The following is a 140,576-nucleotide window of genomic DNA, read 5'->3' on the forward strand; positions in this document are numbered from 1 at the left end:
CCTACTGCTTCCTTACATTGAGATTTGGGGCTGTTCAGCTCAGCCTGAAGGAATAACAAGGAGTGATGGGGTGCAGGGGGAAGCGTGAGCCCATCGGATGGTTTGGGATCTGGGCCCTGGAGCCACCCTGTAGGTGGCACTCGTACACTGTGCAGGGCTGGCACGTCCCCGGGGTGCTGTACGATGTCTGCTCCTGGGATTCATCGCAAGCATCGATCTGCTCTGCTCAGCTGGATCCTGGCAGGAGGAGAGCTGCGATGCCTCCTGCGCAGCCGCTTCGTCAGAACGCAACGTGTCAGTGGTTGGGAGAAGGAAAAGGAGAAGAAACACGAGCAGGCTGCAGCTCCAGCGAGGGCTGGATGCTGTCTCCTTGCTGCTGCTGGTAGAGCCCTGATTATGCTGGTAAATAGCTGCTGCGTCCTGCCTTGGCAGGCTGCAAGTCAGCTGAATGCAGGGATTTGTTACACGAGGCCACGAGCTGCAGAATTCCATGTTGGGAAGCAGGGATCCTTGAGCTCAGCCACAACCCCGCTCTCTCCTACAGCGAGTCACCGAGGCCAGGGTTTAAATCAGCACACAAAAGTGGGGAGAATGGAACAGATTGGTGCTAAATCTCTGGGGATAGCTGTCTGCCACAATGGCATTTTTGGTACTCAAAGATGTTGCTTTATAGCAGCTCACACTGAGTTGGACAAATCTGGGATCCCCTTGAGCAAGAGCTGCTCCCCAGATGTGCGAGAGACATTTTGTGTTGCCCACAAACCAGCAGAGGTGGCCCCAGCCCAAACCTGAGCTCCAGCCCCTCTCCCTGGTGTGACGTTTGGCACTACCTTGAAATTTCTTGGCTTGGGTCCCATGTTTGTAAACGCAAATCCTCTCCAACTCGCAGTCTGGAGCCTTTAGAGCATCTGAAAAGCCTCTGTCCCTTGGCAGGGTCTGGCCATAGGGCAGGAGGTGCCATTTTGGCCCATCTCTGTTAGGCAGGAAGAAGCCAGGAGATCTTCTGGAGGTCCCTGGCAGCCGGCGGCCGCCTGTCCCGTGTGTGGGGTCGGGTCATGCCGGTCCTCGGCGTCAGCGGAACGCTTGAGAGGCACCGCTGCCACTGTCAATGTGGTTTGTATCACTGCAACATGAACATGGTTCCTGACCACAAGTATGGCTGGGGACGTGTCTCAGATTCCAGACTGCTCACTCACACCGAGCCCCATCGCCCCATCGGAGCGAGAAGCCTGTCACCCCGCTGCCTGCAAATGCCGCCCTCCCACCACGCTGGCCATCCTCTCCCAGCCTGATGGCATCCCGGAGGGACAGGGCTGCACAAAATGCCAGCTGGATGGGAGAGATGTGCGACAAGCACAACTCTGCCACTGTGCCCTGGCCTTTCCATCCTCCTCACTCTCCCCAAGGGTTAACAGGACAGGCGTTCACAGAGCGGGGAGGGTTTCTGGCTGACCTTGGCTGGGAAGCAGCGTGGCGTCGCTCAGCCCGGCCCCCCGTGTGTGAGCCGGTGGTCGGAGCGCTCGCCGAGCCTGGGTGGAGGTAGATCCAGAGGAAACTCCACCTCCGCGGGAGCCAACCTGCTATTGCAGGAATTCCCAGTGAAATTCCCGCTTGGGCTGATCTGTCAGCGGATCCGTGAACTTTCCTTTACCTCTTGTGAAAGCAGCTACTTGAATGTGCTAAAAACAGAGCACGGGGAGAAACTGTGGCTGGAGCCGGACTCAGGGGAAAGGCTGGGAGGGGGCTTTGTGACCCCGGCATGCCTGAGAGGCACCTCCATGTGTGCTGCCTCACTCACAGGCTCCAGGGAGAAGAGTTTGATGCAAAATGCAATCCCATAATATCTCACCTGGTTTTGCTGCTGGGCTCCAGTGTTTCCCAAATGACACTCTGAAGATTTAGATCTTGGTGTATGGGCTGGCTGAAGGCAGATGAGTTTTCCTGGATGCCATAATCACCATAATTCATATAAAAAAACACTTTTCCCCTTGTTTCCACCCACTTCACCCCCACCTATTTAGAACCCACAGTCTGGTTTGGTTTTGGAGAAGGGGAATGCAAGAACCTTGTGTACCTACTCACCACGAGACCCCCATGGAACTTCTGTCCCCAAACATCTCCTCCTTCAGGTGTGCCCAGGTCTGTGGGATCCCATCCTTGGTGTCATGGGAAGTCTGGGGGTCCCTGGTTGAGGTGTGGAGCCTCTTGCATGATACCTATCTTGGGCTGCACAGCAAGGGGATATAAGACTCTACGCCTTCACCCAGCTGGGAGATGGGAACAGCTGCTTTAGGTTCCGCTTTTGGAAAGGGGTTTTTCTGCATCTCCTATCTCTGCCACTCTTGTGAGCCTTCCTTGGCAGCAACTTGATGCTCCCGGCCTTGCTGGATGTTTGCTTTTGTCTCTGGGCTGGCTCCACCTGGCTGCATACATCGGTGCCAGTGCCCTGCTGCCCTCTTCACTGTTAGTCAAGCTGTTCTCAGCACAGAGCTGCTCTATGATTCTTCCCTTAGTCCAGAGCAGCTCCTATTTGGGAGAGGAAAAGGAAAAAGATGGGGGAACTGATCCCCAAGAGACATGAGCTTCTAGCAACCCAAGCAAGGATCCCTTTCCTTTCTGCAAATGCCCAATGTCCTTAGTCTCCTAGGCTTGGCATTAGGAACATGCGAGCCTGGAGGCCAAAATTTTCCATACAAACACTTCAGAAATCTAGAGAATTTGGCCCACATGGTGACTTGCATTGCTGTCTTGCTGAACGTCCTCTGAGAAGCCAAGGGACCTTTCCATACCTCATCTGCTGGCACAGTCCCTCCTAATGCAGCAGAAACCTGTGTGGCTCCCAGAGGACACCACCAGCTCCATCCTGCCCCTCCAGCAGAGCAGCCCTGCAGTGGCTCTGTATCCCCCCAGCCCACCCATGCCTGGTGGCACTGCCTCCTGTGCCAGCTGTGCACAAGGCAGGATTTAGCTGTGGGATTTGGTCACCCTCCCCCCCGCTGTACAAAATAATGGGATAGGGAGGGAGAATAAGCGCTGTGTGTTCTTGAGGGACAAGGGGCACTGTGCTGTGCCATCAGTGTGCACCGGGGTCTGGACTGGGTATGTGTGCGTGAGAGCTCAGGTCTCTCTGCTCTCCTCCTCCTGTCTCCTTTTATTCACCTCCATGAAACATAGGAAGTCAAAGCCATTCATTTGGCTATTTGTGGCTCGCTCCCCACGCCCCGGTTGCCTCCCCTGCCCCCTGCAGCCTCTCGGCTCTCTGCTTGCCCAGCATCCTTGACCCCGAGGAGTCTGGTGTGTATGCACTTCCCTTCTGGCCCATAGAAAGCGCCACTCTGAACTGGTGCCTCGATAAGTCTGCTGTGGGAAGGCAGGGGCTCCTGGGCTCTCACACTGGGCTTTCCCATGTAGCATTTCCTATGTTGTCCCTGCAAGCAGGGTAGTAGGAGCCCTCTGGATGGCAGTGCCCCTTTGTCCTCTTTGGTCTCTCTTTGACAAAAGCCACAGTGCATGAAGGGAGATGTTCTCCCAAGGAGGATGCTTGAACTTCTCAGCTGGTGGATTAAGGTTGGCATCCCTCAGCTCACTTGTAGTAAAGGATTGCAAAAAAGTTTTGACCCCTAAGTCCCTTCTTTGCAGTGGTTATGTAGACAAGGCTCTGCTGTTGTGTCCCAGAGTTTGGGATGGATGGGACCTGTGTGCACTCCAGGGTAAGCACAGGGCTGGGGCTGAAACCACCAAAGGGCTGGGGATGAGGAAAAGCTGGAAGAGAGGGAGGGGGACATCTTGGGTAAGGAGAGGCTCAGCATTGAGGTCTGGGACAGCAGAGTGATATGTCAGAAATATCTCAGAAATCTCCCCTCCTGAGCTGCCTTGCCAAAGCATGACATCCTCAGAGCTTCAGCCATGGGCTGGGGACTGCAGTGTGCCCTCCATCCCCAGCACCATGAGGACAGAAGTACAGTGTCTATGCAGGGCTGCACAAAACCCTCCTACCAGTGAGCACCACGGCCACGAGGCAGAAGTGCAATCCTGGCAAAAGTGCAGTCTTGGCCTCCTCCACCCATGGTTAGAGCAAAAGCTGCTTTGGCACATCTGCATCTTGTTGTGCACAGCACGTCCCTTTACAGTGATCTGAAAGCAATCAGGTTGGGGATGGAACTGGATTCCTGGGGCTGCTGGCTGAACTGGGGGCAATGGGAACACGGCACACCAGATTACTGGAGAGCCCTGGGGGTGAGGGCAGCATCCTCCTTGTCTTGACACCACCCTGACTCACTTCTGCCTCATGCCAGGTGCACCATGATGCTGAGTGGAGCTGGATCACCAGAGTCTCACCACATCCCTCTCTCCTTTCATTGATGGCACCACCGATAAAGCCCATCCCCTGCTTATCTCCTCATCAGCGGGGCCAGCAGCACGGCTGTCCCACCACCGAGCAGCGAGGCCTGATCTCATCTGCACGCCGCACACTTGCAGCTCGAACAATAACCTCCTTCCCTGCCCGACACAATTCCCAGAAATGCACAGCCTCCTGCTAAAGCCTCCCCAAGGGAAAACATGCCAGCCAGCCTGTCGGCACCAGCACAAGCATCGCTGCCAGCCGCTGGCAAATGCAGCCCAAGGGGGGGAACCTCACACTGTGTACAGCGATAACATGGGTGTGCTGTGTGGGGTGGAGGCGAGCTGCAGCCCTTGGGGCCATCCTTCAGCTGCTGTGCTCAGGAAGTCCCTCTCCCAGTGGGCACAGTGCCCAGCCCCATCACCCTTCCAGGAGTGCACGCTCACTGCCCTCACCCTGACCTACGTGTGGGTGCATGATTTGTTGGGGCAGAACTCAGCCTGAGAATGAAGGCAGAGATGAGGCTTACATGATAAGGTTCCCATCCTATAGCGGGTCTTCAGCTTCCAGCTGCATCTCACAGCACATATAGCTCATTCTTTTCCTCTGCGTGTTTAAGTCATCATTGCTTCCCGATTCAACAACCAGGGTGCTACCAGTGAGTGTTCACCCCACGCCAGCTGAACTGGGGTCAGCCAGCATGCCCATCCTTTCTCCCAGGGCTTTTCTAGGGGTCTCACAAACCTTTGGAGGGCTTGCTGGCCTCTCTTCCCTGACCATGTGCCTAGCTGGGGTCAGACATGCCCACTGCCTCACTGCAGCAGCCCCAAAGCCACAGCAATGCCAACTGCAGCCCTAGCACACAATGTATGTTCTCTCCACCTCCTCCAGCAGACCCCTGTGCAGAAGGCAGATACCAGCCCCATCCCATAGCCCCACACTGATGGGGACCAGCATCCAGCACCACGCTGCTGGCACGGTCCCCACCGCGGGTGCATTGTTTGCTGGAGCACACGGGGAAGGCCAGCAGGACAGACTCGCTGGCTGCATCCAGCTTCCTGCTCCTGGCGCGGCTGCTGCCTGACATCATTGCTCCTGGTGGGAACGGCGGCCCCGGCCCCACTAGGGTCCTGATGGCAGCGATAAGCTCCTGACCTCCTGCCCTGCTTTCAGCCCCCTCAGACTGCTGTCCCCCCCACCATCATGGCATGAGGTGTGATCTTCTGCATCAGCATAGGCACGGCTGATACGATGCTCCCGTCACCTCCCCATTCACCTCCAAGCATGCGCCGTGCCATAGGACAGATGGGAAGTGGGGACCAAGCCAGTACCCCAGTCTGCATCTGAGGACAAGTCCTGGAGGGGACTGTTATCCATTTGGCATCATGTATAACAGCCAGAGAGGGACAGCCAAAGGGCTGCCTGTTCTCATGCTGAGTTTCTTCATGGTAAAGCCCCGCTTCACTTCATCCCCAAACATGTGGGGTACCTGCAGAGGATATTTCCAAACCACTTCCAGCCAGACCCTACCAAAAGCAACTCCCAAAGCATCTTCAGAGGCTGCAACACCCTGAAGACAAGGGGATGGATCCGTTGCCACTGGGCCCCACACTGAACGTTCCCCCAGCATCAGCAAGAGCTTGGGAATGGCTCCTATCTCCATGGGGGTTTCCTGGCCATAACCATCCTTGGCACCATTTCTTGACTTCCCCATGGCACAATACCTGGCACAGCTGCAACAGGGCTGGAGTTTCTCCCTCAGCTAGATCCCCGACCAGACTGTTAATATTTTTTTATACAGCTTTTGGATAGTGATGCAAAGGCAACAGCATCCCTTGCCTCGTGCTGGCACGGGACATGGGCTGGAAGAAGGGGGACGTGCAGCTGAGAACACATAACACACTCCCCAACATATGTATGGCACTGTGCCCCCTACCCCTGCACCTCCTGTACCCCAGCCCCAATGCTTTCCCCTGGGCAGTGCGTCCCTGTCCCCAGCCAGCAGAGTGCATCCCACAGAGTTGCCTCCTGCCCTTGTCCAAAGGTGCTGCTGTGCTCAGCATTTCACTGCAGCTGCTGCCAGCGCTGCTCAGAGGGTTTTTCCTCACAGCCTGACCCCCCCGGCTCCATCCTTCTGGCTCCAGCCCACTGGGGATGGAAGATTTCTCCTCCCTGAATAAAAATATAACTGCATAATCTGCTCAGCCCTGCTGTTGATCCTGACTGCATCCTCCCGTCCTGAGCTTTCCTACAGTGCCTTTTACACCGGTAATAGCACAGGGCTCCTTCTCCCATCATTGTTGACTCGACAATGAAAACTGTTTGTATTATTGTGTCCCCGAAGCTTTGCCAATAGCACATGTGTCCTGAGCTGATAGCAACAGGGCTTTGGCAAGGCTCAGGCTCCATCAGATAAGAGCCTTTAACCTTATTTCTCCGGCTCAAGCATGCCACGGAGGTGGCCCCAGTGTGGCCACGTGCTGAGCTGTCCCCTGTACTTCAGATGGGGATGAGGTGATGAGGCTGGAGGTGCTTGGGGTGGGCAGCCTGGGAACAGGCAGCAGAGGAGCCGTGGAGGAAAAATGCAAAGATAGAGTGACCTTTATCAGTCTTGTCTTTTAGAGCTGCCAGTGCAACGTATTCGTGCTCTAATTTCCGCAGTGTTTCCAGTGAGGCACTGAAAAGGAAAAGTTCCTCTGCCCCAAGGCTGCAAAGAGAAAAAGCTCTCAGCCCCTTCTCTTTCTTAATATTGTTGTCATTACTGTTAGTGTTATTCTCTCTCAAGATAGAAGCAGTGTGTCAGATCTGGTCTGGTGTATCATGCCATTTCCAGGGGGATTGTGCCACCAAGAGCAGAGAACACCTGGGCAAACTGAGGCACGGGGCTGCAGCCATGTCTGCCCCACCTGAGCCAGTGCATGGAGAACCCAAGTGGAATACACTCGGTCCAGAGGTTGCAGAAGCTGGGAGCAGAGCTGCAGCCAGCTCCATCTGTGCCGGGAGGTGAGGTAATGCCTGTGCTGAGCTCAGCCACACTGGGAGCTGCAGCAGCTCTGGAGAGCAGCAAAGCTTTCCCAGGTGCAGGCGTCCCGCGCTACTGCTGCAGTGGCTGTGCTGGGGGGAATGTTCCATAGCCTGCACCCCGCTGCCTGCCGGGATGTAGGAGCAGAGAGGCAGCAAGCAGCCACTGCTGAGCAGCTGCTGAGGGCTGGGATGCAGAGAGGTGGAGGTGTGATCACTCTTCCTTGCTCAGTGCCTCTCCTTTCCTGCAGTGAAAGTGGCACTGTACCCGTGATGCAGCATGGACCCATTTATCCATGATGCTCTCAGATGATGCTTTCACTTCAGTGATGCTCAAAGGGAGATGTGCAAACATGCAGTGAGCAGACGTGGAGCCCGCAGAGCAGAGCTCCAAAGAGTTTCTCTAAAGAGGGGCTGCACTTCTCCTGGCCAAACCCAACCTGATGCCTAATGACACTGCTCCGTTTGTTTCCTCTGGCACTCAAGTGCATGTCCAGAGCAATGATCCTGGGCAGACAGGATCCAGATTGTTGGATGGAGCTATATAGCACGTGATATTTTCTGCCACCATGAGTGCCCAGGTGCTGCCAAGCAGACTGCCAGCCTGCTGCCTGTTCCTGGGAGGATCCAGTGCCGTGGGCAGAGCACATTCGCTTGCTATAATTGAGAAACTAAATGGTGCCGATCGAAGCAGCTGAACGACAGCCAAATGTGCTTCTCGGCGGCTTTTCTGCACTCTGTATTCATGTATTTGGCATGAGCAGCTCCACATTGAGGTAATTCATTAATGCCGAACCAAAAAATGTGTTTATGGGGGGCTTGGAATAGTTGGTGGAAGTGTAAGACTTTCCTTCCTGACAGCGGGGTTCTCTCTGTGATGAGAACCAAGCACTGCAGCATCCACCACAATCAGCTGCAGGGAAGAAGAAGCAGGACGAGCTCTCTGCCCCTATAGAGGTGCTCAGAGTCCAGTCCAGCATCCCCTCTCAAAGCCTGGAGCCACATTAAGATGGTGGTGATGGGGACGAGCTGCTCCAGAACAAAGAATGAGGAAACAGGAGGAAAGCCCCAGCCTGGCTGAGTCTATTCCATTCTCACACCTTCATTCCATCACTGGTGGAAAATGGTCCATCTGATGGTTTGGGTGATGGCAGGGACAGCAGAGGGTACCCGGTCCTGGGGACTGCCATGGCTTGGGGGGCATCTCCACTAAATCATCCGTGCTCTTCACCTGTTCAGACTGAACCAGAAGTGAAGAAATATAGCAAATGAGCAGAAAGCAGCAGGGCAAAATGATAGCTGGGCTCTCTCCACAGGAGATACCTTGGGGGATGACCATGCTGTCATTTCCACCATCCACCTCCCATTGCTTGGGGTAGGAAGAAGCCTGGCCCTTCACCCTGGGAACTTGTGTAGGGTTTCTTGGTACCAGCCATGGCCATGGGGACACATCACCCTACAGCTACGCCGGTGTCAGGATGTACAGTGTGCTGTAGGGTTGGGAGCTCAGCTGGATCCTTTGTGACCCTCGTGAGCATTTGTCTGCAAGGAAGCCAGGCCCTCGAGAAAGGGAGTCTCCAACTGAAACCTGAAACATTTCCCAGCAGATGACTTCAGCGTCCCGCCAGGGCTCTCACGCAGCCCGGCCTTTGCTCTGCAGGAAGTGCCTTTCTTTGGAAAGCCTTTGTTCCAGCCTGGCTGTGGCTCTGGGGGAGCAGATGGGACTGCCAGTGTGGAGCAGCTCATGGGGTGCTGGAGGTGACACAAAGCAGCCCTGCCTGTGTGGTATCCCCAGCGATGGGCACCTTCTGCCCAGGGCAGGGGACTGGAGATGGATGGTTTTCAGGGTCCCTTCCAACACAGTCCAACCCAATCCACCCCATCCTACCATTGTCTCATTCTCTGATCTATGATTCTATGATTCATATGATCCCATGATTCTACGATTCCACATCTCTATGATTCTATGATTCCATGATGCTATGATTTATGGTTCCCTGCCCAGACTGTGTCACTGCAGCCCTACAGTGTTACAGCTCCATGTGCTGCATGCCTTAGCTCCCCTTGCACCAAGAAATGGCCATCAGCCACGATGAATAACAAATATCTCACTGTGCAGTGACCCAGTGCATGCAGCTAAACTCCTAGGGGCACCCCACATTGCCAACCCCACAATGGTAATTACATAGTAATGAATGAAAAATGAATGCAGGATTTGCAGCCTGCCCGTGGTACCCAAACCCTGGGACAGGCTTGGGAATCTCTGCTCATGTGTTCCACAAAAGGAGAATTTGCTGCTCCTGGTTCAGCACTTCGCTACGGCTGCACCAGAGGCCCTCCCTGCACCCACCTCCCCAGCCCCAGTGCAAATTTGGTGAGCAAATCCTTTGCATTTGCTTGCACAGTACAGGCACACACCGGTGCACACCCGCAGCCCACCCAGCAGCAGAAATAACGCAGGGCTCATCCAGCACCACTCATCCCTATCTGCTCACAGTACCCCGGGGTACCTCTGATGTACCCCACCGATGGCCCAGGTGGTGCCGTGTGTATTTTTAGGTGGCTGGGAGCCCGGTGTGGGTGAACAGGCAGCGGCGAGAGGTGGGAGGCGGGGAGGGAAAATGCCTTTGTGCTGGTTGGGGGGGGAAGGGGGAGAGCGGAGGCTGCCGGCTCCGCCGCGCTTCCTCTGCGAGGTGTGGCGCTGGGGCTGCGCGGCGCGGGACGCGGCGAAGGGAAAAGGGGGGCCGGGGTGGGGGCTGCGAGCTGCCGTCCTAAAAAATGGGGAAAATGGTAAAGGAAATTCAAGGGGGAAAAAAAAAATAGGAATTCTGAGCTTTTGCACCAGGGTGGGGTTCAGCTTGTCTGACGCCAAGGGTGGGTGAGGAGCCCCCCGGAGAAAGGAAAGGAAGTGTCAGGGGGGCTGCGTGCCCCCGCAGTGGGGATGCTGATCCAGGATGGGGGCTTTGTCCCCTATGTGGGTTGCACCGGGGTCTCATCCCGGGATGGAGCACTGATATTTGCCCACTGGGATGAAGCACTCGGCTCTGCCCCATGGGCACTGCATGGTTTTCCTGCGCCAGGGTCCCAAAATGCAGCACCGCATGGGACCCCTGCTGCGTGCTGCCCCATTCCAAACCCTTTTTGGGCAATGCTCAGGAAGAGCCTTTGGTCCAGCCCCAGGGTGCTGCTGTGCTGCAGGGTGGGGGCTCGTGGGGACAACACTGTGTGCTCTGCCAAAGCCTGGGAGAAGAATCCAGAGGTGACAGCAGGGAATGCCATGGGACACCCCTGTAGGCATCCTGCGATTCACCCCACAAGCAGCCGTGGGCAGGAGTGAAGAGCAAAGAGCAAATCTCGGAGCTCAGCAGCAGCGGGCTGCTCCTGGGGCGCAGTGATGCTGCACGGCCCCGATGGGATGGGAGCAGCACAGAGGGGCTCCTTGCAGCCATGCGGGCTCTCCTGTACTCCAGTGCTGACGAGCTCTTGTAAACTATTAAGAAGAAACTGCAGGAATGTGAAGGATGTCTATCGTGAAGCCTCCGTCACTCTGCTAGCGATGGAGGAATAAACGAGACAAGATTTTATTTTATATATATATATATATATTATTTATGGCCTTTGCTTTGTTTAGGGTTAACTGCAGATTGGCTTTTTTCAAATCACTTCCAGACACACAAACCATGGCATGCAACACCCCACGGCTGCAGGGAGGCTGGGAGGGAGCCGGGCTGTTGCACAATGCGGTGCCCCAACTCTTCCTGCACCCGGGTTTCAGATTTCAGCTCTGGGCATCTCCGCAGCCAGAGGGGTTTGGGGCCATTCCCCAGGGCTGAGCTGTGCATGAACCCCATGGACTTGGGGTGTCAAGGGGCGCATCTCGCTGCCTGCCAGCTGCCCCATGCCAAGGGCAGGAAGAGCCATGGGACCACGTCGCCCAGTGCTTGGCATGTCGCCTGGTAACGCGTTCGCCGCTATGGCAGATCTCTGTCGGGTGGCAGGAGGGCTTTGAGCTGTGAGCTGGCATGGGGATGGGATGCTGCCACCAAATGACAGTGTGCCGTGGATCCGGGCAGGTCTGGGCTGCCATCATCCCACCTCTGAACCCAGCGTTCCTCCAAAGTGGCTGGGCAGGCAGGATGGGGATGTGCTGCTGTTCATGCGAACGGGAAGACAAGGCGAGATTTCTCAACTGGCACAAATGAAACCCACCAGAACGGTGTTGGGGGAGAGGACTCGGCCCTGCCTTCACCCCATGGCTGCTCCTGACCCCGGAATGGAGACCGTGGCCAAAACACACACATAGAATGGCTTGTAAGGAAAATAACCTCGGAGTGCCGAGCATCCCCTGTGCCCTGCGAACACACAGCGAATCCAAACGCTTCCCCTTCGCACGGGCAGATCCCAAGCAGCCAGAGACGGGGCTTGAGGAAAAAAAAATAAAAGGAAGCAAGAAAAAATAAGAAGGGAAAGAGCGGAGAGCAGAAACGAATCGCGCTCCTCGTCGGGAGGAAGGGAATGGGGCCGCACATCCACAGCGCTCCCACCCGGCCCTCCCGGGCGGCTCTTCCTGGGGACGCCCTGTCTCTCCTCCTCCTCCTCCTCCCCTCCGCCCGCTGATTGGTCCACCCCGGCTATATTTTGCCCCTTCCAGCCCAACATCATCCCAAAAAGTTTTTTTTTTGGGGGGGGGAAAAACGGGGAAAAAAAAAAAAAAAAAGAAAAAAAAGCAAAGGAAAGAAACCAAAACAACCCAAGGCGACCCCAAATCCCCCCGAAACCACCCGAACGCGGGCGAAGAAGCGAGCGGAGCTGCTCGGCGGCTGCAGGAGGCGGCGGGACGCGCGGGACTCGGTTCTCTCTCCGGCACCCGCTCGGGTCGGACACAAAGTGCTGTCCAGCTGGAATGAATATATCTGAGTCAAACTACTGCCGAGAGGAGATATCGCAACCCCGGGGCGACTGTTCATGGGTCACCGGCGCCGTGCCGGCCGCTGAGCCCGGGCTCGCCTTCCCTCGGCCCCCGGGAGCCGCCTCCCCCTCCAGCCGCACGCCCAGCCCCGAGCCCGGCTTCGCCTTCGGCCCCGCGGCCCCCGGGGCGGCCCCCGGCGCGGCCCCCAGCCGCACGCCCAGCCCCGAGCCGGGCTATGGATACAGCCCCCCGGCGGGCCGAGCCGAGGGGAAGGCCGGGGAGGATTCCCGCATCCGCCGGCCCATGAACGCCTTCATGGTTTGGGCGAAGGATGAGCGCAAACGGCTGGCGCAGCAAAACCCCGACCTGCACAACGCCGTGCTCAGCAAGATGCTGGGTGAGTGGGGTGCGGTGCGGGTACGAGACTAGGGGCTGGGAGGAAGGGGAGATGGGGAATGTAAGGGTGAGGGGCTGGGGGTGTGGGGATACGGGGCTGGGAGCTGAAGGACTGAGGCTGCGGGTGGGGGGTGTATGGGTACGAGTTTGGGGGATGTAAGGTTACAGGGTTGCTGTTGCAAAGGTATGGGGCTGCGGGGCGAAAGGGTGTGGGGATGAAGTATGTAAGGGTATGGGGACAGGATGTGTAAGGGTACGAGGATGGGGATGTAGGGATATGAGGCTGGGGGATGTAAGAGTACTGGGCTGGGGAACAGAGCTGGGGGATTGTAAAAGTACTGAGCTGGGAGGTGCAAGGGTACTGGGGGTTGTAAGGGTATGGGGCTGGAGGAGTAGTGTTATGGTGCTGGGCATGTAAGGATACAGAGCTGGGAGATGTAAGAGTACAGGGATGGAGATGTTAGGGTACGGGGTTTGGGATGTAGGGATATGGGGCTGGGGGTGTGAGCTACAGACGTACAGGAAAGAGGTATGCTCAGATATGGGGTTGGGGATGTGAGTTACTGGGGCGCAAAGCTAAGGATTTGGGCTGCAGACATATGGGGAACTGGGTTATAGGATACAGGGCAGTGGGATGCACAGATATAGGGCTGGGGATGCAGGTTGCAGGAGTACAGGTGTGAGAATGTGGATTGGAAGAGTATAGTGCTGCAGGATGCTGGCATGTAGGGCTGGGAATAGGGGCTATGTGGGGGGGAGGTTCAGGATGCAGGGTTAGAAGAATAAGGGTGCATGCTGTAGGGCCACATGGAAGCAGAATGCACAAATGTGGCTAGAGACGGGTTGTGGGGGTACAGGGCTGAGGATGTGGTCTGCAAGGGTATTGGACACTGAGACATGGGATACGCAGGCGTTGGGCTGGGGATACAGGGGTGCAGGGCTGGGGAAGTGGGCTACAGGAGTTTGGGGCTGGGGATGTGGACCGTGAGAGTGAGGGGCTGTTGATACAGTAACGCAGATCTGGCAGTGTGGACTATAGGGCAGCAGGATTATAGGGCAGCGGTGTGCAGGAATACAGGGCTGAGGATGCAGGCTGCAGGGATTCAGAGTGCTGGGATGTAGGCTGTAAGGGTAGAGGCTGTGGAACACAAGCTGCAAGGATAGGAGGACATGGAGTGCGAGGATAGGGGGCTATGAAGGACAGGCTGGAAGGGTACAGGGCTGTGGGATGCAGACTGCAAAGATATGGGGCTGCGGGAGATGGTTACAGGTGCTGAGGGCTGCAGGGCTGCAGGATAGGGCTGTGAGGTTACAGGTCTGTGGGATGCAAACTGCAGGGACACGGGACCGAAGCATGCTGGGTGTAGGGCTGTGGGATTAACGGCTCTGGGGTGCAGCACTATGGTCCCACAGAATGTGGGACTGTGGGATGGGGGGTTAGAGAGATGCATGCACACGAGAGGCGGGGAAGCAGGGCTGTGGGTTGCAGAAGTACAGGGCTGTGGGCTGTGGGAGTGCACAGCTGTGGAGATGCAGGATACGGGAACACAGGGCTGCAGGATGCGGGACGCACGGCTGTAGGATGCGGGATGTGGGAACACGGGAAGCAGGATATGGGTCGCCAGAGCTGCAGGATGCGGGACTACGGGAAGCAGGATATGGCCGGACGGGGCAGCAGGATGCAGAGACACAGCACTGCGGGATGCGGGGACGGGGAGCTCAGGAGATGGGGCTGTGGGTGCGGCTGGGGGACGGGCAGTTCGGGCTGTGGGTGCGGGATGCAGATGATTGGGCACCCTGGGGCCAGTCTCCCCTCTTCCCAGGGATTTGCAGCATCATGTCTGCAGCTGGGACATGGAGACGGCCCCACTTGGGACCCCGCTCTCCGTCCAGCACCAGGGCCCAGGCTGGGCACTGAGCCCGCTCAGCGCACCCCTCTGTGGGGGTCCTGAGGCCAGGCCAGTGTCACTGAGCTCCCTGTCCCCTTGCAGGCCAATCATGGAAAGCCCTGAGCGCCAGTGACAAGCGTCCTTTCGTGGAAGAGGCCGAGCGGCTGCGAATCCAGCACCTCCAGGATCACCCCAACTACAAGTACCGCCCGAGGAGGAAGAAGCAAGCCAAGAAAATCAAGAGGATGGAACCCAATATCCTCCTGCATAACCTTTCCCAGCCTTGCAGTGACAACTTCAGCATGAGTCACCACGGCGGCAGCCAGCCGGGCCACCCCCAGCCTCCCCCACTCAACCACTTCAGAGAACTCCACTCCATGGGGTCGGATATTGAAAACTACGGCTTGCCAACTCCCGAGATGTCTCCCTTGGATGTCTTGGAACAGACCGAGCCGGCCTTTTTCCCCCCGCACATGCAGGAGGACTGCGGCATGATGCCCTTCCGCGGGTACCACCACCACCACCCCCAGATGGAGTTTCCCCAGGAGAAGTGCCTGGGCCGGGACGTGGCCGTGCCCTACGCGCAGCCCCCAGCGCACTTGGCCGATGCCATGAGGACTCCCCACCCCTCCGGCCTCTACTACAACCAGATGTGCTCGGGGACTCAGAGCGGGCTTTCCGCCCACCTGGGCCAGCTCTCACCTCCCCCCGAAGCCCACCACATGGAGAGCGTGGATCACTTGAACCAAACCGACCTTTGGACGGACGTTGACCGCAATGAGTTTGACCAATATTTGAACATGAGCAGGACTCGTCCCGAAGCCTCGGGACTGCCTTATCACGTCTCCCTGTCCAAAGTGACTCCTAGGAGCATCTCCTGCGAGGAGAGCAGCTTGATATCCGCCCTGTCCGACGCCAGCAGCGCCGTCTACTACAGCCCATGCATCACCGGCTAGGCTCGCGCGTGCACCCAACGCAACAAGCCAACGAGCAGCCAATCCTCCTCTAACCGCGAGCTCCGTAATATGTAGAGTATCTCATTAAATGCATCGCTTTCTTTCTTAAAAAAAAAAAAAAAAAAGAAAAAAAGAAAAAAAAAAAAAAAAAACACCTAAAAAACCACAACCCAACCGTGCTGAACTCACCGATATACCGTATCTCTATATAACACATAGATGCCTTCCCAAAGCCAAAGGTTAACCACGCGCTAAGCCCGCCTGCCCGCTGCAGCTCCCATCGCTCCATCCTCTCGGGGGCATTTTTTAGGCAATTGCAGTGAATCCTGCCTGAGCCAACCCAGCACCAACACCATCACCCATTGCCCAGCACCCAGCCCTAGGAACTCGCGCACTGGGGGCCCTCGGGAACCCTTTTTGGGGGCTGTTGAAGACTCGTGGTGCCCGGTCGTGGTGGTCTTTAGGACAGTTTTTACTGTATTCTCAGCAATATATTTTAATTGGGCAACAAAACTATATTTTTACTAAGCATTTTTATATATATAAAATGGTATTTAATGTCTTTTCATTTTGTTGTCGTCGTCGTTTTGGTGGTTTGTTTTTTTTTTTGTTTGTTTTTTACTATTAGACTTTTTAAAAAAGAAATCAAGGGATATCCATGAGATCTAAAGCATTTATGTAGCAAAGCTGGATTTAAAAAAAAAAAAAAAAAAAAAAGAAAAAAAAGAAAAAAAAAAAAGGGGGGGAAAAGGAGATATTTTGTGAAAAAGGGAGTTACCGTGTAAATATTGTGGAACAATCGACTGGAATTTTGTACAAAGGAAAAATACGACTGCTAACACTTTTATTGTCTAGAACTGTACGGCGAGCAAACTGTTTGATACTGGTTAATTATTAAAACATCTTCATCTAATTGCTCCCATCTTGTGCTCTTGTTGTGTGAACACATTTTTTCCGCAAATCCATGTCGGCCCAACCAGTTCCAGATTGCTGCCGGCGCTGATGATGAACCTGGCACATGGGGCCGGGCTGCCCGGTGCTGGGGGCTCGCGGCCGCCCGTGGAGCAGCAGCTGTTCCTCTAATAAAACATGCGATATCCTCCTCCTACAACGTGCCTTCGTGTGGTCATTGTGCTGCGAAGCTGCTGGGGGGGTCACCGTGTGCTCACAGCTTTTTTCCTATGGGATGCCTCAAAAATCACATCGCTCCTCTTGGGGTGCTCCATGCTCTGTCTTGCAGCGTCCCCACATAGGAGCGTTCCTATAGTTTGGGGTATCCCCATAGCTTGGAGCATTCCCATGTCTTGGAGCATCCCTATAGCTTGGATATCCCCATAGCTTGGATATCCCCATAGCTTGGAGCGTTCCCATGTCTTGGAGCATCCCTATAGCTTGGATATCCCCATAGCTTGGATATCCCCATAGCTTGGAGCATTCCCATGTCTTGGAGCATCCCTATAGCTTGGATATCCCCATAGCTTGGATATCCCCATAGCTTGGAGCGTTCCCATGTCTTGGAGCATCCCTATAGCTTGGATATCCCCATAGCTTGGATATCCCCATAGCTTGGAGCATTCCCATGTCTTGGAGCATCCCTATAGCTTGGATATCCCCATAGCTTGGAGTATCCCCATAGCTTGGAGCATCCATGTAGCTTGGATATCCCCATAGCTTGGATATCCCCATAGCTTGGATATCCCCATAGCTTGGAGTATCCCCATAGCTTGGAGCATCCATGTAGCTTGGATATCCCCATAGCTTGGATATTCCCATAGCTTGGAGCATTCCCATGTCTTGGAGCATCCCTATAGCTTGGATATCCCCATAGCTTGGATATCCCCATAGCTTGGAGCATCCACGTAGCTTGGAGCATCCCCATAGCTTAGAGCGTCCATAGCTTGGGACATTCATAGCTTGGAGTATCCTTAGGTTGGAACATCCATATGTTGGAGCATCCCCATAGCTTGGAGCATGCATAGCTTGGAATATTCCTATAGTTTAGAGCACCCCTTAGCGTGGAGCATCCATAGCTTGGAATATTCCTATAGTTTAGAGCACCCCTTAGCTTGGAGCATCCATAGCTTGGAATATTCCTATAGTTCAGAGCACCCCTTAGCTTGGAGCATCCATAGCTTGTAATATTCCTACAGTTTAGAGCACCCCTTAGCTTGGAGCACCCTCACAGCTCAGAGCATCCCCACAGCTCAGAGCCCCCAGCCCTGCATGCCCTCACTCCCTGCCGAGCACCCGCAGCCCCATTCATCCCCCATCACTCCCCCCCATATTTGCAGCACTCAGTGTTTGCAACGCGGCCGTTTGCAGAGCAGTGTTGCATAAAACGCTGGTGGTATCCGTTCCTTGAATGATGAGTGATTTAAACCAGGCCGATATAGCCAAAAAAGGCTATTAAAAAAAAAAAGAAAAAAAAAAAAAAAAAAAAAGAAAATGAATAGAAGAAGAGTTTTTTTGTTGTTGTTGTTGGCAGAGAATTGCCTTTTAGGGGAAATGGATATTTAACAAATGACATTAATTTTCGAGCTTCTCCTAAATTAAATTCACATTAGTGTTAACAGGACTCAATCCCGACTCACTTTTTTTTTGAGCAAAGTGCTAATAAAACGACCCCGTTTGGGGCCGCCGATGCGTTCCCATTAAACGCCAGCAACGAACCTCGGCGTGTTTCCATATACAGTCTGCAAAAAGGGGGGAATACATGGAAAAATGACATCATTACCTACACGGGAGGGCTGGCGGGCGACGTGTGCCAGAACCGGGGCTGAAACAAACAAACAACACCCGAAATGAGAAGCATCCTGTGCCGCCGCCGATGACTATGAAAGGAAGCAGCCTTCTATAGGCTCCATCCCGCAGCAGCCCAGGAGGAAGGAGCCAAGGGAAAACAGCAAGCCCTGACTGATTTTCCAGCCCTCAGCTTCCAGGTACCATCCCCCCCCCCCCTCCCACCCCCCCACCCTTGTGAGTGTGTGCTCATTTCCTGCCATTGCAAAGCATCACTCCACCATCCCGCACCCATCTGCCCTCGGGTAGCTTTGAGCTCCGGGTGCTTTTCAGCTGCTGTTTCTTGGATTCCAAATAGAATCCAATGTGTTTAGGGGTTCCCAAGGCTGGGCATGGGTGGGACGTTCCCCAGAGCACCTGTGTTGGAAAATCATTGCAAATATTGCCGTGAGGTGAGGGATGGAGTGGGGTCTCCTCACTCTGACCAAGGATGCTGCAGCAGGGCTGGGTGCCAGCTGGGGAAGCAGGCAGGGCACTGCGGGGGGAGCAGTGGTTATCCCCTTACCCCCATCCTTGCCCATGGGCACATCATTCAGGTACAGAGGCTCCAGAACGCAAAACCCTTCCTTGCACAGCCACAGGTTGCACCGAGCCTCACTGAACAGCACCCATGGCAGGTTGGGGCTGGCACCCCTTGTTTTGAGATCAGCCCCATTCCCTGCAGACAGGGGGACAAGGAAGTAGCAAGAAAGCAGGGAACAAGCCTGTCCCTTGCAGAAGGACCAAATGCATGCGGGGCTGCACCCTTGGGGTCTCCTCTCTGCTGCACAGGGCTGCAAAGCAAGCCCTGCTTGCTGCTAGCTGCCCCTGCAGCAGCCCACTAAGACTTACAGCATGCAGCCCCAGAGATGCAATGTGCTGCCACCTCCACTGCAGCGCTGCAAAATCACGTAGCGGTGCAGGAGCGCTTTGCAGCAGTCAGACCTGTTCCTGAACAGCCGGAGCCCAGCCAGACCTTGCTGTGTGGTTCACAGCAAAGCTTCTGCACGCAGCCCTTTGTATGAATAACAAAGTGTAATTTGCCTGGTACCGCACAGGGCTGAGTGTTGGGAGCACGGTGGGGGCAGCCATGCAGTGCCGGCGGAGGCTCGGCCCCATTGCTCCTTGTCCTCCCACGGGTGCATCCTGCTCCATGCGCACACGTGGATTCCCCCCATCCTCTCCTTTGTGGCCCCATTCGGCCGTGCTGGGGCGATTTATTTCAGGGGGAGCCGTCAGGTGCTGCCTGGAAATGGAAACGGACTCTGCTGGAATAGTTTGGGGATGATTTCACCGCTGTTATGGCTCAGGCTGGGGCTGTTACCACGCAGCCCCTTCCGATTTTATGACTTAATCTCTCCAAAGCTCCGTGCCTGATGGGTTCGGACCGGAGAGGAGGAGCGAGGGGCTCTTAGCAGGTCGTTACAGCAGCAATGTGCAGAAATAATGTGACAGGTATATTGCAAATCGGACAGGCGCATCCTGTGCCTTTCCCAGGGATGGCTGTGGGGCCAGGACCTCGATGGGCCCCCAGTGTGCGTGGCTGCACCCACCAGGACCACTGCCCACATGCACAAATCCCAAATGCCACAACACTTGTGCAAGTGCTGCCGTGCACACACACCCTGTGCTCCCCGTGCCTCCCATGCTGGTGTTACTATGTGTGCTCGTGTGCGGGCTGGGCATCCCAATATTCTTGTGAGCAAACACGTGTGTGTGCACACCAGCATGTGTGCATCTGCAAGGATGTGTGCACTCGTGTAGGTGCACTGCTGTGTGCACCCATGTCTGCATGCATCTGTGTGTGTGCCCATGCATCCAGGCGTGTGCAGTGGTGTGGCATGCATGTGTTCATTTTTGCGTGTGTGCATGCATGAGAATGTGTGCATCCACACGTGTGCAACTGTGGGAGCACATGCCCGTGTATACATGCGTGTGTGTGCATCCGTGTCTCTGCGTGCATCTGCGTGTGTGCATTTACGTGCACACATTTGCACATCCTTCAGTGTGTGCATGTGTGTGTGTGTGCACTCGTGTGCGTCTCCACAACCGTGTGTGTGAGCATCCGTGCGTATCTGTGCACCCACGTGTGTGCATTCGTGTGCATATGTGGGCACCTGTGTGTGCGTGTGCTCCCACGTGCACCTACGTGTGTGCATTCATGTCTGTTGTATGCCTCTGTGTGTGTGCATCTGGGTGCATCTGTGTGTCTGGGTGTGCATCCATGTGCATGCGTCTGTGCACGCTCGCATGCACACTCTGTGTGTTCTGCCGGAGGCTCACTGGTCAGGTTTATGGCCCTCCTGCTTTTTTTTATGGCATTATGGAGCACTGGATGACATCACCCACATATTAAAACAGCATGTGCCAGCCGGACCGTCCCGGCGGTGTGCAGCTCTGGGGCTGCAGCTGGCAGCAACCCACAGGCGACCAGAGCTGTCCTGGCCAGAGCACACCAGAGGGAACAGCAGTTTGGATGAAGTCATCCCAGCTGGGACATGCAGGGGGAATCGCAGCTCCACACTGCACCCTGGGAATAGAGGGGTCCCTCCTGAGGGTGCTGGGAGCTGCCTGTCCCTGCCGCAGGGATGGGGCTCAAAACCAAACCTGATGGTGGGAAATGGCTCTGAAACATTTTCCTGACTCGAGAAAAAGAGCACTGGGATGAAATATTAAAAAGAAAAAGGGAAGTAAAAAAAAGGGGGGGGGGGGGGCTTCTATGTTTTGGATTGGGAGGCAAGTTATTTAGAAATGTAACTGCAATTATATGCTTTAAAAGTTAACCAGAGGGAAAAGGCTGAAGTGTGAAGAAATTGTCCATAGCTCCACCTTCCCCAGTGAAGCCAAAGGAAAGGTTGTCTCGGTTTCTCGGCCTCAGACTTTCTGTTTTGCAGCCCAGTTTGGGAAAGGAAATGTTTAAAAATCTCCATACTTCTTGCAGGACAGGAAAGCCACGGCTTCCTCCGCAGCCCCACTCAACACTGCCCTGAGCCACAGCAGCACAGGGCCATGGGAGGCTGCTGCTGTCCTTCCCCAAACCCCAGCCCCAGCTGCTGAAAATCTGCTGTACCGAGGGTCTGCATCTCCCCTGTAAAGCTCACATCAGCTGTGAACTGAGATCTCTCCACTGCTCAGCTCACAAAGCATTTCCCGACAGCTGGAGGTCACCTAACAAAACCCAACTCAACATAACCCAACAGAGCACATCCAACTCCACCAACCCAATCCAGCCCAACCCAAACCACATTTAGCCAACCCAATTCAATTGTCTTAATCCAGTATAACCAATGCAACCAAAAGTTTCCAGTTTTTTATGCTTTTTTTTTCTTCTTTTTTATTCAGATTGGAGGCACGTTATTGAAAAATGTGACCACGATGTGTGCTTTAAAGGCTAACCAAAGGAAAAGGCTGAAAAGCAAGGAAAGTGTTAAAATGTTCCCTTTATCAACCAAGCTGAAGAAAAAGTTGTCTTGGTTTCTAGGTTCCTAAACTTCCCCAATGCAAACAACTCAGCCTACCCCTACCTAACCCAACACAACCCAAAACAATCCCATCGTACTCTACCAACTCAATCTATCTTACTTAACCTAACCCAACACAACCAAGGTAGCCTAAACTAATCAACCTAACTCACCCCAACCAACTCGCTGTGTTTGCCTAATCCAACCCAACACAATCTAACTCTACCAACTCAATCAAGCCTACCTAAGCCAACACAACCAACCCAACCCAACCCAACCACCTCAATGCATCAATTTTACCAACTCAACCTAGACTATCCAACACCAACCCCCCACACCAATCAAGTCCCCCCATCACCTTCCATGCAGCCATTCCGAGCCGCTGCAGGGGTCTCAGTGGAAACCTCTCCCTGCTCATGCTCACTGCCCCAGGGGGTGTCCCAGTGGGGAGCTGGATCACGTCCCCCCGCCGGCTCGGGAGCGTCACAGACTGTCTGAGGCTCATCAGCAGAGTCAGGCCAGGCCGCGCGGGGCCGATCTGGGAAGCCGTCCAGCCATCCGCTGGAGAGAGGAGTCTGCCTAAAAATGACTCTCCTGGCTCCCCTCCATGCTCCGACTGTCCCATATGGAACAAATGTACATTTTCCATCAATTGTTTGTATTTTTCATTTAAAGAAAGAAGGAGGGGGGGTGGAAGGCAGAAAGAAAAGGGGCTATACATATATACGAAGCGTCAGTGACAGCAGATAGGCCCCATCGCAGAGAGGGAGAAACACTGGCCAGCGTTCAAGAGACTCAAACGTATGGTATGAAACAATAAATTTTAAGTGTGTTTTGACATATTTGGTGGTCTCTGCCTCATGCTTAATGAGCGTTGGTCCATGTTACGGGGGAATGGCGCAGCTCGTTGTGGTTGGCAGGATGTGCAGGGGGCCGGCGGCCAGCGGGGCCAGGGTGGACGTCGAGGTGGTCCTGGCATGTGTGCCCCAAGTGAATGGGGCAGGGGGGTGGGACGTGGGGACGGCACTGACACACTCAGAGGAAGTGATTCTGCAGGAACACTGGTACCCGCAGGGGTGAGCTGCGTCACCGTAACGCCAAATGGCGAAGCGAGAGCATCAGGAGATGGACTGGGGTTAAAACTGGTGGAGAGAGATACAGCATGGCGATGTCCCCGGGCATGCATGGCACAGTGGGAGCTGCCCCATCCCGCCCCGTGCGCCGCTGGGCTTTTTGGCGAACAGGCTTGCGTCTCTGCTGGCTCGTCCTCAACTCAGCATCACTTCAGCTGCAGAAGAAGAACTGAGAGGTCACAGAAAGGAGATGCAGAGGAGGAGAGCGGGGCTGCACACAGCACCCATCCCATGTGCCCCACTCTGCCCCGCCGCTGTGCCATGGCAGCCCCGCTCCCCTCCGCTGATGGGGTCTGATCAGAAAGATGGACATGAAAGTGGAGCTTGGCTCTGTTTTCTCTCTCATTCAGAACATTCAAAAACTATTAACTGTGGTGGGGGTAAAAAAGCAGCTGGTTTTAATATCGTGCTCTTCCAATTGTGTTTCTTTTTTTTTCTTGCTTTTCGCGAGCACTTTAAGTGACATGGTTACATGTATTTGATTAAAAAGCTGTAATTCAACGAGTGCGTTTTCTTGTACCGTACAAAACTGCTTAAAGACACAGGATTTATTTATGGTGGTCTCCCGGTTTTCTAGCTCTGCTGAAAACAAGATGACAGGAGAATCAAGGAAAGGAGACAAGAGTGGCAGACACGGACAAGCGATCCTGTCTGCATATCCCAGTGTGGGGAGCATGAGTGAGTCCTTCCTTCCCATGCAGAAAAAATCCCTTTAGTTCCAATGTAGGACTCATCCTGCTGCCCCCATGCACGTCCCGGGGCTGTCTGCCCATCCTTGTGTGCTGGTCCCAAAGGCTCCAGTCCCTTTTTGCCCTTCCCAAGGTTGGATCACGTCTCACAAAGGATTTTGGGGAATGAAATCTCCAGGCCTGGAGAAGCAATGGATAAGGTGGAGACAGGGGCTGACAAAGCAGTGCAAAGCCCATGGGGACCACAAGAGAGATCCCAGGTTTTGAGGATGTGGCCCCAGTTCAGGCTGAGCTGTGTCCCGACTGTTCCAGTGCGCTACAGAGCCCATCCCACACCAGCAGTTCCAATTCTGAAGGAGGAAAAGGCCTTTATGAGATCCCAGCGAGGAGCCGGGGCCACCAGGAACCCACAATCTCCTCCCGTTAACCCTGGCATCTCCCAGCTCCGTGCCACACTCACTTGCACTCCGATGAGTTTTCCATTTCAGAGTGATGCACTGGCCCCAGCAAGGCAGGGGGACAAGGTGGGGGAGGTGACAGCAACATGGGGCTGCCCCGAGGCCGATCCCACCTGCAGCTGTGGGGTCCTGCCGTCCCTCTGCCTGCATTGCAGGGACCTCTCCCAGAAGCATCTTTTCCTTGGCTCGCTCCTGCCCGGGGATCACCTGCAGTTCAGCTGATTTATGAACGGAGAATTTTTCAAACTCCGTTTCCTTTTCATTGTTGTTTCAGTTGCTGCGCTCGCTTCCGCCCTCCTTTGAATAACTGCTGCCATGCTGCAGGCGATGAGAAAGGCTGCGGGTAAACACTCACACTTGGCTCCGGAGCCAGGACCCGGCTGGACACATGCAGGAAAATCCTTCTCCCCACCCCACTGCAGACCCAAACTGAGTGCCCAGGGGACGGGGCCGCCCAGCAGCCAACCCCCCCCCCCCCCCAATGCAGACGATGCTCAAAGAGAGCAGAGCCCCCTCCAACCACGTCGTTCCCACGGATGGGCGCTGGGAGCATCTCAGCCCCCATAGGGATGCAGCTCTTCAGAGCTGTGCTGGGAGGAATTCGGGCTGCGGTGGAACATGTGGTTTTCCTGGAGGGACCCCGAGAAGTGTTTTGTGGTGGCTTTAAGCCTGCGGGGAGGGCAGGGTCCCCAGGCTGGGGGTTTTGCTCAGCAGAGTGGTGACACCCAGCTGCTGTCCCATCCTGTGCACGGCCACACCGGGGGGTACCCGGGATGCGGGGGGCTCCTTGCCCCCACGGCAATGCTGTTGCCAATTGCGGTATGAAGAACAAGCTCTGGGGAGAGTTCAGGTTGGTTTACAGCTAAATTCTTAATGCCCGTATCCGTGTTTGTATAGATGTATATAGAAGGAAAGGCAAGGAGCCAACCCCCAATCTCGGCTCCGCACTCCCCAGCCTCTCCCCTCGCAGCCGCAGCCACTGCTCTCCGTGCCACCAAGGAAAGCCTCAGCGCAGCCCCAGCACTGCGTACCCAGCGCCAGTCCCAATCCCCATCCCTGTCCCCATCTCCATCCCTGTGCCATTGTCCTGCCCTTCCTCCCACCGTCCGCCCCGGGGCCACGGGGAAAACAGGAAGCTGTCCCCAGCGTGCGGCTGCGGAAATGAGACAAACGGGCTGGAGCGGCCGCGAGGACGGCGGGCGGAAGCGGACAGGATATTTGGAACGGACGGTGAATTCTTGGGCTTATCTCTGTGCCGCAGAGGCTCGGGAGTCCTTACACAACAGCGCCCAGCTGGAGCGAGGCCCGCGGCCAGCACCGGGGCTGGGGCTGCGTCCTCATCCCGTGGCACCGTGGATGGCACCGGGGAGGGGACCTGGCAATGGGTGCCATTGGGTGACTCCAGGATGGCTGCAGGATGGACTCGATGCCAGCACGGCAGCACTTCCAATGCATTCACTCCATTGCAGCCTGACCAGCTGCTGCTTGCCTTTTCCTAAGTTATTTTTCATGATCATGCCCTGTTACTGACTTATATTCAGCACATAGAGCGTGGCTGTGGAATACAAAATGGGTCCATGGCTCCCAAAGATGACATTTTGTGTGGTGCTCTAAGGGCTGCCAGTTCAGGGTGGGTCTGTAGCAGAGGCAGAAGTCGTTGAGCATCACCTTCTCATTGTGTTCCCAAAGCCACTGGGGTCTCCCAGTTGGCCATGGCTCATAGCTGCAAGATGGGGTTAATCAAAGCTCTTATGGAGATGGAGAGCATTGGTGGCACGGGCAATGGCCAGGGGTGGGTGGAGGGGACACCCCACACGGACAGAGGGACACCACAGCCACGTGCCCACCTCAGAGGACTGCCGAGGCCAATGGAGTTGAATTATGCATCTGAGGGGGGGACAGGGTGTGATGGGTCACTCTGGATGAGGCTGAGACTCCTCCTCTGCATGGAGGAAGACAAAGAATGGAAGCGGCCGCACATTGCAACACTTCCCCGGCGAGCACAATGGAAATGCCATCCTCCTTCTTGTGAAACAGAAACCTCATATGATCTCGCTGAAGGCTGAGACACTCTTGTAGGTCTGGCCAGGCTGACTTTCTGCACGCAGCAGAAGGGGACGCTGGGGATCCCATTGCCATGCACTCCCACTCGGTGAGGGCTACATGGATGAACCCACTACTGTGGCACGAGAAGGAAAGGGGGATTCCCACTGCTTCCTTCACCCCTCCTCTTCCTCCTCCTCCTTTCAGCCCACCCTCATACCCAGCTATCTGTGCCACCCGCACGCACTGCCACATCACCGGGCACCCCACGCACCTCTCTGGCTGCACAGTGGGACAGTAAACTTCTTGCCATCAACTTCTTTCTCCCTTTATATTCTTGACCTGGGATTTAATTAGCCCCCTGCTTCCTGCCTATATGAAAAATCACTTCCCCGAGCAGGTGGCTCCGATACCACTGTTGTCATGTTTGTTGGGGGGGGGGTGGGGAAGGTGGTAAATGGGGGGAAGAGTTTGTTGTTTATTTTTGTATTTACAAAGCACAGCTTTTTCCTGGTGCCGGGCACGGGAAGAGCGGCAGGATGTGACCTCCATCCATCTCCCCCTCCCACACACAATGCGCCGTGGGTGCCGCCGCCATTGTCCGCACGGTGACGGGCACCTGGCGCCCGCCGGCACCGCCGCCACCACCTCCAGCTGGGCCCCGCGCTGCGCACATGCACAGAACAACAGCAAATTGGAAAAAAAAAAAAAGAGCAAGGTTGCAGATTTCCTCTCTGGAAAACAACGGGGAGAGGCGTGGGAAGGAGGGAGCGAAGCGCTGCGCCGGTGTCACCTCTGTGCCACAGCCCCCGGGGGGGGGTCCTGGCTGCCACTCTTGGAGTGCTGCAGTGAAGTCCCTGCGTGCGTGGAGAGCCTTTGTGTGTCCCATGGGCTGTCCTGTCCATCGAGGCACGGCGTCCTCCTGGCTGTCCTGGCCCTCTTCCAGGGCTCACACAGCACAGGGTAGAGCCCAGGTATCCACCCTGTGCACAGGGCAGATGTGCTCTTCTTCCTCATGCGTGGAACAGGTGTGTCCTTTATCCCTATGCATGGGGTGAACTTGTGCCTTGCCCCCGTGCAAGAGGCAGATATGTCCTTTATCCCTATGTACATCATGTATGTCCTTTATCTCCATGCGTATGGGGCAGATGTGCCCTTTGTCCCTATTCATAGAGCAGATATGTCCTTTATCCCCATGCATGGGGTATATGTGCTTCCTATCCCCATGAAAGGAGCAGATATGTTCTTTACTCCCATTCATGGAACAGATGTGTCCTTTACTCCCATGCATGGGGCAGATGTATCCTTTATCCTTGTGCATGGTGTAAACGTGCCTTTTATCCCCACATATGGGCCAGTAGTGCACTTTTTCCCCATGCATGGCATAAACACACCTCTGACTATGCTGGCTGCAGCCCTGCCCAGGCCCACACCTGCTTTCCCCGTGGGCAGATGACAAACAGAGCACCACCCAGTGCTGCCATCCAAACCCCAGCAGGGACAGGCAGAGGGGACCACTGCCCCATGGCGACCACCCCCAGCATGTGCTGCTCCTCCATCCCTGGGGGCCGGCTCAGCCCTGGGAGCATCCCCAAGCCTGCAGACCCCAGCATGGCCCCGGGCAGCCGGACACACAGCTGTGTGTTGGCTCTGCACAAGCTGCTGTGCTCTGCGGAGCAGCTGGCCTCGGAGCAGGGCTCACGCTGCCCAGCCTTCCCCCCAGCCAAACGTGGGACGGATTAAGGCGTAATGAAGTGAAATCTGCCTTCTTTTATTATGCTAAATAAACACCACTATATAGACATATGTACTGGTGTTTAATTTGGGGAGAGGAGCGCACCGACGCTGATTGCATCCGTTTTCACACATTAGCGTCTGGGCAGCCAGGCTTTGCAGTGACGGAGCAAAGAGACATGGAGAAAAGGGATGTGGCTGAGCTCCATACAAGGGGCAAACATTGGACGTGACCCCCAAATCCACCGCCATCTCTCCCATGATACTTTTTTTCCCATGCATTATCAGTGCCCCAATAGGAATCTACTGCAGTATTTTACAGAGCAAAAGGGGTTTCCCTCCGAGAGCAGCTTCCCCAGCTGCTCCCTCTGAGTGCAAAGACCCAGCACCACCAAGCTCAGCTCCATATCCCATGCCAGCCCTACCCATGGCTTTGCTGGGGCTTGAAGGGTTGCATGGCACGGTTGCTCTCTGAGTATCTCCAGCACTGCAGCGTGCCCCATCCCCACTGCAGAACCCCCGCAGTGCAGCTCACAGGAACCCCACGCAGAGCAGCATTGCCCGCGGAGCAGCTGGCACAGGGCACGCATTGCTCAATGCCCCTCTCACAGCCTCGCCCCAGCAGCAACGAAACGCAGCAGTGAAGGGCGGTGTCAGCACGGGCATTGCGTAGCACTGCACAGCATGGCACGGTGTTGCATGGTATGGCTTTGCATGGCACAGCACTGCACGGCAGAGCGTGGCACTGCACGACATTGCACGGCACAGAGTTGCATGGCGTTGCACAGCATTACACAGTAAGGCACTGGACAGAACAGCATTGCGCAGCACGGCATTGCATGGCATTGCACAGCACTGCATGGCATTGCATGGCACTGCATGGCACTGCATGGCATTGCATGGCATTGCACGGCATTGCATGGCATTGTACAGCACTGCATGGCATTGCATGGCATTGCACAGCACTGCATGGCACTGCATGGCATTGCATGGCATTGCACGGCATTGCATGGCATTGCACAGCACTGCATGGCATTGCACAGCACTGCATGGCATTGCATGGCACTGCATGGCACTGCATGGCATTGCACGGCATTGCATGGCATTGCACAGCACTGCATGGCATTGCATGGCACTGCATGGCACTGCATGGCATTGCATGGCATTGTACAGCACTGCATGGCATTGCATGGCATTGCATGGCATTGCACAGCACTGCATGGCACTGCATGGCACTGCATGGCATTGCACAGCACTGCACAGCACTGCATGGCATTGCATGGCATTGTACAGCACTACATGGCACTGCACAGCGTGTCATGATACTGCCCTCCCGCAGCCATGGCGAGCTTTGTGCTTGCAGAAATGCCACCCAACACCTTGGGAACAAGTCGAGCACTTATTCCCAAATCCATTCTTTACATTGGTTTATTCCCAAACGTAGCCCCCAAATCACTGCATCCCCCATCCCAGCACCACATCGGCCCCATCCTGCCGAGCTCAGCAGGTGCAGCCCTGTGAGCACAGCACCCACCACCCCACACAGCCCCCACCCCACTGCCCACCCCCAGGCCCCCTCAGCCCACCTGGGAGCGGGGCGGGCAGGCGCACACGTGCTGCTCAGCGCAGTTGGTTATGGTTACGTTTGGCATCAGTCGCTTCCATTGGGCTCAATAGGGGAGGGAGAGAGAAAAAGGAAAACTCAGCTCAAGGCGATTTAATAAGTTCAGCGTTACGAGCTGGGGAAAAGCTGTGGAACACACAAGTGGTAACGCAGGATTAATCTTTCCTTTAGTCTTGGGAATTATGTTTTCATTAATCCTAATTTTTCCAGATGTTTCACTCCTTATACCAGGCTCTTCAAAGCCTCTGTGGCTGCAAATTCTAATGAAGCCATGAGAACATTTTAAAGAGAAAGATTCAAAGCTTAAATTGCTTCCTTTTTTTTTTTTTCTTCTCTCTCTCTCTCTCTCTTTTTTTTTTTTTCTTTTACTTCTTTTTTTTTTTCTTCTTTCGTTCCCCCCTCGTTGGGCTGTTGGGGAGCGCATGTGTGTGCGGTCCCGGCGCCTCCACATGTTGTGTTACACAATGTGCTAACAAGATGGAGCGGGCCGTGGCCGCGTGATGCGCGGTGACGTCTGTTCCTCTTTGTCCCTGGGCAGAGCGAGGGGCTCAGGGGGGGGCTGGCCACCTGCCCAGCTCCGTGGGGCAGAAGCAGCCGGTCTCTGGTGGAGGTTGCGGCATCGCCACGACAGCATGGGGAGAAGAAAAAGGGATGGGTTAGAAAATAGCCAGGCGTTTGGGTAGGACCTACACTGTGTGTTTGGGTAGGACCTACACTTGGTGTTTGGGTAGGACCTACACTGTGTGTTTGGGTAGGACCTACACTTGGTGTTTGGGTAGGACCTACACTTGGTGTTTGGGTAGGACCTACACTGTGTGTTTGGGTAGGACCTATTCTATGTGTTTGGGTAGGACCTACACTTGGTGTTTGGGTAGGACCTACACTGTGTGTTTGGGTAGGACCTATTCTATGTGTTTGGGTAGGACCTACACCAGGTGTTTGGGTAGAACTTACGATGAGCATTTGTGTAGGACATACATCACATGTTTGGGTAGGACATACATTGTGTGTTTCTGTAGGACCTACAGTACATGGCCATGTAGGACATACACAATGTGTTTGGACAGGATCTACAATAAGCATTTGGGTAGGACCTACACTGAGTGTTTGGATAGGGCATACACTATGTGCTTGGGCAGGACCTACATGGGGTGTTTAGGTAGGGTCTATGAGGAGCATTCAGGTAGGCCCTAGAGTGGGTGTTTGGGTAGGACCTACAATGAGCATTTGTGCATACACACCATGGTGTGTATACAGGATACACAACATGTGTTTGGGTCAGACTAACAATAGCCAGTGTTTGTGTAGGACCTACAGAGCTGGAAGAGGCGGTAGGAGAACCTTCACAGGCAGAAGCACAACAGCTCTTTAGGAAATGTAACTTCTGTTGTGCCCATGGGGTGACACCAAGACTAGGAAGGAAAACAGGGCAGTCCCCAGCAGCTGATGGGCACTGCATGGTGCCTTGGCTGAGCATCCCCTGGTGGCCCCCTTCCACCTCGATACCAGCCTGATGTCAGCATGATACCACCCCAAAGCCACTGCAGCCCCACACTCCCCCAGCCATCCCACACACAGGACCTATCCCCACACCGTGTTCCCAAGCCCTGCAGTGACGCAGACGATCTGAAAATCCTCCCGGTCCGCAGCGCCCTGGATGCAGATCCATGTACTTATATGGCCTGCAAGATGCGGTGGGACTATGACCAGCGTCTGGAAATCCAGATATGACTAGATCCCTTCATTAGTAATTTCTTGTACATGACTTTCTAGACCATAGGGATTTGTTAAATTTGCAGGAGTGTTTTCTCACAGTGCCACGGACTGGCTGCTGCCAGCATACATTGGCTCGGATCTGTCAGATCCTGTTGCCTTATATGACCCGCCGTTAATTCCGCTTTTCTTTGTATCCAGCCCTCAGCGGGGAACTCCTCGAGCAGTCTCAGCGTGGATCATGCTAAAATGGTTCCCCGGCCCTCCTGCCATAAAACAACTGCCCACACAGTGAAAGGGGGGATGCGGGGGGTGGATGCAGCTCTCCCTCCCCGCCGCCCCGCTCCTCTCCAGATGCTTCCTCCATCCCTGAGCTCCGGTGCCGAAGCGAAACTCATCCTATAAAACCCATCCCACGAAACTCATCCCTACAAAAGTCGTCCTGCAAAATGGTCCTGGAAGGACCGAACTTTCCCCCATTGCCCCCACACTGTGGGTACAGCAGTGTTCCACGGGCGTACCCCACTCTGTGGGTTAATCATTGGCTGCTCTGCAGGTCCAGGGGTGCCAATGGGGCCAGGGGGACTTTCCCCTCCCTGGTGACCTCTTGAAACTTTGCCCTCTCTTTATGGGGGCCATAAAGGTTATTTTTTAATAGCACCCCAGCAGGGTCCCCTGTGCTCTGCAGCGGGGTCCTTGGCCTGGGGACAGCAGGCATTGCTGCTCTTTGCCCTCGTGAGGGTTTGGAAGGTTGGGGTGGGCTGGGATAAGGCATCAGGGTGCCGAGCACCACCATACTGGCTGCCCTCGGCTTTGCACCTCTGTGAGCCCTTATGCACATCCTAAAGCCTACAGCATTGCCTGGGCAAGATTTCCAGCTGGAAAGAGAATACCCACCCGAGGAGCATAGGGCATCCTGCTGAGCCTGCAGTTCCATATCTGCCACTGACAGAGATAAGGAGCCATCACCTCCCCATACAGCCCCCAGCTCTCTGCTTGTTAAATACCTGCTCAAAGCTCCCCTTTCCTTACAGGCGGCTTTTCCTATCAGCGTTTTCTCCGGCCCTTAAACATGCTCTGAACCAAAGCACTTCTGTCTGTTGCAACGATTCGCCGTGTCATTGGAAACCCCAAATCGAAACCCATCGAGTGGGTGACGTGGCAATGGGCTACGGGTGAGGGGTCAGCTGTGCTGAAAACACTTCTCTTTCCCTTTTTTTCTGTCGGTGAGAAGGACAGGGCATCCCTTCTGCCCCATAGCACAGGGTAAGGGAGGAGATGGGAGCAGGAGGAGCCCCACAGCCACCCCGCTTGCTATGGGGAACCCCATTGCACATCCCAGCCCCACATCAACCCCCAGCACTCAGGGATATCAGGTCAACCCCCGTGCATCCTTGTGGTCCCAAAATGGCAATCTCCTGCCCTGGTCACGTGGAAAGGACAACCCTGAGCCTCTGCTGGCAAGGATGGAGCATCCCCTGGTCCAAGCCCACCAACCCTCAAGGCCCTCTGCCCTTTGTTTTGCAGTCCGAGGTGGCTCAGCACAACGTGACCCCATCGCCGTGCCCGAAGGCGCTCCCTCCAACGCACCTCCTATCGACGTTGCCCCGATTTCCAGCATCGCTGTGTTGAAAAATGGCAGGGAAGGGTTTGGCAACGCGGCCGCGCGCGGATTATTCAACAATTGTTTCCCATTTTGCGCCCTCGCCTGCCTCATCCTCCAGTAACAATGACGAAGAGCGGCGCGGAGCCAGCGCCCGCGGCAGGGGTGTTGAGATCAGGGACAGCACAAAAATATCTTCTCTCTGGAACAAATATTTACCAACCCTTCTGCCTTTTGTTCTTGTGGTTCTCATATTTTTTTTCCAGACATTCACTGGCAAAATGTCACATTAAACAGCAACCCAGAAACTTCGGGGTAGCAGCTTGGCTGCTCTGGGTTTTGTTTTTCTCGCGCGCTAATTGTTAATGAATTTCCAGCCATCCAAGCCAACACAAACCTGTGAGAAAAAGATCTTTGCGGCCTGAATTCGGGGCTTCACAGGGCATCGTGAAGGTTGGGCAACGCGTGCATGGTACCAAAGCCATGGTGAGCCCAGAGCTGTCCCCATCCGGGCAGAGCCGGCAGCACTCAGCCACGTCCTGCTGCGCACACGCACAGGGAACCCTCCCAGCATTGGTACTGCTGACGGGTTCTGGCTCTGGGGTTGCAGATGGGGGAAAGTGGGTCTATGTCACTGCGTTCCCCTCAGTCCCAGCACCACTGCCGGCCCCATGGGCTGCTCTGCTGCCCCACGGCAGCTGCCCTTTGATCTCTTCAAGACCCAAAAAGCCTCGCATCCAACTTTTATGGTTTCCAAACAAGAGCGCAGGGGTCATTTATTGCACTGAAAGAAGTGGAAGGGGGGTGGTAAGGAGAAAAGCCTCCTGGTCCATCAGCTCCTATTTCCTGTTAAAAATTAACTGCTGCCATAAAATCCCCAACACACGGTGGAGCACAGCTCAGCACCAGCCCCTGCGTTGCTGTGCCACTGCCACCATCCTGTCTCCTGCTTGGGGATGGCATTGCCATCACCCACCAGCACCCGCTGCCTCCTGCCCCTCTCACTGGGCCTGTTCCAGGCTGCCCTGCTGTTGTTCTTCGCCCTCTTCATCACCTATGACGAGCACTCAGCTGCAGCCACAAACTCAGAGGACGCCGAGCATGCACCCAAGCAACTCCACAGCACCTTTCCCTTCTTCCAGGACATCCAGGTGATGCTGGTGGTGGGGCTGGGGCTGTTGCTGGCTTTCCTGCCCCGCTACGGGCTCAGCGCATTGACCCACAACTTTCTCCTGCTCAATGTCTCAGCGCAGTGGGCACTGGTGCTGCAGGGTCTGCTGCACCGCCTGCACCACAGCAAAGCACTTCTGGGGCTCCACAGCATGCTCAGCGCTGAGTTTGCTGCCGTCACTGTGCTCATCTCAGCAGGAGCCGTGCTGGGCAGGACGAGTCCCTGCCAGCTGCTGGCCATGGCCCTCTGCGAGGTGCCCATCTACCTGGCCAGTGAGTGGCTCATCGTCACCCGGCTGGGTGTCCTTGATGTGGGTGGCACCATCACCATCCACATCTTCGCCTGCTACTTTGGCCTCGGCGTGTCCAAAGTGCTGTTTGGGAATGCAAAGCCAACGGTGCATCCTAAAGAGACCCCAACGCCGCGCTCCGACCTCCTGGCCCTGCTGGGAGCGCTCATCCTCTGGGTGTTCTGGCCCAGCTTCGTGGCTGTGCTGTGCCAACCAGAGGATGCCCAGCACCGTGCCATCCTGCACACTCTGCTGGCATTGAGTGCCAGTGCCATCACCACTGTGCTGATCTCCATCCTGCTGGAGAGTGACGGCAAGCTGAACGCGGGTCACCTGCAGAACGGCAGCCTGGCGGGCGGTGTGGCCATCGGTGCAGTGGCCGACATGCATATCACTCCAGCAGCAGCCTTGGCACTGGGCAGTCTCTCCTCACTGCTGTGCATCCTCGGCTTCCAGTTCCTCACCCCGCTCCTGGCAAAGAGACTGGCACTTCAGGACCGCTGTGGGATCCACAACCTGCATGGCTTGCCCGGCATCCTCGGCGCAGTGGCCAGTGTTGTGGCTGCTTTGGTGGCCCCTGGGGATGGCAGCGAGGCAGCAAGGCACAGGCAGGCACAGTGGCAAGCAGCTGGGCTGATGGTGGCTCTCGGTGGCTCGCTGCTCGCCGGGATGCTGGTGGGTGCTGCACTGCGCCTGCCCTGCCTGGCCCCACCGCCTGAACCACTGTGCTTTGAGGATGCACTGTACTTTAAGCTCCAGGAGCGGGCAGAGAGCCCCCCAGCTCTGGGCAGCAGCACTGAGGTGGACCGCCTGGCCATGAAGGAGTGCGTGTAGACACCAAATGTGGGACGTTCAATGGCATTTCCAGCAGGGGCTCATGCAGAATGCACAGCTCCGGCTGCTGAGAATCACAGCACCCTTCTGCCCACACCCACCTCAAGGCTGCAAACCTCTGCCCCCATGCAGCAACAGGAGTTGAGCACACACCCCTACGGATCCACAGTCCCACGGATCAGGCTTTATGTCTCTGGATGTCTCTTCTCTACCTGCCAACACAGGACGGCCAATATCCCTGTGCTTCCCTGGGCTTCTCCTCCGCATCTCTGTTGGAGAGCTGCAGGGCTGGAAGCAGCACGGGGGATGAGATAGCCACAAGCGAGAGATTTTTAGAGGGATTTCATAAGTTACAGTGTCTTGGATAACCCAAACTCGACCAGGACTCTCTGGATAAATTGCACAGGGAGCTGCCTCCCTTTTTGGCCAGCAATGTCCAGACTGGTGCTCAGACAGAGCCAGGTTGCAGGAAGGACCCCTCAACCCATGGAACTCTCTCCACACCCCAACAGCAGGGTTGGGAGCATGGGGGCCTCTGCAGGAAGACCGGTGGCCCCATCACACGCAGCCCAGCCCCACTGCCACCCCACTGAGGACAAAGGCTGCAGTCCCTTGACGGCAGGCGGCACAGGGCCTCATCCTGCCTGGGAAGGGTTGTGATTCACAATCCTCTCTCCATCTCCGTGAGTCACGCACTCCTGCTCCATCACTGCCACAGAGACTACGTTGAAGGCTCCCAAAGGGGATAAAGGCAGTGAAAAGCCTCCCCCAGTGCCTGCTGCATGGATGGGAGCTCTGGGCATACAGGGACCCCACTGCGAGCCCCGCAGCTTGGGGCTGCATCCCCACTGCCTCGCGTGGCCCCAGGCAGAGCCAACACCAAGAGCGAAGCTGGGGAATTCGCCCTCCAATAATCACAACCAGGCTCGGCAGCCCGGGCGGGTTTGGTTAATTGTTAGAATAAAATATTGTTCAGTTCTGACAAAGGAATCCTGCCCTGCAGCCCGGCGCGGCAGAACAATGGGCCCCGGCGGAGGGTGCCACGGGCTGAGCAGTGGGGACGGGGCCTGAGCACAGCCACCGTGCCCCAACAGCACCAGTGCGGCCTCATGGAGGTGTGCGTGGTGTGGACACGGAGCAGAGCCTGCTCCCTTCTTGCCATCCAGCCCGCATCACACAGCAAGAGCTGCTGAAGCCTGCGCTGTGATGCCATCAGGGTCTGGAATTGCTGCTGCTCTGACTGAACCCAGCACCCCACTCTGCTGGCATCCCGCTGCATGGCTGCAGCTCCAGCAGGGACATGGAGGAGGGTGCATGGGGCTGGCGGCTCCAGAGAGTGCTGCTACTGCCTTGGGAAACTGCCATATCACACGCACACACACGAACAGACATCACACACGTGCGTGCACACATTCACACCCATGTGCACACATACATATCCACATGCAGCCCCGAAGCTACAGCCCCTTTGCTCATCGCATACAGCAGGACGGTGGTGCACAGCACAGGCCCCTCTCTGCTCCCTTTTGGAGTTCGCATGCTTTACCCACTCAGCCTCCTTGCAAACACTCCCCTCAGCTCTGAGCTGTTTCCCAGCACCCCCGGGCCCATCCCAGCAGGGCTGCACCTCCTGCAGAGAACCCAGCACCGCAGGCACTGCTCCACCAGCACAGCCAGGCTGCATCCAGCACCCATGGGGCCACGCAGCGTGCTGGGAAGAGGGCATTGCGGGCACCCAGAGCCGTGCCCACAGCTTGGTGGCACGTCCCAGCACGGGCCCAATCTGGTCGGCAGATGCCTTCCAAAGCAGCAACAGCCTGGGAAGCTATGGGGGGGCAGCCCTTCCCCACTGCGGGACCCTGGGGTTTGCGTTCACGGTTCCCAGCACGGTGCTCCTTTGGGGGCTGACACCCCCAGCTCAGTGCCCACCCACAGTGTCCATACGGGATCATGGGAGCTGCTGCCCCGTAGCCAGGGGTGCCAGCACCCACCTGGGTCGTGGCATGGCTCTGTACGGCCCCACTCCCTGCTGTCCCCATCCCCTGGGATCCGCTGTCCCGCAGCCGGAGCCGGGCAGAGCCGCTGCTGGGCGTGCCGCCCCGAGCCCAGCTCTCCTCCACCGCCGCCTCTCTCCAAAGGATGAAGCAGTAAAATATTAACCAGAGCCCCTAGCGTTTATCACACCGTAAATCTGGGCTTTCAACAGCTTTACGATGCTGCAGGGAGATGGGAAGAGAACAAAACGCTCTTCTTCTTTGTCAGACACAGGCTGCGTGTGCCAGTGCCCCCAGCGCTCACTCCGTGCCCATATGGGGCTGACAGCCCCATCTCCGGCCCCATAGCCCCCGCCCCACGAGCACCGCAGCTGAGCAACAGGGCAGGACATACGGTCCTTGATTGCTGGGGATCGGGGCCGCTGCGTTCCCAGGATGGGGATGGCACTGCTCCATCCCAGCAGCACTTTGTTGGAACGTAGCATTGCAAAAGGGTGAAACGTGCCCCCGCTATCAGCTCCGCATTGATGTACCAGCTGGGTGCGCTGCCAGCTCCCAGGGCTGCAGCACGCTGAGCCTGGCACAGAGCAGCCGTCCCCACAGCCCCACACGCTGACCCCACTCCCTGGGGCGCTGATTGCAAAACAAGAGGCGAAGGGAGGAAGCGGTGATTGCGCTGTTTGCAAAGCGCTGGGACGCAGCTGGGAAGCCGATCACCACCAGGGCATGCACACACCTGCGGGACAGCGTGGCACGTGGCTGCGCACATACAGCCGGCTCCTTGCACGCATCCCAACGCGGCACAGCCCAGCGCAACTCATCCCCGTGCGGCATCTCCTCCTGCACGATGCATGTCACGTTCTTACCCTTCACACGGCCGCCCTTGAGCGAGGCGGAGGCTGGCGTGGTGCCGACAGGATGCCAAGAGCCTGGCACCGCGCAGGGACCGGGGGGAGGGCAGGGAGGGCTGCAGGGAGGCAGCGGCTGCTGGAGCCACATCAGAGCAGCCCCCCCAGAGCAGCCGGGAGCGTGCGGTGCTGCCCTCGAAGGAAATGCGCTCACTCCCATGTGCTGCACACTTGGGCTCGCCTCGCTGCTATTTTTATGTGACTTTTCAGGCCCGTTTCCTTTTTCCGGCTGTTTTGCTGTGATTCCACCGGCGCTTCGACCTCGTTTTTCCCCTCCCTCTCTTCAGCCTCTTCCTTCACTCTTTCCTGCCTTTCCATGCACTCATTCCTGCCGCCGCACCGGGCTCCCCGTGCCCCCGAAGGCAGAGATTGCTGCAAAACCACCGGCGCTGCAAACGCTTTCTGCAGGCGGTGCCGCTCCGGTGTCACTTCCCTCCATCACCCCGAGGAAAACGAAGCAGCACCGCACGCACCCATCCCACCCCACCCCGCTTCCTCCTCCAGCAGCAGGGGTCGTGCACCCCGAAGGGCGATCCCGAAGGTTGGACCCCCCATCTTGCATCCACCCTCCTCCCCCCCAACACACGCACAAAGCGGTGGCGGCTCACAGCCCGCTGCTGCCACCTCGCGTCCCGCACCGCCGTCCTCGCAGGCAGAGCGCCGGGCGGGGGGGGGAGAGAAGGGTTGGGGAAGCTGAATCAGCGAGCACAGCTCCGCCACAGTGAGGCCGAGGAGCCCCCACCCCACACAAAGCTCGGGGCTGCAGAGCCAGGAGAGGATTTATTTCTGGTCTCGCACACCCCAACCAAGGAAGGGGGCACAGCCTTTAGGGCTGCACTTACCTCTAAGGGTCCCTCCCAGCCGTGCTCATACTGACCCTCCATTCCCCAGCTGTTTATCCCACTGCCCTCCCCCAGGTTCCCTCACACAGCCAGGGGCCCAGAGCAGCTCTCCCAGTCCCGGAGCCACACTCACTAGGGATGCACATCCTTCTACCCACGGATACACAGCACTCCGGTGCCAGCAGAACTCAGCCCAATGGGTCACATTGTCCTCTTTCTGCTCAGGAAAGCAGCTGGTGTCCCCACAGGGCAGCAGGGGAAGGGGATGCAGGGCGAGGAGCAGCACAGAAATCACTGCATCTCAGTTTTCTGCACTTCACCCCTTCTTCTTCCCCAGGTTTCGGGTTGTGCCCCACATGTGGTCCCTGGGTACCATATGGGCCAGGAGGATGAACTCAACCTGGGCACCTGCTTGTATCTGCTGAGCCAGCTGTGGGATTTGATTCACCTCAGGGTTCGATGCAGGATGCCAGCAGCCATGAACCCAGATGCAGGATGAGGTGTTGGGGTGTCCCCTATGAGTCCCGAGGGGCTGCGTGCAGCACGTTGAGCTTCTCCCAGCACGTGGCCAGCCTCTGTGCCTTCCTTGAGATCTCCTTCAGCTGCTGCCTCCTGCGGTGCGGCTGCAGTGGGGGGCGTGGGGGGCTCTGCTGGGGGTGAGAGAATCAGGCATGGGGACAGCAGCCACCAACATGTCACCCGGTGCCAGGGGAGGATGCTGGCCCCACACACACAGGGGCTGTGGGTGCCTGAAGCACACACAGACACAGCAAGGATGAGGCCTCCGGAGAGCTAAGGGGCACAGCAGAGCAAACCATCCCTGCAGCACCCTCCCAATGGCACGTCCTCATGCAGGGCAACAGGTGGCTTCCCTGCACCATGCTGACGTGCACCCAGCATTAACCCAAGCTGATTGCAGCAGGGATGTGACCCCAGCGCTTTGCCAGGCAGAGCTGGGAGCACCCTGGGGCTTCCCCGCTGGTTAACGAGTTCTTTGTGGTAGGGGATTCTCCCCTGCTGGGGTTTCCCCAGCAGATCCCTGGGGACACCCAGATTGATGTTTTGGATCCAAATCACAGGTTTTGCCCACAAGCACAAAACCGGAGCTCCCACCTACCCACCCACCAAGATCATTTGCTGGGTGCAGCCTTCAGCCCAGGGCTGGGCAGGTGGAAGCCCTCAGGGTTGTGCCCCCAGCATAAAACCCAGAGCAGCTCTTCACCCTTAGGGATGCTGCAGAGATTCCTCAAACACGAGGTGGCAAACTGGGAGCCGTGGGGTGATGGGGAAGGGGTGATGCTCTCACCTTGCCAATACGCCGGCAGTTCTCCCTGAGCACAAACTCAGTGTCCCGGACCACCTTCCATACTGCTGCCTCCTCAGGGCCCCGCAGGGCACCGCCTGCCACGTCCCGCAGCGACATGCTGATGTTGTAGATGGACTGCAGGATCCTCTGGTCCTGGGAGGGAGAAGGGAGAGCAGGCAGGAATGGGGCTCGATGGCTCAGCCCACGATGTGCCCCAGCCCTGAAGCTCACCTTGTCAGAGCGGCACACCGGCCCGGCCCGACTGCTCCTCTCTGCCGACCCGCTCAGGTTTTTCTGCAGCAATAAAGCAAGGAGTGCATCAGGCACCACGAAGCACTGCTGCCTTCCACGTGGGGCAGGAGTCCTGCATTGAAGCACAGCACTCTCCCCACCTACCTGCAGCGTGCACAACCCCGCGTTGTTACACTTTACACTTAAGGTCCCTTCCAACCCAAACGGTTCTACGATCCCCCCCCCCTCGCCCCGCTCACCAGGTTCTGGATCTCGTGGAAGATGACAGCTCTGTACTGCCGCAGGATCCTGGCGATGCTGCACCTCCAGCCCCTGCCCAGCACGGTGGCCAGCAGCAGCAGCAGCACAGCACAGGAGAGGGCCCTGGGGAGAAGCTGTGCAGGGAAGGACTCAGCGTCAGCCACGGGAAAGCTCGGGGACACCAAGCAGACTTATTCCCTCTTTCACAGACACAGCATGCAGGAGGGAGAGCAACAACATGCTCCTTGCAAAGCCATTGCCTCCTGCAGCAATCGCTCTGCTCTCAGCCCTCTTCTTGACCCCACTGCAGTGCACACAGCACAGAGATGTGGGAGCTCTGTGCATCCATAGGGCCTGCCTGCACGCTCTCCACCCCAGCACAGTCCCCCCCCTCCCAGCACCCCAAAGCCAACAGGAACTGAAAGGGACCTTAAGGCAGAGTGGGGCTGCAGCTTCCCCACCAACAAACCTCCGCAGCTCAAAGCAAACAGTTCCAGGCTGCTCGGAAAGATGCTCCCCACCATTTCACAAAGCCCAGAGCAGCCTCACCGCTCAACAGCCTTCCCAGCAGAGCGGGGAAACCCAGCTGCTGACAACTAAGCTCACTGGGAACCGTGCACCCGGACACTCTGAGGGATGAGCTCAGGTTCTTTGAAGGAAAGTTGAAGGAAAGCCAGCACAGCCTCGGATGACCGGGACCAGGGATATTTGAGCAGCAGGGTGAGGATGGGAAGCGCCGTGCACCCTCAGCATCTGCCATGAAAGAATGTTGGCGGCCCTGCTCCCCTGTGCAGCAACAGCAGCACTGCTATGGGGTGGCACAGTGCTCAGGGCCCATGCTGGCAGCGGGCATTGCTGCCTGCTCCTGTCTGCAGTGAAAACCCCCACAGGCCCCAGCTTTTCCCCAGTCAGGTCTGGGCAGGCAGAGAGCGGCTCAGCACCCTTCGGAACACAGCCCCTGCACTGCAGCCAAAGCGCACACGGTAGGGAGGTTTTCCATCTGCAGCTCAGGGCTTGGGCTTCCCCTCTGCTTTCTGGATCTCTGCACCAGGTGATACTCAATGAATAAGCTCTCCAGGTTTCCACTCCTGAAACCTTCATCTGCTTCATTCTCCCCTCTGGACATAGTGCTGCTCCTGATTCCAAAGGCCAAAAGAGCCCATCCTACCCCAACGCTCTCAAAGCTCAGCAGGAGCAAGGGGAGCACAGTGCGATGCAACATGCAAACCCAGCACGGTGCAAGGCTGAAACCCACAGACAGCAATGCACAGAACCCAGGGTGTAACTCTCCAAAGGAGAACACTGCTTCCATGAGGTCGGCCTGTCCAAAGTCCAAAGCTGCTCTCAGGAAGCATCTGCAGCCAGGAAGACAAGGCCACGTAATTTTGCTCAAACCATTAAGCCAGCAATGACTTCCCTGAAGTGCCTTATTAAACAACTGGGACCAAATTCCAGGAGAAAGCACAGCATTTACAGCATTTACAGTATTTCCAGGCAGCCCAGCCTGGCACAGGGGGGTTCCAAGAGCTCATCAAGCATCAGGACAGGAACTGAGAGACCTCTATGGGTGATTCCCACTGCCCACACAGCACAAAGCACGCTGCTTCCCTCCCTTCTGCACGGGAAAACACATCTGACTGCTGCTCTGTGCTTATCCCTCCTCCCTTCGGTGCCAGGAGGGCCAGCACTGCCCGCACATCGGGCTGCTCTCAGCCTCGCTCCCTTCCGGCAGGAGGAAAACGCAGGGAGTATGGCTGCAGGACAGAGCTAATCTCTTCCCCAGCTCTAATCCTCCAACAAATACACAGAGATAAGGGAAATCACCATCAGTGATACAGCAGCACTCGCGCTACCATCGGCTGCACAAAGGCACAGCACTCCCTTCCAGCCCCCAGGGTCCCCGTCCCATCCTCTCCCAAGGGGCCCCTCGCAAGGACCAGCCCCACGTCCAGCCCCACCAGGTCCAAGCCGCAGCCCAGCCCCGGCCGGACCGGCCCTCCCCGCCAGCTCCACGCCCTCCCGGCCAGTCCAGCCCCGAGCTCCATCCTGAGCAGACCCTTACAGCAGGACCTTACAGCCCCATCCTGAGCAGACCCTTACAGCAGGACCTTACAGCCCCATCCTGAGCAGACCATTACAGCAGGACCTTACAGCCCCATCCTGAGCAGACCATTACAGCAGGACCTTACAGCCCCATCCCGAGCAGACCATTACAGCAGGACCTTACAGCCCCATCCTGAGCAGACCCTTACAGCAGCACCTTGCAGCCCCATCCCAACCAGTCCAAGCCCCCTCCCTAACCCAGCACAACCCCATCCCTAAGCCCCCTCCAATCGCACCGATCCCTAGACCCAGCTGCTCCAAGCCCTATCCCAACCGTACCCCAACGATCCTCAAACCTCATCCCAATGGCTTGGAATCCCATCCCATCCCCTTCTGCCCCAAATCCCAGCAGCAGCGAGGCTCCAACCCATCGCCCCTCGAAGCGCTGCACTCACCATGGAGCCCCGCAGGCGTTGGGGGCCCCCAGGTTGGCCCCACGTCGCGTCCCGCTCCGCCAGGGCTGGCGGTTTGAACTTGGCTCCACGCACGGGGCTGCGGTGGGAGGGGACGGGCCCGGCCCCGTGCAGCGGGGGGAGCGTCGCGGCCACAGCACCGCCGGCCCAGCCCCGGGCTCCCCGCTGCACCCAACCCGCAGCACGCAGACCCCAGCGTGGCACAACGGTGGGAAGCCAGGGAAGGAAAGGAGACGGCCCCGAGCTGAAGGCAGAGCCGCGGGCTGCTCGCACCAAGAGATCACGGCTGTGAGGTCAGGGTACGGGAGGCTGCTCTGCCCCAAAAGGCCCCTAGAAGGTGAGTGGGGAAGGGCGGTGTGGTTTCACCGCATGGATGCTGGACGCCTCCCGGGTGCTGTGACAACACCAAAGCCTGGGGACGCACAGCGCCATGAGTGTTGGTTGCTTTAATCATTCCAAGTCACAACCAGAAACACTACGAGGCTTGGTTAGCACTTCTAGCTGCAAAGGGCAGAGTGCCTCCTGAGAGCCCAGGAGATGGCTGCAACACCCACAGGCACCATGATGCTGTTACAGTGAGCAAAACGCCTTGCTGCTTCCCCACTCTTGCACTCTGAGCAGGCAACGTCAATGCCAGCACGTGAATCCAGGCTCAGAAAACTCTGCCCTGACTCCAGGTTTCAATTGCTTTCATGCAGGAGGCGATGAAAGTCACCGACACACAACGCTGCACTGGGGTGAGATAAAGCAAAGAGCTGAACAGTCTGACTTCTCAGCTTGGCACGTGGGAGCAGGAGCCATCCGACCAGGAAAACGTTCCACCGTGCACAGTGGGAATACACAAGAACATACCATTGCAGACAGGACCCATATAACTTGTTTATTGAGCTCTATATATAGTTAAATTTCATAGGTGCCATGATCTGCTTAAAAAGACAAAGACATCTAGGCACATTAAAGGGCTCTGAGATGGATGATCCCATTTATCTGTGAAACAAAAGTGAACGTAAAGGCCTTGGGCACCTGAGATGCAGTGGGCAGGCTGGGCGAGGGGAGCGCGGCGTCCAGGAGGAGAATGCAGCCCAGCCCTGGCATTTCCTCATCTCCAGGGCACTCGCAGCCAAACCCTTGGAGATGATGCTGACACCTGAGCAAGAAGCAGGGGAAGCCACTGATCCTGCCCTGAAGCACACGGCTGGGGGGAGATGCTCCAAACAGCTCAGGAGTTTCTCCAGCACAAAGAGCCACGCCACTATGGTTCCAACCACCCCAACCCTGCAGCCACCATGGCTGTTCAGAGCCCTGTCTGTCCCAGCCTCCTTCCTTTCCCACACACCCATCCTCTCTCCTTCCCACAATCCGTGTCCCCATCCTGCTCCTCAGCCTCCTCCTGCTTCACCTTCCCATAAACCCACAGACATCATCAGGGCACCCTAAGCAAATCTCTCAGCACGTCCACAACCCCAGCAGCTGCATTCCCAGAGCAGAGAGAGCCTGGTAAGCTGCAAGCTCCCACTGTCACACCCACTCTTCCCAGTCAGAGCACAAGGCAAGAACCATTCAAGGAGAACATAAGGAAACAAAGCACAAGCTGTATTTTATACATATTTTTCCAGCTAAAACCTTTGATAAGGTTTTCTCTTTCCTCCAGCTAAATACATTGTATGACACACATACACAGACCCAAATACTTTTCATGTATCTAAGTTCAATGAATGATCACAAGAAAGTTAGGTTCATTAGGTCAAAATAATACAGATTCCAAGCATAGAAAATTAAAGACAGCTTACAAAGGGTCCCAAGAACACCAAAGCTCTCCTTCCAAAGCATTCACTTCCTGAAGGTGGTCATCCAAAACACGCACAGTAAAAAGCAGCTGGCACTGTAAAAGTGCAACTTGTCCCAAAGGCTTGAATGAAATCTTATTCCTTTAAAGGGATTTCAAGGATTGCTGGATTTTGCCTCATTACTTTAAAATATGACTGTGCTTAATGAAATCGGGCATCTAGAAGAATAAGGTTATACTATGTACATTTTAGAAAAAGAAGGCTCTAAAACACTGTGGAATTTCACAAAATGCTCCATCTAGTCAGGTTTGAGGAATACTGAGCTGTGCTGCGGTTTGCCAGCAGAGATCAACTAGAAATAAGGATCACCCCAGCCGTGCCCCTCTGCTGCCCAGCTTCACCCCAGCAGAACCCCCCCACCTCCTCCAAGGGGGTTCAGACACAACAGAACAGTTGGGCCACTCACTACCAGCAGTGCAGAGGAGGGGACAAAGGCAGGCACTTCATGCTGCAGAGGAATCCAGGGCCACTGCTGAAGGTCAGAAACCACACAAGCAGTAATGAAGGCTTGTGTTTAGAGAGGGGATTCAGGTATCAGAACAAAAGTGCCAATGCAGCCTTACAGAACTGCTCAGCTCCCCTACATTTACACCAGCAGCAACACACAGAGGAGATTTAGATACACTTGTGCTAATTACTGCATTGTGTGAGCCTAGAGCACTATTGCTGGAACAAGGAGGAGGAATCAGCATTTCTCTTGGAGGAAAGACCTTTCACATTGCCATCTATCTCCTGTCCTCTGAGCTCTGTGCCACTGCGAGGGCGAAAGAACTGAAAGCAGGGAAGCAGACAAGTCCTACAGAGGTGATCGATGTGGCTGAGGCCAGCAAGGTCTAGAAGGTATTTTTCAGCTTGGCTGCCACAAGCACAAGAATCTCTCCGATCTTCTTCTGCCAGTTCACTATGTCTTTGGAGACATCACACCAAAGCTCTCCGTGGCGGGGTTCAGCGTTCTCACAGCGCTTCCTCACCTCTTCCTGTTGCTCCTGCACCGAACAGAAATGACAAATTTCAAGTCTGTAAACGCTTTGGTTTGATCCAAAGGGCCAAACATTTCATAGTCTTCTCCCTGATTCAAACGCTTACCCAAAGCCTTCCTTCGTCCCCCAGTCTCCACTAAGGGCAGTAAGGAAGGAAGTCTTAATTTCAGCAGCAGCTCTCCTGCCTTGCTGGACAAACTGGCCTAACTACAGTCAAGCAGGTTTGGGCTACCCCAAAGAAACTGCAGCAGAAGTTTCCTTTGTGTTACTGCCCCACAGGTCAAACAAGAGGTCTCTGTGAAGTCAGAAGATAACACTTCCATCATTTCACTAATATCAGGCAGTGAAAACTGCCATAGAGATTAGAAGTGTTCCTCCAGCTGTGCCCATAGGCAGCATGTGCTCAACACTCGGCGAGACACAGGACAAGTTGCACAAATCTAGCATCACAACTGCAGGAAAAGCCTCCCATGGGAAAGCTTGCATTTTACAGGAGGAAGATTGATTTCATAGGTCTTTGCATGAACTAGCATGACTGTGGATAGCAAAGCAGCCAGGAAGACAGCTCTGCTAATGACAGTGCCTTTTAGAAATCACCACACGTGTCTGTGCATGCTCATTTTTTCATGTGACAGCCTCAGCCTCCTGCCTGCAAGCCAGCCAGGCAGCAGCAGCGTGCTGTGCCCAGCACTGCAGCACCGAGTAACCAACACCAACCAGGGATTCCTGCTGCCTTCCCTGGCTCCCCGTGTTTCCAGGTGCACACTCACCTCTGTGCCATGCTGGAGCTCAAACTTGTAAAAGAAAGCCCAAGCATCTCCCAAGTCAGAATCAATCTTCACCGTTCGGTGGAACCATTCACGGGCCTTGGTTATTTTACGCTCACTCCAGAATAATCTGTCGGGAAAAGCAAATAAACAAACATCCTCTCCAGGGGAATACAGCAATCTGCAAGCACTGTGCAGGTATTTCATTTCTTTGTTCTTCCAAGAAGGAAACGCCAGGTTCTGTGCTCCCCCAGGGAAGGGAAGAGACACGAGAGAACTGAGCACCTCCACTGCCTCCTGTGCTCACAGCCAAAGGAAGAGACAGACACTCCAAAGAAGGGCAGTATTCACTACTTTTTGAGCTCACTCCTTGCTAACTTAACTGTTTATGAGGTTGGATAGTGATAGGACAACGGGGAATGGTTTCAAAGTAAGACAGGGGAGGTTTAGGTTGGATATTAGGAGGAAGTTCTTCACACAGAGGGTGGTGAGGCACTGGCACAGGTTGCCCAAGGAGGCTGTAGATGCCTCCTTGTGGAGGCTGGATGTGGCTCTGGGCAGCCTGGTCTGGTGGCTGGTGACCTGCACGCAGCAGGGGGTTTGAACCATTGTGCTCCTTTGCAACCCAGGCCGCTCTATGACTCCTTCTATGATTTTAACTCATTCATTTAATTTTGCTGTGGGAAGGAATAGGATTATATACATCCAACTATTTTCTTTCTCTTCATTCCTTATTATTTCAAGTTGATTTTAGCATCTTAACAATTAACTTCAAGCAGTTGCAATCGTACACGTGTTAACAGAGCCACGACTGCATGCGACCACGCACACTAGGAATGCTCTCCTGCCATCCCCACCTTACAGGGAAAGACAAGTATGCAACACTCCAAGCTCAAACCCAACCCTGGCACACAGCCCAACGGCTGCCATTTCAAAAAAGGCACTTGTGAATCCTGAAATTTCTCCCCAGTAATTAACCAGCTGAGTCAATAGTCTATTGGTTTCATTCCTGTGCATTAAAGAGTTCATTTGAGCTAGTAAGGTCCTTATCAAATCAAACAGCCATCCCTCATAAAGAGCTTAGCCAGCCATAAAATTATACAGCTTATGTGATTGTTTTTAAGCCCTATAATACTCTTGATTGTTCCGTGTTAAATAAACTGTGATTTAAAAGGGCACCAACAATGACAGCAGAGGCTAAAGACCTGCAAGTGGTGGCCATATTCAGAATCATGCTTCAAGCTTTCCAGAGATGTGTGACTGATCACAGTATTAGCACACCTACAAGCAAGTCACAATGGAAGGCAGAAGCTGTTTGTGTTGGGGATTAGCTGCTAAACTGCCTGAGGTTGCACCAGAAAGTGCCTAGAAGCTGTTTCAGCAGAAGTTAACAGTTTTCTCACTTGCTGCTAAGGCAGAACAAGGCAGCTGTTATCTGTCAGAACCCAGTGTTGCAGTCACTGGAGTGTATCCTACAGTTTTCTTTGGCCTATAAAACAGAGTTGTGAAAGAATTGGGCAACTCTCTGGGCAACGTGCTTTGTGCATTAACCTCTGCTGGTGTTCACAGAGGAAGAGAAGGTTGTTCCAGTCGTAACTGCTGTGGGCTGCAATCAGATCAGAAAGGATATGGTGGGAGTCAATTCCAATTACAGCTGTTCATCACTGGAAACCTCACAACTTCATCTAGAAGCAGACAATTCCTAGTAGACTATCTCCCTGTTCCATGAAGCAAACTACAGTGTGACTTGTAGTCTGCATTCCAGGAAGGGCCACAACTGAAAGAAAACTGACATAGCAGAAATTTGTGAAGGGAGAAGACTAGAACAGCACAGGCTGGCTGAAAAGTATCTGACAATCTAGGATAGAGAGGAAGGATGAAGAGTACAGCATCAGCCACTTAAAAAGCAAACAACAACCAGCCAAAACGGTTCATATTTTCAGAAATACATCAAACATATCCTGTAAAACCTAAGTAGGCCCATCTGAAAGCATGCCAAAATTTAAGGGGCACAAAGATGGTTTTCACTAACTGCCAATAGCCAGCAGTAGAAAAGGACTCTGTGAATGCCTTACTGTCCATGCTGCTTTCCCACACCAGAACAGCTTGAGGGCAGGCTGACATCCCTTGTTTCGAATCAAGGGAGAGCAGCAGATTTGCAGTTACTAGGAGACAGCTTGAGAGCTGCTTCTTGCTCTGAGGCTGATCAGAGCTGCTGCAGCCAGCATCACGTGGTCGTACTCAAGTGCAATGTTTCATCAGGGATGCAGCTACACACAAAAAAGCATCTTTACTACATCAAGCACAGGAACTTACTTGGCCACAGCCAGCAGAACATGTGGGTCATGCTCACACTTCTTCAGGGCATCCACACTCTTGGTCTTCCGTTGTGGTCGCGCTTCAAGGAAAATTGCCTCTGACCACAGGATTCCTTTTATCAAGTGAAGTAGAAAGATTGTTTAGTGTGAATCAGAGATTAATCCTCCCTTAGCACGTGTCACCAGGCCAGCGCTCCATAAAGCAAGCAGTAGATGGAGATGTTCAAGACTTGCCTGGATGCCGACCTGTGCGACCTGCTGTAGGGAACCTGCTTTGGCAGGGGGGTTGGACTCAATGATCTCTGGAGGTCCCTTCCAACCCCTACAATTCTGTGATTCAGTACTACTGTGCCCATCCCAGAAGTCATCCCTGCACCTCCACCTCATCTCAAATCACTCTTTCAGCAGAGATGCTTCATTCAGTGCTCTGAAATTTAGCAACGAGCCCTCAGTTCTGAATGTTTCTGTACCACGACACCCGTGTGCATGAGCACAGAGCTGAAGTCTTTCCCATAGACACTGCATGCAGCAGAGGGGAACTCATTAGCAGCAGCAAACTGCTCTGACTGGAAAGCTATAGTGGCAGGTGAAGTCCCACTTGGGAGCAGTCTCATGGGTGCCAAAGAACAGCACAGTATTATTGATGCTGGCTCTCCACACATTCGACGAAGGACACAGGGCAGGAAAGCTGGGTTTAATCCCCAGTTCCTTTCATTGCCAAAAACAAGAAAGGAAACATGCTCAGAGGAGCATGAAATGTTCAGTTTCTAATGTCAGTCAACCATACCTGCTGATCACTTCAAGGTAAAGCCTGAAAGCTTGGGACTGCCAGGACTCTATCAAAGCTCACTTCCCATAAACCGCACATTGGAATTTACACTGACTCAGATGACAGCAGTGACAGACTGCAGCAGAACTCTTCCCTTCCTGTTCACAAGATTTACTCTTTACATACAGACTCAAACCATTTTCACAGACCTCTGTTTTCAGGCCTGCTGAGGATACAAACACCATTGTACTTCAGTTTTATCTTTTGTGCCATCTACCTATGTCAGCCATAAGGAATGGCAACCAGATCACCAACTGATGGGCACAGGTCTCTGTGGGTGTCCAACAAACTAAACCTTGTTTTTTCTTCTTGGTCTGCAGAGTTTTAAGAGTTGAAAGTCGTTTTGTTTAAACAGAATCTGAGATCTTACTGCCTATTTCCACTGCAACAGGCAGATTCTGCAAAAGAGCCTGAGGTAGCAAACACAAGAAGTGTTAGGTCATTCACAACACAAGGCTGCTATTGCTTTGTTGACCCACTCACACAGCAAGCAGCTTGCAGTGAGTTTATCAAGCCACAAAAGTTACTTAATTCCCATTATTTCAGTGGGGTGACTTAAGCAGTCATCAATTAAACACCTTTCAAAACCCAGCCTGAAGGCAAACCAAAAAGGCTTGCCCTGTGGTAGGTTACTACTCTTCCTACTTAAGTGACATCTCTCCAATGATACCAACATGCTTAAAGAATTAAGCCTTCACAATTCTGTCAAAAATATAAAAAAAGAAACATTATGCACTTTCTCCTCCAAACCCAAGAGGCAAATGCTTCCATTGCTGGTTAGAACCAACTGACTGACTTAAGGAAAGGCAAATGGGGCATATAACATAAGCTAAAATAACCAAAAAACAGGACTAAATGCTCATGGTACAACGATCCCCTTATCATAACTGACTGAAATTTGCTGTCAGTGCAAGTTGTGAAGCACTCAAGCCTCAATAGTAGTGTAATCGGTGCGGGCAAGCCAACAGCAGGAAGTCTCCCCCAGCCAATTATATTCCAATGAGACGGGAAAAAAAACATCCTTTTTCCACCAAACTGCCCAATTATAGAAGCTTGAGAGACTTTCCTCAGTTTTAAACCTTGGCACAGACTTCCACCAGCTTCAGAGCAAAGCCACCCGTATCCATCCTTATTTTGCACCAAACCTCTTGACAAACCGTGGAGCACAGAACCAGTGCTGCCACCACCAACCCACGTCCCCTTCCATGTGAGGCACTACAAAGCAACCAGCATTATTCACAAAAACTCCCAAACTCTCCCTTTGTGAGTGGGAAAATGACTGACACGTCTCTAAAATGCATTATTCTGAGACGTGGCCAGAAAGGATGCCTTGGAAAAAGATGAGCCTTCACTAACTGAGCAAACACAACTGTGCTTAAGATAAACATGAGATCCAACCCACCTGAATTTGGGCATTCCTGCAAGGCCTTGGCCATCAGAGTATTTGCAATGTTCTTCAGCCCAGCTCTGTACTCCAGTCTCACAGACTCCAACCTGGTGACAAAGACACCCAGTGATGATATTTATTGTAACACATTCACTGTGTACAAATCCACTCTGAGTCATCTGAAAGTCACTGGCAATTACAAACATATGCCTGCGTGGACACACGCACATTATGGACTTTTTCCCACCCCTCTCCATTTAAAAATACATCATTTTACAATGGCCCAGTCAATTTCTCTTATCATTTTTAATCTACAATAGAAACAATGCAATAGAAACAACAGACCCCTTGATTTTCATGTTGTCTGCACTACAGCTATGTGTAAAGAAACAACGGGACCCCAGCTCCTTAGAGTAGCTACACTCTAACCCTCCAGAGCCCTTCTGATATTCAGAAGCTGTTAAACCAGAAGAAATAGGTGAGCTCATAAGCTTTGTGAGCAAATATCTGAGGTGCAAGATGCCCAAAGCGTGCACCAGCCTTACAGCTCAGACTAAATTCACATCTACACAACTCACCAGAGATCTGCATTCTTTGGGTTCTTCAGACGAGACTTTTCCAAGATGGCCCTTGCTCTGGTCAACTGCCCCACCTTCTCTTCCAGTCTGGACAGCAAAAGCCACAAGGGTATGGAATGGGGACACTTTTTCAGCTGTTTAACATAATAACCAAAGGTAAGGTCAGTCTGTAGATCTGAAAACACTATAACCCCCCCAATAGAAAAGGAATTCCTTCCTTACATCTTCATGAGTTCAGAACTGAGCCAAAGGTGACCACATCCCTCAAATTTCTCCTACTTAATTTTATAGCACTGAGCAATAGAAATCTAGTTTCTGCTATAACCAAAACTGCAAGTACACCAGCTATGGCTGAGCTATCCCAGTGCCAAGCACAAAGAAAGAATACATCTCCCTTAGCAGTACATCTATATCCTGTGCTCCATCTAGAGATGGAGAGCTCTAACAAATAACGAATTCACATCCACAGAGCATGCAGGAAACACGCTGCCCTTGAAGCTCACCAAGTCATTAGGATACAGACACTGGCAGAAACCTGCTCCCCTGTCACTTTCAGGGCAGATGAGTTTCAGGAGCATTTCTACACAAGGACACCAATTACCATTTAAAAGACACAGGAGCACCCAGTGGATCATCTCTTTTTACAGTGCTTATCTAACCTTATTAGCAGGATCTTCTGTTAAGTTCTGCTGTTAGTCCTTGCAGGTCTGAGAGAATTACTGTGTAATGACTTTCCTGCTAGCGAGTAGCCAAGCATACAGCAAACTCTCTCAAGCAAGAAAGTGAATTTTGCACGTGCAATACTGGCTAAGAGATAAATTCTCACTCCTTATTTCAGGAGTAATACCTTATTAGGTATTACTAATACCTTATTAGGGTAATAATATTTTTCTGTTACTGTTTTAACCAATGATAGGGAGAGAGCAGAAATTACCTCTACAGTTAATCTGGAACAGAGCCCTCTCCATCCTGACTTGCAGACAGACATCTGTCCATATCACAAGCACAAAGCAAGCTTGCAATAACATTCATCTTACCCCTTGATTGTAAGCCTCCCTTGCTTTCTCTACCAGCTCTTTTTGCTCCTCGATTTGTCCCTTCATCATCCACAATTTGGGGAAGTCTTCGTAGTGCTTTAGGGCTTCCTCACAAAGCTCCTGTGCTGCAGCAATGTTTCCAAGCACCCATTCCAACTTCACAGACTTCATGAAGACCTGAGAAAGAAGCCAGAGGTGTTTATCATTAGCAGCCACCGCAGGAAAAAGAAAAAAAAGCAACAAGAACAAGAATTGTGTCAGTGCAGTGGATTCCCACGTTTGTGCATTCATTGGAAAGTTATTCATGAGCTGCAGTTTGGAGCAGAAGCCTCCTTGACTGACAGAAGAGGAGGATAATCTAAAAGATCCAATTTTCCGCATAGCAAACCAGGCTTTTTCTCTTACTTGGACAAATTGAAATGATTCTGTGTGCACAGCTAAATATTGACAACATTTATCACACCAGAAGTAACTGTGAGGTAAACACAGGACTGTAGCTTTAAACAGACCCGACGAGCGCTGCCTTTAGCGCAGCATAACCGAGCCTTCTGCAAAAAATACTTTCACTCTTTCCTCCAAGACACGCTTTTATGCAACAGGAACATTATACAAACAGCTGTAAAGTGGGAATTTCCTGACTTTTGCCATTTGTGTGAAAAAAAAAAAAAAACAACTTGAAACCCTTCACTTGATCCTAGCCTCTGTTCCCATCATGCCACAACTCTGTGTCGCAATTTGCTGGAGAAGTGCTACGGTGCCTGCAAAAGGCAATGGCAGGGAGCCACCGGGTCAATCACTGGAGGCCACGGAACAGAAGGAGCTCCTGCTTACGACTCAGCTCCCCCATGGCCAGGAGCAGCCTCCCCACCCCCCTCACATCCCTACCCTTGCAGTGGGGGCACTGCTGCGAGCTTTTGCCAGCAGCCTCCTTGCTCTTTCATATTCATTGTTTTCCGACTCCAGCTTGACGGCAGCCAGCCAGATCTCCTCGCTGTTGGGGTTGGCCTGCGAGAACACAAAGTGACAGACAAATGCATCCAGTGAATCAACAGCAGATTTAATCCCTCGTTTGATCCAGATTAAAATTGAAGTCAGAGCTCTGTCAATCCACATTAGGACTTTTTCTTCACTTCAAGCTCCTCCCCAACTTCTTTGACCTTTGAAGTTCACAGAAATTCTATGAAGCAGATGTGCAACACAAAGATATATTTCAGTTGAAATGTTGGATGCCTCTCAACTGTTGAAAAGCGTTAATGCTTGATCTCCTGAACTTGCAGTTCAACTACTGCAAAAATCAGAGTCTGTCACAGTGAGACCCTCGCTTCATTGTCCCTGAACAAAATGCTGAAGCTCAGATTCCCAGCAGAGGGCTGTGAAAAGCACTCCTCCAGGACAAGTCATTTCAGTCACAATCATATCAAGAAATCTTCAGAATATTCACAAAAACAACCAAGATCAAATTTAGGAAATAAGACTCTTTCACCTCCTTGCTGAGGAGCTGCCATTTATTTTTGCTCCTCAGCTCCTGAGGCCTCACTCCACATCAGAACTGTACCTCTCTGTCCATCTTCCAGCATCCAGTGGACAAATCACTTTGCTTTAGAGCAGTGGATTTGGTCCAAACCAAGGTAAAACAGCAACCTCACTAATTGGGGCAGATCACTACCCTGTCAAGTGTGAAGACAGATGAGCAAGCACAAGACAATGCAGATCCATGGCTGGGTATGGTAGAAGCAACGGTACTAACAGTAATGATCTGTGAACTCAACTTGGTGTGGTAACACTAAGAGAGCAGTAATGCATTCTTGCTTCCAGCTTACCAATATTTTACATTTTTGAACATTTTTGACAAACGAAACTATCAAAGAACAGAGGAAACCTCCTCATACCAAAAGGTGGCAGCAATCAGGTGAGCACTGACACCACTACACAAATTTAACATACCCACCTGGAAAGCCAGGGCCAAGATGCTTCTGGCTGCTGGCACATCTCCTGCCAGCCACTTCGACTTGGCTCCCATGAGCCACAGCACCTCTGCTTTGGGACAGTGAGCAACAGCTCTCTGCAAAAGAGCCTCCAAGGATTCCCTGAGACAAGAAAGAGCAAGTTACAATCGCCCGAAGCGCTGCCAAAGGCGAGCTCTCACCCTCGGCTTCCACTATCACTCAGTGCTATAAATACTGTTGCAAAGTCCAACGCTGTAAACCTTGATAAGCTGTTTCATAACAAGGAAAGGGTGGGGTCTTCTCTTCCACAAGTGTTCTGAAATCAGTGCTCCACAAACGGCTCATTGTTCAGACACCTTTGTTTGATGGCTGCTGCAGGGAGACTCTGAGCATAAGCAGCTCGTTTGTCTTGGAGAGAGCCAGCCTTCTAAACAAACCTCAGCAGAAACCGAGACAGGAAGTTTTTCAGAATTATTAGATGAAGCTGGCCTGATCTTATTGACATTTTCTTCCTCCTCTGGAAAATGCACTTCATGTACAACAAGGAGCTTAAAGGCCAGCCACCACCGGGAAACACGGGAGAACAACATCAAAGGCAAGGACACACTTGTTCCACAAGCACGAGACACAACCCTGCCTCCACGGTCACTTCCACACAGCAGCCATGTTAGCTTTAGCAAGACTAATTCCATCTGCATGAGGGGTTTACTATACAGCTTGCTTCGTTATAAACTCTGTACAGAAAGACTCAGATGTGTGGAGTTTCACAAATAAACACCAAAACAAGAGGCCTAAGCTATGACAGCATAATACTCATTCATAATTTGACATTATGAGAAAATGCCAGAGATGCTCAGGCTCAGTACTAAAGCAGTTTATCTACAAAAGCTAAACAAAACACTTGCTGCATTTCTTGGCAATATGCTATTCTGTATTCCCAATTTTTTCTAGGAATGCTTTCTCAAAGATGACCACCCTACCTCACTTATTCATAGCTACTTCCATCAAATAGCCTCTTTTCCTAAAGCACTCTTTACGATCTCACAAAGAAAATAAGCAACCTGACCACAGCAAAGGTCTGCAAACAACGCCACTGAGCTCTCACCAGCTGAGCTAATTCTGCCTGTGGAGCAGCACACTTCATTGCTGACCCTGTGGCTCTTCTACCTTCCCAATCTATCGCATTGCTCTCAGAAGGAACAAGACTTCCAGAGGATGATGCAGTGCACGTACCTCGTTCCGTGGTTCTTTTCAAAGTATGCTGCTCTCAACCACACGCTCTTCTTGCTTGGGAAAACTTGCAAGGCATAAGCATAAATGGCTCGGGCACATTCCAGAGCATTATGAGCAACACACTAAGGAAAAGCAGAGCAGAAGTCAGCTTAAAGTTGCAGTGAAATCAAGAGCAAGACAGAACAACACACGTGTAATTCAACACAGAACTCAGAAACTTACTATATGAATTGAGGCATTACCTATTTTGATATCAGCTTTTGAAAAGGAAGCCCAGAGGAACGTTCCAATTGTCTCTCCACATATTGTGACAAAATATAATTCAGTTTGCAGTGCATATTTAAACTACTCCCCAAATACAAAGAAAACGTGGTAAAACTTTCATGCACTCTCTGCTCAATCCTACATCACCTCTTCAACTACAACGTTTACGCCTCAAAACTCAACTCTGAATTTGTTGAACAAGACCTTAATCTTCTTTGACAGCCCATAAAGAAAGAAATCAGCAAACAATCTATTAAGAGTCACCAGCTTCCTGCTTAATGAAGGCTCAAGTCTGAAATAAAGTTCTCCAGAGGCAGACTGGCCAAACGCAGGCAGATGCTGTGCACATCACATCCACTTTCAGTGACTAAAACAATCTTACTTTCCTGGCTCCAGTTCCACTTCCCCCAGTTTAGAAAAAAACCCACAGCAGCAGTACAGCTGGACATACACTGTCTGCATCTTCCATCCAGGTGTGCTTCCTGTCTTCTTCCTCAATCCCAATCCCAATCACAGCTCGCATGATCGCCTGGCACGTAGCCACACTTCCAGCTTTATCACATTCCTCAGCATCCTGGGGACAAGAACAAGAGCTGCTCATTTTGAGACATCAGCACAGTAAGTTAGATTCTGCAACACCAACTCCTGATCTATAAGCACACGAGGGGACGTTACAGGTCACTGTGTGTTACAAATGCCTTTACTTAAATGTATCCCAACACTACAGAGCACACCCACAAGGAAGGTGCTACAGCTGCACACAGAAACAATCTGAATGGTGACAACGTGTGACCTTTCCAGCACCACCTCTGGGTTGGGCCATACAGAGACTCTGCCAATAAGAAATGCAGAATTAGAGAAGAACTGTAGCATCACAACCACTGAGCTTCCTGCAGCTTTGGGTTGTTATTTTTTAGGTCTGGTAACAGCAATGGAACAGCTGTAAGTACTGAAAAGGAACTCGCTGAAAGACAAGGACGCAAAGGGTGGTGTGGTGCTGCTTTTTGAATAGAAAAATTGAAATCAATCTTTAATTGTTATAGTGCTGTAAACAAAGTTGTAACTCATTTAGATGCTAGCAAGAATATCTGTTTAATATTAAATACTTTGTTAATTACTGTCGCTCTCTTAAACACTAGCAGGAACATTTTGCTGCCTGGACCCGCTGCAAGTGGTACCAGTAGTAAATTGGTTTATAGGGTTATTTTTAAACACAGCAACTGTAGATATTCAGAAGGAAATTTCTTTTAACATGAACATCAAGCCACTTACTTGTTATTTAACAACAGTATTTGAGTAGTCTCACTAACTGGGAAACTCAAAAATCACAGTTTTCCAAGGTGACCAAAACACTGAAATCCACAGAACTTTTTTTGCTACTTTTCTAGCACAAAAGTTCCAGAATAGGATGATGTGTCACAGTGGGATGAACCTGCACAGAGGCTGTGCTCTGTAAACATCCTCAGAAAACCTGGCTCCATGTGTTCGCTGTGCCTACTTCACACAGCCTCAGGAGGCACTGTGAGCCAACAAAGCACTAACAGAATATTTCCTGTCTGCTGCATGTGCAATATTTGTATTGACTTCTCACAGCACCCTCCAACAAAGACCTCTCTGGCAAACAGGTGTCTCTTAAGCCAGAAAAGACATGTGTAAAACACATATAAATCCTTCACTGGAGGCTTAAAGCTTCCCTCCTACTTGAAGCAGCAGCTGCTTTGACTCAAAGCTGGTTATTTTCCAAGAAGTAAATCTGACATTCCACAGCTCAAGCAGCATAATGCCATCCCACTGGATCACTTATCCCAGCCCTTGGCACTCCTCAGTGTTTTAGTCACCTAATATTTTTCCCCACAGGGACCTCCACTGATAAGCCCAGTGCAAAGCTGGGCTCTAACCTGGCATCAAGAAACAGGAAGCTTCAAAACAGAACGTGAAGGGTTCACCCGGGTCTCTGAGCCCAGCCCAATACCTGTATCCATTGCTCTCTGTTGATTTCCACACCATTGGCCCTCAGAGAAGTGATGGCTCTGTCGATGATTTTCTCCACCATCTGGGTGTTGCCATTGGCTTCCTCCAGCTTGGCAGCAGTAATCCAGATGTGACGATCTGTTGGAATATTCTCACGGGCTTTGTTAAGGACTTTACGAGCGTTCTCATATGTCTCCAGTCTTGCCAGAGCAAGCCACAGCTGCAGAGCAACAAAATATGTACTTTAGATTAGAACAAGGAGACGACAACGCCTCCGTATGGCAGCAGCAGCCTGAAGAGCTGAGCAGCTTCATTCTGTTTGCTACCAGTTGGCAGCTGTCCTCATGCTGTACAAGCAGGCTGTGGAACACCAATGCAGAACTAGCAGAACCAGAGTCCACCACTGTCCTCAGAGCTAAATCCTGATCACCTCAAGATACTGTCTTCATTTGGCAGGCTTACGCTCTAGTATTTACTGCCTATATCCCTTCTTAAGCAGCTGAATAGAAGATGCTTTGGTTCAGCATTCCAGAAACAAGCAGGAAAATTGACACAGGAAAATGAAGTATATAATGACTACTAGACAAGTCAAGGGGGAAAAAAAAACCTACAGTCCAGTAGTGATCACATCCTTCTGCCTGGCAGAAAACTACGGCGCTCACCTGCCTTCTGCTTTCAAAGCTCTACTGCTAACCTAAAGCAGAATGCAGGGGGTTCTGTGTTTGACTTTTCTCAAGCTTACTTCCACACTAGTAGGGCAGCACTCCACAGCACGGCTCAGCATGATTCTGGCATCCTCAGGTTCTTCCAGCTCCACAGCTGCCTTCCACAAACGCACCGAATTTGGAACATGCTCAAGGGCTGGAGAGGCAAAGACAGCAATGCAAATCAGGAGAAAGAAGTTTACCAAAGAGAAATGCAGTTTTCAAAGACAATACGTTAAAGACTTGGGCCCATTACAGATAAATTCCCTGCAAGAGAAAAGGGAGAGAACTGTAATTCTATTAACTCTTGTTTCAACCATGGGAACTGAAAGTGAAAATAAAAGAATAAAAAAAAAGTAAAAGAAAATAAAATTAAAAAAAATATATATCTTAATTTTAATTGGAAACAGGTTGACCAAGACCAGGGCTTTTCCAACTGCAAGCTGTAATTACATCCTGCAGAAAAACACATGGCTGAGCAAAGCCTCAAATCTCAGCATGGTGAAAGGGATTTCTGTACTCTGATGGATACCTGAGATATTGTTTTAATACATACAACACTGATAAAAAAAACTCCAAATACATAAGGTTTCAGTCTATACCACTTTAATAAAGAATTTAGACTCTCCAGAATTTCCATGCCTTACATTAATGTGCTACAGCAACTCAGGTCTGAACACATCCTTTACCAATGGGGAAAGCATAACTGCAGAACCAGAGAGACAAGGAAAGCTGCATCTAAAGCTATTTTGGAATTAGCCTGGCTTCCAGGTATTGCTGTTCTTTTAAGCACTCCTGGCAAGGCTGAGGCACACTGCTGAGCATGAACTTCAGAGCACATCTGAGCTCTACAGAAACGCACAGAACACTTACAAATAGTGTGCACTGAGGTTTTGGGCATTAACCATTCCACCTCAAGTCTATAGCAGCAGGAGATTCTTCTGAAGCATTTCAGGTGAATAGTATCAGCTTGCAAGAGCTGAAAGCACTGCTCAGCAGGACAGAGCGTGTTTTTGTAGATAGAGCATTCGATTTTTACACCTTGAGATGTATTTTGAACACTCAGCTGGCTGTCTTTAGACAGGCTTTAAAAGCTCCAGAGGTTCTGCTGGATGGTAGGAACACACAAAGCCAAGAGACAGAAGAGAAATACACTGTGAGAGACCACCCCTCAGTGACATCACCTGGCCATCAGCCTTCTTTATTTTTGAGTGAACACCAGGTTAAACTGCCTCTTATCTCAAGGCTGTACGTCCAAACAGTTCCAAGTGCTGCATTGCTGATGCTCCCTAGACAGTACAGGGGCACCGTGAAGTTGATTCCTAACACACAGAGACTGCAAGCAGCAGGATAAACTGTATTCCAACTCCACCAACAGCTTTGTGTCGGAGTTTAAGCAGGTGGTTCCATAAACTGGAACAGGATACAATGCTTAAAGTGAAAGGACAGACTCTGAGCTTAATGCACAAGTAGTGGCTTTCACACAACATGCCTTCCTTCCAGAGCTGGACTTACAAATCTACTTCTGCTCATGTAAAAGCATTCTCTCATTCAACATCCATTATTATTCTTGCAGAAGAACGGGGTGTCACAGGAGCAGTGTTCCACAGAACAACACACTGTTCAGCCAGGGAAAACAAAACAAGCTACCAAACAGTGCTTTGCGTGCTCTAAGAGGCCATTTCACACCCATATGCAATTTACACACAACAGGAAGAGGCAGGAGGTAACTCACATCCTCTGAAGCCAAGTCAACCTAATACTATAGACTACATCACAGGGATGTATTAAGTGTATTAAATACAGATCCCTTTCCTTGGCTAGATTAAAGTCCTGAGACATAATCGATGCCATTTGGTTCTCGTGAATACAGGCACATCAATTTAAAGTAATCAAAGAACATTGTGAACTTGCAAGGAAAACCTGGGTTCAGGACAACACAACAAACTGCTGCTGGAAGAGAACAGGTTTAGGAAAAGATGGCTATTCCATGAAAGAGAAAAACCTCCCAGTTCAATACAATAAAGACGTAAGGTTTTAGAATAGGCACCACACCAAAAAGCTGTTTGTTGAGAACACAGAAATCACTGCACTAAAACAAATCTCAAGGCCCACAGCGATCAATTACATGAGAACTGCAGAGCCTCTAAAGCTCTTCCACCAGAAATCACTGCAGTTTCCAACAAATTACAGACAATCCAAAACTCATACAGAGAGCCTGACATATTTTCTACAGCATAAGAGATGATGGTCAAAACACCCTTTTCCCCTCAGACCATAATTTTTGAATTGCTTTCATCTACATCTCTAATCTTCACCACGTTGGAATTGCTTTCAGTAAATAAAACATTGTTTTGCAATTGCTCTGTAACAGCAGCTTTCTGCTGAGAGATGTTTTACAAGTGTGACAGCCACTCTACTCTGACTCAACAGCAGTCATTTCCATACATTATTAACAACTATTTTCACTAAGAAGGCAAAAGAAGAAAAAGCATTTAAAATCCTACAGATATTTCTTGAACAATTTACAGCACAATACAGACTCAGACTGTGTTCCCTGGCCCTGCAGCAGCTCTCACCTTTCCTCAGGACACGCTTCTTTGCACGGATATCTGTCTCCAGCTCTGCTGCTCTTATGTAGATTCGGACAGACTGAGGGAGGTGACGGACAGCTTGGGCCACAACAGCCTTGGCTGTATCTCCAGGCTGAAGCCGAGCAGCTTCTAACCAAACATCTTCACTCTGTCAGGAAAAAAAAGCAGCCTTATTTCATATCAAAAGGATTACTGTGAGCAGGAACACAGAACTTAGCTTTTAGCTGACTACGGGTTCTTTTAAGATTGCACAAAGTGAAGCAGTATCAGCCTATAGCTAACAGCAGCTTAACAGACCTGCTGCTTGTAACCACAACCTTCCACTGTCCTGCAAGGATCAGCAGGGAAGCAAAGCAATTCTGACCTTGGGGCACATCTCAGTTCCTTTCATGATGAGATTCCGAGCCACCTGCAGTTTGCCAGTGACTTCTTCCAGTCGGGCTGATGCTATCCAGGCTGGTGGATGATGAGGATTGGTTTCTCGTACAGATTTCAGGAGCAAACGAGCTTTTTTGATATCACTAATGAAGGAGAAAAGACAGGCAGGAACGTTTTCAGCACGCTAGCAAACAATTCTCCTGAATCACTAAGTACTTTAGTTTGTTTTTCCACAGCCCCCTCAGATGCACAGTACCTGTGACCTCACACATTCCCATGTTGGTGACAACTTACAATGCTACAGCTTGCTAATACTCACTAACATGGCAAGTGCAGAGAGAACTGGTTTAGTATTTAGGTATGATTGTTTAGGAGCTACAGCCAGGCACTTGCAGCTGGAAGCTAATAAGCAACAGCACTGAGTTAGCTCACATTTTATCACCAAAATTTGCACGTTCCAAAAACTCACCTGCCATCCTTTACAAATTAGATGTTAGCTGAAAGCCACCCACTCAGACAGATTTCCATTTATATGCAGGATCACAGCCATTATGAAGAGGCTTAATCAGCTAATCCTTCTTAAACTTACTTGATATCTCCTCCATGTGTGGGAATCATTGAATTCAAATCTGTCAGATATCCTTTCGGGTCCACCACAGTCTGCCCACTCACTGAATCAGACACCTGGGAAAGTCAAGTCAGCAGCACTGAAGTGATCATTCACAGCCCCACAGCCCTCCTGCACACATTCAAGACTGGAAAAGACACTGCTCCTATACAAAGAAATCTTCAGACATTTACCTCTTACCGTGACCAAGGAACCAGCAAAACAAGTCCTTACTTGCTAGCTTTTTTCCCCCCCTCACTTCTAAAATACATGGATTTACTTTTAACTTAGCAGTTAAAAACATAGCACCATTGGAAATACAGAAAACAAGCAGCTGAGTTTTCAGTCATTAAAATGACTTTTAGCCTTAGCAGTTAAAGCTCATCTTTTTAGTGCAAACCAGATTTAAACAAGCAAATCAATAGAATGGAAGTCAACAACACAAAATGATGTTCTCAGCATTCTGTCCTGAATAAATCCATACATAAGACCAAGAGGTCATAGCTGAGCTATTTCTCCTACCTACCATCCAAGAGAAAGACAGGCTATCCTAAAAGCAGGCCTTAAATAGGAGTATCCCACCCACTCCTGGTACACCTGCAGCAGATTCCTTCTAGCACGCTCACCTGGCTTAGCCTCATATCCATCAAGGTGTTCCTGGCTTGGCCAATCTTCCTCATATCCAATTCACCTGTCCCAGGTGTCATTAAGCCTGGAGTCATTCCTCCTGGGTATGGAGTATTCAAGCCCCCTGGATACGGGGTATTCAATCCACCAAATTGCTAGGAACAAGAGTGAGAGAAACAAATTCTGAACATGTTTTCTGAGATGCCAGAAAAGAATTCAGGGTCTTTGCCTACCTGCCCTCATTGACTGCCAGGCATAGATGCCAGTATGCTGTCTTACTTCTGACCCTTTCCCCTGTGCTGATGACAACACAACTAGAACAGCAGCTTCCTTGAATCACAAGGCATTTCTTACACAGGTTTTACAAATCAGAGGGTAATTACAGATGTAGCCAAGTCAGCAAAATAGGAACAAGAAAGTAAATGAAAAATCTGAATACAAGCATGAGCCTAGCACATTTAAACATCAATATCCACAAAGAAATCACAGACATCTGGTGCTGATTCAGGGCTGGTCAGCTACTTCTGTAACTGTATGACCAGAGCATTCCATGGCAGCACAGCAACAATCAAACCTGCCTTATTGTCAAGTGAAAACTGAATTTTAATGCAGGCCCCCGGGTTGAGCAAACCACTAGGTGAACTTCATTTGCTGCTTCATTTCTTTAAGACTTCATTGCAACAGAAGCAGACTTTGCTTAAGCACACCAAACTTTCATTATCACCATTCCACAGCCAGAGAAAAGTAAAACTTTTTGCCTGCTTTTAAGACAGGATCCAAACCTTCGCCGTCCATCCTCAGGCTTTGTCTGCTAATGGGCACGTGCTGAGAGCTTCTAGCAAGCACAGGAGTTTCACACCCACAGTCCCTCTGACAGACCCACAAACTACAACAGGATTTTCGTTAACCCCTGTCCCTACTTACGAAGCACAGCCCAGACCATCAGCTTGGTCTCCATACTCACCGTCTGCCGCGGGTCCACAGATGTGTGATTCTCCCCGGACTGCAAATGCTTTGCAAAGAAGCTGTCAGGGACAGGAGTCAGCTTCTCATAGCGAGGATTCCTCTGGCGTTTGTTCCTGGCATCACCAACCTCTGGAATACTCAGCCATTCCTCTTCTGTGACCTCTGCCAGCTTCCGCTGTTCAAACATGAGTTGCCATCGTTATTTCCTATAGACACGTTTTTCTTCAAGCTCTGATCACAGCCCTTAATGGATCTATTTTTTTTTTTTTTCTTTAAAGAATTTGAGATGAATTAAAGACTTGCAGGTCAAATATCAGATGTTTTCCTAATTAAATGTAAAAAAGAATTACATGCACTTAATTATGACTTGGTTTTAGTCCAGTCTGAGATTCCAAATCAATCTGCTCTTAAGCACAGCGCTGCAAATACACAAATTAACCTCAGTGCCTGCAGCAGCACGCTTTATTACTAATCATTAAGCAATAGCTTGAGTGGCATATTTTATTTAACAGAAGAGTTAGAGCCAGTAGATCCCTCTCAACTCCTATTCCAAAGGCAACAAATTATTCATCCTCCAAAGATGAAAAGTCTATTGCCCTCTCAAGAACCAAAAGTAACAATTACCCACCAAACAAGAGCACACATTTACATTAATGTCACTAAGCTGTGTAAGCACTGGAAAACGCTCAGAGTGAAGAACTATATTCCCACTTGCCCCTAAAGTATCTCACAGTCACCTCCTACAACAGTAACCCTGAATGCAGCTCTCAATAAAGATCCTCTTGCTTTCTCAGGAAAGTAATTCTGATCTGGAGGATAACGGAGTACTTGAACAGAACCGGTGCAAATTAATGCTGAGCAGGCACCTCCCATAACTCACACAGACACGTCGCAGGCACTGAACACAGCATTTTTCCTTACTTTCAAGTCTGAGAACTGCTGCTGAATTTTGGGTCGTTCCATTCGGTATTTTTCTATTTCCTCTTTTTCTCGTTGTTCCCTTAGAAAAAGGAGCACTGAAGTTATGCTCAGTCACTTTAAGCAAAGCACCACAGAAAGATGTGTTCCAACCGAAGGTAAAACCAATTTTTCCAAGCACGGATTACAAACAAGTGTGACAGAGGTCCCTCATCACATAAGGCAATACTGTAGCATAAAAACAAACATTCCTAACTGAGCAAACTTCAGGATTTACCATCCTCTTAGCTGCAGGCCAGGAGTTTAACAAGTTAACTAACACTGGATTGCAAGATGCCCACATCACACAACTTTCCTAATGATTTCCAGCATGCTGTGCAATATGTGAGGTGTCAAAACCATTCCCTCAGCATCTCCCCAGATCATCTTAATGAATGACAGTGAACAAATTCAACCAAACCAAATCCAACTCCAAACCCACTCTCAAAGCAAGTTGTGCAAAGCACCCACAACCTTAAGATTTAATGCCACCATGTTTAAGATGCAGTATTTAAACAAATAAAACTTCAGCTAGTAGACAAGGATAACATTTACAATGGAAAATGGAGGAGGCAGAAGAAATCTTTGAAACACAAATGAACTAGAAAGCATTCCATATCAATGCTCTAATTAATCCTACCTTCTTTCTTTCCTTCGTTCATCCATCCTTTTATCCAGAGCAGCATAAATAGCATCTGCTTCCTCATCGTCTTTCTCGTAGGGACCACTTGAGAACAGGCTGCCAGCATATCCATTGAACTAAGAATGTGAAGGAAAGGAAAAGCAGCATCCTCAGTTTAAAGCTCCTGTTATGCACTTAGCACAGCCAGCTGCCACCCAGGACACTGAAAATGGGTGAGCAGGCTGTTCCTCACAACACTGCCTCACGCTACACATCCCTTGAATGAAGGCAGCTTTCTTCTACCATCCCTGCTGTTTATTGTCCCTCACCATTCCAAAAGTAAAACTGCTTCAACGCTGCTTCTATTTCCAATTTGCTTCTGTTAAGCAACAAACAAAAATCTTGTGCATTCTCTTCCATCAATAACTTTTTACTCTAAAGACTACTGAAAGCAAACAAAAAGAATAACACAACATTTAACTAACCAAAGTGGGATTTAAACACCAGAGACTGCACAGGCCACATGAATATGTATCAAAGCACAACAGTTTAGATTTCATTTGTGAAGGAGAACAAAAAAGCACATCCTATAAAACACATCAACTGATGCTTTATTTATGGACCTCTTCATGAGACTCTCAGTGCTCCGTATGGATAATAAAACCACAATACAACAGCAGAATAAAAAACAGCAAACATACACCATTATGTATAACAGACTTTCAATTAATGTAAAGGAAGAAAAAAAAAGAGTTGCTAGGGGACTACAGGAAATCCTGGCCTTCAATCCTCAGCTCATACAGAGATTCAAAGGAAGAGAGCTGGGAGCTCAGGGATGTCTCTTCTGCCTGGGGAAAAGCATCTCTGGGCCGGTTACCAGATCACCTCATCATAATTGGTGTCATTCAAATCTTCATCATCATCATCAGCCGTCTGATTCTTCTTCATCTGATCCCCCACCGTCCTTTTCCCCGGCGGGGCATGGCGGTCATCCACCGGGTCGTTGGCATCGCGTGCGGGGCCGATATCAGAGCGGGTGGTGAAACCTGTGGCTCTGCGTGGGTAAATCAGAAGCAGCTCTTTAGCACACTGTAACCTCACTGCTACACAGCCAGCCAGAACTGTTACTTAGAGCCAGGTAATAAAAACATCGCCCTTCTGTAAGCACAGCACCAGCCAGCTCCTATCCCTACTGCTCATAGAGCCAACGTTAGAAAGAAAAATTTAAAAAAATTAAAAAACAATCCGTTCTTTTGTAGGGGAAAGTTTAGCTACAAAGACACGGGGATCACAGTGCTGACACAACACAGAAAATGGCCCATGGGCTGTACAGCACTGCGGGGAGCGGGGATGGGAGGAGGGGGGCTGAGCCTTCAGAAACCAGACAGTCGGGGTCAGCGCTCCCCAGGGCGCCGTTTGTGGGCCCCGCAGGAACGGGGTGCTCCGGAGAAGTGACGCAGCCTGACAAGAACCACCCCGCAAGGCGAGGATGCTCCTTCATCGCACCGCCCGGTAGAGAAGCGAAAAAAGAACAAAACGCGTTTCCAAAGGAGGCTCCGCAGGGCCCGGGGCCGGGCCGCGAAGGGCAGCGGGGCTGGGGAAGGCCGAGGGATACCGAGGGCCTGGCAGCGGACTCACCCGCGGCCCAACCCCGGCACGTAGCCCAGGGGCGCGGGCATGCCCAGGAACGGCTTCTTCTTCTTGTTCATGGCGGCGGCGGGTCAGCCGAGGCGGCGGCGACGGCGGTGGTGAATGCGGCGGAAGCGGCGGCGCGAGTGGGCGGGGCTACCCAGAGTGCAGCGCGGCACTTCCGCTCCCGCGGGAGGCGCAGGGAGCAGAGCGCCCCCTCGTGCTGCGGAGGTCTCGAGGAGAGGCGTTTGAGCCGAATGCGCATGCGCACACAGCTGCGGGCACCTGATGCGTGTTCACACGCGCGTGCATACGCGTGTGCAAGCTCACGGGCAGCCCTGCACAGACATCTGCACGCTTCCTGCACTTGTGCGCCTTTGCATACACACCGGCAAGCTTCCATGCATACATGCACGTTTGCACACGTACTTCTATAGGTAAAGGCACCTGTGCATGGCCATTTGCATGCGCACACACCTGCACAGCTCCCTGCGTGTGTGCACATTCGTACCCACGTTTGCATGCTCACACCTGCACACTTCTGCGCACGTTTGCACATTTTGCACACGTAGACTCAAGCGTGTGCTCTTCTGCAGGCGCACACACCTCATGTGTGCACACATCTGCAAGGACATGCGTGCATGCAGCCTCACACACCTGCACAGGTTGCCCACTCACAAACACACACACACACACACACACACCCTTTGCACTCTGTGCATGAAGCATGTCCCCGTGTGTACACACACGTGTGCTCCCTCACCCCAGTGCCCCAGGGTCAGCTCTGAGCTGGGCAGCATCCCCAACGCTTTCCCCCTGTTTCCCTCCAGCAATCCCTCCTCTCCTCCCCCTGCACTGCACCCAACGAAGAGCACTGCAGCACTGGGAGCTCTTTGCTGATTAATTGCAAGCTCAATCCCTCTTCTTTTGCTTTTGCAATTAGTGGATAAGATGATGATTTCTCTGTTTAGAGGCGGTGGTGCCTTTCTGCACTGGGAGCCACAGAGCAGAAGGGAGCCATCCCTGCACTGAGCAAAGGGCAGGAGGGGGAGAAGTGGGGCTGGGGTTGCTCCTCCACCCCTTTGCTTCCCTTTGCTTCCCTTTGGGACAGTTCCCTCAGTCAGCACAGTGCTGCACCGTGGGATGGATGCTCACATACAACAGCCCCAGAGGCTCTTTGTTCATCCAAGGGGCTCAGGGCACCCAAAATGCATGGGGCAGGAGGGCACAGGGGCTGCAAGGGGCTTTTGGGGTCGGAGCTGCTTTTGGAGCCATCCTTCCCTGCTGGGTTCCTGAGCTCTGAGCAGATCACAGCAGCTGCAGTGAAGACAAATAGCCCCATTCTGCACAATGGCAAACCCAACCCCCAGCCACTTACTGCCCGTCTATTTTTGGGTTTGGCTGGAGCTGAAAAAAAAAAACAATGTCCCTTTTGCCAAGCAGTTGGGTGCCAGCAGAGCTGTGGCATTTCCCAGCTGTGGGGCAGGATTTGGCCTCAGCCCATCTGCTGTTCCCCAGCTCTCACAGCCTTTATGGCCAGGCTCATACAAGCCCAGGGCCGGGGTGGGTCTTCTGTTCTTCTGTTCTGAGCGCATGGTGAGGGTGGCTGGGGGCTCCCAACATTCTCTGCTCACACATCTGGCCAGAGCCTGCAGCCCAGGCACGGCTGGGCAAGGAGCAAACTCACTTGTAGGCTCAGTAAAATCAATCCTAAATGATTTTTAGTAATCTTTGTACACGTTCCTGGTGTTTATTACAAAATACTGGGTGCAGGAGCATCGGCAACTGATGGAAGCTGAGGTTCGGAGCCATACCTGACCACAAACTGGGAGCTCTGCACAGTTTTCGTTTTCCCAGTGCTGTTGGAGCAGAGCAGTGCAGCACCGAGCCCTGAAATATCTTCACCCACTGGTGTTCTGCTCTTTTTAGGGTAGATGTGGCACCGAGGGACACAGTCAGTGTGCATGGTGGGGTGGGATGGACTTGGGGATCTTGGTGGCCTTTAATGACCCTGTGATTTTTGATTTGGGTATGTTAGGGTTCCTCCCAACACCAAAGCAGCCAGGTCTGAATGCTGGCACTGTGCTCTGACCTGCCTGGGACAGGCATCACAACTCCCAGAAACGATGCTGATAAGGGCAGTGCATCGCCCTCCCATCCCCAACATCCCCATGGCTCTTCCTGCTGGTGTCCGGCTTTTCCAAGTCTGATTTCTGCATTCCTGTAAGCTGGCATCTGCAGGGGATGCAGCGCACGTCTGCGCAGACACGCGTGGTAATCGCTCACAAAGGCTCCTAAGTGAAAAATCATCACTTAAATGGGAGCACGTCCCTGCAGATCCCAGGGGGCCGGGCAACCCTGCACAGCCCCTCACAAAGACACCTCTGTCCCTGCCTTTGGGGCAGGAGGAAAGCAGGGCAGGGGCACCCGGTGTTGGGGCTGGGGGTTTGACATGTCTCATAGTGCAGCAGGGATGCAGCTGTGGGGATGAGATAGCTGTGGGGCTCATTCATACCCCTGCAGTGTCCCTGTTTGTCCTGCTCAGCCTACACGTGGATGGGGGTGTCCCAACCCCATGGGGTAAAGCAAAGCAGATCAGTCTGCCCTACACCCAGGGCTGTGCAATGCCCTGTGCAGAGGTGTTGCCGTTTTGTGCACCTTGAATTGTTCAGATTTCAGATGGGAAAGGGAGAGAAAAGGCTGAACCAGAGGGCTTGGATTTAATCCCCACCTGCTCAGCTGCTAAATTAACACTTTCGGAGCCTGTTCTCACTTGATTATCGCCCCGTGCCGTGAAATCCTCTGAGGACAGGATGTCCTACTTAGCAAAATCAACGCAGCATTGGGTAAATAGACTTTCTCAGGTTTTAATTAGTCCCATGCACCGCTGTGTGGGGGCTCCCAGGACGTGGCTGCAGCAGCTGCTCCACTCCAAACCAAGCCCATGTGCTGCAGGGTGGTGACATGGCATCCATTCTGCAGCCACCCCTGATCCTGCTGTGGTTCTCAGAACAGAGCTTGGAGCAGTGCTAACGACACCTGGCTGGGGCTGGACCGAAGTCCTGCTCTGGGAGAGAGGGACAAATTTCTTCTCTGAAAGAAGCAGTGATGAAGTGGCACAGCTGCCCAGGGAGGTGGGAGGGCCATCATCCCTGAAGGTGTTCTGGAAATGGAGTTGTGGCACTGAGGGGCAGTGGGCACGGTGGGTTGGGGTTCAGCTTGGGCATCTTGGAGCTCTTTTCCAATCTCATTGGCCTTGTGATTCTGTGATTCCCAAAGGGCCTGCTGATGTGGGCTTGTGCACCACCAGCTTGCAGAGCTGGAGCCCAACCTCAGTCTGCAGTGCTATGGGTTTTAGTAAGGGTGCCTGAAAGCCCCAGTGCCCGTGGTATTCATCATCCTGGGCCAAGAGGTGGCTGGGGATTCGCTGATTGATGCCTCTTGGGGCACTGCAAGTTCCAACCACATTCAGGTGGGGAGTGGAGGTGGAGATGGAGGTGAAGGTGGAGGTGGAGATAAAGGGGAAGCAACAGACACAGGAGCCCCAGAGCCCAGTGCCCAGCCCTATATGGACCAGTGCCATGCCTCCATACCCTCACATTCCAGCCCTGCTTGGGCCCTGCAAACACAGCACCAGGTTCTGCAGCCACCTGATGGGGACCAGATTGGGCTGGGGGAAAGTCCTCAGCCAGCACAGCTCCTTAGAAGACATATTTATATATATACATATGTATCTTTTTTTTTCTTTATGAGAAGAATTAAAATGCTGCTCGGAGTCTTTTGTTATTGCTGCAGGTGGATTGCGGTGCTGGCTCGCGGTGCCCGTGCAGCTGATGGCACTGTGTGTGTGTCCTCTGATTGGATTAAGTTGTGAATTTACAGTTTCATTTGGGGAAACAATATTAAAAAGGAAAAAGATCCGCGTGGAGAGAAGGGAGGCAAAGAGGACGGCGTTCTCAAATAATTACCGCCGCCTGGAAAATAACCGTGACGCGTGAAAATCCAATTACATGTATCTGTAGAAACCTCTGAGTAAAAGGCATCCCATGTTCTCAAGTCCTCCCCAGTCCTGAGCCTGTGGCCAACGCCACCCATGGGTGCTATGGTCCTCTGGATGGGTGCTCCCTCCTCCCGCTGCTTTGGGGTCTTCGACAGGGAGCAGAGCATCAGGAAAACCAGCCACATTCCTCCTTAGATAAATAACTTCCATCTGAAGTCTTTTTATCTCCTCTTCCTTATCCTTCCTTGGCTGCAGCAGGAGGAGAGCTGGTGTTTAATGACATCCTTCATCCTCTGAATAAGGAGTGTGCTGAATCATCCCATCTGCAGGCACACTTCCGCGGGGCTGCTGGAGGGTGGGGATGGGGATGGGGATAGGAATAGGGATAGGGATGGGGATAGGGATAGGGATAGGGATGGAGATGGGATAGGGATAGGGATAGGGATAGGGATAGGGATAGGGATAGGGATAGGGATAGGGATAGGGATAGGGATGGAGATAGGGATAGGGATAGGGGTAGGGATAGGGATAGGGATAGGGATAGGGATAGGGATAGGGATAGGGATAGGGATAGGGATAGGGATGGAGATGGGATAGGGATAGGGATAGGGATAGGGATAGGGATAGGGATAGGGATAGGGATAGGGATAGGGATAGGGATAGGGATAGGGACGGGGATAGGGATAGGGATAGGGACGGGGATGGGGGTTGAAAGGGGGTGGAGTGGGATGAGATGGGGATGGGATGAGGATGGGGATGAAAATGGGATGAGGATGGGATTGGGATGGGAAGGGGGTGAGCACAGGGATGGGGATTGGATGGAAATGGGCATGGGAATGGGCGCAGGGCACAGAGCACCAACTTGGCCCTCCCCAAGCCATGCTCTGAGTTTGGGTTCCACACACAGCTTTCCCCTGTTTTTCCCCCTGTTTTCTTGGGCTGCAGAGAGCTCTCAGCCATGCACTGAGAGACCCAAAGGGAAACCAAAAATCTCCTAATGAAGAAGTGCCCATCTGTAGCTTCATCCTTCTCCATGGGTGTGTGCAGGTGGTCTCCAGGGTACTGCAGAAACATTGGGGGATGCTCAGCCACAGCAGGACCAGGGGTGATAACCCAGAGGCTTTGCAGCTCCTCAGGACAGTTTTATTCTGAACACAGAGGAACCCCAGCTCGGTGGTTCCCACAGCATTGCCACACACCACGGGGACAGCAGATCTGCACCGACCTGTTTGCAAGCAGTGAAGAGGAGCAAAATTCTTTCCCCCCTCACACATTAAACCTCTCTTGAAGAAGTGCAATTACTGCCGTAAAACCAGGCAGAGCAATGGCTGGGAGCAGGGCTTATTTCTAATAGCAGCTTGGCGCAATCTGCACACATTTTTCAGGCACCGTTTGCCTTTCCCTGCCAAGGGCCCTGCACACACATTCTGCTCTCTGAAGATTTCTGCCTAGGCTCCGAAGCTCCGTGTGCAGACAGAGACTGAAGGAGAACTGGAAATTTTGGAGTAATGGAAAATAGCTCGCCGGGTATTTGAAGGAGTCGGATGCCTGTGATAAACAATACTGCCTGAGCTTCTCTCTTGCAGAGGTAATAAAAGGGATGCCAATAGCAAGGCCTGGGAGGTGGTGTGGTGTCAGCTCAGTGCTGTGCTGCGTGCACTGCTGGGGCTGTCTGTGCTCTGCTTTAAAGAGGGGCAAGCTGAGAGAGGAAAGACTGTGCCCACACGGTGCAGAGGGATGTGTGAGCTGAGCCCCATCCGGAGCAGCTCCTGCGTGAGCATCCAAACTTTTGCAATTTTTTTTACAACATTTTGCAAAATCTTGTGGTGTTTTTTACAAGGGCTGTGTGCTGAAAGAAGGCTGTGCCACCCAAACACGAGCCGCTTTACTGCCGTAGCAGTGTTAGTTTTTGTGCACAGCCTCATTCCAGCTCAGTGACACCGTGGCACACCTGCTGTGCTCTCAGCCCCTGGAACTCTGCTCAGGACAGGGTGTGATTTTGGAGCCAGCATTCCACAAACATGAGTTTTTCTGATCTTAAAACAAGGGCAGGGCATTGCTCAGTGTTGGGATGGGTCTGCAACAGGGATTGCTTTGCAAAGGGAAAGTGCTCCCAGCAGTGCATCATGGCACAGACACCTGCTTGCCCTCATCCTGGATACACAGCTGGGTCCCAGTCCCCATCCACCAACCAACCCATGTGTCTCCAAACCCAATGCTTGGCTGCAGTGGGCTGGAGGCAGCTGGGGATGTGTGCCTGGAGGAGGTAGGGGCTGAGTCTGGGGCAGGGGGTGGGGGATAGAGGAGGTATCACTGGGCAGTGGGCATCAGTAGGGAGCAGGGATCATTGGGAATTGGGTATCACTGGGGATCAGGTGCAACCGGGGACTGGGCACGGCTGGGAATTGGGTATCACTGGGGGTTGGGCATCACTGGAGGTTGGGCATCATTGGGAATCAGGTGTCACCAGGAATAGGGCTTGTCGCCATGGCTTGGGAGATCACCGAGTGCACGGCAGCAGGGACTGAGCATCACCAGGCAGCAGGCAGCACTGGGGATCGGGCATCACCGGGAACTGGGCTCATCAGGAACTGGGCAACACCGGCGATTGGGTGGGACCAGGGATTGGGCATCACTGAGCGGATAGCACCAAGTACCGAGCATCACCGGAGACAGAGCATCACCGGGCAGATATCACCGGGGATCGGGCAGCACCAGGACCGGGCAGCACCGTGCTGGCGGCGGGGCGGCGCGGAGCGGAGCGGCGGGCGGAGCGCCCGGGGGTGGCGGAGAGCGGCACCGCCCCCGGCGCGGGCACCGGGGCGGGGCGGGCCCGGAGCTCCCGGTGCCGGCGGCGGCGCTGGGGGGCGCGGGGGCTCCGTCCCCGCCGGAGCGCGGCCCCTTCCGAGCGGAGGATGAGCTGCGGCGAAGCCAAGGACATGGAAGGTAGCGGCGGTGGGGGAGGGGGGGGGGAAAGGGGGGACTCAGGTGCACCGCGGGGATCAGGTCCTCCTACCCGAAACGCGCGGTTTGTATATCCGTCCTGGGGGCTGCCTCCATCACCCTCCTGTCCCCAGCTCCTCCCTCCATCCCGGTGTACGTCCTCCATCCTTGGTGGAACGTCCCCTCTGTCCCTGGGCTCCGTTCCCTCCGTTAATGAGGCTCTGCCCCTTCATGCCGGGGTCCTTCTCCCATCCCGGGGGCTGCTTACCATCGCCCCTGCAGTGTCCTCTCCACCCCATGAGTCTGCCCTCTCTCCCAGGATTTGTCCTCCATCCCCACGTGCTGTCTCCTCCATTCTGGGGGTCTGCACCTTCGTTCCCATACGCAGCCCCCTCCATCCTGGGAAGGTGTGTGTCTGTCTGTCCATCCCTATTTTCATCCCCAGTTTTGGGGATACCAATGAAATGGGCTCTTGGACTGGAGAGAGGGGGTGCAAGGACAGGAGCAGGGTGCTGAGCAGGCTGGGACACCTGGGAAGAACTCAGGGACATGGAATGGGCTCTCTGCATGTGGTGTGTCTGTGCTGGTGGCTCCTACCAGGAGATCCTGCCCTGCCCACATCCCTGTCCCAAGGTGATCAGGGACCCCTTGGCAGCGTCCATGGCCTCAGCAGCACAGACACCCACAAAGACACATACAGCCATGGGAAGGACATTGCCTTTTGTTCTCTTCCTCCTCCCTTCCCACTTGGCTCCGTCCCCGGCCATGTGAGGGGCTCAGGCTTTCACCTTCACAAGCAGGGAATTATGAGGAAAATTATGGAATGGTGTTAATGGCAGCAAGGGACTGAGCCGGGTATGCCTCAGGGGTGACCTGGAGAGTGTGAGCTCCATAGGGTCATTGCTCTGCTTTGGGTTTGTTTCTGTCCTGCTCGGGAACAGCAGGAATTTGGGAATGTCTCAGGGCAGGACCTGGTTTGTAGAACATTGTAGAAGTCCAGCTTCCAGCACTGTATACCATGGGGGTCTCAGAGAGCATCGCTGAGCTCCAGGGCTCTGTGCCAGCAGCAGCTCTGCCCTGCATGGTGGTGAAGCCGCAGGGAAGGGATGGAGGAGCCTGGGACAATGGCAACGCCAGGCAGATTTGTGGCTCATGTAGACACTGCTGAAAGTGAGACAAATCCCTCAAAGAGCGGCCCTGCGAGCAGAGCTGTGCTCAGCTCCTCTATCCCAGGGGTTCCTGGAGAGCTCTGCTCTCAGCCCTGTCCTCACCTCGAGGAGCAGCAGCAGCAGGCTGAGCACTCCAGTGAATCCCTGCCACAAATCCCCCTCTGACTGCAGGAAAATCTCTCGCACCATTTGGTGTTAAATGCTTCTTCCCCTTGGAGACACCAAGCACACCAATGTGGGGTTTGTTCCCTGCAAAGCAAACGTCTCCCAGGGACTGCTGTTGCAGTGTCACCCCTGGGAGCCCCTTCACTCCCCATAGCAAATATGTCCCTGCAGCAGGGCAGGAATGGGGGACATTGATGGCATCAGGGGCACAGAGCAAGCTGTTCCTCACACCTCTGTGCCATGCTCCTTGCACCGTTAACACATGAACTTGGGTTGCTTGCAACTGCATTCCCTGGGGAAGCACAACACGTGTGTGCAGGCACAAAGTGCATTTGCAGGAGGTACTGATCCCGCTGCCCAAGGATGCACTGGCATTCAGGCATCCCATCCTCAGCTTTCTGTCTCTGTGCCACATTCCCAGGAGATTCCCATCCATCTCCCCCTCCAGTGGTGCTGCTGCTGCACTGAGCTCCTGCAGCACTTTGCAGCCATCCCTAAAAGTGGCCAGAGGGGGAAAAACACAGAGAGACCGTGTGCAGGGTGAGGGGAAGGCACGGCCAAGTAGCAGCACGGCCTCTGCACTCCATGCCTGCCCCACGGTGCTGGAGGAGTGCCCAAAATGCATGAAAGCCACTGAAGGAAAAGGAGCCAGCAGCGATTCCCAAGGCTGCAGGCACCCATTCCGTGGAGCAGGGCCCACAGGCTGGGGGGGAATTCGGAAAACCCCCTGTTCCCAATGGGAGCAGAGGAGCTGCGCATCCCAAGCAGGGTCCTAAGGCCGTGCCTGGCTGTGCCATGGCTTTTCCTGGCCACGGTGTGCTTTGATGCCCAACTGCTGCTCACTCGGTGCCAGCTGGCCGAGCCCCCCCGGCCCCGCCGCCGGATTAGCCGGGAGCACGCGGGGAGAGCACGGAGCATCTCTCCAAATCCAACGGCGAGGGTGGGATTAAGGCCCTCGGGCTGCCGCTTCGCCCGGCTGCGCCTCGCTGGGATGCCCGGCAGGGGACCGGCAGGTCTGTGCCCCCCCGTGTGAGGCCGGCGGGGGCTGCTCAGCCCGGAGCTCCCGGATGCGGGGCGAGCGTGCGGCCGCCGTTTATTGGCAGAAGGACGGAGGCAATCAGCGGAGGCAGTCAGGTGTGGAAGAGGCATGAGGGGAGGAAGGGATGGAGCGGCGCTGGTGACAGCCGGTGCCGAGCGCTCGCGCGCATCTCTCCTCCCGCCGGGATGCAGCAGGGCCGCCCGTCCCTCTGCTGCGTCGCCAGCATCCGCGGCTCGCAGGGCGCACCTGAGCCAGGTGAGGGGGCCCGGGGCTGGGGGACGGTGCGGCATCCGGAAGGGATGGGGAGGCTCGTTTGGTTTGGTTTGGGAGAGAGGGATGCGCTGCTGGAATGGGGATGAGAGGAGAAGATTTTCCTCCGTTCTGCCTTTCCTCTGAAGATGGTCCGTGGCTCTGGCACTCCATCCATGCAGCTCTGCCCTGCGCCATGGTGAAGCCACATGGAAAGGATGGAGGGGACGGGAGTTCTGGCTCAGCACTCCTTCAGTGCCCATGATGGGCACCTGGAGTACGCGGGGCTGGGATGTGGGAGTGGGGGGCTGTGAGGTGCCCCCTGCACAGATCAGAACCCCAGCTCTCCCTGCTCACTGCTGTTCCGGGCTCATTTCCCCTATTGCTTCCCCCCTCTCTCCCATCTGCTCTCGCTGGCTTTCCTGCTTTGCTTTGAGCCATGCTGCAAGAGGAGCAGAGATACCCACATCCTGCTGCTCCGTGAGCCACAATGATGGCACTTGGAGCTCCGTGGTCATCTCTGGCTAAAGGTCCCCGTGGTGGCAGAGCCCTTCCACAGGGACAGCCCTGGCACAGCTCCATCCCTGGGCACAGAGCATCTCTGTGCAGTTCTAATCCATTTGCTTCCTGTAAACCCCCTGCTCCCAGGGCAAGACCTCGTTTTCCAAACTAACCTGAGCAAGAGCAAAGTTTTAGGGTCGGGCTGCTGTTTCCCAAAGATGGATTTTGAAACTGGGAGGCCAGGAGGGGGCACGGCATGGCACCTGCTGTCCACGTAGCTGGGACACGGAGCTGCTGCTCTCCCAGCACAGGTGCTCATGGTTTTGTTCAGCTCATACCCAACCATCCCCTTTTCTGGCCCCACGAGAGAGGGGTTGGGAGGCTGATCCAAAGCAACACTCATGGAGCCAACTCTGACATTCCGCTTTTCACTTCCCATTTCCTACAGGATCCAACACATCCAGCCTTCAGACACATTTATTTCTGTCCTGGCTATAAATTCCACAGGCAGCATTTACATCCCACCTTCCCCTTGCATAAAGGTGTGTGGGAGAGGTGAAACCTCCTCCACTCTGCACCCAGTGGGGCCGAGCAGCAGCAGATCCCCTCCAGCCCTCCCAGCCCTGGTTATTCTCAGCTGCTGGTGCTTTCCTGCTCTGCTTTAAGGGGTGTTTGGAGGCAGGTGAAACGCAGATGCTGCTGCAGATCAGCGCTGCTCATCCCAAACCATCTTCTACCCACACACCCCCAGCAGCATCTAATCCCCTTTGGCCTGCAGGAGAGCTTTGCATCTTCATTGCAATGCAGTCAAACAAAATGCACGAGCTGAGCTTACAGAGGTAAGGGCAAGGGACTGAATCTGGCCATGGTTGCTGCAAAAGTGAGCGCATTGGGGTGCATGCATGCCCCACACACCCCCAGCTCCAGGCCAACCTGCACCCATTGGCGTGCCACTGGTCTTCTTCTCCAACCCCCTGGGAACAGCTTGACTCCACCTGGTCTCTGGAATCCAGCTGACTGGATCAGAAAAGAGCTTCCATCAGAAAGAGGCAGATGGAAAAGGACAGGATACGGCTGGGCAGCTTGGAGCTAAAAGGGGCATTTTTGGGGGTCCCGGGTGCAGGGCAGACCCCTCTCACCCCCTTTCCTTCTGCAGCTGCTGCCGCCGCCGCCGCTCACTTCAGCTTCTGCCGCAGCCTCCTGGAGCACACGGTGTCAGCTGAGAACCTCAGCTACCGCCTGCAGCGCAGCCCCGGCACCAGCCTCACCTGGCACGACGGGCGCAGCCAGCGCGGCGAGGGCAGCCGTGCCATCAAACTCCTGCGGCAGCCGGGCACAGAGGGCTCCCAGGTATTGCTGGGTTCCAGGGTCAGGATTTGCACTGCTGGGTTTTGTGGTTCTGGGCTGTGCGAGGGTGAGCTTTGCATTGTAACTCCTCCCCGCTCAGAGCTGGAAGTTGGCACCGTTCTGCAAGTGATGCGCCAGAACCGAATTCCTTGTAATGCTTTAAAAGAACAGAGGACTTTGTTATGTCTCTTAGGAGGGAAATGGTCGGAACTTGGCTAAAACTGGGAACTTTATGGCACTCATGTGAGCAATGAAGCAGTGAGGCCAAGGTTCCCACACCCCCTGCTGCCGTGCTCTGTGCTGCCATGGGGAGAAGTGGGACAGATCTTTGGTGCTCTGTAAGCCCGAGCATAAAAATCATTGTAGCTTTTGGTACTCTGTTAACCCAGGATGCTGAGGGAGCAGCAGAACCTGGCTCCTGTGCTCATGGTGCCTGTGGGCTCGGGGTATTGCTGGGGCCCTTCGGTCCCCACCACCTCCATGTCCCCTTCACTCCCAATGGGGGCACAGCACAGAGCAGAGCAGCTTCCTGGGCAGCAGCTGTGCCTCCCAGTGCCTCCCAGTGAGGTTTGGGAGTGAGAAAGCTTCTAATTGTGCCACAAACAAGGGAAAACAGCCCATGGAGTGGAAGTGACTTCAATTGCTTGCTTTGGGTCCTCACACTGCTGTGTGGGCTTCCCCCATCCAACCCCCACTGCTGGGCATTGTTGCTGCCTGCTCGCCTCCGTTCACGGCTGAGAGTTCATCAGAGAGACAGCGCAGCTCAGCCGCCTGGAAAAGCAGCCCAGCATCCATTACAGCCATCCCCACGTCCTGCTGCTCCCACTGAGCGCCTGCACCCAGGGCATAGGGCTGCAATGTGCAGGGGTACCTGCAGCACAGGAACCTGGAGCACGGATGTAGCCCCCATTTGTGAAACGGAGCTCGAGAAGCAAGAGGATTCGAGCACGCTTCTGGCTGGGGAAATTGCGGGTTGTCAGTCACCTCTTCCTCAGTGCCCCCGAGGTTAGTTGGGTAATAGCTGCTGGGAGCTCACCATCATCTCTGTGCGTGGTGGTATGAGGAGAGAGCTCAGCAGCAGCAGGCTCAGCCCCTGCACTGCTTACTGCTGCATGGAGGTGAAACCAGAGCCAGAACCCAGGAGCAGAAGCAGGGTGGAGGGGTGCAGCATGGCAGGGGGATGCAGCATGGCAGGGGGATGCAGCATTGCTCCCAGCCCTGCAACTCACTGGAGTATCTCTGACCCCTCCGCCCTCCATTTCCTCCCATTTGACATCACTCAGGGATGTGCCATTCATTTCAATAACCGCGGGATGTCTGGAGACCCTGTTGCACTAATTATCTCTACTCCTCTATTAGGCATGCTTAATTAGCCAATGTTCACACACAGAGGTCGGTGCTGGCACACTGCAGTCCAAGCGCTGCCGACCTTTCTGATGCCAGCAGATTCGTAACTCATCCCCTTACTGTCCAAGACAAGGAAGAGGAGTTTTCCAGGAGGGACCCTGGAAATCCAAACCTCTGCCATTGCAGCACAGAGGGAGCTGCCTGGCTCCGTACACTGCTGTGCATTCAGTGTCACCTCCTGCCTCTCACATCAGGACTCAGGTCCCTCCATCTGCCACCAGGGCAGAGCCCATAGGACCCAGGTGATGTCCCCAAGGGTGGTCCTGCACTCTTGCAGCACTCCACTGGGCTGGGAGGTGCATGGTGAGCTGGGCCTTCTTCCTCTGAAGGAATCATCTCTGGGCAGACGGGGCAGGACCCATCGCAGCATTTTGCACCTCATAGTGCTGAGCCCCACTGACACTTCCCATCTCCCTTGTAGGGCCGTGGCTGCGATCACTATGGCATCTACCACACCAGCCCAACGCTGGGCAGCCTTACCAAGCCAGTGGTGCTGTGGAGCCAGCAGGATGTGTGCAAATGGCTGAAGAAGCACTGCCCACACAACTATCTCATCTACGTCGAGGCGTTCTCCCACCACGCCATCACAGGTACTGCTGCTACCCCCAGTGCCTTGTGCTCATTGCATAAAGCACTGCTCCAGTCCCACTTCTGCCCAGTTCATGACTGGGCAGAGCTCTGAGCTGGCCAGCCAGTGTAAAGTGCAGTGCACAGAGCTGCAAGCATCATCCTCCCTGACCCTCAGTGTCCCCTTTTTGCTGGGACCAGGGATGGGCTCACTGGAGTGGGGCAGCTCTATGCACAGCCCTATGCCCTTGAGGAATGCAAAGCCCTAATGCAAGAGCTCAGCGAGCCCTCCGTGTGAGAAATAAAGGAAGCATTAGCTGGGGAACAAGGACAAAAGCTGGTTGTGAATGCCTTACTTAATAGCCCCTGGTCTGGAGGAGAGTGGCTGGATGGTGGCGGCGGCATTAATGGGTTTTGATGGGTGCCCTGTTTCCCCCATCCATCAGCCCACGTGGGGTCAGGAGAATGCGTCCTGATGCGGGAGGTGGAGTGGAGAATGGAGAAATGGAAAGCTCCTGCCTGCAGGGACAGGGAACCTGATTGCTGGGGCCAGCACTGGTCCTGACACTGGTACCTCAGCCTGAAGCCCCATGACCTCCAAATGCAGTAGGCCAGGGACAGGCTTCTGTTCTGTTCTGTTCTATTCTATTCTATTCTATCCTATTCTATCCTATCCTATCCTATCCTATCCTATCCTATCCTATCCTATCCTATCCTATTCTATTCTATTCTATTCTATTCTATCCTATCCTATCCTATCCTATCCTATCCTATCCTATCCTATCCTATCCTATCCTATCCTATCCTATCCTATTCTATTCTATTCTATTCTATTCTATTCTATTCTATTCTATTCTATTCTATTCTATTCTATTCTATTCTATTCTATTCCCTCCTTTCTGTTTTTCTCCCCTTCTGCTTCCCTTCCATTCCCTCCCTTCCCTTTGTTTTTTTCCCATTTTCTCTGTTCCATTCTATTTTCTTATTCTATCTGACCCTGCGCCACCCCATCCTATCCTACCCTAGTTTCTGTTCTGTTCTGTTCTGTTCTGTTCTGTTCTATTCTATTCTATTCTATTCTATTCTATTCTATTCTGTTCTGTTCTGTTCCGTTCCGTTCCGTTCCGTTCTACTCTATTCATCCAATTCTACCCCACCCCACCCCTCCCACCCCACCCCATCCCACCCCATCCCATCCCATCCCCTCCCCTCCCCTCCCCTCCCCTCCCATCCCACCCCATCTCCTCCCCTCCCACCCCATCCCATCCCATCCCCTCCCATCCCCTCCCCTCCCACCCCATCCCATCCCATCCCATCCCATCCCATCCCATCCCATCCCCTCCCCTCCCACCCCATCCCATCCTCTCTTAGGATTTGGTTCCTTTTCTCTCCCTTGTTCCCATTACATGGACACGCACCCCAGCTGATTTTCATGTTGACAGTGTCCCCAGCCACTCCCAATGTCCCCACGGTGCCTGTGGCCACTGGGCAGCTGCTGAGCCTTGTGCTTGCAGGTCGGGCTCTGCTGAGGCTCAATGGGGAGAAGCTGCAGCGTATGGGCATCGCCCACGAGGCGCAGCGGCAGGAGGTGCTGCAGCAGGTCCTGCAGCTCCAGGTGCGTGAGGAGGTCCGGAACCTGCAGCTGCTCAGCCAAGGTAGGACTGGGACAGGAAGGGGAACCATGGGGAGATTGCAGCTGTGGGAACAAGGAGAGAAGTGGGTGTGTGAGCTGGAGCATGATGAGCTGCGCATGGGCTGTGCTGCTGGGGGATGGGTTGTGGGGTACAGGCTGCGGTGCACAGGGATGGGTTGTGGTATGCAGCACAAAGTCTGTTGGTGGCAAGGTGCACTGGAAGGGTGGGATTCTCCCAGGCAGGCTCCGACCCTGCAGGCTGTTCATTCCTTGCTCTCCCCTCCTTGTTCCAGCGTCTTTCGGAAATGTCTCCTAGCTGATCCGTCTGTTTGGCAGATTGTACCAACACTGTGAACCGAGCAGCTCTGGGATGGACTGTGCACTGCAGATACGAGACCTGAGCAGCATGCTTGGAATACGAAGAGACAGCTCCCAAGCCACTCCAGGGCTTTTCTCTTTCTTCTCTCTCTTTCTTTTTTATGAATACATTTCTGGGCAGAGATGGGATGCTTTCTTCAACAGACGTGGTTCCCAGCTGGAGGAAAATTAGCAAAGCAGTCGGTGGGACAGGTGAACTTTGGCCCGTCTGAGCCTGACGGGAGAGACTGCAAAAAGAACCAGCAACGGGCAGGGCTGAGCAGTGTGGGCAAGTCCAGCACGGCCATTTGTGGGATAAACAGGAGCTGCACATGCGATGCTGATGCCTTTGCACACGAGTGGTGCCCAGTGCTTGGAGTGGCTGGGAGAGCTGCGGGCTCTGCTGGTGTCAATGCCTTGGAGCTTCGTTCTCCCTTCAAACTGGGCTGTCTTCCAGTGTCCTAGGAGATAACGTTATCGGCAGCGAATAAGATGACCCAACCAGGCAAAGAAATTAAAAGCAGGGCAGTCACCAGTGCCTGGCTCCACTTTGTGAATTAAAAAGGGAGCTGAGTCAGCAGCAGTGGAAGCCCAGGGGTCAGCACGTTCCAGGGGATGCTGCACAGGAGATGCTCCACGTCCTTTCTCTGTCCTCATCCATATGCCTGGTTCCCCGCTCTCTGGTCCCAGGCTCTATTTATTCCTTCCCAATGCTGCCCAGGCTTTGTCCAGGCCCTTTTGCAGAGGTCTACCCCTCCAGAGCTCTTGCAAACTCCCAACCCTTCAGGGGGCTTTGACAGTGCCATCCATACCAGCACCGTCCCCAAATCCCAGCTGATGATTGAAAGGAGGTGACATTTCTAGACGCATCCCCCAGTGCCCAGGGACACCCCAGGGCTGTGGCAGAGCAGGCACCCAGGTGGCACCGCGCACCACCTCCTGCTCTGCAAATAAAGTCAGACTGTTGTTTCCATTTGCTGCTCTCCTACTCGTCCTGTGATTCTGCTCATTCCCTGCCCCCCAGCTAGGGAAAACAAAGTGAAAGATTTCAGCCACTGAGTCAGGGAATATCCCAACACCGTCCCTGTGGGAGCACTATGGTGTGTGAATGGAGATAACCCCCCTCCAAACATGGGGCTGCTCAAGGACTCATTTGCAGGGACCCCACAGCCCTGGGGGTTTGCTGCTCACTGCCCCTTTCCCTCCTCCACATACACAGAAATCTGAATTTCCTCCTCCTCTGCTGATATTGACCTTTTTAGAAATGCGGTGAAATTGGCTCTTCTCACCTCGCTAGAACTTCACAAGCAACAAAGCTGAGCGGATTTATTGAATTTTAGAAAAAAGAAAGAAAACAAGCAGGAAGAAAACCATCCCTCCTGCAGCAGCAGGGAGCTGCTGGGACTCCCAGCTGGAGCAAAACACAGTGTGTGGGGCCTGATCCCGGCCAGTTCAGGGTGCATATTTGCTCCTTGCTGTGCTGTCATGCAGAGCAAAGCCCCGTGCAGAGCAGAGCCCCCATGCAGGATGTGGCCCCGTTGCTTCTGCTGTGAAATCCCTGCACCAGATCAGAGCCCACCATGCTGCCACCCCAGCCCTGACACTGGGCACTGGGAGAGGGTGGCAGTGGGGTGGTGGCAGTGGGTGGCTGGCAGTGGGTGGCTGGCCCCATAGGAGCAGTGTCCTGGAGCAGACCGTGGTGGCAGGGCTGGAGATGTGGGTGCAGTATCATTAGAGCTGAGATTTTGGGGGAGAGCTCCGGAGAGGTGAGGGGGCACAATGGCTCCTGTCGTGTTGCACCCAAGTGGTCTGGGGGCAGTTTTGCTGTCAGAGGGTCCCTCGCTGGGACCCCAGCTCCGGCTTCGTGTGCCACCTCCGCCCGTGTCAGGCTATGCTCCAATTCCCCTTCTGCAGCCAGAGACCCGCTGAGCTGATGGAAGCCAAAAGCAAACCCCGCATCAGGGCTGCACACCCCGTTCTGCCACTGCTCTGCTATTTCTGCATCTGGTGCAGCTGGAGCGAGCTGAGCGTTCTCCAAGGCTGCATCGGAGCACGGGTCCGCCTGTGGGCAATCATCTGGCGCCCTCTAATGCCTCTGTGTCCTAAGTCCCAACGTCCCATATCCGAAGAGGACCGGGGCCGGACCCTGCTGGGATGCAACCGGAGCTATTTCCTCGCTCTCGGCTATATTGTTTGCAATAAGCAGGACAAAGACGTATTGGGATAAAAAATAACGGGCAGCTTTTTCTTGCTTTAAAAAGGAAAAATGCAGCAATCCCTTCCCAGTGGTGGAGGCTGCTTGCAGATTGCAGCAAGGCTTCGCAAGCAAAAAGAAATTGTCAACACCGACACAGTTGCACGTAGCAAATGCATGCCTAATTTGTCCAAGTAATTACTGTGCCTGCCTTGATGATACAGATATCTTCAGAACTGAAATGCTGCTGATTGCCTCTCTGATTCAGGAAGCGATCTCCCAGCATTCACATTCATGCTTGGCTACAGCCACAGCCGCAGATATCCCTGCTGCGTGCAGCTATGGGACACTGTTTGCTGATGGATTTCAGTGTCTGCTCAAGGGCCAAACTGAGGCCGGTTGCATCTGCTGCCCTTCCCTGGTCAGTTATGTGCCCCAGCTCATCAGGAACCTGTTCTCCCATCAGGTATCTGCTGGACTATCAGTCACAACAGATCCCCATCCCCAAGTCCTGGTTTCTATTCCAGGGATCTGGTCCCCATCCCAAAGCCCTGGTCACCATCTCATATCCCTGGTCCCCATCCCATAACTTTGATTGCCAACCCAAAGCCCTGCTCACCACCTCAAAGCCCTGCTTCCCATCCCATATCCCTGGTCCCCATACTCTTGACTGCCATCCCAAACTCTGGTCCCCATATCAAAGCTCTACTTCTCATCTCATACTCCTGATCCCCATCCTGAAGCCCTGGTTCCCACCCCAGAGCCCCGATCCCCATTCTGCACTCCCAGTCCCTATCCTGGATCTCTGGTCCTTGTCCCTGTCACTGCACACCCAGGACTAATCAATCTCAGATCATTGCTAATGAACTTGGGAACAGTGTTGGGATGGATCAGGTGCCACTCAGGGTGAGATGGATAATATAATTAAGATTTCCTCAAAGGTCCTGTCTTTCTTACCTCGTTAATTAAGCTGATGCAAGTCCCTCCATGCAGAATGCATAATGAGAGGCTCCACAGACAGAGCTGTCTGTAACCAGGAGGTGATGTTGGCAGAAAGGAAGCACTGGGGACATTTTGGCAGCCCCTGGGGCTTTGCTTCCCCTGGAGCAGCATCCTCCATCCTCTGTACTGCAAAACCACAAGAGCACACAGGGCAGAAGACACAGGCAGGGATGAGCCTGGGGTTGCAGGAGGAGGTTGGTGATGTTCGGCTTCCAAGAGATGCAGGAAGGAGTTGGACTGGGAAATGCTGTCCCCAAGGCCCAGGCACATTCTGGGTACTTGCTTTTCCAATGGTGAATTATGATGATGAATTAATGGCCTCTTAATAAGGGTGACAGTTCCCTTAATTAGAATGTATCAGAGCGGGAAGAATTGCTTCATTTCATATATTTTTCCCCGTGTAACCTCCTTCACTTTCAGGTTCTCATTTCCAACTCCTGAAGGACTGCAGTGAGCGATGCCCCCAAAGCCCAAACTCCTCCAGGCAGCACCAGGCACAGAGCAGAACAATTTGGGGGGGAAAACTTGGTTTTGACACATCTCCAGGCTGGTTTGGTATGGGCTGTTTGTAGCGGGTCTCAAGTCAAAAGCCCCAAATCACCAACCTGCAATCAGCCACTTCATTTCCCACCAGGTAATGGCTCCCTGGGGATCATGGAACATCCTGTGCTGGAAAGGACTAGTAAGGATCATTGAGACCAATTTGAGGGCATCTTTACACATTACTGCTCTGTCCCCAAACCCACTATCCTCATCTCACCCCACTGCCCTGGGGCAGCCCTAGCATTGACCCCCCAGCTTGGGACAGGCTCCCCAAAGGGCCAATGATGCCCTATAAATAACTAATAGCAGCGCAGCCGTAGGGTTTCTCCATTAACTTCCCCTCTTTGCACCACAGCCATTTTGCTTCCGTGCCCTATCTAAAATTAAATCTGCTCGGATTTTTGCTTGCTCTTTTTCCCCCTCTTTTTTAGCTTGTATTTGCTGAACTCATTCAAGCATAGTGGGAAAAAAAAAAAAAAAAAAGACAGAAAAAAAAAAAAAGACTATCAGAATCATTCATGGCTGGCACATGCTCTGGTTTCCAATCAAAGGCCCTGCAGGGCTGGCAGGAGGCTGGGGATGGTCTGGATGGTCATGAGTGATTCCTGCTTTGTTCAGGCACCACACAGGTGGTGGCTGAGCTGCGGGGCTGTGCTCCCCACCATGAGGACAACAGGGAGGGAGCAGTCACCACCAGGGGATGCCTCCAAGGGCAGCGCTGGGTTGGGGACAAGGCCATGGCAGGTGTGTGTGTCCCCAGAATGCACGCAGGTGACTGTTCATCACCTTGCAGCAAGTGATGCTCAGTGCACACAGGCAACAGCTGGGCTCCAGTGCCTCCCAGTGCCACTCCTGGGCATCCCAGTGCCCTGCTGTTGGTGATGCTGCTCCACATCCCAGCTCCAGGCTGTGGCTTCCCGTGTCGGCAGCTCACAGCACGAGCTTTGGAGGTGCATCAAGAGCAGAAGCAGGTAAAATCTCCCATCAACATCATCCCACAGGTTGGATGGTGTGAAGGATGCTGCTGCAGCCTGCTGGGTATTGGAGTTATTCACCAGAAAGTGCATGCTAGCAAGCAGCCCTGTTCTGGGACAGAGGGACATTCTTGGATTCAAGAACCAAGAGTGCCCAGACCCAAACTGCCTCAGCATCCCTCTGCCCCTCGGGAGGACAGACCTGCATTCTAAAATCAAAGAATTTCCTGCCCTTCAAAGGGATTTCTTTTGCCCATGTTTTGCATTTTTAGATGCTAGCCAGGTGTAGTTCAGATCAGACTGGCCCTGGCCAGCAGTGCCAAGCCCCAAGGTGGGACTGTGGAGATTTATATGAGAGACACCCACCCTGCACACCCACCCCCCAGGAATTGGGAAGTGTGTGCATATGGCAGCAGCTCACTGCACTGCTGCAGCACCTCCAGGGCAACTGGGGGCAACAGGGCTCTGTCCTGACACGGATATGGCCTCCTCGTAGCACAGAGTGACATGTGCTGCAGCCATGGGCTCTGCATCCCTCCTCCATGAGCCACTGTTTGGCAATGCTATGATGCAGGATGATCACGATGGCTTCCCACGAGCACACAAAGGATGGCAGTGCCGTGGCTGCACAGCTCCTCTGTGCCATGGCCACCCCCCCCCCCCATCCTTCTCCTCCTTGCTTTGCCCTTCCCAGCCAGGCTCTCACAACTCTACGCCTGGAAAACAAGAACAAAAAGGCGCTTCTCAGCATCTGTTCCACATTTGCTGTTCTTTTCAAGTTAATTCCTCAGCCCCCTCCCCTTCTCTGAGCATGGCCTGAAAATAGGAACTGTAGCTGTTGTTCTATGGTATTATTTAGGATTTCTGTACCTTGCTCAGCCACTGGCCTCTCTCCAAACCCATCCATGTCTGGACTGCAGGACCGCTCCCTGTCACCATGCACCACGTGCTGCAAAACTGTGCTTGGCCAGTGCAGAAAGCCGGACTGCGACAGAGAGCCTCTTCTGAACCCCTCTTAACATCCTTCAAGCTTTGGGGCTGCAGCTCTGCCACTGTTGCCCTCAGCCATGCCATATATATGATGGCACTTGAAGGGACGCGGGTGCAGTTTGCAGCCTTGCACCGAGGAGTTGTGCAGTGGATGTGCATCAGCCCCATGGCAGCTCCACAGCTCTCCCCGCTGCAGGGAACGGAGCTCCCTCAGCTATACCCCATTCATACAAAGGAGGTGGGTTGTGCCTCCCCTCCCACCCTGCTGAGCACCCTCTGCTCCGCTGATAATCATACCCAGCAATTACATCGAGCCTTACATGCTCTCTGCAGACGTTAATTAAGCTCCTTCCCCTCCATGGAGACAGAGGGGAATGGCGGGGGAGCTCCCAGCTGGTGTTGTATTGCTCCGGTGATGCGATGTAGCCGGACCCTGCAGGGCGGGGAGCACAGAGAGCTTGGCCACAGAAACATGTCAATGTCCACCCATGTGGCGACAGCATCGAGCTGTCCCTGTGGGGGTGAGCCGTGATGGCAGCACTGCCGGGTGCTGGGAAATGCCATTCTTCCCGAGCAGAACGGCATTTCACAGCCTTCTAACCCGCAGATTGCTCACCCACGTGGCCTGGAGATGGGGGGAAACGGAGCAGGGATGGAACTTAGAGCACCGCCATGTGCCTTTGGCGTGCGCTCAGGGCTGTCACAGTGACGTGTGACGCTGAGCAGGGCCACCAGCCTGGTAGCGACGGACACCGGGCTGCACTCCCACCTGCCAACAGCCTCCTATTTCCCCTCATTGCTGCGCAGCCACAGCTGCTGGGATGGCAGCAGGACTACAGCGAGCCCTGGGTCACGGTGTTCCTAGGGACGGCTCTGCCCCGACACACCCGTCCCGGTGCCGCCAGCCCCGCAGGGCGACAGGGCGCTGGGGACACGGGGCTGCCGGCGGGACAGCCGCGAGCATAAAGCCTCGGGAACGGCCGTCAGCGCTCCATCCCCGCTTTCTGACCACGCCATCCCCACGACTCGCTTCGGCCACGGCCGTCGCCGTGCCCCCTCGCGTCCGCCGTCCCCGTCGCGGCACGGGCACCCCGCCGCTCACCGGGGCGACCGGAGGGGAACGCGGAAGGCACCCGCCCGGCTCCGGCCGCGGGTTCGCCGGGACGGGCGCCGGTCCCGGCCCGGGGGCGCCGCCCGGTCCCGCCTCGCCGGGGCGGTGCCGCCACCCTCCCGCCCCGCGGCCGGGCCCCGCCGGCGGAGCCACGCGAGAGCCGCGCGGCGCTGGGCCCGGTGCTGCCGGCGGGCGCGGGGCGGGCCGGGCCGGGCGGGGAAGCGCGCATGAGCCGCGGCGGCGGCGGCGGCGGCGGAGGGGCGGGCGGGAGAGCGGCGGCGGAGCGCGGGCGGCGGCGCGCCGGGGAGCCCCGTACGGCGGCCCCACAGCCGCGGGCGGCGCCGCTTCGCCGCTCGGGGGGCGCCCGGCCCCAGCGCCCCGCACCGCAGCCGCTGCCGCCGAGGTAAGCACCGAGCGAGGCCCCGGCCCGGCCCCGCCGCGGGGACCCCCCGCCCCCGCTCCCGTTCCCGCTCCTCCGGCCGCAGCCCGCGTCGCCATTTTGCCTCTCGCTTCCCCTCCCGGGAGCGCGGGGCCGGTGGCGGGACGGGGCCTCGGCACAGCCCGGAACGGGCCCCGAGCGGGGGCGGCGGGCGGCGGCGGCGGCGGGGCCCTAAGCGGGGTGACGGGGGCGGGGAGGAGCGGGGAGGGGGCGGGCTGAGGGTCCGAGGGGTCGATGGGCCGCGGGGTGAGCCGGCCCCGGCCGTGGCCGGGTCGGCGAGGTGACGGGAGAGGTGAGCCGGGAGGGAGGACGGGGGGCGCGGCAACCGAGGGTGGAACGGCCCGGGGCACCGAAGTGACAGGCGGCCCTGGACGAGCGGATCCCGGCCGGGGAGGTGACGGGAAGATGCGTCGGCCGGGGCAGGAGGATGAGGGACCCGGCCGCCGGGTATGGCACGGCCCAGGCCGTGGAGGTGACAGGTGATGGCGTGACCCGGGCAGGCCCAAGGAAGTGACAGCGGGACGGGCGTCCGCCTCTGCTCGCACCGGCGGAGCCCAGCGGTGATGTGACGCACGGCCCCGCAGGTCACCGGGCAGTGGTGACACCGGGTGGTGGCTCCGGCCGGGGCTGCTGCCGCTCACTGTCTGCTGGGATTTTGTGTGTGTTTGTGTTTGTGCTTTTCCCGTTTGCTTTTGTGCCTGAGGATGGCCGAGGGGGAGGGACTTGCTAATGTGTTTCAGACAGAAACTTTCAAACCATCAAAAGCTTCACCCGCACCCAGAAACAGGCACTTGGGTGAAGTGCCGTGGCTGGGTGCTACTTCTGCTCGGTGCAAGTGATTTCCTGCAAATGAGACTCATAGGGGTACTAAGGGGAACCGCTGGCCAGCGGGTGTTGCTGGATTTGGGTGATGGTGGTGATGCTGAAGGACCTCAGATGGACATCCCCTGCAGCCAGCAGCTGCACTCAGAGCACTGCAGAGGGGCAGGGGAGGCAGCAACATGCATGGCATCTCCACTGGCACGGGGTGGCCATCCTTACCCCAGTGGTCATGTCACCTGCCAGGCGCTTCCCTCTTGCTGATTCCCCTTTCTCCCAAAGGAGCCTTTTCCCATGCCCAAAAGTTTCTCTTAGTGCACAACCCTGAGCTCCTTTTGATGGCTGTCACCTGTGATGGCCTCGCTGCATCCCCACAGCCCCAGCATGCCACTCACCCCACAGCTCACTTGCCTTTTTGGCATTACCTCCATCACGCCGAGCCATCAGTTAATTATTGACAATAAGCAGAGCGAATCAATGGATGATGTGTGCTGAGATGATTGCAAAGTGCTGGGGCCACGCAGCATTCCCTGCTGGAGTGTGTGTGTGCTGCTGCTGACCTGGTCCACAGTGGCTGATACGTGTTGAAGTGTGGAATCAGTTCCCCTTTTCCAATTCATGCCAAATGTGCCAGCGGTCAGGCTGTGCCCAGCACCTCCTTGGGAGGAGTTGTGATAGAGTAAAGCTTGACCTGCAAAGGTGCCTCCTCCAGTGCATCCCAGCACCGCTCACAGCTGGGACCTGCCAATGTCTGTTTCTCTCATCACCGGCTGCAAAATGCACCAAAACGCAGTGGAAGCATGCAAAGGCACACGGCACAGGCTGTTGGCTGGTGTCAGCGGGTGTGACTCAAATCAAGTAAGAAGTTTGGATATGACTGAAGACAATGGGCTGATTTCTGCTCTCTGGCTCTGGGGCAATTCCTCTGGGATCCCCGGGGTTGTATTGATGGTCATGGAGTGGCACTTGGCTCTTGCTGGGAGGTTTATTGGCTTTTATTTTTCGTATAAGCTAAAAATTAGAGGGGAAAAAAAAATCAAAGCAGTATTTGATGGGGAAAGCAAAGAAGTTTCAAACCTCCAAAACCGGCCAGAAAGGGCCTCACTGATGGGACAGAAGTGATCAGCAGTGATAGTGGGACTGCAGGTCCAGGATGGGAGCGCTCAGGAGCGATGCTCAGCCCCAGGATGGAGCGTTAGGAAACGATGCTCAGCTCATCCCTTGCTCCCATTGCTGCCCGTGCACTGCTGCTGGGTGTGAGCATGCGGGGTGTCTGCTCCCGGCAGGACCTTCCCTGCATGTTGTCCTTCACAAGTGGCACAGGAGGGGAGGGCACTGGCCCATTTGTTCCCGTGGATGAGCTGCAATTTGGGGAAAGACTGCAGGGACCCCACTGGGTGCCCACTCCCAGAGCCGCTGCAGCTCATACCCAGATCTTCTGCTGCAGGAGTTCAAAGGAGTGGAATAAATGATTCCTGTGTTCGGCACTGAATGCCAGAGAACCTGTTGCCAAGAATGAAATTTCTCATTTGATTTGATTAACCTTTGTGTCTGCACAAACAACCCAATATTTGTCACTGGCTGAACACTTGCTGGAGGAGTTTGCCAGCTCGTCTGGGAGCATCTGGTCTGCATGCCATGCACAGTTATGCTCTCCTGCGCAGGAAGTCCCTGTTGTCACCTCTGGAAGGACACCTTAAGGGACAGCACAGCGTCCCACACTGTGATAGCAGTGCTCTGGGGGTGGGGGCCTGCAGCCCCTTTCCCCATGGTGTTGGTTCAGGGGAGCTGCTCCCCGAGCACCGCAATCCCACCGGGCACCTGGGCAGGGTGATTGGGGATGCTCAGGGGGCACATCTTTGGCTTGGATTGAGCTGAACGATGCAGACGGGGTTATGTGAGAGGCATCAGAGGCTGACAGGACACATCTGTGTTTTAAAAAATGTGTGCACGTGGGAGAGAAGTGTTAAGCAGAGGTGAAAAGAAGGCAGCAGGTGGCACTTCCTGCAGTCGCACTGCTCGTGTCTGGCTGAGCATCAGACACTTCCCTGGCACTGTCCATAGTCTTCAGGCTGGATGTGACCATGGGGGCCAGCAGGACCCACTTCCAAAGCCCTGACACCCCTAGGGCAGGTTTGGCCCCTTGGTGCAGCTGAGCTCTGCAGCAAGATCTGAGTTGAGGGCTATAGTGCTGCATCCAGACGCTGCTCACTGGTCCCCAATCCCACACTTGCTCAGCCCAGCAGTGAATTTTGTCTGCGTTGCAAGAAACTTTTCCAAACCAGACAGGCTGAGCCCCTCCTGCAAGGTGTCCCTCATCGTGCTGCATTGTACCGGGCTGTACAGCCCACGGCACTGCACCCGGGTGGTTCACTCCAAGCAGCTGTGTTATCTGCCTTCATTCAAGTGTGAGGTTTGGGTTCAGTGTCTGAGGATACTTGAAATGAACTTGGGCAGAAGCAGCCACTCCATGGCCTTAATCCTCCTGAAGCAGAGGGGTCTCCTGCTGGTTGCTTCTGCAGGGAGCACGACCGGGCCTTCCGTGATAATTTCTGATGTTCATTATTTATAGAGAAGCCAAATTGAATTATTAATACAGAAAATTTAGATAACATTAGCAATTCTCGGTTTATAACAGTTTCCCATTAATAAGGAAAATTGGAAATTTATCACTACATCTGTTCATTAAAACTCACTATTTTTTTTTCCTTTTGGTGTCTTAAATGAAAGCATAGAAATAAACGAAGAGGAAAAGCCATTTACTCTGTTACTTCTCTGGACGAAGCCAGCCCATAAGTTTTAATAAAGTCCTTGCTGTTATACGTGGAGAGGAAACCAGCTCATCATGAAAGCAGCTTTTCAACCATGGCTTTTGCATTGCTCAGCCGGAGGACAGATACTCAGAAACCTATCTTGTTTCTGCCCTTTGTGAGAATGCTTCAGCTGTCAGATTTCTAATTTCCCTCCATTCCAGCAGCTCTCCTTGCTTTCAGCATGTGTTCTTCCCAGCTCCATGTGACTTCTAACGCATCCCCTGCTTGTTTCAGAGATGGCGGATTCCTATGCTTGTAAAGGTGGAAGGAAGACTGCAGGTTCCACCAAACCCAGCAAAGAGAGCAGGGCGGAGGCGAGGCTGAACCCTCCAGCAGAGCTCCCCAGGCTGGGTAAGGAACTGCTTTTCTGTCTCTGAATGTGAATGGGCTGGAGGGGACGATCTCACCAAGCATCTGGCTAACGAGATGGGTGTCTCTAAATCTGTTTATCATGGTGCTAGCTAAATGTTATGTGAAAGGGTGGAAAGGCTGAAATGAGTTCAGCCATCTGCTGCCTCCCGTGTCGTACCCCCTGCATGGAGCTCCTCGGGGACCCATGCGCTGTCGCTCTGATCGATGGTGGATTTCACTGTTCAGGCATCTCCAGACCGAAGGAGATTTTCTCCTGTCTGCTTCTGCTGAGCAGAGATGCTCTCAGCCCCTCTGTTGGGCTCACATGTGGCTCTGATCGTGGAGAGTACCAGGGCTGGTGGCATCTTATCAGCACCTTAGAGGTAGAGCAGACTTCGTTTCGGCCCTTCGTTCTGATTTACGTGGACTGAAAGTGATGCAGTGAAGAATGATGAAGGTACCTTGCTGCAGTATCTGGGAAAGTGCCGAGAGAGTGGGAACAAGTATGGGGATTCCCTTTGTCAGGGTAAATAAGGCTTAATGCTGTCCCCAACTGGCAGTTGGTCAGTGAGGGCATGGAGAGGCATCTGGACTGGGAGCTTTCATCCACTTAATTGATGTGCAGCATTACCAAAGTTTTGAAACTTGTGGAAGTTGTAGAAAGGAAAGAAGAGCTGTCCCTAAGGCAAGCTGTGGCCGTGGGCATGCTGGGCTGCTGGATAGGGGTGTACTCTTCTGGCTGCTCTGGGATCTTCTGAATTGGGGTTATTTTGAAGCATTTAGGAGGGAAAGCAGAAGAAAAGAAAGGAGAAGAGTAGCAGGTAATTGCTGTGTTGTGAGATTATGTGGTTCCCAGCTCATACAGTCCCATGATGTGCAGTAGCTCCATTTCACGTGGAGGATGAGGTCCTTCCCTACATAAGCACATAGGAAGAGCTGGGTGTGTGGTCTGAGCGTGCACATAAGAGCAAATTGAAAATGCAAGAGGCATAAGGCAGGTGTGGTGAGCAGGAGTCCTCACAGCCACTCTAAAAGAGTTTTGGAATGAGCCCTGCAATGCTGCTCCAAAGCCTGCAGTTTGGGGGAGTGAGCCTGCAAGATCTTCCCTGCAGCTCTGGAGCAGTGAGGCTGCCTTGCAGGGCCAGATGGGAGGCCTTTTAGGAGTTTTTATGTTCCTTAGAGGTTGCTGCTGTGCTGTACGTGAACAGCCAGCTCTTGCAGATGAGGCCTTCTGAGTTAGTGGGATTCCCGAGGGATGCAGCATCTCCAAATGATGCTTTTATGGGTACCAAAATGAAGCAAACCAGCTGGCTCAGCTTCTGAGGGCTGGGAAATAAATGAGGAAATTGTCTTGCTTGCTATTTTACCTCTGGCCGCTGGGGCAGAAGGCATGAAAATGAAGAGAGCCTATGGTTTTGGCAGGGCTTCTGTAGGTAACTGGCTTTCTGTTTAATCTCTCTCACTTGCTGAGAAATCTGGGATTGGCTTCAGAGTGCCACCAGTGCCAGGCTTGGAGCTGAGCTCTGGTTGCTCAGGAGCTGGGGCCATTGCTGATGCACCTTCTGGCCTCTTCTTCATGTCTGATTTTCACCAGGAAAGCGTGTTTTATAGGTTGCGTTAGTTGAGGTTTTTAATCTCAGCTGCCCTCTGCTAGCTGTTTCGGGTTTCCTTCTCTGGGATGCTTTTTCAGCTTGGTTCTGTTGTCGTAGCAAATGGCTTTCGTTCCTGATCCCTCTCATTAAGCCCCCTCAGACCTCAGTCTGAATGTCGTGCATGAGACTCAGCACTGCTTAAAGCGTGACAGTTTAAGGAGCCTTGCAGCAGTCTCTCCATTCAGGTGGGTCTCTTACAGCCATGCTGATGCTCTGCACGTGTGCTGCTTGCCTCCAGAGGAGTTGGCAGTGCTTTGATCGCCTTGCTTTTGAACAGGCAATTTTCATTCCTCTTGGTTGTTACTTTTGCTTCCTCCTTTTGAGCTGTGCCAACAAGTGCCTGTGCAGGCAGATTTGTACATGCCCCAGTAGGGAGCAGGGTAACAACACGGTCTGAGCTCCCGGGCCCTTCCTTTGTCCATGTGTTGGCTTTTGTACAATTGCAGCCAAGCTATGAGTCGTGCCGAAATCTATGTCAGAAAATTGCCATTTCTATTTCTTGCTATTTCCATCACTTCAGTTCAACTGCCTGACCTCTATTTTCAGAAATTGCCCTGATTTGGAATGTTTCTCTTAGCAATTGTTAGACTCTAAAAGCAGAGCACAAGAGAGGGACTGAGCAGCACAGAGCACCCATGGTGCCAGGGCAGTCATGCAGCACCATCAGCACGGCTGGGTCCTCTGGGAGAGGCTGCTTGTGCTGGAGTTCTTCCGAGCCAGGGGGGTGTGAACTGGCTGCCAGCACTCTGATGGTGAAGATAAACCTGAGCATGTGTCTGGTGAGACTGAAATTGTCCTAGTGAATAGATTTCCTGCCCAGCAGCACCTCACCAAGGCTCTCCAGACCCACAGGGTGACAGCAGAACTCTGCTCCAGCTAGGAAGGATTAAAGTTAGTGTTACAATGGATTGACTTGAGAAACTTCCTCAAGCTCTGCATACAAACCCTGATGAAAGTTGTCGTGGTGTTTGTTCCACTTGGCTCAGTCTCTTCCGGTTGTGAGTTAGGTGAAATCGGGACTTTGCTGTCCTTGTGAGCCTCAGTATCCAGTCTAGGACTTGGCACAGTTCAGTGTGTTTGTGCTTGTGCCCCACACCACCACGTTGGGAAGCTCATGATCCCTGTGGCTGTTTGGAAGTGGTGACAACATCTGGCTGAACAGAGCAGGTTTCTGGATGGGACAGTGAGAATCTGCTGTGAGCACACACAGCCATGGCCCCTCACAGAGGTGTCCGTGTCACCTCTCCTCCTGGTCTGAGCCCCTCCAGGCACTGCCTTACTTGTCCTTCACCCCCTGCCATTCCCATTCCTGCTGCTCCCCGTGGAAGTCAGTGTCCTGCAGCCCCAGGGCAGCTCAGTCCCACCAACCATGCAGAGTGAACAGGGGATTTCAACAGCTGGTTCAGCACACAGATTTCTTTTGCTAAGTAGCATAGTTATGGAAGGATTTCCATCTGACTCAAACAGGAGTATGGCTTTCAGCTCAAAAAGTTTAGTGCTTTGCTTCTGCAAATTAAAGGAGAGCAGTCTGCAAACTGCAGGAGAAGCTGGACTGTGCTCAGTCACCTCCTGCACAGGTGTCTGCAGGTGCATGGACTTTGCATTGAGTTGCAATGAGGGAAGCTGGAATTGCCTTCAGAGGGGGATCTGCATCTTTTGCAGGGCAGCCTGGAGCTGGGCAGACACCATGGTGTAGGATGGGCAGAAGGTGACTTTTGCTACATTTGTTTGCAGGAAATGCAACCAGTGACAAAACCGAGGGCAAGAAGAAAGGACGACCCAAGGCCGAGAACCAGGCACTGAAAGACATCCCTGTAAGAGCCCAGATGAGGTCCCTGCCTCTGCCTTGCTCCCTGCACCACCCACTACAGTCAGCCTTGCTCTGTTAAACCTTCCTTTCAGGTGGTTTAGTCTTCAAAGCAGCATGTTAATGAGCTTAGCAGAATCTTGGGTCCTGTATCCCCTCTGTGCGAGTGCACAGCATCGCTAAGCACCCTGCAAAAACCCTGGTGGGGAGCAGTACCCCCTCCAAATTCTCCTTCCCAGTGCTGTTCCCAGATGAGCTCATTTCTCTCGCAGCCACCTCAGGTTTGGCTAACGATCAGGGAGCACTGGTTGATTTATTCCCCCTAGAATCTTGCAGTTTAATTCCAGCACACTGGCGTGGACAACACACAGAGCAGTTAGTCGTGAGGGAATGAGCACAGTGTGATTTACCACCTGAATGAAATGTGGGGTAGTTAAATCACCCAGGCAATTTCTGGCCTGATTTATTCCCCAGCCTGGCCGGGAGCACGCTGTGTGCCTCAGGAGGCACAGCAAGGTAAATTCTCAGGGGGAACTGAGAGTCTGCAGAGCCTGCAATTCGTGGCTCCATCCCCATGTCTTTCACAGGTGAGAGGGAGCACTGAAACCATTGGGAGGGGACTGGGAGTGGACAGGGATGATCAGAAACCCCATCTGTGCCCCTGGACCTCTCAGAACATAGCGGTGCACCCCCAGGCACGAGGTGCTCATCGCTCAGCTGCGTCTCTCATCTCTCCTGTTCCCAGCTCCCACTGATGAACCAGTGGAAGGATGAATTCAAAGCCCACTCCAGGGTGAAATGCCCCAATTCAGGCTGCTGGCTGGAGTTTCCCAGCATTTATGGCTTGAAGTACCACTATCAGCGCTGCCAAGGGGTAAGGAGACCAGAGGGCCATGTGTCGTTCCCAGTGGCCTTTTACATTGCAGTCTGCAGGGTAAAGCTGCTCTCAGGCCTTATGCCCTTTGAGAAACGTGGGATGAATATGGGGAGGACACAGATGGGCCAGGGACAGGCTGGAAGGTGCTTACAAGTGGGTCCCTCGTGGTTTCGGAGGGAACGTGGACATTTGGGAGCTGTCATGAGGGGAAGGGTATTATTACTCACTGTGTCCATAACTGCACCAGAAAAATGCTGGCCTTGCTGAGGTCTGACATCCACGCCCACCTTTCTCTCCCTTCTCCACACAGGGCGCAATCTCGGAGAAGCTGACGTACTCCTGCTCGTACTGCGAAGCTGCCTTCAGTTCCAAAACCCAGTTGGAAAAACATCGTCTCTGGAATCACTTGGATCGACCAGTGCCAGCCAGCAAAACAGAAAGCAAAGTGCAGAAGGCCATTGGGAAGAGCAGCGGCAAGAAAAGGTACCGGGCTGCGGCTGGGCTGTGCGGTAGCGGCATAGGGATGGCTGGAAGCCTCCATTCCCGTGGTCTGGGATTAGGAGTGGGGAGAAGTGTCAGGACATTTGTCTTTCAACCCCTCTTTAAACAAGCCCTCTGTGCTTTGCCCTAGAGCTGCTGAGAGTTCAGCTTGCCCCACCATCCATCCCAAACAGGCAAAGACGGAAAAAGCCGTGTCCCAGGATCATGCTGAGAATGGCGAATGCCCGGCGGAGAGCCGGGAGAGCAAGGAGTTTCAGATCGCCGCAGCCGAGGCGATTGCAGCTGCCACCCCCACGGCAAAGTCCTCGAGTGGCAAGGATGGCGGGCAGCAGGGGGGCAGCCAGGCATCACTGCAGGAGGAGGACCCGGAGAGGATGAAGCACAGTAAGATGAGAGCCTGGGGCTGTGCTGGTTCAGGAGCCCAGGGGAGGGGGTTCCCGTGGGAAGGGTCCGGGTTGTGATCCAGTGAATGCTGCTGAAGGTTTCTGGATGTAATTAAGCCTTTTTTTTTTTAACATCCTGCTAATTTGCTCCCGTGGTGTCTTGCAGCAGTGAGTTTCACTGTGAGTTAAAAACAGGTAGTAGCTATATAGAAGTATTTCTGTAGTACCTGTGGGGTTGGACGTGGATTGAATTACCTGCAGCATAGCGAGCTGCTTAGTCAGCTTCTCTATCCTGAGTGTGGCATTAAACCAGGCTGAGTGACAAACACATTTTCCTTACCTGTTGGGTGTCAGGAAGCTCTTATTAGCACTGTGTGGCTGGCAGGCAGAGCTGGGCTGAGCCAGGCCATGGTTACCCCTGTCATAGCATGGGTTTGCACTTCTTGCAGCTCCCCAAGTGAACCAGCACCAAATACCTTAGCTTGTGAGGCTCTTGGCACTGAACAGAACCGTGACTTCAGTCATTGAATTGGCCTTCGGTATTATGACTTCTAGTTTTGTGGTGTGTGAAGCAGAATCCTGTTAGTGTTCACTAGGCTGCCTGCTGCATTCAGCATCTCCTTTATTTCATAGTGGTAAAGGCCTCCTTGGGATGATCCCTTTCCTCCTGACATGGAGTGTGTGTACAGCCCTGGCCCTGGGACAGCTGAAATCCACCTGGCAGTAAGGGTATTTGACCAAATCTCTCTCTCTGTTTCTCTCTTTTGAGTCAGGAAGGAAACAGAAAACTCCTAAGAAGTTTACGGGGGAGCAGCCGTCCATCTCGGGAACATTTGGACTAAAAGGTAACATGGATGGATCAGCTGTGGTTTGTAGCTTCACTCTGGGACATTTCAGGGAGAAGCTACAGGGACATTTCAAGCCCTTTCCCCAAGAGCCCTCCCTGTGGTGGAAGTAAAGTGGGAACCACTGTGCACAGAGATGTCATGGCAGAGGAACTGGTGCCTTTGACTCTAAGAGGAAATTGGAAAAGAAAGGCAGTGACATTGTTATCATTGCTACCAATCCAAACTGCTCTTCTTGGGAGCCTTTCCTGGAAAATGAGGGAAGAGAGGGAAGGACCTGGTTAAGTCTGTAACACAGAGTAAAGAGCTGCTGGCACCAGTGAGCCGTGAGGCAGGCGATCTCTGGCTTGGGATGCCACAGTATTGCCAGTGGAGCTGAAAATTATTTCTGCTGAGTAGAATGGTGACACATCCATTCCTCAGACTGTCTCCAGTGCTGGTTGCCCACGTTACAGAAAATGAATTCAAGGGTGAAGAGATGCATTACTGGGATCTTTTCTGAGAGGAGACTCAGAATTTGGCTTCTTCAGCTTGACAGAGCAAGAGTGAGTGGGACTTTGGTCGTGCTCCATCAGCACACCCAGCTGGGTATGGAGGGAAGAAACCTGGAACACCCCCAGCTTGAAAGCAACTGGATTCATGCTGGCTATGAAACTCATTCAACTGAGGAAATAAAACATGCGTTTCTAGGCACTGGAGGAGGCAGCACCTTCCAGTACAAGTCCTGGGGGAGAAGCACTAATGGCTTTGAAGGAATTAAACACACTTACCAAAGAGCAGATGGGATGTGGTCTCTGAGATTTCCTGTCCTCTGGCTCCTGGGAAGTCTGGGTTTGTTTCCCTTAACTTCCCCGCAGAGACTCTGCCACAGACTGAAATGTCTGCTGTGGGTTCCTTGTGAATAAGCCCATTCCCCCATGGTCTACTGCCTCAAATGGAAACTGAACAAGAGCAGGCATTTCCCAGTGTCCCTGTGGTTCAGCATACCATCTGTAACACAACAGAGTTTGCTCCCTGGGGGCAAAGGTGCCTCTAGGGTCATGGGGTGCTGTTTCTGCATGTATGGAGAGCCCTGCTTTCGAGTTCCTCTCCCAGCTCATTCTTTCAGAGCCCTTTCTGGTTTGCAGGCAGCTCAGTGATGGTTGCCATCAGCCAAGGGGACTGTGCTAGGTTTCCTCTTCCTGTGCACCTGTTGCCAGGTCATCTCTGCTCCCCTTTTGTCATTCCTCACCTTCCCAGAAGCCAGCAGGACCAGGAGAGACCTGTGTCCATCATGACAGTTGTGTAGAGAGCCAGTGGTGAGAGGTCCTGGGATATGGTGTCTGGGAACCCAGTTTGTCCAGTTTTCTAAAAGGAATCCTCATTCTTTGGAGGAAGCATTAAGCCTTTCCAGTGCAAGTTCACCAGCAGGAGCATCCCTTTTATATCTTGGACTTGCTATTCAATTGCCTCTTCTGGTTTATTGCAGAATGCCCTTTTGCCTTCTCTCCAGGATGTCTTCTTCCCGGTCTCCCTTGCCACAAGCAGTCTGCCTGCTTTGCCATGGTGTTTCTGTAGTTCCTAAATTGTGAGGACTGAGGGAAATGATTATTTCAGTTTACAAAGCATCACCAGTTATTTATAACATTGTCTGTCGTAATGTGGTCCCACACATACAGCCTTGGCAGACCTACACCTATCTCAGTGTTCCTAGGTCAGAAGTATTTTTCCTGCTATGTGTAAGTTGGTTGGATGCTATTAAAGCAAGTGTTGAAGAAAGTCCCTCCTCACTACAGGTCTCGTCAAAGCAGAGGACAAGGCGAAAGCCCATCGAGCCAAGAAGCTGGAGGGGAGCACCAACATGGAGGAGCTGAAAAAGAAACCTCCAGGAGCTGGTGTGAAGAAGGAAGCAGCTGTGCACCTACCAGCAGGTAAGGCTGGTGGAGGTAGAGCAGAGGCAGCAGCTCTGCATGCAGCCTGGCTGCTTAGCAGCTTGGTCCTCTGCTCTGCACTGAGCCTGCCCACCTGCACAGCCTGTGATCCCTGCTTCCCTCCTGGTCTGGCAGCCTCTGTGCTGGATGAGTTTTCATGAAGGTTTGTGAGCAAAAGCAGAAGCTAGACCCAGCGCAAGACTACAAATAGGAGCAGGCAGTTCCTGTCCTTTTGAGGTGTAGCAGGCTGACCATAATATCGCAGCTGACATCCTGAAAGGGGGTCACTGTGAGGATAAGATGGGTTTGCTGTAAGTGCTGGGAGTTAGCAGCCAGATCCTGGTTCCACCTGGCTTCAGTGTGACCACAGTTCAAAGCAGCTCCTGGGATACTGGCATTTTTGTAACTTCATCTCCATGAGCAATGCCAACATATAACTGACTATGACTGCATCTTCCTGGAGCCCTCAGGGTGCAGCCTACAACCTAGCACAGGCTGACTTTCTCTGGGAGCTCTGACAGCAGGAGGAACGCAGGATGTGCAAGATAAATACAGCTGCAGTACCTTGCTCTGGTTTCAAATTCAAATAAACAACTCTGTGATCTCACAGCCATGCAAAAGATTCCAAATAAACAGACTTGGCGGATTTTATTCAGACCGGGCTTCCCTTGCATGAAACCCAGCACAGTTCTGCTGAGAACACGGCATGAAATCTGGATCTGGGGGCAGGTTTTGGCTGCATGTGTCTTTTATTGTAGGTGTTTTTAAGCTGGACCTGGCCGTTCAAATAAACACACGCCTGGAAGACAACACTCCCCTAGCTGCTTGTTTGTCTGCTGGGAAGAGAAATGCCAGAGAAGCTTTCCAGGCACACATCTGAATGGAGCTGAGGCTCTCACCTTTGTTTCACTTCCACTAATTGTTTTATTTGGCAAGAGGGAGTCATTCTGAGCAGGGCAAGTTCAGGTGATGAGGGGCACTGTAACTCCCAGTATGCAGAATACCAGCAGGAGTTGGAAATGTGAAATGCCACCAAATGCCAGCAGGTCAGGTAACCCACATCAGTGACCCGTTGGCCCTGTTTGCTGCACCTGCAGGAGCAGAGGGACCGGCATGGTTTACACGTGCATGATTTGTTTCCAGCTTTGGTTTGGCCCATGCGTATAAATATCTGTCTTTTAAACATCACAAACTTTCCTGCTTCAGTGCCTTTCAACATGACCAACCCAGGCTTGTGAAAGAGGTGCTCTCTGCTTGTCTCTGGGTGTCACACCTCCCTCCTCTCTCTCACCAGCAAATCCCGAGGACCAGTGGCAGCGGGAAATCAGTGAGAAGGGAGAAGTTGCCTGTCCAACCTGCAGTGTTATAACCAGGAAAACCATCGTTGGGCTCAAAAAGCATATGGATGTCTGCCAGAAAGTAAGAGCTTGCCATACTCAGTCACACAGATCTGGATTTTGGAGGGGATTGGCTGTGTGCATGCGCTGCTTTTAAATGCATATTGGTATTCCTAAAACCAGTTCTGGGCTGTGGCTGATAGAGCACTTGCTAGTCGTCTTCAGAGAGCTGGCTGCCTCACTTTGATACGAATTCACAGGGGGATATAGACACCTAATTCTCATCAATTCAGAATCCCTTTGTGGTCTTGGCCCCTTGTTGCCATATCTCCAGCAGAGTTGGGTATTTCTAGTAGCTAAATGAATAGTTTCAAGGCTGGAGAGATTGTTGGGGTTGTCTCTAATCTGGCCTCCTACAGAGCCCTGGCTGCAGGATTTCACTCTGTGCCATGCCTTGCATCAGGCCAGATAAATTGTGGTTGAATGAGAGCATGTCTCAGTGAGATCCCAAGCCTCAGTGTGCTCGAGCAGACTGTCGAGATGCAGAAGTTTAGTAATGGTGCAGTGAAAAATTGTCTCTCTGCCACACCAGCATCCATCAGAGCAAAGGATTACGTCTTCATCCGTCACCTGGTGTGGGGCAGAGCCATTGCCACAGAAAGCCAACGTGGGATCAATGCCTCCCACTTTGAAAATACTTTGCTCAGCTTTGATTCCACATTCATTTTCTGTAAATGCTTCCTCAGCCTGTGCCTCACTATTTATATGGCAGTGAGAGGCTATTATCCCTTCCAAACCATGCGTTACATTGATGCCAGGCCTCTGCTAGTGTCCTGGCTTCGGTGGAATGGGGATCTTGGCCGTTTTATCTCCTATCTCTGTGCTTTCCAAGCAGCTCCCTAGCCAAGCAGGCTCCGTGTGGGCTGCAAGGCTAGCCAGCCTACCGAATGCAGATCTTTGAGAGCCATCAGGTCTGTCTTCCCCTCTATAAATAGGCCTGTGGGTGCTCAGCCAAGGAATTGGGGCTTGCACAGCCTGCCAAGCTTACGGGGAAGTGGAATCACAATGGCCTTGAGAGCCAGACCTGCCCAAAAGGGCATACCTGTGCTCTGGCTGTGAGAACAGACACACCAGCCCTGGTGGATGTGCAAGCTCCTGCTGTAGGAACAGCTGTGCTGCTCCTTTTTCCCATGAGGCACAGTCCCTCCTGAGGTAACTGTCACTCACGGAGCTGGGGTGCTTCACAGCATCTCTGCTAGAGCAGTCTGTGGCCCAACAAGTTCAGTCCCTGTGTGTGGCTGCAGTTCCACTTCCCAGCAGCATCTCTGCAATGAGCCTATGGCATAGCTGTGCCTTGAGCTGCTCCCATCAGAAAGGAGTTTGGAGTGCAGGCACCCTCTCCGTTTGTTCTCTGCTGTAATATCAGATTGAAGAATTTCTTAGCTGGAGTCTGCCTTCTTTCCTTAGATTTTGGAAAGGAAATAAGGGATAGGAAGGGTTGCAACATGCTTGGATCCGAAGGAGTTGAGGGCAGGTATATCCTGCCAGCATCCCAATTGAAATAGTTTATTAAGATGTGAACATATTGTGTTCTTCAGTGTTAACCAGAGCAGTAAGCCCTACAATGGCTGGCACTGGCATCTGCTGAATTAAGGCTCTTTTAGCATTGACCTTGTTAGGATTGGTGACGCAATCTGGAACAAGATTAACCCATCAGAGCAGAGGTGCAAGTGAGTCATTTCCAGTTGGCTGCTGTGAGGTTTCGTTTTCAAGAGCTCCGTGATGAGGAGGGATTTTCAGCTCTTGTCTGCATTCCCCTTCAGCTGCTAGGCCAGGTTTGAGTGAATGGACTGTGCTGAAGATGGAGCATCCTCCAGGCAGGAAGAGCAGGAACAGCCACAGCCATCGCAATGCAGTCTCCCTGCTGAGACATCCTGTCTCCTAGAGCTCAGAGCATTCCCCTCTTGAGTCAATAAATTCTTGTACTTGCCCCAGCAAAAGTCATCACTCGCTTACTCACTTTCCAAGTTCCCCTTCTGCATCAGTGTGTGCATCATTCAGGAGACCAAGCTGGGTCAAACAGTGGAGTAACATGAGAAGTGTATGTGTGACTGTGTCCTGCAGTGTCTTAATTCTAAACAGTTCGGACACCCAGAAAGCACATCATACACCAGCATCTGTCATGGTTAATAGGGCTGCAGAGAAGAGGCTTCCCGCATGTCAGTAGATCAAAGCTGCTTCTCTGTCCTGACCCTCTCCCAGGAAGACATCAGGTCCAGATGCTTCCAGCCAGTGGGGTTTAAATCTACATGCAAAACTGAACGTTTTCCAAAAATTGGGACACGTGGGTTTGATAACAGTATCCAAATTCCAGAGAGATCCAGACCAACAAAGAGAAAACTGAACTGCAGGCTCAAAGTGGGTCGGGAGGACGGGGTGCTGAGTTGTCTGCTGGGTCCCACCACTGGTATTGGTGCAGCAGCGGCTGCCCATGGGGCTCACTGATGAGCAACCCTTGGAGAACTGAAGGTGTCGGGGCCTCCATGGTGACTTGCCTCTGATTCCTTCAGCTGCAGGACGCCTTGAAGTGTCAGCACTGCAAAAAGCAGTTCAAGTCCAAAGCTGGGCTGAATTACCACACCATGGCTGAACACGTCAGCAAGGTAAGAGAGCTGGGCAGCTCTCATCTCACACCTCATTTCTCCTCTCTTCCTAAAGACGCACATACAGAAGACAAAGCCATCAGCTGTCCACTTTCCTCCGTCTTTACAAAGGAGAGATTCACAACACCATCTCTGCAGTGTCCTGCATGCTGCTTAGTCCAGATGATAGCCTTACCCTTGCTAAGCAAAGCCATTCATTCCCAGGCAGCTGGTTAAACTAATGTTGATCCCTGGGAATAGAGCAGAGAATGGAAAAATAAGACAGGAATTCAAATCCCAGAATGGCGGAAGATTCAGAGTATGGTGAGGTGGATTTTGAGTGGCAAAGCTCTGCCTCCAAAACTGTGCCTGCACACCCAGCACTGGTGGGTTCTGCTTTGCACAGGTCTCAAAATCCGATGTTTTGCTCTCCACCATTTACATGAGAAATAGCAATAAAATTGGTTGTGAACAAAGTCTGGCAGGCAGCTGTTTTGGTGCTGTGCTTAACAAGCCAGTTGTGTCTGCCTGTGAGATACCAGGGCAAGGCATAACCATATTTCTACATGTCCCATGCTTACCAGTTGTGACTTGTCTTTAACCTGTGCATTCATCTCCTGCTCTTTAGCCTGGCTGGTGCAGGAACTGCTCGTCCATTTCTCAATTAACCCTTTCAGTGCAAACACAGAAAATGCATGAGCAAATCTGGTGTTGAACAGCAAAGGCTCAAAGCAGTGGGAGACCCAGCGCGAGGTTCACAGCTGCAGTGAGGCAGGGCTGTACCACCCACTCCTGGCACAGAGGACATGAGTAAATGGTTGACTCTGTCGCTTCTGTTACTTCCTTGTTTCCAGCCTGTTCCTGTGGAAACCGCTGCCCTTGGTGAACAGGAAGAGCGGGAAAGGCTGAGGAAAGTGCTAAAGCAGATGGGAAAACTGAAATGCCCCAATGAGGTATAAGAACGATTCCTGTTTCTTGTTCTCTGAGAAGAAGGAAGGAGGTCCCAGTGCAGAGGGGACGTGTGTCCTCTGGGCATCCCTCGGTGTGCTCGACCTTGCACACGGTTCTGCCTTAGCTCAGCTGTCCCTGTCCCCGTCCCCACCCCCGTCCCTCTGGCTCCCAGTAAGAGGGTGACAGCAGAGCGGGTTGAGGAGCACTGAAGGCCAAATTCTGCCTCCTGAACCCAGCAAGGGGCACAGGGCTGCTGGTGGTGTCCTGGGCACAGTGTAAAAATCAACCCAACAGCACCGAAATGGTGACAAGGCGGTTGCAGACAAGTCACGAACAGGTAACAGGGGCGTGTGGCTGAGGTTTGTCTCTGCAGCTGGTTTGCTCTGTGCGTAGCATACTTGGCATTGCCTGCCTGCCACTCGCTGCTCCCTGCCCGCCGTCTGTCTGTCTGTCTGGGGAGCCCTGTCTGTGTGTCAGAGCAGGGCAGGCAGCACGGGGCACTGGGACTGCTCCCTCTGCCTCTCCGTGTCACCGGGGCTGGTGATCCCCCGTGTCTCAGAGGGGTTTGCAGAGCAGGACGTGTCCCAGCCGTGCCCAGATCGATGGCACCGTAACCGCTTTGTCACGGCCCTCCCTCACCCCTCTCTTTGCCCCACCTCTGCAGGGCTGCGCAGCCAACTTCTCCAGCCTGATGGGCTACCAGTACCACCAGAAGCGCTGTGGGAAGCAACTCGCCGAGGCTGACAAGCCTGTCTTCAGCTGCCCCCACTGCGGGAAGAAATACAAATCCAAGGCTGGCCACGATTACCATGTACGGTCAGAACACCCGGCCTCAGTGAGCCCCCCAGACACCTCTGCAACCCGAGAAGTGGGGCCATCCCTCCCTGGGGGTGACTGCAGAGCTGCAGAGCCTGTGGGCAGGAGCGAGCCAGGCAGAGCCGGGCCAGGCAAGGCAGGTGCAGACGTCAGACTGATGTTCTCTCCATTCACATTACCACGCGTGTGTGTTGTACCATGCAGTTTAGGTGGGGAGCAAGCAACAGCTCTCCCTGCCCCTCTACAAAAAGCAGGGAGCTGTTTTTAAGTGAGGGGAGTGACCAGTAATTCCTCTGTCCTCCAGCCAGCTCTCCATCCCTGGTTGCAAAATATCAGACTGTGTCCTCAGGGCCAGCTACTCACAAGCCCTGGGGTGGCGGGATCTGTCCCTGGGGAGCATCCTTTTCTGTTCTGTTGATCCCTGCTGGCACTGCATCTGACTCTGATAACCCTGTAACTAATAAATGGGGATGTTTGTACAAATGAGAAGCCTGAGAGTATGGAGGAATGCCATCAGCAGTGCTTAGGCTGGGTGGCGGTGGGAGGAGGTAGTTGTGTGTGTGCCTGTGGCCCCCACCTTGGCGTGCTGGTGTTTCTGCAGCCCTCTCCAGCACACAGCAGGTTGGCAAACACATAACCTGAGCCTGAGTGTCTGCATCCCAGGACTGGAGCTTACCTCTTCTCCCCTGCTCATAGCAATATCTCTTTTGCAGCCGCCAGAGGAGCCAGAGGTGAAGCCAGAGCCCACCCCCATAGAGGATTTTGAAAGGACCCCGAGTGGCCGCATCCGTCGCACGTCGGCTCAAGTGGCCGTCTTCCACCTTCAGGAGATAGCAGAGGATGAGCTCGCCAGGGACTGGACCAAACGGAGGATGAAGGACGACTTGGTGCCCGAAACTAAGCGGGTAGGAGGATTTGCTTTCTCCTTGTTTCGGGCTGGGTGTACACAGAGATCCTGGAAGGGCAGCGTGGCCCCAGGTGGCTGAGCCCTCACATGTCTCGTATGCTGTGTATTCAGTGAATTAGCAGTGATGGTAAATGTAGTGCTGAGCAGCCCACCTAGCAGTGGAAGTGCCTTTTCACTACTGCAGCCTGTCGTGTGCTGTCCTGCAGTGTGTGCTCTTGGCACACTGTCCTGCAGAGGCACTGAGCTCACTGACTTGCAGCAGGCAGGCAGGAAACTAGCACACGAACAAACTGGCATCATTCATATGTGTCCTGGCATCTCCATGAGGTGCCCAGCTTAGAGAAGGATCAGGCCGTGGTGCCACCACCTGTCTTGGAGCAGAACTGGAAGTTTAGAGCTAGCGCTCACTGAGCACTTTTGATTTCCCCAGTGTGTTTCCAGATGACTTCAGCTGTAATGCATTTATAGCATAAAAATAACCAAGCCCAAAGGAGCTGTTTCATTTTAAATGCTCTGCAGTCCTCAGGGAGGAGAGGTGTTGTGCTGTCTTTCCCCCTTTCACTCATTCTTCTTTTCCTCCTTTCTATTGACTTTGGGTATTGGACACCAGACCTATGTGTGAGTGTACAAAGACATCAGAAAGGTTTCAGCCCCTGGCACAGCTGCACCATGACATTCCTTTGTGCTTTTTATGAGACGTTTCACATGTTCAGAGTCTGATTGTTTAATGTGAGCCCCACATCAGTGCTAAGAAAACAACATGCAGGGAGGATGGTGGAAGCAGACTGGGGTTGAAAAGCAAGAGAGAGGGGAGTTGGACCAGATCCCAGGTGGCAAACAAGGCTCTTGGTCTGAAGGAGTGGGACCTTGAGCCCTGCACGTGCTGCTGTTCCTGCTGTCCCCAGCTGTGCCAGGCTTGTGTTGCACAGATAAATTTGAGGTCAGTGCAGGGAGCAATGCGTGTGTAGCTGTGAGTGTCTGTCTCTGGGCACGTCTTGCAGTGGCTGTCACGTTTCCTTGACAACATTCTCAAATATCAGCTGCTCAGTCTGTGCCATCTTTTCTTGAGGCGCAGTGCTGGGGGAGGTGGGAGACAGTGGGAGCTCTGCTGGGTCCAGCACTGCTGGGTAGCACCTTGCATCGCTCAGAACCAGCTTGTGTTTAAAAAGTACTTCAGTTAAGTGTATGGAAAAACATTCCAGCATCCCCCAAATACAGCAAAAATAGCTGTTTCCTCAGGATCAGATTCAGCCGTGCTGGCAGAACTGTTCTGCAGTGGGTCCGGCCCTGGGCTGCGCAGGAGCAGAGGTCAGCATCCCTGTATCCCTGCGTCCCTCTGCATTGCTCCAGCACTGCTGCTGAGCACAAGCTGTGGCAGTCCTTCCGAGGGATCTGGCAACCCAGAGCTGCTGGGGCTGCAGCAAGACAAATGCAGGCCAACCACGACCAGGGCAGATGGTTCCCAGCACGCCGCCACCTCTTCTTCCCACGGGCTGCTTCCAGTTGTTGGATATATGCTGCCGACCCACAGGCCCCTCGCTGGACCCAGGGAGAGGTGAGATGCTGGGGGCCAGCAGCAGATTGCCTCTGCACCAATGCCATCTCTGCAAGATCTGCAGCATCCCAGATGGATCGATGCTTCCCAGCTCCAGGCAGCTCCCAGCAATGGTTGGATGTGCCCAGGCTGCTCGCCGTTTGCTTCAGAGCTCTGTCCCCAAGCTCCCAGTGACCCACTGCAACCCTCATGCCACAGCTGTTCCTGGCTGGGGAGGGATTGTGGCTCCGGATCCCGTTGGTGGCCCATGGTGAGATGCATTCGCCTTTTCCCAGGAGGGTGGATTCCTTCGCACCAAAGCAATGGCATCAGAATAAACGATTGCTGCTCAGATCCCAGGCCCTGCAATGCCTTCATTCTGCACTAACCAAATCCAGCACTTCTAAATATACACTGGAGTCTTATTTTCTCGCACTGATCTTTATTTGCCTCTGGATAAGCTGAAACAGATGGGGTATTTCACAACGGCCGCTTGCTGAGGATGTCAGATGGGGAAGGACACACCCCTGCTGCTTTTCTGGGAAAAATCCCCTTTCAGAAGCTCCATGAAGATGTTGCCGATCCTCTGAGTCTCCTCTGGCCTTTGCTGGAGCCATCCTGCACCCTACCCACTGTACCATACACCTACCTACTGTAAGGCTCAACTCTGCCCCTGTGCTGCGGGAGGATTCCAGCTTTGGGCAGGAGGGGCGAGAGGTTGGGAGTTACCACCTGGGCTGGGCCCTGCAATCCCTGTCTGCAGAGGAATGCCCTGACCCTTTTTGGAGGCTGGCTTCAGAGAAGCAGCCCCGTAGAGAAGAGGTGAGATGGGATAAAACGCTGTGGAAACCCAGTTTAGGTTTGATCCACATGGTTTGATGCTTTCTCTGCATCCCTGTGAAACAGCTTGTGCTCTCAGAGGTTTTTAGGGGAAGGATGTCTTTTTGCCACAGTGTGCTCTGGCTCCATACCCTGGTCCTTCCTGGACTCTTCAGGGAACAGTTTGCTTTTGTGCTCGCTCCTGGAGAGAGCTGCCTGCCTGCTCTACTCAAGCTGCTTTAGACTGCTGGGTTAATGAGTTATTAATCGGTGACAGCTCCAGGTGGGGTGCCTCATTTCTGGTTGCAGCGAGAAGGGAAGGTCTGGTCCCAGATGAGCTTTGTGCCAGAGCTGTTGGGTTCATGTGGTGGGAGGGAGGGGCAGAGGGGGGCACACAGCCACCCCATCCCCAGCCTTTGGGGTCTGCTCATGGCACGGGGTCTGCATGGCACTGCGGTGCCAGGCTGCTCTCACACGTGGCCAGGCGGGCCAGGGCTGTGAGTCCTGGCAGAGTCACTGCTCTCAGCAAAGGGCTGGTGTAGGCCAGTTTGAAAGCTGGAGGGCAAAAGTCATCTGCGGGCTCGAGTCTTTAAGAAAACCCCATACTGGAACCAGAATACATTCTAGACCAGAAAAATCTGGCTGAGGTCTATCTCCCAACACAATGGCTCTGCAGTCCCCGCAGAAGTCCTGAAGCTGGGCTGAGCCCTGCAAACTCATCTCACTGGTGAGCTGAGCCAGATCCCAGTGCAAGTTCAGGTGAGGACCACACGGGGACCTGTCCTTCCTCCCTGCCCTCTCTCGAGAGCCCTGGCTGGGTGGCAGAGCTGCCCTGTGCATTGCAGCAGCTTCCAGCCCACCGCCGACTGTGCTTTGGCTTTGCCTCCAGGATGGAATGAGCTGTGGTTTCCGTGGGGCAGGAGCACGGGGCGACCCGAGGGGCTGAGGACCCCGTACCGCGGCAGGTCTGTTGGAGGGGAAGATGTTGGCTGGGGCCGAGGCAGAACACATGGTTCTCATTTGTTGCAATATATTTTGGGGAAGGGGAGAGCTGTCTGGGGAGCAGAGAGGATGGAAATATGAAAGTTAATTAAATAAAACTGTCAGTCAAAGAGAACGAGCCTTCCCACCCTAGCATCCTTCAACTGTTCAGGGGAGATGGGCCGTGGCCAAAACCAGTTGTAGTCGTTTAACGATTTGGCCATGAAGATTTTCACTTACGGGCTGTTTGAGGAAAATAAATGGTAGAAAATAAAATATTCCATGCCTGGGGCTCCTTCTTAATAGAGACATAAAGATGGCTTTGACATTCCTAGAACCGCAGCGCCCTGGGAAGACGTGGGATGTGCATGTTATTGTGCAGTGCCTGTTGGAGCGGAGCGGGGAGGGATTCTTCTCTGCAGTGGGATCCGGAGCAGCGGAATCCGCATCTCTGAGCATCTCCCCCCACCTCCTCCTTGGGGACACGCAGAGGGAGAGGTTGTTGCTGGGGCTGTGTGCGGTTACCATTAATGTTTGCTCATTCATGGGATTGATTGGCTTTTAATTAAGGAGGCCGGCTGGCATCCCAGCTCTCAGCATCAATGACAAAAAGGGAGCCCTGTGTTCTCCCCCGGAGGTGGCATTGCCTTCCCCGAGTGGTTGACGAGCACCATCCCAGTGCTTCAAAGAGCTCTGCTGGCATCCTCGTGGCTGCAGAGCACGACAGAACCACAGCACACCAGGCCTTGGGGCATATTTCCACATCCATCCTTAGTAACGTCCCTACCGCCGTTTCGCAAGTCCTTTTGCCCCTTCTCCCTTCCCTGGCTGCGTGCCGAGGTGAGGGCAGAGGGGACCTCCTGAGTTGATGTGACAACATCTACAGCCAACCCTCGCCATCACTGGTACCTCAGGCTCAGTGGCAAGGAGGAGGAGGTTTTGGAGCAGCACGACCCAGCTGGACAAAGGCAAATCTGCTGCTTATCAGCACGTCCAGGAAAAGTCACAACTGGGAAACAAATACAGCCAGCCACCTCCCTGCATTGTCAGGAACGGGAGTGCAGAGTTCGACATGCACACTTGGATGAAACAGCTTGGGTTTGCACTTCTCTGCAAGCGTGGTTGTGCACGTCTCCTGTCTGGAGAGCAGGGATATATCAGTGTGCCAGTAGAGCTGCAGGGCCTTAGAGCTGCTCAGGTACCTGCACCCACTCACTGCGACCTGTAAGCTCACCCTGCCATGCTCTGCCACCGAGCAAATTGGGAGTTGAGGACATGATCAGCGTCCCTGCAGAGCTCCTGTTGGCGCACATATGGCCAAGGGCAGCTCTGTGCTGCAGCCCCATGGAGCATATAGCCACAGGTAGGGCCGTGTGCCACAGCGGGCACTGGGCATGAGGTGCCACAGCTGCTCCTGTGTGTGCTGAACATGCAGAAAGAGAGTGGGAAGGGCCAGCCCGCTGTGCTAAACCTCCAAGTCACTAATAAAGTAGTAATTAAAAGCACTTGGGAAGAGCTGCCCTGCCAGGAGAGGCAGAGACACAAGAGCCTTTCATTGTTTAATAGGCTCTGCTCATTATTGGGTGGAAGGCAGCCATGCAGGCTCTTCAAACTTGGCATCATCCCCTCTGCCCAGTGTGCAGGGCTGTTTGTTCTGTGGGTTATGAAACATGGCCGAAGGGCAGCTGTGACACAGGGCACCAATAGCACAGGGCCTGGCCCCGTGCAGCACTGGGGTATGTGCCCAGGGAGCAGGAGCACGAGAGACTTTTGTCACCACAGAGGTGGCCACGGTTCTTGCCCTGCTATTCCTGCTGTCCTGTCCCTTCACTGGTGGAAGGAGAGCCACTCCCAGGGGGTGACATCCTGTAGGGCAGCTTCCCAAAGCATTTTTGGCCTCACTTTACTTCCATGGTAGGGGCAAAAACCCATTTGGTTTTGCCTAAGGACTCCACCAAGGATGGGACCGGTGTGTGCCACTCCAGTAATCATCTCCCATTGTTTGCAGCTCAACTACACCCGGCCAGGACTTCCAAAGCTGAATCCAAGGCTGCTGGAAAGCTGGAAGAATGAAGTGAAGGAGAAGGGCCACATCAACTGTCCCAATAACGTGAGCACCTTTTCTCTTCTCTGGACCAGTCTGGTTTTGCTCTGCAGGAGGCAGGGGGAGTTTGAGGGGCAAAAACCCACCAGTGTCAGGTTCTTATTGGGTACTGCTCAGTCCCTGAGTCCCTGAGTGCTGCTCAGTCCCTGGCACCGGGGTCAGGCTGCACCACGTGCTTTGGACTTTGCTTGTGGGGAGCTCTCAGCACCAGCACTGGGGGAAGGCTGCACAATCTGTGCTAAGCCTTTTTCTGCACCGAACCTGCTTTTCCCAGAGCAAAGCTGGAGCTGGTTTTAAGTCTTTTTATATGTTCTTTTTTTCTTTTTTTGAAGTGCTGGGATAGGCAAAGGCCTCCAGGACATGGTATGTGTGCTCCATCTCGCTGTAAAGCACAGCCTTGGCCTGAGCTCGCAGGGAGATGAACTCCACCCTCGTGCTGGGCCAGTGATTTATAATCTGAAACAAAGCCTTGGTAATGGGAAATTTGAACGAAACTGTTACCACAAGGCCGAGGGAGACGCGCTGCCTAATTAATGTCATACACAGGCACTTTGAAAAGACGTTGCTCAGAAACTGGTCATGCTGCTGCCCGGGTGATTTCTCTCCTTCATTAAGCGTCTGCTGTGGCTCCAAGAACTCCTGTAGCCCAGCAGGACCTCCTGACTGCTCCCAAATGTACGTTTTTCACGGAGACATTTAAGGGAGACATTTTTCAGCTCGTTGTAGAAGGATGTGGCCACATGACTCCCATTAGCACTAATAGGAAACGTGTGACCGGAGCCCTGGGTGCCTCGCAGAGCATTAACCTCATGCTGCTCAGCCCAGACCTGTGGCCTTGCTGGCACAGCAGGCTCCTGGACGTGGGATGGAGGAAAGCACAGAGATGAGGGATCATGGCAAAAACCCTCCTCTGTTTGTTTCTGCAGTGCTGTGAAGCCATTTACTCCAGCGTCTCGGGGTTGAAAGCTCACCTGGCCAACTGCAACAAGGTAGGTTCCTCATTTCACAGGTTTGGCTCGATGGTGGCATTGGTTTTGTCCTTCCATGCCCACGGCTCGTTTGAGAGTAGCATTCCTAGGGACAGTGACATGGGTTAAAGGACTGTGACCACATCCCTGTGGCTTCCAGCCAGCACTGGGAGGGGTGGAAGCTGCCTGCAGTGCCCTGGCTGAGGGCAGGGTATGAGCTCTGCAGAGAGGGCTGGCTGAGTGACACGCTGCCATCAACATGTCACTGCCCAGCTGTGGCACTGCTGCAGAGCCCAGCGCCATCCTGGGCAGGATCACACCCACAGCCATGGTGTCACGTCCTGCCCGATGGAAGTCACAGAGAGGACTTAACCAAAACCTGAGCCTTGGAGGAGAGCTCTCTCCTGTGCAAACCCCAGAACAACGCATAGCAGCCCCTGCACAGCTCCTGCAGCTCCCAACTCATCTGTGGCCGGGGCCAGCACCTGGTGTGGGATTCCGGTTGCCTTCAGCCACTGCGGGAGGAATGCTCAGCATAGGGAACTGGGTAAGAGCTCATAAAGCTTTATACCCTGAAACATTTCCAGCTGCAGCTTCCATTGAATGCAGCTTCCAGGAGGCAGCTCCAATAAATACCCCATCGTTATTAAGAACACAAACTCCAGCACTCCTCCAGCACTAGCTGGAACATCAGCCCCTAATGAGATCATTTAGAAAGTGGGCTGCAGAGATCCGGCAGAAGAAGTATTCATCCAGGATAAAAGTACAAGCTCAGGAGGCTGCAGCAGTTCCTTTGCTGGCATGCAGAACCAGCAAATGGTTTCAGGGAGAAAATGGAGCCTTTTTCCAGCTGCCGTTGTTGCCACTGCTCTGATGCTGCGCACAGAAAGCAGCCAGCAGTTGGAAGAACGTTTTTTGTATACAGCTGCACCCCCAGGTCAGGTGAGCCTGGCGTGGCCCACAGCACAGCTGGGCACTAAGAGTGGAGGAGGCTCCCAGGCACAGCCCACCCTCACATGGGCCAAGATGATCCTTACATGAGGATTTATGGGGCCAGGCTGCCCACATCCTGCCTGTCTCCCAAACGGGAACCCTGTCTAGCTGCGGATTTACGGCGCAGAGCCAGCTATGGGGAAATCCCCACGGAGTGGATATATTGCCTGAAGAGGCCCATCCATAAACCCCTCGTCAATAGAGAACACATTATCTCCCCCGAGTCGTGAACTACGGCAGAGCCGGGAGATCAGTCATCCCCAGAAGGGCTCTAATGACAGAAATCCAGCAGTGGCTGCGTCTCCTCGCCAGCATAAAAGGAAAATTAGGTGAGCCTGTCGGACATAAATTAGCTGAGGGCTCAGTCCCAGTAGATCACAGATCTGCTGACAGTGAGGAAATGAGCCCACGTGGCCATGCGGACACACGCCGTGTCAGCGCAGCACCAGCACAGCTATGGCTGCTGCACGGCCAGCACTCGCTGCGTGCGGAGCAGAAGGTGCAGCTGTGGCAGTTCTGGTGCTTTAGAAAGGAATGTTTCTTTTCTGTTGCTTCTGGGTTGAAGTGTCAGCCTGCTTTGGCTGGGAAGGAGAAGGGAGGGGTGTGTTGGCTCAGCGTGGGGTGCAGCAGTGCGCTCTGTCTTGCAGGGGGAGCATTCGGTGGGCAAATACCGCTGCCTGCTGTGCCAGAAGGAGTTCAGCTCTGAGAGTGGGGTCAAGTACCACATCATCAAGGCTCACTCGGAGGTAAGAAAGCTCCACTTTCAGGTCCCTGCCATGCACTCCTGCTGGCTCTTTCCTTCTCCAGCAAGGAGCAGAGCACGGCAGCTCCCGTCAGTAGTGGTGACGTGGTGGCGTGGCACAGTTTTGGCATCCCAGGCTGAGGGGCTCGGTGTCCCCAGCACCCACAGGCTGATGCCAGTCTGTGTGCCCTTGGGGAGGTGATAGCAGTGGGGCATGGGGGGGTGAGAATGTGGGGAAAGAGGGCAGGAAGGTCCTCAGGCAGCCCAAGGCCAGTCGCTAACCATCTCTGTTGTAACCCCGTGGACACAGAACTGGTTCCGAACCTCCTCAGAAACAGCCCGGAAAAAGAAAAACAGGGAGCAGCTTTCATCCAGCAAGGAGGAAAAAAAAAAAAGCACAAACGGGAAGAAAAGAGGAAGAAAACCCAAGGAGAGGCCTCTGGAAACATCCCTGAAGAACAGAGAGAGCGTGGCAGCAAAGACTAATCACAAGAAAAGCCCTGAGCACTGGGAGGGCTCCCGATGCAGCTCCGATGGAGATGAGCGTGGCCCCAAAGCTCCCAGCCAGCGCAAGGGGGGAGTCAGCAAGGTGCCCGAGAAGTGAGCATTCAGAGACTCATCTGCAAGGATTCGTTTACAGCCCAGGGTAACAGGGTGGGGGTCGCTCCCAGTTTTCCACCCCCCTCCCCTTCCTTCTCTCACTCCCTTTTTTTTTTTTTTTTTTTTTAACAAAAAAAAAAAAGTCAAAAAAAAAGACAGGAAATACCAATTAACCACTTTAAGCAAATCATGGACCTTGTTTCACACTGGAAAACAAGCAGGATTGAGCAAGCTGGACCACTCTCGCCCCCTCTGCCCATGTACACACCCCTGAGGCTGTGCCCGTGCCCGGGGGGGGGCCCTGCTGACGTCCCCTCCCAACCTTCCACCTCTGTGCAAAACTGGTGATGCTTGAGCAAAAGAAAAGTGCAATAGAAGCAGAGCCGGCATTGGATCCCCACCTGCTCTTGGACCCCTATGGCTGCAGCCTCCCAGGACGGTGTTCCCAATGATGCTCGTCCCGTGCAGGCAGCCTGGAGAGGTGGGAAGGGACAGGGGACAGCAGGGCCTGGCAGCAGACATCGGGTGGCACTTTTTTGCTGCAGCATTGGGGCCGTGCATCAGCAGGGACGTGCCTTGAGACGTGTGTGGCGCAGGGCTTTTGCGGTGGCACCAGGAGGGGACGGCGCCCAGGTGCTGGAGCTGATGGGAGAGGGGTTGCTGCAGGATGGGTCTGGTTTGGGGTTTAACTGAAAGTTGCAGAACGATGTGAGCGTGGTGAGGGGAGGGATGGAAGGGCGAGCGGTGGGACAGAGCGGTGCCTGAGGGCGCCTGGGGGTCCTCATCCCAAAGATGATGATTTGGGATTGGGGGAGCAGGTGTTTGGTCACCCAGCTCCTGCGCTGGGCTGCGGGCAGTGTGCAATGGGGACACGGGGCCAGCATCAAGTGACAATCATGGGTCCTGCTTTCGGGTGAGTCCCCACCGCTGGGCACGTTGCAAGCCGAGCCTTGGGGCAGGGTCACTGCAGGGCATTGTGCCATCCTGGCTTTATTTTGTGTCTGTCTTCCCACACTGGTGTCACTGTGACACCTGGCTTGGAGGAAGCGCCCCAGACCGAGATGTGTCTGTCAGGAACCAGGCTACCTCTGTCCCTGGGTTGTGGACACGTCTCGCTGTGGTTTTCTCTCGGTAACGGAGCAGAAAACCTTAATTCTGGTTTTCCCGCATTCTTCCCCATATCGTGGCTCAGGAAGGCGACCTTTGAGGGAGAAAAGGTTCTGCTTTTACTGTGTTTGCTTGAAATCTCAGCCCTCGGTTTCCTTCGCTGCTCTTCACAGCCCATCTCAGCACCATCCCTGCTTGGGAACGACTCGCATCCTTTCCCACCGATGCTGCGTTGCTGCAGATGGGGACAGCAGCAGAAGAGGGGCAAAAGGCAGAGCTGAGCAAAAAGGGGGGGGGGAGGTGAGCAGGGATGGCGTCCTGCCCTGCAGGCTGCTCTGACAGAGGGGAGCTGGGATGGGTCGGGGTTTGGGGACAGTGCTCCTGGCACCAGGCTGTGCTCCCAGCCTGCAGCTGGCTGGGGTGCAACTCTGAGCCCCGCGTGAAAATGGATCCCTGGGGAAAGGGAACGTTGTTATGAGGAATTGAACCAACCTAGTGGTCATAGAAGTGCAGGGAGGTGCTCCTCCCCAGTCAGTAATGGGCAGGGCTGCGTTTGGAGGCAGCCCCAGGGACCTGCTGCTGGGAGCTTTGGGGCAGAGCGAGCACACATCCCTTGAGGCCAGGTCTGCCTGGTAATGCAGAGAAACGTTTTGCTTCGCTTTGCTTTGCTCTGGGCAACCTTCATTTCCCATTCCAAAGCAATGCCGGGAGCAGCAGCGCTGGGTTGGTGCTGGTTGGGTGCTCTGGGGCAGCACCAGCAGGCAGGGCTGAGATCGGTGTGATACGGTGAGCTCAGCATCTCCTTATCCCCATCCCACCGGCATCCCCTGCTCCTGGGCACCACAGCCCCACATCCTGCACCTGCAGCACCACCAAAACTCATCTTCACGCCTCCCACAGCTCAGGATAAGGGCTACACCTGCGTGCGTGGGGCTGGGACCCATCGCTCCACACAGCCCACCCCAGCAAGGGCTCCAACAGCATCCAGCACCGGCGCTACCCACGCCACGGAGCACTGATGGCACAGGGGGGAGGAGGGGGGCAGGAAGGAGCCCCCCAAGCCCGTGGTGCCATAAGCCCTGCTCCCCAGCCCCCCCCCAGCAGCACTGTCCTCCTCCACCCGTCAACGCTGGGCCCGTTCTGCTCCTTCCTTTCTCTCCTCATAGCACCCATCCCATGGCATACCCGAATGTCTCTGTCAGTCGATGCCAGTTATTTAGTGCATTAAGTGTATTTTGGGGGAAAGAAAGAAAAAAAAAAAAAAAATTAAAAAAAAAATTTAAGAATTTTCAATTTATCACTTGTAACCATATATATAAATATATAAATATATATATTAAAAAAAAAAAAGTGTTTATTTGCAAAAAAAAAAAAGAAAAAAAAATCCGTTTTAACAGTAAACTATCTTATAATGAACTCCCGATTTGTGCAGATCCGTTCTTTTGTTAATCATCGACAAATCCTCAGCTGCAGGGCACCGCAGCACGCAGCTATCAGCGCCGGGGAGGGAGCACTCCATGTACTGTATGTATGAAAAGCAGCTGTATCGAATAAATGTTTATTGATTTTTTACTGTGGTCATCGTCGTCGTTTGGTGGGTGATGACATCTGTGATGAGGTGGAGCTTTGCAAGGGGGGGGGGGGGGGGGGTCCTTCCTTGTGTTCCCTCTGCTTTTAGCACCGAATTATCCCGGAGGAGCCCTGCCCAAGGAGGCTGTGGATGCCCCATCCGTGCAGGCATTCAAGGCCAGGCTGGATGTGGCTCTGAGCAGCCTGCTCTGCCGGTTGGCGGCCCTGCACGCAGCCGGGGGTTGAAACGAGACGATCGTTGTGGTCCTTTTTAACCCATTCTATGATTCCGCGGGGCTCGCAGGTGGGAAGGCACACATCTGCCTCCCCGGCCCCTTCAGCACCCACCTGTGCCCGCAGCATCCAGCGGAGCCTCACCGCACCTCCGCACGCCCGCGTCTCCCCGCCCGTCCCCGCATCCCCCGCCCGCACTACAAGTCCCGGAGATCCCCGCGGCAGCTCCGCCCCTCCCGGCCCCGTTCCGCACCTCCCGCCCGGCCTCTCCCGGCAGCGTTATGGCCGCGGCCCCGGCGGCCGAGGCGGCCCCGGCGGCGGACGCGAGGTACGGGCGGTGCGGGGCGCGGCGCGGGGCCGGATGGATCCGCGCTCCTACCGCCGTCGCGCAGCTCCGCGCGGAGCGGAACGCGTCCCCGGGTGGGTCGGGCTCTGAGTCGGCGCCGCGGGGATCGGGGGCCCTTCCTGCGCCCATCCCGCCGGGCGGGGCTGTGGGTGGCGGCCCCGCCGTGGTGTCCCGGGCCGCGGATGGGGGCGGCCGGTGCGGGGGGGGGGGGGGTTCCGTGGTTCCGCCGCTTCCCGCGAGCCCCGTTGTGACGCAGCGGCCGCGGGCTGCTCCGCTGGGACCGGGTGGCGGCCGTGGGGAGCGTGGCGGTGATCGCCTTCCCCAGCCGGGCTGCGGTGCGGCCATTGAGCAGCGGTGCGGGGCGCGAGGAGGGTCCGGAGCGGCGCTGAGCTCCCGGGGAGAAGCGGAGTCCCGCATCCCGCACCTCTCAGGGCGTCCCCATCTCTTCCCCCTGCGACGACTTCAGTTCTTCTTCAGCCCGAGCCCTCCGCTCCTGCGGCCCATCCTTGTGTCCCGAGGCCACGGGTGGGATCTTAGAAACCTTCTGGTAGGAAAAGAATGAAATCCCGGACCGTTCATCCCGCACGAGAGCTGAGAGCGCGGGCTGAGATGCGGGCTGTGCTGCGCCCTGTCGGACGGAGGCAGGAGAGGCACCGGCTGCGCGATGGGGGACGGCGGCACGTGGGCAAGGACTGCTGCGTTCCGGTTTCCGATCTCTTTCTTTTTTGTTGTTGTTTTGGGAAAGAATAGAAATCGCTGCGGAAGGGAATTTTATTCTTAAGTTTCTGAGTGTGCTTTTCCAGAGCAGGGATTGGGAAGGGGAGTTGGCTGCAGGGCTGCGGCGCTGGGGATGCGCCTCCTGATCCCGCTGTCCCCAAATCCCCCAGCACTGTGCTGGCACTGCTGGAGTCCCGCGCTCATCCCATGCTGCACGTGGCATTGGCACAGTCCTACAGCACTGCGCACGGGGACAGCAGGGTCCCCATGTCCCCAGAGGAGGAGGAGGAGGAAGGTCCTGCCCCATCTCCAAACCTTCCCCTGCTCGGTGCCTGCATTGTCCCCGGTGCCCCTTGGAGCTGTCACCTGCCCGCGCTGGGGGTGATTGGATGACTAGGAATGCGTCCCCAAAGCTGTGCCCGCTGTCACCTGGCGTAGCGTGGAGCTGATTCTCGAGCACTGCAGAATGAATCTTTGGGTTCCCAACCCCTGCGCTGGGCTCAGAGCTGCCGAAATGCTGGGGGGGGGGGGGGGGGGGGGGGGGGGAGAGACAGCGGGCGCCGGGACCCGACCGAGCAGCAGCGTTATTCTTAGTGCCGGTGTTGAGTTTCGCACTTGTTTACTGCTGTGACTCTTCCCGTGGAGCCGGAGGGGCTCCGAGCCGAACGCCGTGGGCCGTGGGAGGCTCAGAGCCCCTCAGTGCCCCCTCTCCATCCCCACCCCAGGACCCCGCGCTCACCGTGCTGAGCAGCCCCGTGCTCTGAGTGCCCAATGCAGCCAAAGCAGCCACTGCCCGGCAGTTGGTTGTTTGTCTGCCCAGAGGAGGTGTCATCCTTGCCCCCCCCCCCCCCCACCCCACCCCCTTGTTTTTTCTTTAATCAAGCCAGTGCTATTAATATCAGGTAATGAACATAATCTCAGCGTTAAGCTATCCTCTTATGCACGCTGAGCTCCCAGCACCTCCCGTCCCGGCGCCGTGCCCCCCCTCCCGTACTGCCTGGCTCCGGGCCCCCCCTGCACTACTTGGGGCCATCCCTGTATGGCTCATCCCCACCGAGCAGCACCGAGCCCCCAACCATGAGCAGCCCCCCCACCTACGGCAGCGTCCGCTTCTCAGGCTGCCGGACCCTGGCACCCGCGGGCAGGTGAGCTCCCCTTTATGGGGTGGGTTTGAGGTTAGGGTTAAGGGTTTTTCCCAAGAAGAGGGGATGGGAAGTTGGGCATTGGGGCGCAAGGGACCCTCCAACACAATGGGGCTGTCTAAGCAAAGCGAAGGGGATGCACGGGCAGCGGGGGCAGCAAAGGATCCCCAACCCCAGGAGGAGGTCGGGGTGCCCCAAGCGGGGCTCTGCAGGAGGGTTCCCCACCCCGGGTGACGTTTCCATTTGGATTTACCTTGTCCTGTTGTCATGCTGCTCGGAGCGAAGGGCCCCGTGGGGCTGCGTGTGGGACAAGGACAGCACTGCCCTCACTGCAGCCCTCCTGCAGGATCACCCGGTGCACAGAGCAGCGCTGCTATTAATAGGGCCCAGGGCTCTGCACCGGGTCAGGAGTGCAGCCCTGAGTGGTGGGAAGGAACAGGAGGAAATGGGGAGTGGAGAGGAGCAGGAGGTGGTCGGGGCAGCCCTGAGGCCACGCAGGGAATTTGTGACCTTTGCCGAGCTCCGAAGCGGTGGCTCAGTGCTGTTTGTCTGAGATAAATCATGGGAACGTGGGTTTGAGAGGCGGAGTGCAACATTTACATAGCAGTCCATAAGAGTGAGGGTGAGATGAGGCAAAGCAGAGAGGCTCTGGAAATAGGATTAGGGCTCCCCGGGTCCAGGAGCACACTGCACCTGGATGGCAGCCCTGCAGCGCTGCGGGATGGGGCAGCACGAGCAGCACTTGTGCCACTGCCATCCTCTGATCACAGGGGTGTTGATGGGCTGGGGGCAAGTTGGGGGCTGGCAGGGATGCAGCTCTGAGCAGAAGGTGCAGTAATGCTGGCGGTGGTTGAGAGCTCCTGGTTCTGGAGAGGGCTGGGTTGCACTGGGTGCAGTGGATGCCGTGGTTGCAGTGGGAGCACTGGGCAGCTCTACACGCAGATGGCCGGTCTGAAATTTTGGTCATTATCTAGCATTATTCTAAAAAGGGCCGTGGGAGGGAAGGGAACTAATCTTAATGCTGAAACAGCTTAAAACCCAACAAAATCTGCCAAACCCTGCAGTTTAAGCCCTCTGAAGAGCAAAACAGAACTGAGAGGCAGCAAAGCCCCAGCCAGGCTGTAGCTATTGGCACCGGAGCTCTCGGATCTGGCAGAAATGTTGTCCCTACCCAATCCCACCTCTGTCTCTCATGGGGAGAAAAAGACTGGCTTTTCAATGCTGGCTACGGAGAAGCAGGACAAGCAGCTCTGGCTCTGGGTGTCGATCAGTCTGCCATGGCTGTGCACACACAGCTTATCTCCTGCCCTTATCACCTCGCAGCCGCCGTGTCCTGCTGCCAAGTGCCAGCTCTGGGCTCCATTTGCTCCTCTCCCTCCTGATGCAGATAAGAGGGAGCGCTCAGCGGCTGCAGCCCGCACAGCAACGTGGGCACAAGCAGCTTCAGGAGGGGCGTTCCTGCCTGCAGCCCCTCTGCCTGGTGCTGGGAAGCTCATGGGATGGACGTGAAGGGTCTCAGCCCTATATAGGATGGGATTTGGGCAGAGCTGGAGAGCTGCAGGTGGGGTTGCCGTGCTCGTTGAACCCACTGCTCCCTGTTTCTCCCCAGCAACAGCAGCGCCGAGTCGCTGGACCGGCTGTACCCGGCGGTGGGCTCCTCCAAGCCGCCCCGAAAGCGGACCACCAGCCAGTGCAAGTCGGAGCCCCCGCTGCTGCGCACCAGCAAAAGGACCATCTACACCGCCGGGCGGCCGCCCTGGTACAATGAGCACGGCACGCAGTCCAAGGAGGCCTTTGTCATAGGTGGGCATGGGTGGCTGCGTCCCACCGCTGGGCTGTTGGTGCTGCAGGGGGAGCCAGGGAGGGTTCCTGCTGTTGCCCTGCTCCCACAACCTCAGAACTGTGGAGTCACAGAGTCGTGATGGTTGGAGATGATCATCCGGTCCAACCTGGTTGGAGCTGTGTTGCCTTTAAGGTCCCTTCCAATGCAAGGCATTCTGTGATGGGTGCTGTGGCCTTGGAGGCAGGTCAGGGCTCCGTAGCCCCATCCCTTCTTTCTGGCAGGTCTGGGAGGGGGCAGCGCCTCTGGGAAGACCACGGTGGCCACCATGATCATCGAGGCTCTGGATGTCCCTTGGGTGGTTCTGCTCTCCATGGATTCCTTCTACAAGGTGAGGCCACGCAGCCCGATGGGGAAACGTGGTGGGGATGAGGCAGCAGCCTCCTGCTTTCCCCTGGCCCCGTGGCGTTGGGGCAGGAGGAGACGTGGCACAGCAGTGGGGTGATGGTGATCTGGGGCTGCAGAGTGGATGGCCGCTCACTGACCCATCTTTGGGGCCAGGTGCTGACCAAGCAGCAGCAGGAGCAGGCAGCCAGCAATGACTTCAACTTTGACCACCCCGATGCCTTTGACTTTGACCTCATCATCGCCACCCTGAAGAAGCTGAAGCAAGGCAAGAGTGTGAAGATTCCCATCTACGACTTCACCACCCACAGCCGGAAGAAGGAATGGGTATGGGACGTCGAGGGGCATGGGATGAGGTGGGGGGCTGCCACCTCTGTACAGCCTGCCAGTAGATTGCAAGGGCAGCGGGCTGCACGGAGGAGAAAACCCATGGGTTGTGCTTGTGTCACTGAGAGCTCTTTGAGTCCTACAAGTGACTGCAAGGCACAGGAAATAGAGGAGCTGATCATTCGCTGTGTTATCATCTTCCCTGGAGTGTGGTATCTCTGCACGCATTCTCTGTCCAACCACATCGATTTTTTGCCTCTGCAGAAAACCCTCTATGGTGCCAATGTGATTATTTTTGAAGGTATCATGGCATTCGCAGACAAGGAGCTGCTGAAGGTGAGGCAGCCCCATCCTGCAGCCCGTGCTTTGCTGGGTGCAGTGGGTATGCTGGGTGTACACGTTGTCCTGAGTGTCCTGGTTGCAGTGGGCATACTGAGTGTGCCAGTTGCAGTGGGTGTCCTGGTTGCAGTGGGGCACTGGGTGCACTGTCTTCTCATGCTGCATCAGCATCACCTGCATGCCCACCCTGCATGCCCCCTCCTGATGTTCCACAGCAGGGGAAGAGCCCCGGGCAGACGTGGAGCAGAGGGCCGTGTGTCAGCCATTCCTTCCCAGGAATTTGGAGCCAAGCTGTGACCTGGTCCTTGGCAGCAAAGGTGTATCAACATGACCAGAAGTACCTCCGTGCTGCCTGGCTCAGCTTGCAGCAAAGCTGGCTGCAGCCATGCTCTGCAGAGCCTGGTGTTCCCAGGCTGAGTTCATCCAGCACTTCAGGCATTCCTGAGAAGTGCTCAGCTGCACGAGAACCCTATAGGCTCATAGCCATGCACTAGCATAGCCAAGCTCAGTCTAGGAAGTTCCCTTCCCTGCCAAGGGAACGTTTGTACTGCACTTTCCTGGAGCAACGATGACCTCCAGTGGACAGCTGAGTGCATCCCCGAGCAGCTTTCTTTCTGCTCATCCTTCAACCAAGGGCAAGCAGCAGGGATCCCAGCCCCCTGAAACGACATCCCCCAAAGTGCCGGGGCTGCATGGAGGGCGGGTCGTGGAGCAGGACGGGTTTTGGGGTTGGCTGCAGCTTCAGCTGATGCGATTCGTTCCCACTGCTCTCCTTGCAGCTCCTCGACCTGAAGATCTTTGTGGACACGGATTCGGACATCCGCTTGGTGCGCCGCCTGCGCAGGGACATCAGTGAGCGTGGCCGTGACATCGAGGGAGTCATCAAGCAGTACAACAAGTTTGTGAAGCCCGCCTTCGACCAGTACATCCAGCCCACCATGCGGCTGGCCGACATCGTCGTGCCCCGAGGTACCCCACGCTGCTTATGGTTCCTCCAGGGCTCCGTTTTAGGCCCCAGTTCTCTTTAATGTTTTCATCGGTGACTTGGATGTAGGGATGGAAGGTGTTGTAACAAGCTTGCCGACAAGCATAGGATCGTTAATGTTGGAAAAGACCTCTCAAATCCCTGAGTCCAACCTCACCTCACCGTGCCCACTGACCGTGTCCCTCAGTGCCACATCTCCACGGCTCTGGAACACCTCCAGGGACAGCACTAAATTAGGAGCTGTTGACTCCATGAAGAGTGGAGAGGCCTTGCAGAGAGATGTAGACAGATTGGAGAGCTGGGCAGTCATCAGCTGCATGGAGTTTAATGAGAGCAGGTTCTAGATTCTGCAGCAGGGCAGCGAGGTTGGCACTGTGGCCACACCTCACTGTTTATTTCTGCTTTTGCTTGACTCCAGGGAGTGGAAACACGGTGGCCATTGATCTGATCGTCCAGCACGTGCACAGCCAGCTGGAGGAGGTATGTCCTGGCTCCGGCCCCATGAACTGCTCTGTGCCTTGCTTCTCTGTGTCCCGGTGCTCCGCTGGGAACAAACCCACCTCACACACTGCAGTGCAGTGCCCTGGGGGCAGCAAGCCATGCAGGGACAAAGCATCCTGCCTGGCTCCAACACCTCTGCTCTCTGGCTCTGGCTTCTCCTTTTCGCCCCCTGCTGCCATTGCTGCAGCCTTCCCAGTCCAGAGCTCTGTTTTCCACTTCAATGCTGGGTGCAGCCCACGGGTGTCAAAACCCAAAGCTTTGCCACAGCTTACTCACAGCCTGAGCCACGTCCTTCTCCACTGCTGACCACAGAGAGCCATATTTTGTATGGTTCTGGGCCTTGAGCCTGCGACCCATCCACCAAAGGACACGGTTGTGTGTTGCCATCCCCGAGCCACGCAGCTTCCTCCCACCCTACTCGTAGCTTTGATGTCGAAGCTGTGACGATGCTCAGGGCGATGCTCTGGGAAATTGATGGCTTTATAAGTAAAGGGCTCAATTCCTGCAGAAATTCCTGAGCCCCGGATGAACTCCGTGCAGCCCCAGGGCCGCCTGCTCTGTGCTAGGGCACGGTGTGAGCTTCCCTTGGGCCCCCACTCCCTGCTGCCAGGGCTTTCTGGCCTCCCCAGTTTCCAGCAATACACTCTGGCAGGAATCTAAACCCTGCTTCTAGGACACAGAGCTCAGCCCAGAGCCCTGGGAGTTCTGCAGCCAGCAAACACGGCAGCTCCTGCCCAGAGCAAGGGCTTGGCCGGGGCTTAGCGTTTCTTTGGGGAGGGGAAGAAGGGGAAAAAAAAAAAACCTACATGTGAATGCAGGAAAATATTCCTATTTTTCCTTTTCTTTTGTCTTGAAACGCCCCTGGTGTTGGCAATGCTTAATACCGGTTGCATTGTGTCTTTGTGTTGCTGCCGCAGCGTGAACTCAGTGTCAGGTAAGAGCCCCTAACTCTGTCCTGTCCGTGCAGCCCGAGGCATTTCCAATGCCAGGCACTGCTTGGCCTAACCCTGACCTGCAGGCAGGTGTAAGGCCACCTGTAAGGCCACCACGTCCCTGGCCATGGGAGAGGCTCTGCAGCAGCACTCTGCGTTCAGGCATCCGCTCCCATTGCCCTTCCACAAGACAAACGTTCAGACCCACCTTCCAACCCCTGGTGGATGCTCTAAAGCATGCAGCCATTTACTTCCCCTCAGCGTTTGGATCCAGATGGGCTGTTTTTCCATTAGGCAGCCAGCTGGGTTCACAGCTATTTGTGTAGGAGGCAGAGCAGCACGTTACTGCGCTCAGGTTTCCGTTTGGATCTTCATTGTTTTATGGAGACACTAAGTAACCCAAAAACTTGAATTTGGCAAAGCTTTCAAAATACCAAAGGTGAACAGGAAAGGCTCTCTTCTTTACTTCTTCTCAAGCCATTTGTTTCCCAGACTGAGCAATTGGATGGTTTATTTTGATTCTTTTTGCTTGCTCGTTGGGGCATGTCCATACGGTGCCATGTGTAAGCCCCCCGTGTGCCTGGAGGTTTGGGTGGGAAGCTGCTCTGTAGCATATGTACATATATGTGCATATAGAAAGACATACCCACAACAGATTTCCCTTCTCTCCACTGATTCTCTGCCTTAATCAAATCTGGCCCTCAGTAGAAGTGATCTTTGCACTTTTTGTGCTCCCTGCGTATGGAGCAGCATGTCAGTGTGAGCACTGCAGTGACAGCCAGCTGAGGGAAGTGACTTTGACCTTCAGAAGTACCTCCATGGTAATCACAGCCATGGATATCTTTAAGTTTTTAAGTTCAGTGGCTCCTGGTTCCCATTTGTGCCTTTGCCAGAAAGTCTGGAAAGAATATCCAGTGAAAATCCATTGATGCTCCTGGAGTGCTGGTGGGTGTCACTGCCTCTTGGCTGTGGGGACACAGCCAGGTCGTTGAACAGAACCTGGATGCTCAGACCTGGCCCCAGCTCAAGGTATCCTCTTGTTTCCCCTGTGCCAGGTTGGTGTGCCACTGCCTGACCTCAGCTGCTTCATGGTGAGGTGGTGTGGCCCCAGCACTGCTGCCCAGAGAGCTGAGGGGTCCCCATCCCTGGAGGTGCCCACAGCCACGAATGGGCCCTGTGCAGCCTGGTCTATGGGAGGTGTCCCTGTCCATGATCCAGTGGTTGGAGCTGGCTGGGCTGTAATGTCTGTTCCAACTCAGACATTCTGCAATACCATGATTCTGGGGTCGCTGAGGTCCCTTCCAACCCAACCATTCTATGATTCTATGCAATGAGTGAATTCTGAGGAGGTTAAAGAGAGCAGCGCCCCAGACCCATGGGCTGTTCCACACCACTGGCAGCCTCCACTTTGCTCTGCATCCTCTCAGGGTGAAACTCAGGTCCTGGGGTCATTGCATCCCATCCAGCCCCCCTTGTTTAACCACACGTGCTGGAGCTGTGGTTACCCACCCTTTGCACTATGCCAGGTGACCAGCAGCACCTGCAGCCTGTTTGCTGTCCCATTTTAGCCATCAGCCTGGCTCAGGGAGCCTCTGCTCGTTTCAGCTGACTTCCCTTGCCGATCGATTCCCCCCCTCCTCTCCCAAGGTCTGGATCAGCTTGGCATGCCCTCTGCCAATTGTGTCTTTAAATATCAGCCCGTGGCGCAGTCTGATAGCCCTTGTTTGAAATGTCAGCTGTGAAAGCCAGCCGCTGTACGTGTTTGAAATGCCTTGACTGCATCACTCCTTTGTAGCTGGATGTCTCTTGTCTGCTTCCTGTTTGATAGCATGCTCAACAAAGAGCCGAGGATGTTCCCTGAAGCCTTCCTGAGCGATGGCCACCCCTTTTCTCTCCTTTCTTTTTCTTCTTCCTTTTTCTTTTCTTTTTTTTTTTTTTTACCTTCAAACCTTTTGTTCTGGGGGAGGGGGGAAAAAATAAGTTTCCAAAGTGAGATGTCTTCTTGACGTGCTCATGGCCGCCTGTCTGAATGCTCCGCCGCCTCACTGGGGAGAGGGTGGGAGCATCACTGGTGGCTGCATGACCTGCTGTGCCTGTGTCCATGTATGGTGTGTGAGTCCTCTACGTGGACACCTGGTCCAGGGGGGGCCTTGGAGGTCCTCGAGGTCTTCCCAGCTGCTGGTGATGCTCAGCTCAGCGCTGGGTTTCTCCCACTGTTCCCATTGCTCTGGGCTTTACGGTGTCACCGAGGCTGCAGGAGGTGGGCACCGCTGTGTGCACACTGGGTGGAGGTTGTGCAGGCTTCAGCTCCTGCACATGCTTTGGGATTGTGGGGCTCTGGAGGCATCAGGGAGCCCTGCAATGTGGTGCTGAATGGGACGCAGTGTCCCTGGGGTGACAGATGGGGCTCAGCATGGAGCTGAACTGGTGCACTGGGGAGCAGAGGTGACACGGTTTGGTCACCCTGGAAGGGGCGTTGGGGTCTGTATGCAGGCGGCCATTCTCGGGCAGCTCCAAGAACCACCGATCCACTGGGACTTTTTTTTCCCCCCTTTGACTAATGCCAGTGCTTTTTCCTTTATTTCATGTCCTGTTTGTCCCTCTCCCCTAAAACTCTGGTGTCTCCCGTCTTGTCTCCCCGAATGTCCCTCCCACCTGGTGACCAGAGGAAGCTACGCTGGGATATGTGAGGAGACCTCCACTGCTGGCAGCGTTCGGGGTGTGACACTAACAGCATGGCTGGGGCCAGGGCCGTGCAGCGTGAGCGTGCTACTAACCTGGGCTGCACACGGGGTCCTGCTTCTCTGGGGCTTCACAGGTCAAAATAGGGTGGGAGGGACCCGAAAGTCTCTTTCTTCATCCCTGAAAGTGATGATGCTGAACAGCATCCCAAGAAGCAGGGCTGCATCCCGCACCCAGCCCTACGCGGGGGTTGCAGGAGGTGCAGAAGGTGCAGTGAGGAGCTGCTGACAGCGTTCCCCGAGGGTTGCTGACAGCTCGAGATGCAGGGGAGGTGTTCTGGGGCTGCTGCAGGAGGTGGGAGCAGGAGCTGGGTCTCGGGGCACATGGAGCTGCCCTCCTGCATGGGGTGGCGGTGACGGGGGAAGAGGTTGCAAATTCAGGGACGTGCCTCAATGCCCAGGGCTGCTCTGGGTTTTGGGACAGCAGTTTGGGATGAGAGAGCATACGGGCTCTGCACTGGGAGCAGGCACCCGCATCTGCCAAAGGCAGGGCTCAGCGCCTTGCGCAGTGGCTCACGCCACGTGGGTCAGCGTCCCCAGGGCCAGAGGGGTCAGGCAGGGCTGTGGGTGGTGTCTGTGTCCCCAGGACCCGTCCCCAGGCTGGGGTTGGTGGCAGGAAGGAGGGGACAGAGCCACGCGGTGCTGCTGCGGTGCGGTCGTGGTGTGGGCATAGCTCTGAGAGCAGCTAACCTGAGTTCTGGTGACTAACGGAGTGAGCTGGGCTGGTGCTGGGCACTGGGGGCCTGCTGGCCAGGAGGAGCCCTGACGTACCCCCAGGCCTTGGGAATGTCCCATTTGGCCTTGGTTGGCCAACCTGATCAAGCTGCGGGCGTCCCTGTTCATTGCAGGGGAGTTGGATCAGATGGCCATTAAGGGTCCCTTCCAACTCGGACCATTCTGTAATTCCATGGTGGCTGGAGGCCTCACGCCATCGCGCCCTGCCCTCCTCCGTTCCTACCCAGTCATCTTTCTCTTCCTCTCTGCTCGTGTGCCTGTTTGTGTGTGCAATTAACGCAGGTTTCTGCTTGGTTTGAAATCTTACTCATCTGCTGCTTCCGTCTGTTGGCTCCCTTCTCCCCCTCCCCACCATCTCCCTGCCCAGCTGTGGCCATGGCACATTTGTGGTCTGATGCGTGGCTTTGTGACCCCAGCCCTCCTCCCAGACGAAGGCACTTGCCCATCCTGCCCAGCCCCATGGAAGCCAAAGAGATGTGACCTTCATCTCGTTACTGCCGCTCTCAAGTAGAGAGGTGACTAATGGGGCCCCATTGTGCGCTTCCCTGTGAACGGTGTTCCCTTGATCCAAGAATAGCTCCCAACCCCATTAGTTATGTGGAGATGACTCACACAAAGCCAGCCCCGTCCAGCGGCAAAGTCTTGAAGCTGTTCCCAATTTGGCATCAGCTGCGACCAGCCCTGAATGGGCCGGATGTGCTCAGAAGCAGCCTCACTGCAGCCCGCCACTGCAGCATTGCCCTGGGGGAACTGGGGATGGGGATGACAGTGCTCCTGCCCCACACCCAGCCCTTGTCCTGTGGGGCAGAGACTGCTGTGATGGCCCTTCCTCACCCGCTGAGTGGGGGTCCCACCGCCAGGTCCTCTTCCTGGAGTTCTCCATGGAAACTCTCAGCTGCAGTGGGTCAGCCATGGCTCAGTGACCCAGCAGGGAGGGCACGTCCTGGGGCTGCACCGACCGCCCCTTCCCTGCCTTTTCAGAAGGTCCTGGCCAGGGCTGGCTGCTCATTGGGCTTGGCCACATGGCTTTGGGTTGCGTTGAGAGCTGACATCTGGGAGAATGGCTCCGGCCGTGTGCTGTGCCCCAGCCTTCAGGCACCTCCCCAGAGCCCTCCTGATCCTGTCTTTGGTTTCAGGGCCGCCCTGGCCTCTGCCCATCAGTACCACCCCCTTCCGCAGACCCTCAGCGTGCTGAAGAGCACCCCTCAGGTGCGGGGCATGCACACCATCATCAGGTAATGGCGTGGCACCGCGGGCCCTGGGGCGTAGAGGGGGCTTGGCTGGGTGGGCTCGGCTGGCCTCAGGTTCCCAAGTCCCCAGAGTTCTGCTCTTTGCCTTTCAGAAACAAGGAGACCAGCAGGGACGAGTTCATTTTCTACTCCAAGAGGCTGATGCGGTTGCTGATTGAGCACGCGCTCTCGTTTCTCCCTTTCCAGGTGGGTTCAGGGCTGCACCTGGTGATGAGGTTTTGTCCCATTTCAGTTTGCACGGGTTGGTCAGCTTTCCTGACCATCCCCTGCCTGGCTCCCTGGCAGCAGGGCTCACTGAGAGCCACTGTGATGATGCTTCTCATGGGGTTTTTGCAGAGTTGCACTGTTCAGACACCCCAGGGACAGGACTACGAAGGGAGGACATACAGTGGGAAGCAAGTAAGTGGGAGCAAAAGCTGTTGTTTTCAAACCTCTGGGTGGGGCTTCACTAAAAGCCCTCTGCATGCAGGGGAGAACACCACAGGCATCTTGGGGTTCCCACCAAGCCTGAGTTTGGTACCTTGTGTCAATGGGGCAAAGGTGCCACCGGTGTGCAGCACAACCCTGCGCTGGGCGGGATGCACTTTGGGGTTGTCGTTTGGAGGTTCCCAGTGTTGAAACCCAATGCTGTGTGCCCCCACCTGCCCGAGTGCTCTCACTGCAGATCACCGGGGTGTCCATCCTGCGGGCAGGTGAGACCATGGAGCCAGCACTGCGAGCTGTCTGCAAGGACGTCCGCATCGGGACCATCCTCATTCAGACCAACTGCAACACGGGCGAGCCGGAGGTACGGCGTCTCCTGCCCACGGGCAGGCACGTGGGGTTGGCTTGGGTGTGGTGTGAGTGCTTGGGAAGGGCTTTAAAAGCTTCTGAAGTGGGTTTCGCCAGTAAATATGTGCACGCAGGGCTGGTTTGGTGTCTGCACCGGTGCCTGGCCCCAGGCTAACAGCTCAGATTGCGGTGATGGGAACGTGGAAAGATCCTTCCCTCCTCCTAAAGATGAGCTGGAACTGCTTTGTTGCCTCCATTCTGTACGAGGACAGACCGCTGCGCAGTGCCCTGAGCCTGCAGCCCCTGAGCTGATCCCTCTCTCCCCCTGCCCAGCTCCACTACCTGCGGCTGCCAAAGGACATCAGTGAGGACCACGTCATCCTGATGGACTGCACGGTCTCCACAGGAGCTGCAGCCATGATGGCCGTGCGGGTGCTGCTGGTATGGAGGGTATCGGGTGTGTGGGGGCCTTGCATAAACATTGAGCCTTCCAAAGGGGGGGTGTTGAGAGTCACAGCAAGACCTGGAATGTCTCCAAGGCGTTGACAAAGCCCTTCCTAGGATAGTAACAGCTTAGATTTAGGTGGTTCATTGGTCTTACACCCACCAAACCCTACACCCAGGGACAAAAAGTGGTTCCAGGAAGGTCCTCGAGTGCCCCGAGTGCCAGACTATGGACCATAACACAGCTCGTGTTTGACACCAACTGCCATTCCTCTGCCATTCCTGCAGGATCATGACGTCCCAGAAGACAAGATCTTCCTCCTCTCCCTGCTGATGGCAGAGATGGGTGTCCACTCAGTTGCCTACGCCTTCCCCCGGGTGAAGATCATCACCACAGCTGTAGACAAGAAAGTGAACGACCTCTTCCGGATCATCCCTGGCATTGGTGAGTACTTGAGGAGGAACGTTTGGTGTTTCTGGCCCGCTCAGCAGATGAGGTGAAGCCCTGGTTGTCAGCAGCTCAGCCTTGTTTTAGTCTGCCCTTGTTTTACTGAGGGACCCTTTGCCTCTCCCGGTAGAGAAGCTGGGCTGGGGCAGCTCTGTGCCTCATTCCCTGAGCTGCTGCCTGAAGGAAGCTTGTCCTCAACAAGCTCACTGCGTCCTTCCGTCCTCACCTCTGCTGTGCCAGGAACCACCCCTGCCACGGCAATGCTAAAACAGTCCCCAGTGTGCTAAAACAGCCTCCAGGCTGCTCCAGTTCTGCCGCTACACAAGCGCGAGCACCGTGCAAGCTGTCAGATAAACCTGGTTTTGTTTCCTCGCCTGCTGGGCCAGTCCAAGCTCTCCAGAGCTTTCTCTCTCCCTTCTCCTCATAGGGAACTTCGGTGATCGGTACTTTGGGACGGATGCTCCTCCTGACTGGAGCGACGATGAGGATGCTCTCAGCACTTAGCTGGGTGGGAGATGCCACCAGCGCCAGGCAGCTTCAGCACCGCACCTTAACCCCTCCTGTCCATTGCAGAGATTTCTCCTTTCTCCTCACCAAGCATATATTTTTTTCAAATCTTTCATCAGAGATCTAGGGCATATTTTTTCAAACACAGATCCTAGTGTGACTTTGTGGACAGCCGCGTGTCCCAGCATAGAGTGGAGTTAATTTATTTTAATTTAACTATTTGCCTATATAACTTATTGGAGATATTTTATAAAGAAAAGTAATAAATTTTTTTCTCTGGTTTTCTTGAACGGAGCCATTGCTTGTCATGGCCTTGTGCTGCCCCAAAGGAATCACAGGGTCATTATGGTTGGAAAAGACCTCTGTCATCCCCGAATCCAACCCCAGCTCACTCACTGCGCACACTGCCCAACGACCCTCAGTGCCAATCTCCGCAGCTCTGGGACGCCTCCAGACTCGGTGACCCCACCACCCCCTGTGCAGCTGTGCCACTGCATCACTGCTTTTTTGGAGAACAAATTGTCAAATTTGGTGTCAAATTGTCACCCACCCCCCCCACCGACCCAGGTCTCCCTGCTGAACCTCATCAGGAGGAAAACCCACCGCTCTTCCCCAGCTCCCTCCTCCTGCAGCCTCACGCTAGGGATGCAGTACTGCACTCCAGATCCCGCTGTATCCCTCCTTCCTGCAAGGAGGCTGAAGTTCAGCTTGGATCCTGCTGCACTCGAGGTCAAAAAGCACCAACTCTTCTTCCAGTTCTGCAGCCGGACTGAAGCACATCTCACTCACACAGCCTGCTCTTGCTGCATCAGAGCTGTTGGAGGTGCAGGCCTGCAGGAAGCTGCCAGCGGCCAGAGAAACCTCAGTGGGAGGGAGAAAGCAGTCAGAGGAGGCTGTGCTGAGCACAGAGCGTTTTCCCTTTCCTGCACGATGCAAAGTACCGATGCCACATCCTTGTGCTGGCAGTAAGCGGGCCGAGGCGAGCCCACTCTGCACTGGGCAGCCCTGGATGGGAGAAGAAGAGGGGACGCTGTGCTCGGCCGCTGCCAAAACGGAGCCTCCGGGTGACAGCTTGGTGTGCGCTCGGCAGTGAGGAGCCCGAAATAACTGCCATTGCTCTGCAGCGCGTTGTGTAAACCTGCACTGCGTTTAAAAGAAAGCAGCTGCCCGAGTTCCTGCAAGCGCCCGGTGAAAGCACGACGCCCTCAGCTTGAAAGCCACGCTCCCAGCCAGCGCCGGCGCTTGATTAGTGCCTCTAAAAATAACTCCTCGCGTAGGTGGAAGGAGAGCTCATAAGCACAAACACAGGAGAGGCAGACGTGGGGCTTCGGGCTGGGGCAGCGTGCGGCCGGGAGCTGAGCATCACCGGGCATCGCCTGCTCCCAGAGTGCTGCCTCCGTGCAGCCCAGCTCAGCCCCATGGAGGAATGCCCACCAGCCTGCATGTGTACGGCTCCTGCAGACCTCCTGAGCCCGATCTGCTCTCAGGGTCCACCCAAAGGGTGAAGGGCCCGCTGGGGAGCAATGCACTCCTTCCCCACTCAGCATCCTTCATTCCAACCCATGCACCCCGTTCCCTGGAGGCCTCATGGACGCGGCAGTTCCCACTCCCTCAAAACAGCCCCCAGCAGGCAGGCAACGTGTCGGGGACGGCCGTGGGGCTGCGAGAAGTGTGGGTGCAGCAGGGCTGTGAACCGCCACAGCAGCAAAGGGCGTCCGTCATCCGTGATCCCCTGCAAGCCTGATGGGCGCCACGACAGCTGTAGGACCCTCCATCACAGGAGTGGAGAACAACCTCGGGGAGAAGGGGGAGGCACCGCATCTCGTTTTGCAGCACGTCCAGGCTGCCAAGTGCCACCCATGCACCCATAGCCGCAGCACCCATAGCTGCAGCACTCATAGCCCCAGCCCCCATAGCCCCAGCCCCCATAGCCGCAGCACCCATAGACCCAGCCCCCATAGACCCAGCCCCCATAGACCCAGCCCCCATAGCGCCAGCACCCATAGCCCCAGCACCCATAGCCCCAACACCCATAGCCACAGCACCCATAGCCCTGGCACCATGGCAGCACAGCAGGGCGCAGCACAGCCCCATGGCTGCCATGTTCAGGGCCAAACACTCATAGCTGCCCCGCAGGCACAGCCCAGGGCAACCGCAACAACCAGAGCTGCACTCTGGGCAGCTCCAGCTTTAACTGCACCGCGACCGTTTCCCTTTGCACGTCTGCATTTGTGCTCAGCAGACCTGTACCTTTCCCCCACCAGACGCACATTTTCCCTTAGCAGATCCACGTTTTCCCCCACCAGACCCCTGTTTTCCCTCAGCACACCGCACACCAGATCCTCACATTTGGCCACCACAGTGCTGAATTCTACCCACGGAACATGGCGCCTTTCTTCCTCACCCCGCCCCACTGGCAGCAGAACTGTTAGATTCAGCGGCACGTGCCACAGCGGGTGGCCTTGGCCCATCCCTGCTGCCATCACCCTTGCCGCCGGCCAGCTGCAGGATGTGGTGCTACCTTGGGAGGCCGCCATCTTGGGAGCCGCCATCTTGGGAGCCGCCATCTTGGGAGGCCGCCATCTCCCTCTCCCCACTCCGCCATTGCCATCACTTCAAGCTCAACTTTCTTCTGCGCGTGACAAGCTGCTGGTGGCAAACACACCACCTCGGAAACACCGTGTGGGTGGTGGGCGGCTCCTCCCCACCTCTGCCTTTCAGGCCGCCCGGTGTGGCAGCCACGATGGCCGCTCGTGGGGCCAAGCGATGAAAACAAGAACGAAGCAACACTTTTTTTGGACAAGATATTTTTGCAGGTGCTCCTCGAGCTCTGATGGGCGAGAGGCAGCCTTAGCGTTAACCAGCGTGGCCACAGCCCTGCAGCACAGGGGATGCTCTGCAGAACAGCACCTTCAGAGCCCAATGGCCTCCATCGGATGCCCAGCGGTACCAAGTAATGAGGAAAATAATCTCCATTTCTCTCAGTTCAACACCCGGACAACTCCATGCTCTCGGCTCTGCTATGTGCCGTTCGAAACGGCCAATGAACTGCGTTGCTATCATACAATATTGGTGTATTGCCACCTCTTGCAGCCCCCACCTCCAGCCCCCCCCACAGCCCAGGGGCTTCCTGCCCTGCCTCAGGAGCAGCCCAAACCACAAACCCTGACCGACAGCAGAGCCTCTTCGGCACCATCCTCCCAGCACTGCAAATAGAACAGAGCGGGGAAAAAGAAAAGAAAAGAAAAGAAAAAGAAGAAAAAGAAAAAAACAACCTGAGAACAATATCTGCTTGACCATCAAAGAGCGAACGCACTCATTTCGAGGCAGAAGCGCCCGCGAGGAGAGCGTTTGGGTCGTGTTTTCTCTTTCTGCAGCAGATGGCCCTGGGTTTTTCTGAGAGAGATGAAACGTTTTGCTGCCGCCAGCCCCGGGCTGAGGCCCCTCCAGCACTGCCCGTTGGTGGGGCTCTCTCTCGGGTCAGAACAAACAACTCATTTCCCTTTCCAGCTCTCTGCCCATTGATTTCCCATCCGTGCAGAAAGAGGGCTTCGATTTGGGCATTTCTCCACCACTCATTCCAAAACTGAACAACTCATCGTGGGGATTCCCATCCAGCCCCAAGCTCCAGCAGCACAGCAGAGCTCCAGTCAGGAACAGTTCTGTCCAATTGCAAAAAAAGAACCAAAAAACCAAAGCCTCAGTTTTTGTGTACTGCAAACAAGGACACTGGCAGCACACGGCCTGCAGCAGGGCTTGCATTGAAAGCATTCCTCTGCTCAAGTGGTTTTTCGGCATCAGAATGGCAGTGGAAAATGGGGTGCATGTGAGCACGGCGATCAGACAACGCATCTGAAACACTGTGTACACGTGTTTACCTGTAACCAACACAAAGAGTGACTGGAAACTTCTCCAGTGACACCTTGCATTGAGCTCACAGCCCTCGGTCCTGTCTGCTCACCACAGAGACATTTATAACAAGCAAAGACATTTAAAATACATATACATACATGTATATATATAGCAAAAAACAGACAAAGAAATGCAAATTTTCCCCCCACTGTCCCCAAAACTGAATAATTGCAAGAAGAGAAAGCGTGGTGGACAGCATCCACAATACAAGCCCTGAGCATTTGGGATCTCGCAGAGCTGCACCCTGGGGAGGTTCTCCCTGTTTTGGTACGCCTTCAGCAGCGCCACAGCTTCCCAGTTCAGAGTGGGGTTCCCCCACTGGGCTGCAACCAGGAGCCTTGGATCTGCAGCCAAAATGTTGGGCATCAAAACGAGGAGAAAATGTTGGATCTGCAGTGGTCATCCTCTGCTTCCCACCAACAGAAAGAAAACAAACTCAAACCAAATAAAAACCATGCAGATGCTCCACTCTCTCCGTTCCTTTCTTGTGCAAACAGGACAGGACAGGAGGGCTGAGCAGCACCAGCGGGTCCCTACAGCAACCGTGTGGTTCCTGGGCAGCTCCGACACAAAGGAGAAAAAACCCCAAAGCCCCTGCAAAGCAAGACCTGGGGGTCAGGGCACGTGGGGAAGGAGCAGGGCACAGCTTGGGTGGGAGAGCAAGGGAGGAACGCTGCCTGGAGCAGAGCTGGGTGCAGCAGGATGGTCGCTGCCCATTGCAGAGGCAGCAGGATGAGGCCACGTGTCCCCAGTGCGGACGCAGAGCTGCGGCCTCGCAGGAGGAGCGCAGTGCTTCACATCTGGGGACATTCCAGCATTGTCACAACAGGTTTTCAACTCTTCCTTTTGTTTTCCATCCGCAGACTGTATGTTCTACGGCCAACATGGCTCTTCTTGGCCTGTCAAGGGGAAACCAGGAACAGCAGTAGATCGGATACCTTCCAGATCTGACAGCTGAAGGCTAAGAGGAGCAGGAGCCACGCTGCACTCTGCTGCTGGCCTCGCTGGAGGATCTGGCATGAGGTGGGTGGATGAGGCTGACGGGGCCAACCACTGCCTCCATTCAGAGGGGCAGCAATTAGGAAACACAGCTTTTGGTGGCGGGGTCGGAAATAAGGGTCTTTCACTTACTGTGCCCCCAGGGCTGGGGGAAAAGGCACCCAGAGCATCCCTCCATCCCCCCCAGCTCCCCAACGCAGCCGCTTTCGGGTGACTCAAGCAGTGTCGCGCTGCATTGGGTTGGGTGGTTTTTTTTTGGTTTTTTTTTGTATTTTTTTTCACTTCTCTTTGCCGCCCTGTGTCTGTCCAGCGTGTAATGGAAATTTTACCACAGCCGCTCGCGATGCACAAACAGGAAGCCAGCAGAAAGTGTGGCAATTCGCTGTAGCCCGGCTTGACTCCACCGAGCCACGAGGACAGGGAGGGCCATAAAAGCGGCGCGGGCGCAGCAGGCGCAGGGATGGAGCTGGAGCTGCAGGTGAGAGGTAAGGCAGCACTCCCCTCTGCACAGCTGATCTCCCCCTCCTCTTACAAGCTCTCCCTGCCTCTTTCTGCTGGGCTCCTTCTTGCAGAAGGGCAGGCTGGAAGGGCTCTGCTGCTCCTTCTTTGCTCTGCCCAACCTTTCCCCCACCCCAGCCTTGCTGCTACAGATTCCGTTTGGTTTCTCCTTCCCTGCAAAGCCTCAAAGTCCCAGAAGCTTGATCATGGATTTGAAATAGAGTAAACTGAGAGGATAAAGCTGTGGCTCTGCAGTCCCCTTCATTCCTGCCTGAAAGGTTTCTCTTCTATTGACCCCATTGCTCCACTGGAACAGCCTAGCTCGCATGCCTGGGGACGCACCTGGCTCTGTGCATGCCAGAGCACAGGAGATAGGACCCAAATGGAGCAAGAAATCCAGAAGGGACTGAAACCGATCGCTTATTCCTTGGTGCCTTTTCTGACAGCTTCCTGGGCCTGAACGGGCTTTGCATTAAGATTGATGGTGCTCAACTTGAAAAAGCCTTCCCTTTGATTATGCAGTTAATTGTCATAGTTTTAATATTCCTCCCTCCACGCACAAG

General features: G+C 54.1%; 6 protein-coding genes and 1 pseudogene across 10 annotated transcripts; 5 read left to right on the top strand and 2 right to left on the bottom strand.

Moving 5' to 3' along the window:
* Nucleotides 1-12,141: 12,141 nt before the first annotated feature.
* SOX18 (SRY-box transcription factor 18) lies at nt 12,142-15,513 on the top strand (the record flags this gene model as incomplete). The annotated part of the gene is made up of 2 exons (XM_079543291.1): nt 12,142-12,669; nt 14,660-15,513. Exons 1-2 carry the CDS (start codon nt 12,267-12,269, stop codon nt 15,511-15,513), a joined length of 1,257 nt encoding a protein of 418 aa, XP_079399417.1. The 5' UTR covers nt 12,142-12,266.
* An 18,192-nt stretch (nt 15,514-33,705) lies between these two features.
* Nucleotides 33,706-35,043, top strand: LOC306952505 (ammonium transporter Rh type A pseudogene; annotated as a pseudogene). The gene has a single exon. The product of its transcript is annotated as an ammonium transporter Rh type A pseudogene (transcript).
* Nucleotides 35,044-39,302: 4,259 nt separating this feature from the next.
* On the bottom strand, nt 39,303-42,630 carry LOC306952507 (uncharacterized protein C20orf204; the record flags this gene model as incomplete). Its single annotated transcript, XM_079543218.1, has 5 exons — nt 39,303-39,434; nt 40,094-40,246; nt 40,325-40,387; nt 40,585-40,719; nt 42,439-42,630. 5 exons carry the CDS (start codon nt 42,628-42,630, stop codon nt 39,303-39,305), a joined length of 675 nt encoding a protein of 224 aa, XP_079399344.1.
* Nucleotides 42,631-45,781: 3,151 nt separating this feature from the next.
* PRPF6 (pre-mRNA processing factor 6) lies at nt 45,782-67,422 on the bottom strand (the record flags this gene model as incomplete). Its single annotated transcript, XM_079543295.1, has 21 exons — nt 45,782-45,934; nt 46,699-46,825; nt 49,012-49,126; nt 51,245-51,336; nt 51,808-51,941; nt 52,845-53,021; nt 53,730-53,849; nt 54,793-54,931; nt 56,024-56,145; nt 56,739-56,861; nt 58,260-58,478; nt 59,001-59,119; nt 61,542-61,704; nt 61,921-62,077; nt 62,524-62,618; nt 63,168-63,323; nt 64,133-64,309; nt 65,056-65,134; nt 65,732-65,850; nt 66,599-66,767; nt 67,352-67,422. 21 exons carry the CDS (start codon nt 67,420-67,422, stop codon nt 45,782-45,784), a joined length of 2,826 nt encoding a protein of 941 aa, XP_079399421.1.
* Nucleotides 67,423-76,766: 9,344 nt separating this feature from the next.
* Nucleotides 76,767-82,763, top strand: SAMD10 (sterile alpha motif domain containing 10; the record flags this gene model as incomplete). Its single annotated transcript, XM_079543348.1, is given in 6 exon segments — nt 76,767-76,820; nt 76,823-76,913; nt 78,565-78,758; nt 80,584-80,752; nt 82,244-82,384; nt 82,699-82,763. Coding segments are annotated over 6 exon segments (714 nt in total).
* Nucleotides 82,764-93,840: 11,077 nt separating this feature from the next.
* ZNF512B (zinc finger protein 512B) lies at nt 93,841-117,328 on the top strand (the record flags this gene model as incomplete). 3 transcript variants are annotated; one of them, XM_079543286.1, is made up of 16 exons in its annotated part: nt 93,841-93,955; nt 97,342-97,421; nt 98,160-98,288; nt 98,602-98,774; nt 98,923-99,176; nt 99,949-100,020; nt 101,796-101,930; nt 103,225-103,349; nt 105,838-105,930; nt 106,764-106,862; nt 107,525-107,812; nt 108,390-108,581; nt 113,926-114,027; nt 114,948-115,010; nt 116,630-116,728; nt 117,035-117,328. In XM_079543286.1, 16 exons carry the CDS (start codon nt 93,841-93,843, stop codon nt 117,326-117,328), a joined length of 2,313 nt encoding a protein of 770 aa, XP_079399412.1. The 3 variants fall into 3 exon arrangements, with proteins under 3 accessions (XP_079399412.1, XP_079399414.1, XP_079399413.1); XM_079543288.1 differs by lacking the exon at nt 106,764-106,862; XM_079543287.1 differs by lacking the exon at nt 105,838-105,930.
* Nucleotides 117,329-122,374: 5,046 nt separating this feature from the next.
* On the top strand, nt 122,375-134,601 carry UCKL1 (uridine-cytidine kinase 1 like 1; the record flags this gene model as incomplete). Of its 2 annotated transcripts, none has more annotated exons than XM_079543410.1 (15): nt 122,375-122,442; nt 124,049-124,242; nt 124,504-124,610; nt 124,781-124,951; nt 125,216-125,287; nt 126,070-126,259; nt 126,694-126,755; nt 127,694-127,710; nt 132,321-132,419; nt 132,527-132,620; nt 132,771-132,833; nt 133,099-133,221; nt 133,539-133,646; nt 133,938-134,094; nt 134,525-134,601. In XM_079543410.1, the coding sequence occupies 15 exons, from the start codon at nt 122,375-122,377 to the stop codon at nt 134,599-134,601; spliced, it is 1,602 nt and encodes a 533-aa protein (XP_079399536.1). The 2 variants fall into 2 exon arrangements, with proteins under 2 accessions (XP_079399536.1, XP_079399535.1); XM_079543409.1 differs by lacking the exon at nt 127,694-127,710 and adding an exon at nt 130,375-130,394.
* Nucleotides 134,602-140,576: the final 5,975 nt, after the last annotated feature.

The sequence above is a fragment of the Tetrao urogallus genome, assembly GCF_951394365.1.
Source record: "Tetrao urogallus genome assembly, chromosome: 16".
NCBI classification, from domain to species: domain Eukaryota; kingdom Metazoa; phylum Chordata; class Aves; order Galliformes; family Phasianidae; genus Tetrao; species Tetrao urogallus.